Here is a 114,314-nt window from a genome sequence, read left to right on the forward strand (position 1 = left end):
CCACAATGAGAATTCTTCGCACATTGGATATTTAATACGACAAAATGAATTTATGAAATACATTACAAGTATAAGCCAAAGACATATCACAGAATGCAACTGAAACTAAAAAATCAATATCACATTAAATACACCATGATATTGATAACGTGATACATTAACCCGACGTTTACAACTAAAACACAAGCTATTAACATCATATCATTCTCATATAATTATTCAACTTTTAGATATATTCATTGATATCCTTTCCTGCATCAACACTACATAAATCATAATAATCAGTAACGCTTGTCTGTTTCAGCGATAAATTCCCTAAGTTTAGAAATACGGGAGACATGACAAAACGCATCTCTATAGGGCACGCTACTTACATAAGCCGAAATTGACAAAAACATGCAAAAATGGTCACCAGCCATGTCAACCAATCTCTGAATGAAAAAATACGCAAGGCAAACGCCAAGCGATGTCTCGTCTGCATATCACAGTTTGTCTGAAAGAGATTTTGTTTATATATATATATAGGAAATGAACATATTGAAATTTGGCTTTAATAATTCGGTGTCCAGAATCTAGACTATGTAAAAAGGTATGAGGGAGAATAGTGCTTGCCACCAGAGAGCAAGGCCAAATCACGCTGAGGACGTCGAACTCACTCCGAAGCGTTGGTTGTCACTGTGCAAAATTAGCGGTTCATGAAATGACGCCCAGAATGCCAGTGCGCTACTCTAGTGATTTATTGTGACTTCGATCTATACATGCACCATGGACCTACCTTGTAGGTACATGTGCATGCAGGGAGGTGATTATCTCACAAAAACTTCTGCATGACTGAGTAAGTTTTTTTTTAATGCAAACATGATATCGCGAGAGAGGTATGATTCAAACAAACGAAACAGGAACGGAAAAATGCAGAATGAATATGCATGTTCAATATGTATTATTATAACCTTGCACATAGTGTTGAAAAAGAAAAATTAAGTTGGCTCATTGGCGCAGTATTGTATTCTCTCGTCTGGCCGGTCCTGAAATATCGTCGGAAGCAATTATTTATCTCTTTTTACCTCATAGATGACACGATACTGAAAATGAAGATATAGATAATAGAATGACCAGATAGGTTACAATTCTATTCCGAGGGTTCGTTAATCCGAATGTGAAATAAGGTTCGTTGATAATTCCAAAGGTTCGTTAATTATTCCGAAGGTTCGTTAATCCGTTGTATATAATGTTATGAACCTCGGACTATAATCTTCGTAAGCTGTTGGTTGTTTTGCCTGCCCCTTTCTCGCATTTTTTTTCCGGCAGTCGTTATAACGTTGTTGTTGGTAGTGTTTCGTTTCGGCTTTCGGCACGTCCATTAGGCTTATATCAGTCGTCGTCACTTTTCGACTTTGCGCGCAGTCTGTCCGAACTTTGCCATCTCGGCAAAAAAAAAAAAAGAAAAAAAAAGGAAAATGAAAAAAAAAAAGTCATCTCGTGATTGGTCAAAAAAGTCATCTTGTGATTGGTTAGAGTCGTCATTAACGCGTGAAAAAGAATGGACAAGCATCAATCGTTACCACTACCAACAGCATTATCTGGCCGCTGGCGTTATCACGATCACTATCACTATCAGCCCAGAAAGATGTTTGCCGCCCCAGTTATGGTGTGCGAAGACCCAAGCGTAGATAACATAATTATAGTCTAGCTACCACAGGCATACCTCTTCAGAAATCAAGTCAAAGACGAAGCGGCAAAGTAGAACAAGCCAAATCTCTTCCTTTCGTTCGTTGATATTATAATGACTCTCCTTCCCCACATTTACAACAGTATTGGAAATGAAGAATCCGAAAATGAAATAGGGTTCGATATTCCGAAGGTTCGTTGATCCGAAGTGAAATAGGGTCCGTAACGAACCTTCGGAGTAACGAGCTTTGTTTCATTTTCGGATTAACGAACCTTCGAAATAACGAACCTTATTTCATTTTCCGATTAACGAACCTCCGGAATAACAAACATTATCACATTTTCGGATTAACGAACCTTCGGAATAACGAATCTTCGGAATAACGAAACTTCGGACCAAAGAACCTTCGGAATAACGAACTTTCGGAATAACGAACTGTAACCGTCTATAGTAACGAGCAATATTATAGTAATTGTGTCGGTACTTACGGAGTAATTGACAGGGTCGACAGATTAACTATCAGCAGCTTACCAGGGTGTGGTAATGAGTCCTTATAAACGTGACATACTTTTTGTACATCATTGATTCCCATCATATATCCTATATCAGTGTATTTTGGTTGTCGATTACCCCGAGGGATTTCAGGGCTTGGAAGGCGGGGGGGGGGGGGGGGGAGGGGAGGAATTGCCACATCATTACAGGTTCAGTGTCAACCTTGCGAGTATGCATGCATGATTGCTCGATCAACCCGGCACGGCGGTGTTGGAATCAGGGTATTAAAGTACCATTCAGTGATCGGTCGACAACTGGTGACGGAAAATCGAATATTGCGTGGAAATCCCGTCGCCCGTCTGCTATTTCAACGGGAAAATGAATAAAATATCAATATCCTATTTTCAACTGAAAGTGGAACACGGGATAATGGATTTGCTCTGAAATCCTGTTTTCCGTGTTTCATTATGATGAAATGGCGGAAAATGACTCAAAATCCTATTTTCTCAATATTTCATAAAATAGGAAATGGAAAACAGGATATCGGTTCGATATTCGTTTTTCCATTTTCCATTTGCAACGAGCGACGGGATATTGAAGACCGCCCCCAACGGCCACTTTATTTCGACACATAAATCAGTGGTAGCGGTTCGGTATTATTCAGCGTCTAGATGAAGAAGACTATACCTTGGCTACGATATGCTACGCACCTCATCAAACTATCCAGCAGGCACATGGTAGCTCTTTGTAGCGACGTGCTCTGCTGCGAAACGACAAGTTTGTAGAGACTTCCGACCGTAATTATGCGATATTTCCATCTACTGAAAACCTTTTTCTTCTCCGACTGAAACTGAGATGAACTAAGAAAATAGTTTTAGATGAAATCCTCGAATTTCAACAACTTCACCAATCATAATGTCGGTGAAAACCGTGAGAAAGGAGTTGCGTTTCCTTTGTCACTGTACCAGGACAACAGGGAGAATAGTACCAATCATAGCTTTTCTTGGGGGGGGGGGGATGGAACTGGTAAATTATTCAGTGTAGGCCCTTCTCATTTCCAAACCTATTCAGCAATTCTATACAATTATAGAGACTCTGTTTTGAATTTGTTTGTTATTTATGACAAGACCATTGCGCTACATACTTCGTTCTAAGTTTTTTTTTTTCTTATTATGCAAACATCTATGATTAGTCTAACAAATTTATAATCATATTCTACACAATGTATACACCAAGTGAAATCCTCTGTTGGTTATGATTCACCTCTTTTCTCACCGCATGTTTCTTTAGCTGCCCCTACTTTTCATGCTTCTCTTTAAAAATCAGCCCTAACTATAGCTGAAAGGGCAATTTCTTCCCATGAGTGGAAAACGAATAAATAAAATGAAAAAAATAATAAAGAGGAAAACTGTCCTTCTTTGATTATGTATGCGCGCTTGTGAGTTGTCTCGAATTCATTGTTGGACATGTATCTTTGATTGAATCAGTTAATATTGTTCTATAAAAGGTGCCTTATTAACGGTATGTTACATTGAATTTTCTGTCATGACCAGTCAGGTGGACAGTCCATAAAACAAAATAGAGTGTAGTCTCATGGTCCACCTGGTGGTTACTTCTGGACATGCACCATCACATGAAATTGAAATGAAATGATCACATGAAAAAGCAAGAAAAGAAGGGGCACCTAAAGAACTTAATGGTGAGAAAAGGGATGAATCACAACCAACAGAGGGTTTCACTTGGTGTATGTTTTGTGTATAAATTTGTGAATCTAATCTTAGATGTTTGCACATAATAAGAAGAAATAAGGTGAACATAAAACGGTGTTATTATTGTTATCATTATAATCATTATTTTTCGACATTTGCAGTACAATACAAGTGATAACAGATAAACAAAACAAAGCAAACAAAATTACTTTAAGGATACAAGATGTCAGGTTTTCCCTGATGGTGAGCTTCCCTATGTTGCCGGGTTGGAAAAAAAACAATCAAACTCAACTGAAGGAAGCACGTCAGGAAGTACTTGAAGACACACACATAAAAAATAATAATAGTAGATAATGATACAAATAATTTCAATTGAGCATGTACACCAGGTGAATTATTGTATATAAAAACTAGAAATATCATTGTGGGGAATGGTATTCGTATTCATAAAAAAGTCACTCCAGTATACAAAAAAAAAAAAGTGTTATCAGAGTACATCTCTGAAAAAAAACCCACAAAAACAAATGCAACTGCACCCAAATCCTATCCGATGACCCAAAACTTCTGCCCCCACCCCCCCCCCCCCCCAAAAAAAAAATCACCGTCAGACAACAAATTCACGATACCAGGTATCATCAACATACCCAAAACATCTTAAATACACAATAAAAATAAAAAATAAAAAATGATTTCAAAACCTTAGCTTCGTGTATCGTTAACCTGAGACTCCATGACCCAACGTTTTCTCTATGAAAATCCTTATGTGGTAAACATACACCACTGTGCAACTAACAATGTATATGCACCGAAATTCATAAATACTATTGGGTTTTGTGAAGAATGACTAAAAAAAAAAAACAACCAAAAACAAAAACAAAAACAGTGAAATACTGGATCAATTATATGTATGTCCTACACATAAAGTCTGAAACCGAGGGACAAAAAGGGTGGATCGGAAACAAAACTAAATATAAATCAATCAATCATAAATCAAAATGTATAAAAAATAATCTTAAATTCAATTCAATTGTACCTCGAACTGAAATATATCACAGTGGTGAATGGTGTTCGCCCCCCCCCCCCCCAAAAAAAAAATATATATATACTGTGTGTCATAGCAACCAAGAGCAGTCATATAAAGAGTAACAGCAAAAACAAAATCACAATCCTGGTCCAAGCACATTGAAAAGGGAAACGCAACTCCTTTCTTCGTTTTCACCGACATTGTGATTGGTGAAGTTGTTGAAATTCGAGGATTTCATCTAAAACTATTTTCTTAGTTCATCTCAGTTTCAGTCGGAGAAGAAAAAGGTTTTCCCGTAGATGGAAATATCGCATAATTACGGTCGGAAGTCTCTACAAACTTGTCGTTTCGCAGCAGAGCACGTCGCTACAAAGAGCTACACCCAGGGAGGTGGGAAGAGACCCCAGTGCCGGCTGGATAGTTTGATGAGGTGCGTAGCATATCGTCGCCAAGGTATAGTCTTCAAGACGCTGAATAATACCGACCCGCTACCACTGATTTATGTGTCGAAATAAAGTGGCCGTTGGGGGCGGTCTTCAATATCCCGTCGCTCGTTGCAAATGGAAAATGGAAAAACGAATATCGAACCGATATCCTGTTTTTCATTTCCTATCTTATGAAATATTGAGAAAATAGGATTTTGAGCCATTTTTTGACATTTCATGATATGAAAACACGGAAAACAGGATTTCAGAGCAAATCCATTATCCCGTGTTCCATTGTCAGTTGAAAATAGGATATGATATTTTATTCATTTTTCCGTTGAAATAGGCGACGGGCGACGGGATTTCCAGGCAATATTCGATTTTCCGTCACCAGTTGTCGACCGGTCACTGAATGGTACTTTAATACCCTGATTGTTGGGCTTGTTGATCGCACATGTACTACAAAACGGTGGAGCAGTCGTTCCGCGTTATGTAACTGGGGGAGGTGTCCTTGCCAATTTAAAGAATTTACGGTATTTCAGGGAGATTGATTACACTCAAACAGGTTTCACAAACTTCCTGCTTATATCATATCAACTCTAAAAGACGTGCAAAACTGCTGTTTGGCTTTCATTTGTTTCTGAAAAGTACAAGTTCGGTTGACTTGTTACTGACGTGTGTTAAAGGGATCGTACAGTTTTGGTTGAGAACTAATTTCAGGTTTCTAACATTTTTTGGTGAATAATGAGAAACCTCTTATGAAATATGAAAGAGCATGTAAATCTATGAGGAATTCAATGTTTATTTGATGAAAATTGGGGTTGAAATGGCTGATATTACAAAAAGAGCAATTCTAATTAAGTGTGGACCCACACTTTATTATGATCGCTTTGTTTTACTTTGTTTTTGGATGTTTCAGTCATTCCAACCCCGATTTTCATCAAATAAACTTTGAATTCCTCTTAAAATGGCATGTTCTGTACTATACCATAAGTGTTTTCTTGGTATCTCGCAAAAAGTTAAAAACCCAATTCTCATCTCCACCAATACTGTACCATCCCTTTAAAGGGTGTGTACAGTTCTGGTCGAGGTGAGGATTTAGCTTTTAATGTTTTGCGAGATATTCAGAAACCACTCTATGAGATGTCAAAGAGCATGCAATTCTAAGGGGTATCAAAAGTTTATTTGATGAAAATCAGTTTTAAAATGACTGAGATATCCAAAAACAAGGTGAAACAAAGAGATCCTAATAAAAGGCGTGGCCTGTAGTCTTTTATTATTATCACTTTTTTGGATATCTCAGCCATTTGAAAACCAATTTTCATCAAATAAACGTTGAATCCTTCTTAAAATTACATGCTCTTTCATATTTCATAACAGGTTTCTCATTATCTCGCTTAAGAATGTAAAAAACATGAATCCCCACCTCAACCATTACTGAACAGCCCCTTTAAGTATATGGAACTACAACATCGTAATAATAATAATATCAATAATAATTATATTCCCCTACCCTTGGATGCAAGTCACAGGACAGGAGCTCTTTCAGTACATCAGTAAATGAAAGTTGGAACTCTACTTGCAGTTTCTTTACATCTTTCCCCTCCTGTGACATCACGGACTAAAATCCCAACCATGACAGCGTAACTTCTGAATGATTTTTTTTTTTTGTCTAAAACTTAACTGACGTATTCTAGTTCTATGAGTATATAGGGCCTACTATATAATAATATAGGTCTCCCGCCCAATTTCGTCAGATTTGCATTTGATTTAACGATGCGGTCATTTAAATTCGTGTGGATTTGAATGATCACCCAGATTGACATTCAAAAAGGTACTCATTCAGTTTAATTTCATCAGCATGCGATTTCATGAATTTCTCACACAAGGGTGTAAAAAGGGCATTCAAACTTAAGATGCAAGTGCAACGCATTCAAATTCGCATCAGCACCGCCGTGGAGAGCGTTAAGGAATTCAAATTCACGATTAGACAAACAATTGCAAAGTATGGGCAGTCTTTTTCGTTGCTGCTTTTATTCTTTGTAGTTACTCAGCTGTTTGAAAATATAAACTTGATATACCTTGAAATATTATTTTTGACTCATACTAGCTAATAACCAGTCATAACCCAACTTTCTGACACATGCATTTACACTTTATTCATATACGATTTTAGCTGCTGCTACATTACAGAGTATGCATAAACATCTCGAATACTGACACCCTGACAGGATTAGTGAATGAAGCATGACCAGCAAAACTTGCGATATACTACATGTATAGTAACCCTTGGTGAAATAGGTCTACCTACAGCTGATCCGATTGCGGCAACTTATGATATGGACACGAGGAACCAAGGAATGGAATCAAAATGGAAGTATGGATTTGGACGTATAGGCCCCCAAGATATTCTGGGATATGGTTATTTCCTACATGTTACATCCATACTGTTAGGAATGAGTTGAAAATGAAAGAAAGGTCGATAATAAATAAAATACATGTAATACATTAAGATGATTAAATGGCACTTTGAAATAATAACGAAATTGTATCATCCAATATGACAGTGAAAAAAGGCCCTTAGAAGTTGTGTATGTTGATTGAATTCGAACGTTAAAAGTGCGAAGTTGTGTTCCTATAAATGAAATAGAAACTGGTATTTGGCGTGAACGTCATCCAGCTGGCGTGAAACTGAATGTCATCTTTGAACCGTTAAACTGAATGAATTTCTCTCTAAATTGAATGAAATAAAATTGAATACTCAAGAGTTAAAACGAACCGTGAGAGAAGAGCAGTGACCAAAATCGTTTGAATTTCAAAGCTTTGTCATTAATTCGAATGCAAATCGGATGAAATTGGGCAGGAAAACCTATACTTAGCATACATCGAACCCAATATGTGTTAGGCAAATTCCCCTGCGACGTGTTCGTGTTCGTGTTCGTGTCTGTTTATTTTTTTTTTTCATTCAGAAAGAGTCCTAAAACTAAAAGCGGTTCCAAAATGATGTTGATGACAGGTGATAATCATGCATGCAATAATATAGTGCTCACACCTGTAAATATGGGATATCCCTGACCGCATTACAAAATCGTACCAAAGATATTAAAATAAATGAAGAAAAAATAATTAAAAATCGAAATGCAGTTTGGCAAAAAAAAAAAGATATATATATATATATATATATATATATATATATATATTAACCCATGTGAGCCCTGTAAAGGATTCATGAAGATGGCCATATAGGGGTTTCCTTCGCCTTTTGTCAAGGCCCTCTCGCTGAATGATGGCTACAACGGGCAAGCGAAGCGAGCCAAGATGAGCGCAGTCCATACAGTGAGAGGGCCTTGGCAAAAGGCTAGATAGGGCGTCCTCGTGCTGCTGTCACGACACCACTGCTTCCCGCCAATAATTTCATTACATCAGGGAGGTGAGGAGTGGTTTGCCTCCTTCGACCAATCAGCCAGGAGTTTGGTGGCGGCGACTGGTCATCTTTCACAGTGCAAAAGCTTCGCCATCATATTTTGTGCCATTGGTGCATGTTAATAATATTTGTATAAACATGGATGACAACTCTGACAGGCACATGGCTGGGCCGAAGCTCCCTTAACTCTAGCTGTATTACTGTTGTTATTGTTGTGGTGGTGTGATGCGGTGAATCTTTCAACAGTATCCTGTGAACGTCTCCGTATTCATTGGCCAGAAAGTCCCCACTCCTCCCCCCACCCCCCCCCCCCCCCCCACTCCCTCCCCCCATGAGTTTTGGCGCCAAGACGGTGCGCGGTCGTCTGTGCTTGCCGAATTGTAATTGATGAGCGGCCGGCGTGTTGTTTCAAGGGCGTTCTGTTATCAAACGTGGGAAAAAATCTGAAACAAAACAGAATAATGATCGGCGTTAGTAATCCAGCTAACAATGTCGTGTTTGTTGCGAGGTTTAGAGATTGTGGATACAACAGACCTCTGCCACATCTACAGAAATACACTGTGATCATAATGATCTTGTCCCGTGACGCCAGTTCTCATGACTAGGCCTACGAACGAGTGGAAATTGTACACTCGTGTTGTCATTTCGCTGCAATGAATTTCAACCACCAAACAATTTCCCATTCATGCGCTGATGATAATGAATAAAATTATGCTGTCAGTTACCATGGCAACGCCTCGAATATTGTTTCTGTAGATTCCACAATGGTATCTGAGAAGTGGAACTTGGTGTAGTAAGACTTGGGCTAAGTGTAAGAATGAGAAAGATATTTTCCCCGTTTTTCAACGCGTGTGCCACGTACAGTTACAATCATAAACCAAGAGTGACGATACCTTTTGGTTTTTGTATCTGTCAAGCAACTGACATAATGGTCATGAATCATCATACTGCATCGTTTAAAGGGAAGTATAGTACTGGTGGAGAAGAGAATTGGGCTTTAAACTTTTTTCGAGATACCAAGAAACCACTTTTGAAATAGTACACAGCATACCATTCTAAGAGGAATTCAAACTAAAGTTAAATTGATGAAAATCGGATTTGGAATGGCTGAGACATCCTAAAACAAAGTAACACAAGGCGATCATAATAAAAGGTGGGTCCCATCTTTTATCAGGATTGGTTTACTTTGGATATTTCAGTTATTTCAAAACCAATTTTCATCAAATAAACGTTGAATTCCTCTTGAAATTACATACTCTTTTCATATTTCATGTTTCTCATTATGTCACCAAAAATGTTAAGAACCTGAAGTTTGGTCTCAACTGAAACTATCTAATGCTCTGGTCGAAGAATTTGCTCGTTTTAACTGAAACTAGGGATGGGTAAAACCACACAACAGCGTATCATGGCGTATAGACAGAAGCAAATCCAAGGAGGTGGGATCGCCCGCTATCAGGTGCCTCCAAGGAGGTTCTCTCATACCTCCTTGGTGCCTCCTAGGTGAATCTATTCCGCCTGGTTTCCGGCTAGTATTTTGGCTGGTCGCATACCAACATAATGAAACCAATGATAAGCCCATTGTCACGCCCCGAAGAGGTCGAATATAGCTTGATATAGATATTGCATTTATCACCAAGTCAGCATAAAATTTGTGAGGCTGAAATTGAGTTGTAGATAATGAAAAATTAGATATGATTGAGAATAATCCCCGAGACTGTAATTAGAATTAAAAAGATCAAGAAGTTAGAAAAATGGCTGTATCTTGGCGATGTTGAGCAAAATCAATTGCTGGAAACCATAATCGTAAATTCTTGAAAATGAAATCGTAACTTGTTATTATAACGTTCATTATCATGTCCTGAGCTCGACTGGTGCGAAATCAAATGGAGATATTTTGCCGCGCAATAGAATTAATATGTCCTTAATTTGAATGATAATGATGTCGAAAATGATAATCTTCTATTTCTCAATCTGAATTTCTATGTAATGATTTGAATGATTTGATGTCTAAAATGATTATCGTTTAGCACTCAGTTCTTGAATGGAAACGGCGAATGAGGAGAATTCGTCGAACATGAATGCTTGTTATGGAACTGGACTGAAATTTCCCTCAAAGTTGAGCCCGGAAACCTATTATGCTATTGTACATGGTACAACTTCAAATTTTCTGTTTCGACCTATATTCATTTTCTCATCTAATGTGGAGTAAATTCCCAGATTCCTGTCACGTTTTTCGGCCTTCCCAAAGGTTCGTTAATCCAAAAAAAAAAAAAAAAAAATGAAATACGGTTCGTAATTCCCAAGGTTCGTTAATCCGAAAAGGTAAGGTTCGTTAATACGAAAAAGAAATACGGTTCATCACGCGTCATCACGCGTCATCACGCGTCATTACATACGCACCTTCTTTACATTTTTCGAATTATTACGAACTTATTTCATTTTCCGAAGAACGAGCCTAGTCATTTTCGGAGTAACGAACTTTCCGAATATTAAACGAAAATCAACCGTTTCCATCACCGTGACTACCACGTGCAACAGGTCGTGATAAAACTTATACTTCTGTATGTGTAAGAAATTTAAGAATCTTCTCGGAAAATGTGCAATGTTAGGCTCCCATTTTTATTTATTATTTTTTTTATGTGAAATGTAATAATTTTACAAATGTGAAGAGTGACTTTGAATACAAATATGAAGAAAAAAAGTCGTGTTAAAACTATGTACCGTCTATTGTAAAATCATCGCGATATTCTTGTGAACTTGTGAAAGCAATGATTTGCGATATCCCCTCGATCATGACCACCCCCCCCCCCCCCCCCCCCCCCCCCCCCCCCCCCATCGTTGCGGGTTTCCTGGGAATCCGGACGATTTGCGAGATTTTCGCATCTCGCACCTTGGTGGAAGATTGCAATGAATCTGTTGTTTACCGCCAGATGTTATGCAGCCACAATAGCGAAATTTGTTTACCCCAGAGGGACTTGCTACGGCGAAGGCAACTTCCAGCGTGCAACAAGATTTACAGCTCAGCCTCGAGAGAAAATTGATACATTCATCAAACGCGTTCGACGATTCCATCATGGACCCTACCTACGTGCAATTCTCCATCCTGTCAGTAATTTCAGGACAAGAAAGAAAAAAAAAATCCAAGAACACGAGTTTCCCTCTTTCTGCTTATGTCGAGGTAGCCAAAAGCACACCACGAAACAAAACAAACTAAACAAAAATGTCAAACTAAACGAATGAATTACAGTGAATAAGACTGAAAGATTAATCAAAACAACACCGAGAGACAAAATAAATCTAGCTCCAACTTCTTGGCCAGAAGTTTTGAGAACGAAACTGCACCCCACGCTGCCCGCAAGAAATGAAGTGAGACGAAATATGAGAACAGCCATTATCATTTATGTACAACGAGATTTAAAAAAAAAAAAAAAATATGAAGATTAAGTGGTCTCTCATTCACAAATGGAAATTATGTCACGTGATAATGGCATGACCTCGGGAGTATGTTTTGACCAATCAGGTACCAGTTCTCTTATCCATCCTCTTTGGGTATGATTTCATGTGTGGATTTCATGGTCAATTTCGTATCGAATTTTTAGCATTCTGTCTATTATTGTGTGGTTTGATTTGACTTCCACTTCAAGCGCAGACGTGCAGCCATTATGATGATTGCAAACATGGTGTCTTTATGCTGAAGATCGTTAAAATTTATGTGAAATTATAGGACATTTTAGGCCCTACATTTCGCGTGCTTTGATGTATCCTACTCTAGAAAGCAGCAACATAGTATGTAATATGACTGTAAAATAAAGGTGTCAGTATTCCAACTCTGTTCAGTCATTCTTATTAAATGGAATAAAAGAAGACATCCCCGAAAAAAAATATACACCTGTATAATGATAATAAAAAAGAACAAACAAACAAACAAACAACTTTCGACATGACAAAAGGGAGGAATGCGTGAGGAATAATAAACCGTGTATCATTTATGGTACTCTTGACACCCCTCTCCCCACTTTCATATAATGTTTTGTAGAGATCCGCGCTTCTCAACCATTTTTTTTTTCTTTACCCGAGGACCACTTTGGCTCCTTTAAAGTTTGTTGTTGTTGTTGTTGTTGTTGTTGTAGCTGTTGTTGCTGTTGCTTGTGCTGGTTTGTTTGTTTGTTTGCGGCCCAACTTTTCATTTTATTCCAGCTGTTTTATGAATATCACTTTGCTCCTGTCATCAAAATCACATTCAAACTGGCATGTTTTGTCCTTCCAACATGAGAACATGTGGTAGAGGGAAAAAAATCCTTGTGTCTTAGGCATTGCTGTCACACCACATTCTGCAGATCCCTGCAGATCACTTAACACACGTTAAAGGTATAATTTACCGTTTACAGATGAAATTAGTGTTTCAAAATAGTTCTACAATGTGAGTTAGGGCTAGAAACAACCAATGTAAAAATTTTAATCTGTATAATCGATGTTAAGTGTTGTTAAATACACAAAATGTGAACAATAGGTATAATAAAAATGTTTCCAGTTTAAACCGTCTACAGTTACGGTTTATTGAGAAAAACACGGATATCTCCTCCTATTTTAGGCTTCATTGCAAAAATTTTCTATGATAGGATGTTTTGTGATACAACAGACCTACACACATGCATCAAATGTGGTATCTTGAAATTTTTGAAATCCTACTCCCAAAGGTAAATTGGACCTTTAACTTTCACACCAACAATGAAGAAAAACAACAACAACCCAAAACAGATAAATGCTTTCTGCTGTAGGCATGCCTGTACACAGTGATTTTAATCTTCAACTTTTGACCAAATGTTACTACATTTCACTAAGTTGACATCATAATTATGAAGCAAAAAATAATGACAACAAAACATTTTGGCCAACATTGAATCCTCTCCTAAACTTTAAAATTGAAATCTAAAAGTTCTGAACATCTCAAGTCAGTTTCTCAATATTGATGTGTATAATAAATAGTGGTACATTTCTGTTTTGCCTGAAATCAATACAAAGGCACCATATTTTCCGGAAGAAGAAAATTCAATTTTGTACCATGTGAATATGCACTTGGTCATACTGTAATACTGCTAATTTTCACGCTTTAGCTGAAAAAACAAAAATCGCATGCCATATCCAAAAGCAGGATAATCCTAGACATTTGCAAAGTTCTGTGCATGATGGCTCTGTGATATTTTGATTCTAGTTCACATTCATTCTTGCAAGATTAACTAAATGAAAAGACCAATGACTCTACACATTTGAAAATAAAATATGACCGAGCAATCATTATGCTATTACACAAACTCTTCTAGCAAGCAAATGCCATATGCACACTATGCAATGCTGTGGTAATGAGAAGTTTGGCAGCAGTGCCCATGTGTACACTCTACATTCGGTATCAGCATCCATGATTTTGCAGAAAGCAATGATAAAGCTGTGCTGGCTAGTCAATGTAGCCTTAAATTGACAATAATACAATGTAAATTGCAATTTCTGTGGCGACTTGATACAGTGGAACCTCGCTTTAAGAGAATTCTGACACAACATAACATTTTTTTTAACAAGGTGATTTGTAAAGTCACAACTTTCTACTTCTTTGTCTTTTGTACCCTGATAATATAGCGAGAAACCTGATATAACATGGTAATCATCATGGTTTCTCTGTCACCATTACTAAACACACCTATGGGAATGCCTGTATAATGCCTAACAAAGTAATTCACTAACAGTCAAAGATTTCTTTCCATACCGTCATCTGATTCTACACCCAACAGCCTTTTGCCAACATATTATAGCAAAGACATAATTGTTCTTCTTTTTTTTAAACTAAAAATAAATAGAAATGAATGAAAAAGCACTGTCATGTAAACTTATTTCTGTGAGATATGATGTTCCAGGTTTACCTTGGACTTGAAACCACTGTTTATCTTAGGGATTAAAACACAACTCTATCATACTGCAGTTGGAAATCAAATGGAGATCAAAAACAAGTTTGCTTGTTTGATTTTCTTTTTGTTTTGTTTTTTCCACACCTATAACCTTGCCTATGGAATCTCCAACTGCATGGTCGCTCCCTCCTTTGGTTCTTTGGTTTCAATTTCAAATCCTTTTAATTGACATAACATGTCAAAGTCAATAAATTAACACACTGACAATGTATGCAAACAAGCATACTCTCTTGATACACACAGACTACATACTGCCCTCTATTGACATGAACGGGTACAATTGTGCATTATTGCACTTCATTTTATCGACGCTTCATCATTTTAACTTAAACCCCAAATTGAAAAGCGCAAGAGTTGATGGAGGGGTGAGGGGGTGAGGGGGGAGCTGTTTCCAGCATGGTATCACCAAACTATGTTGCAATATGCTGTAAAGTTTTGTTTCACAAAAGCATAATATCAGTTGCTTTGAAAAATATAATCATGGCATTTCGACAATAATCACACAAGACACATGGAGAACAAGGTGATGACTAGAACAGATTTTACAAGAGCATCAAACATGTGACGCCATCGGATTTTGAGTCACAGAGATAAGTCAACGATTCCTACAATATATAGTCACAGATTACATGATACATATATATCATATATATACACATACAAGTACTTGGACAGAAAAAGGCTTAGAAATGTGTAATGTAACGCCACTGATGATGAACAGGTTCATAAGAATGCAGTACAGCTTTCAGATACATCATAGCATAGAATATATATACAGTCTTACAATTATACTAAAGGCAACTTTACACATTATCATCTTTTGAAGTTGTACTTGCCTAAGCATTACACTACACATAACTGATAACAAATCATCTTGGATAACAAAAAAAAAAGACAAAAGACATTGAATTAAAATTGGTAGAAAGAGAAATACAAGCATAATTATTTGCAAAAGACATAACATCACCAAATTCATTGGAATTCTAGGATAATACATGATCTGTGCGAGTCCTGCACAATCTATCATACATTTTCAAAGGTGCAAGCCCCTGAACTATATTGATGTATGCTGTGGAAAAGAACTGCGTAATACTGACTGGACTGACAGGGGATTTATAACTTCCACCTCCCCCATTTTAAACTGTCCTGTTCACATCTGTTTGAGAAAAGGAAGTTGTATTCAATGATCTCGTGTCATACATTGTACAAAAGAGATATTTCTCCTCACCACCACTAAAGGGCGAACTAAACAATGGTGTCCAAGATTTCATGGGGGCTGCCATTACCCATTATTTTAGTAATGGTGACTTTGAGCGCTCAAGTAACATTTTTACAGCACGTATTTGAACTTTGAACTTTTATGCGCGTACGCACTTCTAGATTTGGCTGCTCCTCGGTTGATCGTTTGCTAGCGTGTTAGCATGAGGGGTGAGCCTACCACCTCATGTCTCCCCATGCTCCCTGTGCACTCACAAAACAATCGTACTGGGCATATACATACTCCGCACTCTAGCACCTACTCATTATAAGCTCCTTGTGTCAGACACAGATCTCTCGAGTCCGCTGGACTCTGTCTTAACGAGTATACTCCACAGCAGTGACTGTAATCTCATATTATCTAACTTTTTTTTCTTTGCCAATTATCTGTTTGTTCTTGTTTGACATTCTTGATTTGACTTATTTTTTCTTTCCTTATGTGAATCGGGGGTAGGGGGTGGGGGGCTACAAAAACAAGTATTTGACTTATGCAATTCTTTCAAACAGACAACAGAAGCTATCAACATCTTGCCTTTGACTGTTGTTCTCTTGAAACCCACATTAACACCATGGACAACTTGCCCTAAGGTGTGACATGCATGTAAAGACAGGTGCAATGTGGACCATGTCAACTAGACTTTGCTCAAGGGAAAATTGTCCTACAAATTTATGACAGGGGTGGAGGAGTTAGTCAAGGTATTGTTGTCCTAGTTTGAAGGGTAGATGTATCAAAACTTACAATTTAGTAATTATCATACTTATGATAAAACAACAACCTGAGAAGGTAAAATATCCCAATAAGCCAGTTCGTAATTAGCTCATGTGCACGTTGGTACAAATGACCTTTCTATTTTCTTAGTTGGTAAGGCACTTCACTCATATTCAAAGCAACATAATGCGTACCGGTGAGTTTGCCCGGCGTAACAATTTATGGAATTCGTGTTAAACAAAAAAAAATCTTGCACAGCGAGACCAGGTGACCAGAATGGTCCGTCAAACAACCCTCGGGGGAAGCATCCATTTCTTTGTTTTGTATTGAATGCATTAAAACATGTTTATATTCGTAATGCCAAATACCAGGTTTGCAGTCAGGCGGATGTAATGGCAAGTATCATGTACAAGGATTGCATGAATAATCATCATATGCCAGATGCTTATCTCCGTGAATTTAAAAACCATCATGCGTTTTGGTACCAATGACCTTTTTCTGCTCATGCGCAAAGTAGAACTACGAACTGGCTTATATACATGCAATAATGGATGTTAATTGAGCTAAACTCACTCTTCTGATATTGAAACCCACATTCACTTTAGACTGTTCCCAGCAAATCTGTGAGGAAAGGCTGTTGACGTAATTGAAAAGCTGAATATAATGTACCGGAATATCAGAGGTAATAACTTGTACAGAGATAAAAATGACAGGGAACAGCACAATGTGAAATAATGTGTTAGATACATAAATAAGAGTCTTGGTAAGTCTCATTTGATCAACTTAACCACTTGAGTATACTTTGACTCAGGCCAGATTGGCTAATGATTTGTTCACTTGAATACTACTTTGTCAGAAGTTCTGATATGGAATGCCTTGTGGTAGTTAGAAAGAAAACGAAAAAGATAAATAATGAATATCACACATGAATGTCAGATTAATGATGACATTTGGTTAGCTTGGATAAAGGTGTCATCCAGTAATAAATGCAACCCTGTTGCCAGTGAACAGAGTCTGGGAGAAATAAGCTTGACTACTTGTGTACACCACATGGGTTTCTATTTTCGCAAACTTTGCGAGTCAGGTGCTCTTGGCAAAATTTACAACACGCAAAAATATAACTTCTGATCGCGACACAAATGCAACATGCACACATGCATTTCTCCGTCTACTGCTGTATTCTATCATTGCAAATCTAATCACTTGCAAAATTGTCGGGAAGTCCTGATTTTTGGAAAATCATATTTGCAAAATATACAGCATATACAATATATAAGTTGCCATATTTGCCATCTTGGCGATTAAAACAGAACAGCTGTGGTTCAACTTCATCTTTCAATACCTCGGGTAAAGCCTTCCTCCCCTGAAACCATAAAATGCTGTATAAGCCATATATTTAGCGAGTCCAAATTTTTGTGAATCAGGACTTCATGACGATTTCGCGACTGGTTAAATTCGCGACCGTTGAAAACAGTAGCGAACGGAGAAATGCATACATGCACGTTACGTTCATATCGGGATCAGAGTGAATATTTTTGTTTGTCTTTGAATTCGTGAATAGCATCTGACTCACCAAGTTTGTGGAAATAAAAATCTCGTGAAATATTCGCCGTATACAGTAGACCACAGCTCCTGGATGATTTAAAAATCTGGTCTCACAATCTGGTCTCACAATGCCACAACCAGGAGTGTTTATATTGGCAAATCACCAAAGATGGGTTTACTATGATCAATGAGGACAACAAACTTTGAGGAGATATATCAAGTGAAACACTCACAGGCAATTGGCTGCAGCCAACCTCCTACACTAGCATGAAAACTACAATCATTTATATTGCACTCAATGTAGATACACGAGGGCACTAGCTGGTCTCGGGGAAGCGTTGAAGTCTCACAAGGCCCAACACCTCAAAATACCATCGACATTGAACACAAGCGAGTTGCCTACAGTATCAGGAGAGTAAGACGAGTGCACTGCCGTGAGCAGTGAATTGGGTTCATGATAGGTCATTGGTGGGATTTCTAGTGAAGAAACAGTAAAAAAAAAAAAAAAAAAATCATGCATGTTTGAATTGCCACAACCTAACAATATTTCGTCGGTTGAGAATGATAAGGGCGTTAAGTTGTCACTAAACCCATAGTGTTCGAGACAACTTAACGCCCTTCTCATTCTCAACAGACGATTGTCCAGGTGCTCAATAGTGCTGTGTTGCATTCTCGTCACTACCTACAACTAACTGCACTCCTATATTAAATTTGAGGTCTTGTCTCAAAGGAAGCTAGCCAGCCCATGTCACTTATCGCTCAAAAATACTCCGCTTTCAAGGATAAAGATCCATTTATGCACAATGTCAGCAGTTATTTTGAATATTTGGGACACAATTAATTACATTTCAAAGCAGTTTCACAAGAACTTACACATACTACACATACTGACAAACGTATGTACTATAGCAGATCAGCATGTGAGAAGTGGTCATTAAGTTCTGATGCATTGGTAAGTCTGCAAAAGCTCAAGAAAACTTACAGTACTTTGCTTTTCTTTCACAATGAAACATGAAATTCCATTTTCCATGAGTGCAAATAGAGTTTACATAAAAGCAACCTAAAACAGGAAAAAGTATCACAGATTAGCATTTTGTCATACGAAGGAAACAGGGTCAAAATAGTTATTTGTAGTCCTATACACACATATTTAAGTGAGTTTTTAGGTTATCCCAGGTCAGCAGGATGCTTTTATATATGTACTTTTCATGTAATGTACAATTCTTATATCTCTAAGGCAGAATGACCTGGAATTCCAGACAACATTCACAACTATTCTTCCAAAAGAAAGTTTCTACAACTGAAATACTCCAAAACAACTGTGGAACTACTGAGTACAAGTAGATGAGTGCAGTCATAACCGAGCTTTGCACACTTTGAGTGTATTCATGAGAATGCACATTACCTCAAGTTATGACATCCAAGCATTCTTCACAGTACACACACAATTCAAAACTATGTGTACATTAATTTCGTGCAATTGCTTTGCTGGCTATATTAGGTGAAGGTGTGGTACAGTTCTTCATATGTTACTCCTAAGAATACCACATTTTCATTGTCATCGCACTGTCTAAGATCTACTCACATCTTCACATACATTTGACCGACTAACTACACATTCAACAAGTAATTACCAACGTCACAGTAACTCAAAAGTTTGTAAGCAATAAAATGGAATCATGATCATTTCACTTCTAGCACCTTTTTTTTCTGTAACAGGAAAAGCACTTTTTTGCTTGACTGAACCTGGTTTTTTTTTTTTGTTACCGTTCCTGTAACTTAACTTGTTCCCGGTTCTACCTCATTTCTGATAGGAGCTGATTGAAGGCAGAGAGAGAGAGATTTCTCTGAAGCCACTGGTATCTCCTCATGAGCGGTGCACAAATGGAGAAACACTGGTTTGGTTTTTCTGTTTTTTTTTGGTGAATGCCAAGCACTTGCACTGGAATCCTACGATCTTTCACTGCTTCGAGGTCAACTGGAGGGGGCCACAGGGCGGTCGCCGACGCCCTGGGCTAGATCGTAAACTTTTCCCGCGACCGCGTACGCCAACTTGTCGGCTTGCTCCTGATACAGAATGATAGACCATAAGTGAACAACAGTAAAGTACTGCATGCATGTTGCAACTCACACGGTGTGTAAGGTAGTTTGAATATTTAGAATGAAATATTTTCAATGCCAAAAGAGTTGGAGACCTAAACCTGGCAGCACAACTTCTTACAAGCAAGGTAATTCGGTTTCGGCATACCAAGAACCATGTCAGACGATTCAAGTTTCACAGCCTCTATGAAGTAGATTGCACGGGTGCTGTTTGTTATTCCAAAGGTTCGTTAATCCGAAACACACAAATTCCCTATAGACCGATTCAATTTCGATGACCTATTCACCTACCGCCGCTAGCGGCGCTATAACGGTCGCCATAACTGGGGGCCAACGGGGGCTTCCAGCGAGCTAGCTACCCAGCGAGTTGCACTTGCAGCTCAGCAGCTTAGCGTACCCATCGCGCATAGTTAGCCGGGCGCGGCCGCTGCGCGGCGGCTGGCGACCGCCGGCGCCGCGCTAATATTATTGTGATTGTTTACTCACTGTGGAAAAGTCATTCAGCGGCTTTTAATGCCTTTCTTTTGGACAAATTGAGTGATTCAGACATATTGACCCAATTTGAAAGCTTCAAAGGAAGGATCAGGAAAATACATTGTGCAGTTGGTGCACAAATAACAGAAAAAATGGAAATGGAAGCTGCACGGCAGTGTGTGAAATTCAGACACAGCTGACGCATGATAAATTAAGGCAAAATTAAAGACAAGTGAAATACAACGGTATAAAAATGCACAGATTTTGAAACAAACTATGTCTACTAGATTCTCTATTGAATTAGGTTATCACAGTTTATTCGTGAAATATGTTGTTCATCTTAGAAGATAAGTTTAGATCAAAGAATTTGATAATTCACATATTTTTTTTTTTTTTAATTCATGGTGTTCTACTTGCTAAAGTTAGAATACACTTCCTGGCTATACTTTGAATATGACAAACATTTTACAGCCTACACTACAGCTAAATAAATGTTTCAAGATGCGTTAAATTCTTACCGGTATATTGTTTTCACTTCTTCAATGTTCAGCACTGAATTGACCATATAGGCCTATTCAATTTTGGCCTGGAACTCGGAATTTGACTTTTGATAAGGTGATACTTATAAATATTAAACCATGGATGGTGGCAAACATCCGTTTCATAATCATACTAAGAAAGTATCATTTAAGAATCACTTTTGTAGATCATAATTAGGCGTTAGCGTGATGTTATGCAAGGTTACTTAGACCTAAAACAGTAGAAGTTTTGGTTGTAGACATCAGGAGAAGTAGTCGTAACTAGGCATATACGGCCTAGAAATGCCTAGTAGATCTATATTCCGTTTGGTTTACTTAGTTAGGCTTACCTGAAGTTATCGACAACCGAAATTGATATAGGATGTAGGGTTCTAGAAGTCAATAGGTCTAGATCTAGTCTGGACTCTTGCCTAGATTTCTAAACAAGATCTAACTTTAGACAGATTCTACCCTGCTGGCCCGACACTCCCGAGTAAAGGCAAAAGACTGCCCTAAAAAGGTTAAGTTAACTGATAGCTTGCAATTTATTGCGCCATATCTAGCTCAAGATTCTTATTATTATTTGTATTTAATTATATCAGTTAACTTGTCAACAGCCTAGGCTTATTAGCAAGACGTCTGCCTGCGCCTAGCAATAATTCTCCCTAGCGGTTTTTATTCTCTTACACAAATGTGAATATACGGGGCTTACACGCGAGTACCCAAGTCCTCGCCAAAGAAATAGAGTCTACAAACATTCACGGATCGTACCGATATTTACCTTGAAATTCAAGTTTTGGCTACAGCCGTATGCCATCTGCCCATTTGCTCATAGTCGGTGTAAGTTGTTTAATTTTATTTATTTTTAATTAGCTAGCGAAAAAAAAAATGTAGACTCTAGTTGTCACAAAGCCAGATGCGTCGATCGCTGCCAGCGCCAGAGATAGCTAGCTGGCCGGCTGGCGCCGGGTGGTAAAAGCACTGGCTGCCGCTGGCACCCTTGCCACGCACGCAGGGCGCATGCCGACCCGGCCAGTTTGGCCCCCAGTTATGGCGTCGCCTTAAGAGGGCGCACTTCCATGAACAGTCGCTTGAATCGGTCTATACCTAGAGGTTCGTTAATCCGAAAATCAAAAAGGGTTCGTTAATCCGAACATTTGTGGCGTTATTCCGAAGGTTCGTTATTCCGAAGGTCCGTTAATCCGAAAATGAAATAGGGTTTGTTATTCCGAAGGTTCGTCGATCCGAAATGACTTATGGTCCGTAACGAACCTTCGGAATAACAAACCTTGTTTCATTTTCGGATTAACGGACCTTCGGAATAACAAAACTTATTTCATATTCGGATTTAATGAACCTTCTGAATAACAAACCTCATCACATTTTCGGATTTACGAACCTTCAGAATAACTGATCTTCGTAATAACGAACCTTCGGAATAACGAACCTTCGGACTAAAGAACCTCCAGAATAACGAACCTTCGGAATAACGAACTGTAACCAGATTGCACACCTTCATTGGATAGCCTTTCTGGGGCCCGTTTCATAGATGTGACAAGCTACTGAAATCCTTGCATCTGATTGGCTGAGAGCAAATTTGTCATAGAAATGTGGCAGTTCTCACTGATAACAAGTTTTATGAAACGGGCCCCTGGTTTCCTCCAAACTTCACTAACATGGGATCTCCACTATCTGTCAAGCCTACCAAATTTCAACATCGGAGTAGCAACTGGCTAGATACGTGATAAATCACAGGCTATTTTTTGGTTTCCTTGCATTTTTTTGAAGGCCGACTTCAACTGGAGGAATACCACTAATAAACTTTATAGCCGAGTGTAAATATTGACATGAGGCCTTTATTTGATAGAATTCAAATGTCTCAGCAAACTTGACAGTTCTTCTGTGCCTGAAACCTACATTGGTAACACAACTACAGTGAATAGCATTGACAACAAAATGCTCTGTTACTAAATCAACATACGCTACCTAGAGCAACCGATTCAGTAGTTCATAATCTGAAAATTCTGAGATTTCTTCAAAAACCTTCAGGAAACAAAGCACAGAAACACCACATCAAGAATTACTAAACATACAAAAGAAATTACGTACAACACACGGAAGCCCTTGTGTGAAAACACACATTCTTTTACTAACCCTCGTAGCTGCCTCTGCGTACACTCTGACCACATCCTCCGTACCGGATGGCCTCACAAACGACCTCGATGATTGGTAGTCGGCGATCAGGGCATTGATGGCGTCCTGCAAGCCAGCGGGACTGGTGCACTGCCTCTCAGCATCTGTGGTCTGTACGACTGTGCGGTCCTTCACCTGAATTGAGATGGGACACCAGTCAACTCTACTCTATGCCAAATATTATGTCCAGGTCCCTTATGTTACATAATGACTGAAAATTATCTACTCCTAACATGCCCAGGGCTTAGCTGTAACTTGACAAGCTCTACCACTGGCTACAGTTCATTTTATACAAACGTAACACTACTGAGGGTTAGAACGAATCACTCATATGTAAGAATGTCACAATTCTTAAATGAATCTGCGCTGGATACTGGATCAGCTTTATGTGATAAAAACTTGTGTGAAATTTTACCATTTATTTCTGGGAGCAGAAAAGAGGCCAACACGTGAGAAATCTCAAGCTGCTAAAAAGCTACCACATAGTATTGCTGTATCAAAGGATTTGTAAAACCTCCAGTTTCTACCAGGACTGACATACCAGAGCCCCAATATCATAGAAAAGTTGCCATGATAAAATACAAATAATGCATGTTAGTGGAGATGTAGCACACTCTGGGGTATTTATGAAGGTGAAACATGCACGAGGTGCGGTTAAGTGCATGTTGCAAGACACTGTGAATACCTGAGAGTGAGCTGCATCTCCAGCAACGTCATAAACTGTGCATTATTTGATTTACAAAATGGGTCCATTAACTTTTATTCATGTACTTTTATGGGTGAATACCAGTCAGCTACATGCAGAACTTGCTCAAAAGTCAAGATGTCCTAAAATATCATTCCAAACACTGAACACCAGCATAAAAGTTGTTTACAGTAAATAAGTCATTGATCGCATGCTTGTAACTGATTGAGTGCATGCTTATCAAGAATATACTCGTGTACATTGTGATGTCAGTGAGCTGGCAGTTCTCCATTTTTTGCTGCACACTTTTTGTAAACCCGTACATGTTCAAACAAGGAAATGAAGAGTGCACACTTCACTCATTACAGTGCTTCTGATTGTTACATTCTTGAACTCAGTTTATAACAACTCTTGCTGGAATAGCAAGTGTCATGGTAATGACAAGAAATCCAGCTTCCCGATTGGCTGCTGATAGGAGAAGTTGCTACTACAGCAAGAGGTGCTATCCTAACATATTTTATGAAATGGGGCCCAGGGCACAAAGAGCACTCCTTACCTTGACCTTGAGTAGTCTGTTGGGGAGATCTGTGTAGGACTTGTTCCAAGCCTCCATGTTCCATCTCCTGGCCCAGAGGACCGTCTCCACGAGGAGCATATCAGACAGAGCGTCTCCGACGGTCTGAACAACAAGAATTTGATCAAATTACAGCATATCATGAATCATATCCCATCTTTCACGACAATTCAGTCGAAATCTTGTTTTCCCTACTGACCATTTCTGTGGACTAGGTAAAATCAAAATCTCCCAGATCTTCACAACATACTGCTGAACTTCACAGAATGTACTGTTGTGTATATTTTCCACTTTTTTTTTATTTTTTTTTTAATATAAAGATATGCTATTTTGTGTGACGAAGTTAAGTTATAATTTGAAACTGCACAGGGATTCCCTACACATTTCACCCAACCCATGCCTTATCAAATGTCATCATGAAGTTCTTACAGCCTACTCTTTTAGTTTTCACCAAGAAACTTCACTTTCTTCTTCTTCTGAGCTCTCTATAAAAACAGCAGACACAATCCTTGACTTTGTTTTTAACATGATTTTACTGTAGGTCTACACAAAAGAATAATGCCCATCTTGTGAGCTGAAGGGTGCAATGAGGCAAATTAAAAGTCATCAGGGCAGATGTCAATTGGCACACATTCAAGACAATCACAAACAATGCGGCATTAGTCAATCTCCAGACCCGAAAACAATGAATACATCACACTTCTTCATGGTCTAACCCAGACACTTGTGAAAAATGATCAGTTTCCCCAGAGCACATCCCAACCAGGTGATAAATGAGGAGCCCCAGAAAGTTGAATAAAGTCTTGATGAAAGGCAGATCTACAATGTGAATAGGTGTTAATAACAAACTTACGACCAAGAGAGATAACATGAAAATAGATGTACTAATGACAGTACCTACAACTAAAGTTGAATGATCTTCTAGAGGCAAACAAGTACTACAAAAGAGTCTCAGAAGAAACTTTTCTTAGGTACGGGCAGGTCCAGGGGCCCGTTGCATAAAAGTTACAATTATGGTAACTTTGCCATCCAATGGTAACTACCATGAAATTCTTGATTTTGATTGGCTGTTGAGTAGTGTTGCCATGGTAGTTACCATTGGATGGCAAAGTTACCATAATTGTAACTTTTATGCAACGGGCCCCTGTACTTAGGACAGAAAGTTATGTCCAGGATCTGACACACCAAACTAACATGTAAATTTTATCCCCAATCCATTCTAAATGTAGCAGGGGCCACGCAAGCTCTCTAAGTATAAAGTCAGACAAACCTGGAAGATAGGATATGACGTCTGAGCATTTTTCACGAGAAAGTTAGATTTACAATCCTACTAGAAGTGCAATGCCATGCCATGATCATGTCAACTGACGTCAATAGAGTAAAATCGACCAGCCGTATAAGATTCATTGCAATTTAATCTAAATCAAGACAATTATCAAAATCTCAACTTCCACATAATAAGTTTTCAAGGAAAAAGAACAAGTGGCAATAATGTATGCAAATCAGATGCAACAACTACACTGTATGTCATGGACTCACAATTCCACATGGGTGTTTACAAAAATGATGTAAACTTATCTTTGATAATTAAAGAAATCATGCACACAGAGGTATTATGGAATCATCACAAGTGAAAAAGGAATATATACCTGATTAGTGAGGTCAACAAAGTGTCTTAGAATGGTGGCTGCCTTCCTCTGCTCATTTGACAGGCTAAAAATGAAGAAAAGGGAAGAAAAAAAAGCACAGGAAATCTTAAAATTTTGCATTCACTTTTTCTTTAACCCATGGTGACACGATATGAGTTATTATTATCCATACAGAGGATTTTTAGAGCCCAAATACAAGTGTTATTTTGTCGACGCACCTCATAACCTCCGACCCACAAAGAAAGTTTGTTGAACTGGACCAACATTTTTTGCCGAGGCGACCAATATTTAAAATATTGGACGGCAAGAGGGGGATTCCCCAAAGTTTGTATAAACTGCACCGTGATTGGTTGAGATATACGAGATGACCCGAAATATGAAGTAAAAACATCTGTGATTGATCAATCACAAATTAACTAAAATATTTTTTCTAAAATTCTGTGTTTATACAAACAAATTTCATATATTAATCAGTTAAAACTGTCTTTCATACAATTGTTCAAAATATCACTTTCATAACAGGAAATTGAATTTAGGCTTCATGAAAACAAGTTGCATTTTTTGTGCAGGCGACGATCGATCAGCTCAGCGCTACTGCTAGATACCCCACGATATACAAATACATATAGCCGGCCGCCGCTTGCATTTGCATGCATGTTATGTTATATATTAATTCGATCTTTCACCATCTACGGTGTGCACCATACACCATGTCAGGATCAAGTACAATAGGAGACCATACAGCACTCAGAAACAGAAAGGGTAAGTGAAAATATTCTTTGCTAAAATCCTCTGTAGGATAATAATGATAATATTGGATGTCCTATTTTCAGTCAATACAAGGAATTATTACCTATACGAGGTAGTTTTGCGAGGCAATTACAGTTGATATTTTACAGGGTCGAGGAGTTCAGCAGGCCGACATTAGAGCATATCACGATTACATATACAGTGGACTCCCATTATAACAAAATCCTCGGGACTGGCAGTTTTCTTTCGTTATATCGGAATTTTGTTATAACCGAATAAACAATAGAAATACATAGAGTGGATGACATTGCAGCCCAAATTTTTACTTAGTCATAACCAGAATTTTGTTATAACCGTGTTCGTTATAACGGGAGTGTTCGTTATAACGGGAGTGCAATGTAAAACAGGGAGGTGGGAAGAAAAGGAGTGGAATCTAACCTCCCTGCTTTACGTGTTAACATTCCGATCGACCACGAAGAGAAAACATTCAAGGAGGTCGCTGCGTGTCTATTACACGCACCGCAGAAGAACGCCGATAAATCAACTCATACAAGGTCGACCACTTCCAGCAGCACTACACGTCAAACAATGACTAGTCCATTTGTGCTCAATAACTGCACAGTGACCATCAGTTAGTACAACTCTCCAAATTGAAACAGAAGCAAAAATAAAGTGTAAAAGCGTTCAGATGTTGAAGTTCGCCTGTTACGACTACATATGTATCTTTGAAGTTGGAGTTAAATGATATACATTGATGAACAATTTTTCAATTATTCGACATGTTGGTGATGATCTACAGGTAGTCAAATGTGGCTTGATCTATGTCATAGTGTATAGACGTATTCACATATTTTCCTAATTTACCTAGGGGATAGGTAATAATTATGATATTGACTGGCCTTGAGGGAGATACCAGATAAATATTGCCCGCACTAAAAGAATATTGCCCTCGTCTTCGACTCAGGCAATATTCTTTCAGTTTGGGCAATATTTTCTGCTCTCTCCCCCGAGGTCAGTCAATATTATATAAATATTGGACTCGCTAAGCAAAATATTGGACTCGTCTTCGACTCGTCCAATATTTGTGCATAGCTCGTCCAATATTTCCTTGTATTAATCTCAAGGCCATCCAATATTATATAAATATGTGCTTCAATGTAGTACTGCATTATAAACCATTAACATAGTTTTAATCAGTTGTTGTTATATTTCTTTTCCCTGAACACTAAACATTAAACAATCCAGTAATGAGGCCACAGCATCGTTATTTCACTTAATTTGCATTATGCAGTTGTCAAAGAAGTTATCACTTTAACAATCCACGTTGTCTTAATGGACAAGTTCACCTTCATATTTCTGTGCTTTGAGAAAATGCATCAATATTAAAGGGGATGGCTAGTAACTGATCAGTGGGAATCAGTCGGAATGCTGGGGGATGATTGTTCCAATTCTTGTGGGATTCATTTAACCCCAAAAGGGCTGGGGGGGGGGGGGGATCCGCCCCCCCTCAACGTTTCACAGTATCATTCATTAACGCGAGAAGCCTCATCACGAGGCTTCTTGACTTTGTTTGTTCAAGTCTCGCGCAACTTTTGAGACCAAATTTGCAACATCTGCGCATACTTTTGCGAAGCCACGCCCTTTTTTGTAACGTAATGTCGCCCCAAAACAGGCACAATTTTGTGATTTTGTGTACATTTCCTATGGAAAACGGTGCTCTGTCATGAAAGTCATAAAAACCCGATTATTTTTACAATTAATCACTTTTATTGATTAAAGGGACTGTACAGTACTGGTTGAGGTAGGGATTCATGTTTTGAACATTCCTAAGTGAGATAATGAAAAGCCTCTTATGAAATATGAAAGAGCATGTAATTTTAAGAAGGATTCAACGTTTATTTGATGAAAATTGGTTTTCAAATGGCTGAGATATCCCAAAAAGTGCTAATAATAAAAGGCGACATGCCCCAACTTTACTAGCATCTCTTTGTTTCACCTTGTTTTTGGATATCTCAGCCATTTCAAAACCGATTTTCATCGAATAAACTTTTGATACCCATTAGAACTGCATGCTCTTTGACATCTCTTAGAGTGGTTTCTGAATATCTCACAAAAAGTTAAAAGCTAAATCTTCACCTCGACCAGAACTGTACACACCCTTTAATTCTATGCTAATTATGGTAGAAAAGTGGTCAGTGACAATTTCCAATAAAAAAAAGAAAAAACAAAAGTAGAAAAACAAGGAAATACATAAGAAATTCTGAAAACAGTAAAATACATAAGAATTGAAATGACTTTTGGAAGTTTTTGTGATGTACAATTGTTGAATATACTAAAACAGATTTACAATTCAAAAATTAGACTCTCAATGCTTTTAATTAGACTAAAATATGATCTTGAGCTTAAATTTCATAATTAATTATTTAAAATTAGAAATTGATCGTTTCAAAAAATCTTATGACACAATCTTGTAGATTATGACGTGTGTCTCACGCATGCAAAATTTCATCGCGATCGTACCACCGATTCACACAACAATAGATATATAATGTACTCTTAAAGGAAGGTAAACCCAAAGAGCAATGTGGATTGAGTGAAAGCAGCAACATTAGCAGAACACATCAGTGAAAGTTTGAGAAAAATCGGACAATCGATGCAAAAGTTATGAATTTTTAAAGTTTTGGTGTTGGAACTGCTGGATGAGGAGACTACAAGAGGATATGACGTATGAGTGGACAACAATACAAAGAAAGTATAAAGGATATTCAACAAAAAATCACTTTTCTGGAATTATGAAAGAGCAGTGGACCAACCGCTTTCAGAAAGCAGGGGGAATAATTGCTACCCTTAACATATGTAAATATCAAGTTGATGGAATTTGTAATTTTCATGAAATATGGATTTTTGTAGTATTTTCTTTATATTTTCTTGATATTGTAGTCCACTCATACGTCATAACCTCTAGTAGTCTCCTCATCCAGCGGTTCCAACACCAAAACTTTAAAAATTCATAACTTTTGCATCGATTGTCCGATTTTCTTCAAACTTTCACTGATGTGTTCTACTAATGTTGCTGCTTTCACTCAATCCACATTGTTCTTGGGGTTTATCTTCCCTTTAAATGAATCCCACAAGGATTGGAACAATCATCCCCCAGCATTCCCACTGATTCCCACTGATCAGTTACTGGCCATCCCCTTTAATAGAACACATAAGTGAAAGTTAAGAGGGAAATTGGGCAATCTGTTCAAAAGTTATGAAATTTTTTTGAAGTTTCAGGGCAGTCACTGCTGGATGAGAAAGCTACAAAAGCTTGTAATGTTAGATGTGTAGAACAATATTAGGAAAGTATAAGAAAATTTCTCATATTTTCACTTTTCTTGCATAATAAAAGAGCACTTGACTTGGCTCTTTTAGAAGGCAGGGGAAATAATATTAGCTTTAACATACGACAAGTCAAAGGAATGCGCACTTTCAACAAAAAAAATAAAAAATCTTGTGAAATTCTCCTTACATTTTCCTTATATCATTCTATATATGTGACAACATAAGCTGTAGTAGTCTTCTCATTCTCATCCAGCAGTGACTGTGCGGAAGCTTCAAAAATTCTTTAGAACTAAAACTTAAGAACAGATTGTCCTACTTTCCTCAAATTTTCACTGATGTGTTTACTAGTCCTGCTGCAATTAAACAATCCACATGTACAGTTAACAACAAAATTATTCATACCCCTGAGAAATTATTAGTTTGGAGCAGATTTCTTACATGTGAAGGATGGAGTGATGGTGATTACTTTTAGTTGTCCTCTACTAATTGACATTAATTCCAGTTTCACCTCATTTGCATAACAATAGAAATGTTGAGATATTTGAATTTGGGCCTTTACAGAATTATTCATAACCTTATGAAAACACTGTCATTGTCATTGATCTATATATTATTGCAACTTTGAAGAGTCCTTTTGCTTTGCCATTGGGTTTCTGCATGTCTTAAAAAGACATTGGTCCACGTTTTGTCAAGGGGGACCTCCAGTATTCCAGTAACTTAAGGTTTCAGAGTGTCCATGCCGACGTGTGATCTCTATAGCTACAATGCATAATAGATATTCATTCAATACCTTGGAAATAGTTTGTCTGCCCAAAAACATCAACAGTAATGTCCTGAGACCATTACTTGTAACTACCGTACCAGACTATTTTGTGTCTCTGCCAGAGGAGAGGCTCTTTTCTGGTTATTGTCCGTGGAATCCTGGGCAGTGAAATGCTTCAAGGAGTTTGTCTCAGTGTAAGTTGGATCTATTCCTGCCCAAGATGCACTTGGAATGTCTCTGATGTGATATTCAGGTCATTGTCACTCTTAAACAATCTCTCCATGGCAAATAAGGTGATAAATTTGATGTCCGGACACATCTTGAAGGATTCTGCTCTGTACTGAACAAAACGCACACCTTGGATGTATGCTGTTTAAGACATTCATGACTCTTTACCACCTCAGATCACTACAGACATGTCTTTAAAGGTCTTTCATCTTTGCTGGGAGATGCAATGTATTAAGTACTGCTAACCAATTAGCCTGTTTACTGAGAAAGGAATGTGAATACTCTTTGTCATAAGTGTCTGTAGTTTCAATATCAACTACTGTTTCAAGAATGGACAGTTTCACATTGTGACTAACCTCTCTGGATGTGTCTGGAGCTCAAGGGTAAAGTTTTTTATGGCAACATTGGAACAATGCCATCCCAAAGATCACAATCAAAGCTATTCAGAACAATCTCTCAGATAATAGAGTCAGACTATTGGGAGAAGACTTCCACAAGGCTATTATTACAGCAATGTCTTCAAGGTGAACAGCAAGTTCAGAGTCACTTGGCCTAACCCAGATGCAGGATATGTTGGTTTGATGTTGCAAGTAATGTTTTGAGGGCATTTACAGCAAATGTACTCCAAAATATAAGTAATTTCTACATTCTTGAAACAATCTTTAATCTGAGTTGGGAACTAGATATCACATGTTGCCATGGACACTCTAAAATCTTTAGCTAATGGAGGTCCTCTTGACAGAAAAAACAGCAAATGCATTGGTGGAGACCTATACAAACTCAGTGACCAAACACAAGAACATTTCTGCGTCTGTCCTCTGAAAATATTCAATGACATTGACAGTGTTTTCATAAGAGTATGAATAATTCTGTAAAGGCCCAAATCCAAATATCTCAACATTTATATTGTTATGCAAATAAGGTGAAACTGGAATTAATGTCAATTTACAGAGGACAAATAAGAGTAAAAAGTTAACACCCAATCACCATCACTCGATCCTTCATTTGTAAGAAATCTGCTCAAAACTAACAATTTCCAAGGGGTATGAATAATTCTGTTAATTGTATATAAAGGTGTATACTTGTCCTTTGTATCATGTCCAACTCCATTGAAGTCTCCTCTCATTTCATTTGACCCCATCTATCAAAATCAACTTGAACATGGACAGGCCTTTCCCTCCTTATAGACAGGTGCCAGCCAAGGGTACGCTGAGCCCCAGTATTAAACATCACCACGACAATAGCTCTTTGATCAAACACCATGAACACGATAGAGAATATAAGGAACAATCACCTCTCATCTGAGCTGGCATGATGAATCTTCCTCTCAGCTTCTTGGCTGTATAGTACCTGGAAATTAGAAATGACACACACAACACCAGCAACACAAGAAGTGTCAATAACATATGAACAGCACTGACCTCTTCATCCATCTATCTATTTATCTATCTATCTATCTATCTATCCATCTATCTACCTATCTATCTATCTATCTATCTATCTGTCTATCTATCTATCTATCTGTCTGTCTGTCTATCTATCTATCCATCTATCTATCTATCTGTCTATCTATCTATCCATCCATCCACATGTATCAACCTGTCTATGTCAAGAAACAAATGCACAATAATGTAAAACATGCATGTTCATGTGTATCACTAAACTTTTATCTCTTCATGCTGAAAATCATGGGAGTACTTGCAAGCTTCAAAAATATATCAAATTCACACAAAACTGTTCAGCCTCATACATCATATGTTTTAGCACACAATGACTTCAGTCCCACATCCACATATCCATGTTAGTAACCAGTAATATTGTGAATCTTTGACTTTTTATCCTGAACATAAGTTCATTTCAAGTTTGCTAGTCTGCATGATAACAAATCTAAGGGGCTTTTGCAATTAACTACTGTCAGCATTAAAACACTAGATATATCGCTACGGCGACTGATATGCCTCCGCCATAATGCATGGTTCTCCTAATAGGTCTATAGTACAATGTCTTGACAATGTGTGATGACAGTTTCAAACAACTGGCAAATATTAAAATGACAGGTTTGATACAAATGTGCTGAATGTTCACTTTCCTAGAACTAGGTTCAATTGGATGAATGATTAAAATGTCAAAATGCAGGTATTTGGGGAACTGATGATTTTTACTTGACTTTTGACCCTTTTATAAGTTTATGCATTGAGTAATTTTTCAAGGTATTGAGAAAAAGTATAATTTCAGTATCAAATGGGAAAATAGCATGATCTAAACCTGGCCTTTGACCTTTGACCTCACAGTTCCAAAGAGAATCACTGTTAGGTTGAACATGCATAAATATGTAAGTTTCATGATGATACCTTGAGTTACTTTTGAGATATGGAGGAAAAAGTGCAATTCAGCACTTTCACTTGACCTTTGACCTTTTGGCAAGAAACCTCCCACAGAATATATATTGGGTTATACATGTATACATCAAGTTAAAAAAAAAAAACCTTCATTCATTGCATAAATATAAGGAAAGTAGTGATATTTTGAGAAGTTGACCTTGACCTTTGACCCCCCTGACCTTTGACCCATGACCCCCAACTTCTCTAGATAATCACTGCCCATCGGTACAAGCATATATACTAAAGTTCCATGAAGATACCTTGAACCATTTGCGAGATATGGAGAAAAACATGAAATTTCAAATTTTTTTTCACAAAATAATCTGTGACCTTTGACCTTTGCCCCTGTGACCCTAAAATCCACACAAAGTATTATCCCCCAAGGATATACCCTCATACCAAGTTTGATGTAAAACCACCACACGGTTCTTGAGATATCGACAAAAACAAAACGGGACGGACGGACGGACGGACGGACGGACAACCCGAAAACATAATGCCTCCCGCCACTTCGTTGCGGCGGCATAAAAAACAACTTTGTCCTGTTTCCACATTGCACTACTATTTGCTACAACTCTTTGCTGCCATTTCCTATCGACTAACTTCATGCATTTGATTCACATCTGTGCCATCTATCAGTGAAACCTGTAAACTAGCCACACATATACAGATAATCGTGTGGTGAGAATGAATAAAATCAATATCTGCTCGTCACAGCTGGGCTTCTAACACGGGGCGTGGCCGCCAATTGACTCACCGTGCCGTGTCCGTTTGCTTCAAAGTAGACTCCGATGTCGAACTCCTCTGCCTTGTGATGCAAATGTTTCACACCAGTGCACACGCAGGCCACTGGGACTTTCTGTGAAAAGTGAGAAATGAATGATTCCTCCATAAACTTTGTAAAGGATATTCACTATGAAATAGAATGTAGTATGGATTTAAGCAATAATATTTTCCATATACTGAATTATTTTGTTCACTTGAATTATCAATAACTTCTATTCAATACTTAAACAAACCTCTCATGTTTGAAATAGATCTTGCCACATAGGCTAACAAAGTTGCAGATTATTATTTGTTATTCGCTTTGGTATTTTAGAACTCTCCACACATTTGAGACTACAGACGACACATGACTGGACTCTCTCTAAAGATGAGACTATTTCAGCAACAGTAGGAAAGTATTAAAGTGATCAAATAAGTGCAGTTTTGAGAAAATCTGCTTGCAAATTTAAAAGCAGTCACAGGCATAGGAGTCTGGTCATTTTAGCACTTGTAATAGATCATTTAAATCATCATGGTACTCTAGTTTTATGAAAAGCAAGGTTTTGAATTTCAAATTACTCCTTGGCTTTAGAGTTCTGACAAAATATTGTACTGATATCAATCTTCAGTTTTTTTTCCCGTAAAAATTACACTTCTTTTCAGTCAAATCATTTATTTTGACATTTTCTCTGATTTGATGTTTGTGATTTTTTTTTTTTTTTTTTAATTTTTTTTTTTTTTTTTAGGGGTAATGTGGTCATGAGTTAAAAAATTCTTAATGCCTTCAAATTTGATACAATCAATCACAATGTGGAAACACATGTACAGGTCTAGCCACAAGCAGTGTCAAACGAAAGTGTTTCACACATTTTTAGTTGCCGATCACAAGGAAGTAAGAAACAAGAGAGGTGCAACAAGCATACATATAATGACCATAACATGTAAACAAACAAACAAACAAACAAACAATCACAACATTTCAAATGGGATATCATTTGTGCATTAGCACATTTTTATTTATCTTATTTATTTATTTATTTATTTTATTTTATTTTTATTTTTTTTTGGGGGGGGGGGGGGTTAAAGATGCACCAATGGATGATATGGTACGATTTGGCAGAGTTCTAACTTACCAGAGTTTCCACAGCATACTTTGTTGAACTGCCATTTGCGTATGCCGTCTGGACAAGGCCCATTCTGAGTTGTAGATCACTCTGGGTGACCAGCTCCTGCACGTATCCCGCAATCTGGATCACAGCAAAAATTATTAGGGGGTGAGTGCGATATCGACAATGACACCATTGTTAGCCATAATAGTGATGCTGACAAGAACACGAATGCTTCTTCTGCATCATTCGTCAAGCGTATAGAGATTGATTACATGTTAGCCATGTCATTTTACGTAGAGTATAGTTTATTAATGATTATGTGGCAGGTGGGAGGTGGGGCTAGGCATACCAGTGAACCATGTGATATCTCGTACAGCAATACATTTTGAGGTACTTTATAATACTCCTTCATGCTTCATGCATTTGGTTTCCATGTCAGGTTGGGGGATTTCGTCTTTTTCAGTATCTCTGCCTAAATATCCTTTTAGAGTTGTGCATTCATTCAATTTCCTTCCCTCTGTCTGTGAATTTTGTGCAAAGTTTCTACTTTGAACAAAAAACAAATATCACATGCAAATTATGTCCAATTTAAAAAATCTCTTGTCTCATTGGAGCAGATATTTCAACGTGCCTTTCAAAAGATGCCTCAATATCATCCCATTAAAGTTGTCTTCCCATCAATCTGAGTCTCAATCAAACAGAGGCAACTGTACGGGTAATGTTGCAAGACCCCCTTTGCAAACATGTTTGTTTAATGTGCCATCCTTGCTGTTTCCCTTATCAAGTGGTTGATATAAAACAGGTCGGAATATGAATTTTTCCATCTATGTTCGCCATGTATTTGCCAACTCCCTGAAGAGCACTCTTGGCTGCCTGCCACTTGGCAAGCACATGGGTAAACACCAGCTTCCCATTTCCCACAAGCAGACAAACCTCGACTTGGCTCAGGTTCAACAGCACATCTAAATTCAAATCATTCACCCCAGCCATCTGCATGTATGTCTATAACATAGATGCCACCATATCTATCTCAGAAAACAAAACATTTCATCATAAAGACTGAATTCTTGTTGTAAAGTTAATGGGGACACTCATCATCCATGATGCAGTACCTGTATATCATTTTTTTGTCTGCAGAAAAAGGGGGGGGGGGGTATGCTGGCATATCTGATGAAATGCGAATATCACAGCATCCAGCGAATATGACACCTTGCCACATCAAAATACTGTATACAGTATATATTTCGCGAGTGTAATGTTTTGTGAATTGGGACTTAGGACTTGGGAGACAGTTTTGCAAGCTGTCCAATTTCCGATTGAGAACCCTGGTGACGGAATGAGAAAGTTATGGAAAGCCAAATTCTTGTGATGTGTACATTTTGTAAATGTCGGTCTATTTTATGGTCCTACTTTATAGAATTTTCAATCCCAAGGGGGGTTTCTAACATCATTCAGTATATTTGCAGCAGCATTCCTTGCTCAACAGCATAGAAAGTAGATTTGCATTCACACTTACCAGTGTTGCCAGCTTGTCACCATCAAGGAGATGAAATTTTTTGTCTGGAAAAAAAAAAATAGAAAAAAAAATTAAGGGATGTATCTCTGTTGAAGTCAAAAAGTCATTCATGCATTTGCTTAGCAAATTCCTGAGTTTTTTGTGAAAGACTAATGACAGACCAGAGTTTCTTGCATTAGCATCACTACTCACTAAACGAGCATACCCTCTAATACTGTATACGCCATATATTTCGCGAGTCTAAATTTTCGCCAATCGGGACTTCCCAACAATTTCGTGAGTAGTTAAATTCACGATTGTGGAGTCCTGTACTGAACGGAGAAATGTATACGCGTACGTCACATTCGTATCAGCATGAGAGTCAATATTTTCGCGTGTTTTTAATTTTGCAAAAAGCAGCTGACTCGCGAAATTTGCAAAAATAAAAACCTTGCGAAATATTTGGTGTATACAGTACACTCAGCGTAAGATGAATATATCCCAAATGTTCTGACAATCAAAATGTAGTGCCTGGCAGTCTGCACATTCTCCAAATTCCCATGTAATTCAATTTCTTGTCTAATACCACTTTTGTAGCACCATAGCAGCCATACAGAGAGAAATGGAAAAAAGGAAAGTTATTTTTTAAAAAAAGTGCATTCTGTAAATGTGAGACATTGCATGAGAGAGAAGAGCACAAGGGAGAAAGGCAAAAGACGTATATAATAGAGAAAGAGAAAAAAAAAGCCCTCATTTTCCAAAAACACCGAGACAAGAGATTGTAGGGTGACAGGACACACACACACACACACATATACACAAACACACACACACACACACACACACAAGGAAGAGAGACACACAGACAGACAGGAGTGACACACCTTCATCAATGTAGAAGTACACTATCCGATCTGCATCGCCGTCCAGAGACACACACTTCTCGCCCGCTTGAGCAGGCATGCCTGTTTGGAGGGACACCAAATCAAATGACTGTTTTAATAAGACTTCAAGTTACATGAAAATGAACACACACACACACACACACACACAAATCATTTTAGAATTTACTGCCTGCATTGCTCAGATACAGTAATGGAAAGGCAGGTACACGAAATATGAATAAAAGGCTTCAGACTGACAAAATATAGCCTTCCCTACAAGGATGTAATTTCAAGTTTCACTTTCTGCAGCAACTTCTGTTCATCGATATCTACAAGTTTCATTCGCCTTTGCAACACTTGTTGATAACCAGTAATATCCAAGAGAGATAGTTTGTGGAGGTTTTTTGGTGTTTTTTTTTTTCTTTCTTTCTTTCTGTTTTTTCACAAACAAACACTGCTGCTGCTTCACACCATCTGTGCCTCCACTTTTGGGAAGATGAAGCATCTCGAAAAAATGAAAAATAATCTATAAACAAATGTTGGCTGCAATGCAAAAGTATGTGTGCTGCACTTCATAAACACTCTTGCTGAAATCTGTCACATCACGTGTGGTCTACCAGCACTGTTCGAATGGGATATTTGTTTTGCATGCAACATGTGTTCCTTCACAGTGCAATTTTAGCCCTTATCACGATAGATTTCTATGGATGTTTTATTGTTCATTTTTAGATATTGTTCTCAAGTTTAACAAACAGAATGATTAAAATGTTGGCAAAATCACACCTAAAATATACAGGTTATGGAATTTCAAATTCATGCAATGTGTGCACAAAAAAGGTGACATTAGTAGCAACATGGTATACATATTAAATGGTGATCCCCTCGCGTAGGAAGTCTTTCGCTGACATAAAAACAAATCTCTGCTTAATCATCTTTTTGGACATGTAATCAACAACAAACAATATCTCTTGTACATCAAAGTTTTGCTGTTGTAATTGCCCAGCAATGATGATCTTTTTGGAATAGGGAGGAAAGGCTTGTTGGTGCTAAATCACTGGCCCAAAATGTGAAATTTTGTCATAATTTCGCCCAAGAACCCCAGGGAGAGCCATTAGTTATTGATATCATCTTCTCAGCTTATTGGTATCATGTTGTTTTGCCCATTATCACGATTCCAAGAAAATGTGAAACTGCTAAAATTCACGAACTTGCCTGTTTTACATTTAATTTTGATGAAACTACCATTGTTTAGTGTGCCTGATTTCACTCTGTACATCACAGTCAACTTAAACCTGGCATGGAAGTTCACTTGAATGCACACCATTCACAAAACCAACAGCCTGTCATTAAACTAGTTTTGCTAGGGACAGTAAGACACAAAGAAGAAATCATATGACATTTCTCACTATTAAAGGCCATTACTTCTGATGTAAAACTGCCAATGGAATTTATTAGTTTATCCATCCCATTTCACTGTTAATCAGTAATAAATGACTTATTTGATGATTCTGGTATGGTTACCTGATGAAGGAGTCTGCTGAACCTTCACAAAATCTGCACCACACTGTTGAGTTAGACACAAACCAAACAAGAACCATATGCAGAGTGAATGAGCGTATCATGCATCACCACAAATCAAAAACAGGAATGCAAGAGTGCTTCAAAGTTGTGTAAAGGAAAAGAATGATTGTCTATGATTACATGTAATGAGCTATGATAAAAAAAAATATAATGCCTCCGGCACCACTTTGTGGCGGAGGCAAAAAAAGGGGGGGAAGGGGGGTATGCAAACATGCAATTGCAGTAAAAAAAAAAAAAAAAAAAAAAAAGAAAATCACCAGCAAAAAGTCTCAACAGCCTTAACACTTCTCAAGATCTATATGTTACCAGCCCCCACAAAAAACAAGACTAATGAGAAAAAAATCCCACACAGTACCTCTTACAACAACATCATAATCTAACACACAATATATGTATCTTTTAGTCCCACATGCTGATAATGGTGTTAATAGCTCTCAAGGCATGGTATTCAGTATTTGTTATTTTTCCATGATTTCACCTAAGGCTAGTATAATATTGAGTCTCACTCTGCTAGATCTTGTGCTACATTTGTGTTTCTCTTTCTTTTATCATCACACAATCCAAACAAGATTTAAACCTCAACAAGAAACTCTTAAAACAATTTTGATATCAAATGAAAGAAAGAAAGATATTATTCAGAGGGGTGAAGGTTCTGGCTGCCCGGAAAGCAGTAGATGACAGGTTCGAGTCCCACTGGTTCCTTTTTCCGACATGTTTGTTAATTTACAGATCAGCTGTTGCGATCTTAACAAATTTGATTTGTAGAGGGAGACAAAGTGAAGAAACTTGCATCTGAATTTTGAATTTTGATATCGTTGCTTCTGCTAGCAACTCTACACATAGTAGGCTAAGAAAACCTCTGCTTGTCTGGCTTCATACAAACGCCTCTAGGTACGAGGCCCTACGAGCATTTATGACACTTAAGCACTGTAGAAATCACCTGTTCATTAAGCTTTCCAGAAGAGCCATCGTTGTACACAGTGATGTCCAGGAGGCCAGGGTTCATGAAGGTCAAGAACTGGGCAACCTTGAGGGCCCCAACTCCGTTGGCCCCGTCAAGAAGGATGTGACTGGAGTAGTCAATGCATCCGCCCAAGTCATTCTGTGAGGTGTGAGTTGGGGAAGATATAAATGACGCATGGAAGTCAGCAGAGTGACAGACAATGGCCCGAATTCACGAAGTTCATACAAATTTAAACCATGGTTTATGCACGTTTCTTCTGTGTAAAGACGATTGACAGATTGCATATGCCAAAAGACGTCCAGGAACAAACAGTCATACATGCATCTCAACTGTATGCATATTTCAAGCTTATTTTAGACCATCTTGTATCAAGGTCTAAATTCAAGCCAGGTTTAAACCACCTTTGTGACTTTGGGCCAATATTTCCAACATCCTAACACATCCTCTACTTCTTTTAGTTTGCAACTAGTAAACTGGTATCATTCCCAGGTGTAACAACTATGTAACCAGCTTTTGCGTAACCAAAATGGTTCAGTTCATCAAAATAAGCTATAACATATCATTGGACATTTCTAGATAAAGTTAAGATTAGACAATACATTTTTAGCCCATCCCCCCCCCCCCCCATAAAAAAATATAATGAAAATACAGTAACTATTAACCATCATCCTCATTTCGTATCATTCAATTATCTATTAACATATACTGTATACGCCAAATATTTCACGAGGTTTTTATTTTCGCGAATTTCACGCGTCAGGTGTTATTCGTGAAATTAAAGACACTCGAAAATATTGACTCTGATCCCGATGTGAATATGATGTACGCGTGTACATTTTCCTGTTCAGTACAAGACTCACAATCGCGAAAATTTAGACTCGCGAAATATATGGCGTATACAGTATCCTACCTACCAATGTCATTCCTAGCATATTAAAGTTATCGCCTAAAAATTACATTATATAGCCAATTTGATGATCCCTGACTAATAACATGAAGGGAATCTGCTCAAGATTCATCCAGCGTATCTTCCCCTCTGGAAGTCTCATCTACTGCAGAGTCTGTCAGTCTTGATTTGTATTCAGGAAATGTGGCGTGTACAGACAGACAGACAGACGGACAACCTGAAAACGCACACCAACACCACCCTTCATTTATAGAGGCATAAACATGAACAGGGAGCCTGATCAATTATTCACTTACAAACAAAGACAGAGAAAGCAAGCCGACATGAAACATAACACACTACCCAAGGTTGCTTACTATGGAAAATATGGTACCGCTCACCTGCTCGCTGCGTGCAGGGGTAATCAGCTTTCGCAGACTGGTGTAGGCCGCCGCCAACTTCTTGTAGTAGCCTTCCTCGGTGTGCTGGCCGTAGGCATCTTTGGTGTTGTGGCAACGCACCAAGTAGTGGAGCTGAGGAGTGGAGAGTAGACCTGGTCACAAAGGAATGGGGAAAAAGAAAAAACTAGAATTATCACTGAAGGTGATTAATACCCCCGCCCCTAGTGTTGCTTTATAGTATGTGATGTCATGAGGGCAATGACGTTAATACCAAGTTTGTGCTCTTGTCGAATTGGAAACAGAATAATTTAAGTTTACTGTACAATTACAGAGTTGACACTGAGTATAAAACTTACAGCAAAAGGAAACATGCTTTCCCCCAGCATCACTACACTTAAAGACTATCATACAAATTTGACCTTCATAGCTTGAATGGTTTATTTTGATACAAAAATGAGTGGTTACCATGGCAACACATTTGCCTTAAACTAACACATTGGTGTCTTGCAAAACTACACTTCTAGATCATGATACATACTAAATTTGACTTTAATTGCTTGAATGATGGAAAAGTTATTCGATCTGCAAGGTTTTGGTAAAATTGTGGTTACCATGGCAACAGTTTGTATGACAAACACAAAAATTATGTGTTCCACATCTATACTTCAGGGCCATAATGCCTACCAAATTTGGTTTCAATTGCTTGAAAACTGTGAAAGAAGTTCACTCCACAGGATTTTTTTTTAAAATGTGGTTACCATGGCAACGCATTGTCCGATACAAATACAAAGGACATTTTGCAAAACTACACTTAAAGAGCATCATACACACCAAATTTCACCTTCATAGATTAAACGGTTTAATTTGATACAAAAATGAGTGGTTACCATGGCAACACATTTTTCTTATATTAACACATTGTTGTCTTGCATAACTACACCTCCAGATCATCATACATACTAAATTTGACCTTAATTGCTTGAATGATGTAAAAGTTATTCAATCCACAAGATTTTGGTAAAATTATGGTTACCATGGCAACGCTTTGTCCGACAAACACAAAAATTATGTGTTCCACATCTATGCCTCAAGGCCATAATGCCTACCAAATTTGATTTCAATTGCTTCAAAACTGTGTTAGTTGTTCACTCCACAAGATTTCGAAGAAAACATGCGGTTACCATGGCAACGCTTTGTCAAGTACAGTACAAACACAAAGAGTGTCTTGCATTACTACACCTATAGATCATCATAGATACCAATTTTGAAATTGATTGCTCAAATACTATGGAAGTTATTCAATCCACAAGGTTTTGGTAGAATTATGGTTACCATGGCAACGCATTGTCTGAGAAACACAAAAAACATGTCTTGCACATCTATACCTCAATATCATCATTTACCCTAAGTTTCATTTAAATTGCTTCATAACTGTAGGAGGAGTTCGCAACACAAGATTTTGCAACAGACCGCCCGACCGCCCACCCACCCGCCCGACCGCCCGCCCGACCAACATCACGGTGATTACTATATACCCCCTTCACACTATGTGTGGCAGGGGTATAATAACCTCGATTAACATCTGTCATGCCACAAAAAAAAAAAGAATAATAACAGAGACTCCAACCCCAAGCACCTTCTGATCAGGAGATTCTCCCGCCCGAAACCCCTAGCAAACGGGAGACTCCAAGTAGATGTGTGTGAACCGCGAAGTTCCTAGCGTTCTAGATGTTCTCTGGTGCTATCTAAGGCTTATTTTTTCAACATACGTTAGCAATAAGCAAGAAATCCTTTCCACCGGGAGACACAGAGCCAGGGCGGGAGAAATCAAATCTCAAGCGGGAGAACGGGAGATTTTGCAAAAATGGGCTTTCGGCGGGAGATCTCCCGTCGAAAACGGGAGAGTTGGAGTCTCTGTAATAACAACAACAACAACAACAATAATGATAACTGCATTCATATGGTGCTTTATACTGATCTTTCTAAACAATCTCAGGACTCCAGTCATTGGTAAGAACCAAGGTTTCAAGCTATTTTTTCAATATTACTGTGATGTGCTACATTAATATGCATTTTAATAGACTTCCTTTTATTCAATAACTTCCAAAGGAAATTTGAAATATACTCCCTCCCCCCCCAAAAAAAAAAAAACCACACACACACACACGCAATAAAACAAAACAGTATTACAATTCTGTCAATTACAAGGAAATAATATTGCAGTCGGGTGTTAACATGTGAATGCAAAATTATTCTGAACATGAGCATTTGCTTCAAGAGTTTTAAGTATGATTTTAGGAATTATGTGATTGCGAACATGGCAGGTCTTCTGTATATATGAGGAATGTATGGTATTAGCTCTCAAGGGCAATATGACTGGAATTGACAATACTGTAAAAGTGGAAATTTTCGCGCCATTTCCCGCAACCAGAAACTAGTGTGAAAATAAAAGGATTTTTTTTTTGCCTGTTATATGTACCACTATGCCATGTCTCAATTCAGAGGAATCAAAATATGTGAAATTCATCTTACTCAGGAGAAAACAAAAAACATCTACCTTCAGAGTAGGCCCTGACCCATACCTCCTCCTGTTCTCTCTTCAACTCTTCCTCTACAACAAAGAGAGCCCCACTTGTGACTTCACATTCTGTGCATAACCAATGCTGCACATTGGCACTGGTCTGATGGTCAGTAAAAATCACTGTCGGACCAGTAACTTTTTCAGGAATGGACCACTAAAAAAATGGAAAAACTGGGTACCTTCTAGTTCGACAGACAAGATGGACAAGAAGAAAAAGTGAGTTAGTGTGCAGCCCTGGCATAACCCACAAGCTCACAGGTATACACGTGCACGCACACATCCAATTAACACAGAAAACTTTTGCTCAAAGACTCCGACATAAACTGCATTCATATCATCCATGAAGTATTGGTGGAAGAGTGTTACCACAAATGTCACACCAGAAGAAAAAAGTTTTAAAAGTCCTCGACCTGCAAATATTTCCTGTAGTACAGCAAAAAATAAATAAATAAAAAAATCTTGTCTGGCTTCAGTACCCTTGTTCCTGATCTGTGATTTGTGATAGCATGGTGCATTGTGGGTGGCTGGCATTGGCTTACCATAGTCAGTGAGATGACCGTTAACTGCAGTAACCCCGTCTTTCAGTGCCTGGACAAGCCTCACGCTGCTGGGTCTAATGGGAGGAAAATTGAGCAAAAGTTTTACAAGCAAGAAGAAAAAAAAGGCAAATTCTGTGAAAAAGAAACAACACAAAAACATTTAGACACACACACACACACACACAAATCACTAGAGCTCAAGGTCCCTAAATACAGCAAAGAAAAACAACACATCATGCCTGAAAGGTTCCTTTTCAGTTAGTTAGTATTTGCACTGCTGCAATATTTGCTTTGAACAAACAATTATGGACTGCCTGAACGCAGTGCTGGATCAATATGTGACATATGGGATCTACACATGCATGTAGAATTTACTGTGACACAAAGTGATGCTGTTGTGGTTTTACTTTTGTATCTCCATGTATCTGTTAGTGAGAGTTTGGGTGATGTTCTTTCTATATATATATATATATATATATATATATATATATATATATACATATATGACTGGATTCCAATTGATATGTATTTTATGTGAGACACAAACTAAGAACTCTTCAAAACAAAGACTTAAAAAATAATGATGACTTACAATGATGTAGAATCCTAGAATGTCACCAACATCTGTGGTGATTGCCAATGCTGTAAGTTACTGAATGCACACTGAAGCTTTATACTTATGTTTCCCCTCTAGATGTCAGGGGCAATATGCAAAGTGGTCACATGATCAAAACACTTGCACTAAACCACAGGGCCTATCAAAACAGCACTTACAGGGTAGTCGATCTGTACGGTAATCTTCTGAACAGTATTGCTTTAGAGTTTCTTCTCCATGTAGACATAAAACTTGCACTCTCTCTGGTTAGTCTTTCAAGACTAAACAGACTAGACTTAATGCGAAACCTTGCCAGTTTTGTTCACACGACCGACAACATTCTGCAGCTTTACACAACATACTTTTTAGGCATATAAGAAATTCATGTACATCATGTCCAGGCATAGAGAGTTCATACATGCAAAGCTGACAGATGCACAGAAGTGGAGTGCATAAACACCGTTCTGAAATATTGTGATATTTTGAGGAATCCTAGTCTTTCTATCAAGAATGAAGGGAGAGATCAGATACACAGTCTTGTTGGGTTCTTCGATCTAACAGTAATTACCAACAAGCAGACGCAAAGGTCAGATGATCACTGACTGTCAAATGGTCATGGTTCCATGCCTCAAATTGTATGGCCTAAATTCATACAGGTGGTTTAAATCTAGACCATGGTTTATGCAAATTTCTTCTGATAAATGCAAATAATAGATTGTGTTACATGCCAACAGTACATCCAACAACAATCCTGCATTGACATGCGCAAGTTAAAGGTAGGATATCTATGCTGATTTCACTGCTTATTTTAAGCCACGATCTAAATTCAAACCACCCTGGTGAATTCAGGCCTATTTGTTTGAGATAACCATCTCTCTTTCGGTATGAATTCTCCTTTCAGAACACCTTCAGTGCCATACCTTGTATCTCTGGCCACAAAGACGTTAGCACTTTGTAATATGTCGATCTCCACTTCAGCGATGATTGCCCGAACAGTGGCTTCCAAGTCTTCATCTCTGAGTGTGGACAAAGGGAAAAACATTAAACATTTGGATATCTTTAAGATCAAATCTATTGAATTTAAAGAGATGATATGGTTTCGTATAGATGGGGCTTCAGGTTTCCAACTTTTTTTGTCAGATAATGAGAAACCTCTTATGAAAGATTAAAGAGCATACAATCCTGAGGAATTCAAAAATTATTTAATGAAAACTGGTTTTTGCAATGGTTCAGATATCCAAAACAAAGCAATCCTAGTAAAAGATGGAACCTATCTATTATCAGGATTGCTTTGTTTTACTTTTTCTTTAGCATATTGCAGCCATTTCAAAACTGATTTTAATCAAATATACTTTGAATTTCTCTTAGAATTGTATGCCCTTAAATATTTCATAAGTGATTTCTAGTCATAAAGTGCCTTGCCATGGGGCACAACTGCTGCAGCCAGGGGACTTGAACCATGGACCTCCCGATTGATAGCCCAGGTCTTATGCACTGAGCCACATCAGCCCCTATTAGGGTCCAGCATTATCATTGATTCTTTTACTCTCCCACACGTCAGTCACATGTGATACAAAGCAACATACTTCATCATAATGTGTGGTGTCGTGAGACTGACCGTCCAAAGATTTTTTCCCAATATCAGAGCAATCACAATCCACTATTGTGTTACTTTAATCCAGAATGTAACTTGAAATTTTACTCCAGAACTTCATACAATGTATTTGTGCCTCAGGATTCCTCACTGAGACATTTCCTGCTCCAGGATATCCACGCACCAAGTCTATACATCTAATTCCTCTTAGTGTGTAATTTGCAAACTTACACGTAAATCTCTAAATTTGATCTTCCCTTTCTAGAGCCAACTAGAATCACACTGTCTTGGTGTACCACTGTTTTTAAGTCCGATGACATGCTAATTTGCTTCTCTAGTCATATTAGCTACTGCTTCCAAAACGTTGTAATGCTAATCCTATCGTGTTTCATAGGACTGAGATATGGAAAACCAAAGAGGTGCATCGAGGTATAGAATGGACCATTTACAGACATTATACCACTTGGTGGTAAGCAAAGAAATCAAATCTGTCAGCCTGGACACAAGAACATGGGTGTGACTCACGCAGCATTGGCCAGCCTTGTGGCATGACCCTCCCACGCAGGCAGCAACATCTCTCCCATGGGTTCCACTAGCTTCACCCCATTGTCGTCCACAGGGTTGTGGGAAGCTGTGATCATCACACCTATGGTAGCTGCAAAAAGAAAAGTATGAAAAAAAAATTACTTGGTATCAGATTTGTCCACTTGATGATGATAATTACTTCAGCAAAGTTTTCCTGGTTTTTGGTGGGCTCTCAGAAACAAATGATTATCCTTGGGATACCTCAGAAAAATTTCTCCTCTGATTGGTATACAGCAACTTCACATTTATATGCTGAATGCTGGCCAGGTATAATGCAAATTTTTTGGCTCTATTCCATAATTGCATGACTTTAGCCATACAATTCTCATGATTCACTTACCTTTGGCATCCTTGGAGCGCAACACAGCTAAGATTCCCATTCTGAACAGGACTGCATCCAAAATGTCAGCCCTAGGAGGTAAAGAATTTGGAAACAAGCATATTATCTACTTGTTTTCAATGGCATTGTTCATAGTTGATAGAACTATGAAGGGCTATATGAAGGTCAATGAAAAGGTCAATTGTGAGACTCGGTCATCTATAAACTGACAAATGTCACTAAGGAGCTGAAGAAGAATAGGGGGGGGGGGGGACCAAATGTGATAGACCAAAACTGATATACAACATCTCATGAAATCTTGAGAAAAAAAAAAATGGGTTGCACATTCAAACTCCACAACAATTTGAAGGAACAAAACAATTGAAATAGTGTATCTTTAACAGCTGTGAGATGGCAAAACAACATATCTAGATCCACCTCTTTTTGAGTAAATCAAGTTTAAAAGTTTTGGAAATGTACAGCTGTTTTTGTGTTTTTGTTTAATATTTCATATCTTACCCTCAAAGGACCAACAGTATCAATGACATATTGAATGCACATTGATTTCACTAGACCTCTTTTCTTTTGGAACAATGTGCATAAATCAACACATACATTGCTTTACTGCATAAACCTAACCAAGCTAATGCTACGGCAAAGCAATTTATAAGTCTCAATCAATGGCACCCTTACAAATCCCGCCATGTCATTCTGCGCACGGTACTGCAGGCCATGCAGCCTATCACTGCATTTACGTGTGGATGTCAAAATAATGTATTGCATGTAGATCATGCGTTGTTTTGCCAAGTTCATGACTGATGAGTGTTGAGAGGGGGCAAGCGTATCACAGGTTTTGCCAACAACAACAACAACAAAATCTAACAATTCCCACTGGGAGGCCTAAGGGGCGTCATATCTCAGTAACGGACTGCATTCTGATTTCAAGATTTGTGTCAGAATTAGGTTACTCCAAAACAAATTGAAATATGTGAATAGGTCAATTTTCCTACATTTTGTCATCTCACGGCCATGCATACCTACATGTAAGAAGGATAGATCATTCTATAAACGAGTAGCAGTCCAACTACCAAGAAAGAGAGTATGCCAGTCAAAAGACTCGGCATAACAGTGCTATTGTGCACAGAACAAGGAGTTCCAGCTTGCTCTGCCTGATGTCGATAGAGAAATCATAACATTCTCATGCTGTGCCAAATATATACGGTAAACCAACACAGTGCAATCACTGTGGGGGTGCTCTTGTATTTATAGGTAAAGACTGGTAGAAACAAAGCCTGAAAAGAAATGCAATGAATGCTCTTTGTGCAGATGACATTCAGGTTTTCAGATTTCTGTGTGAAAGAAAGATGTGCTCTCACGGTAGAATCGAAACTTGCTCGATCTCTTGCAATTTTAAGCATGCACATTAAATGATAAAGCAGACACAACATATAGCCCTCAGGCATTCAACCCTGTGAGAATGCTGCACAGACGAGTTGCTTTGAGGGCACCCATAGCCCCTGATCAATGAAGGAGAGCCTAAACTTCCAGCTTAGTGAATTCACTGAAAACTCCAAAAAGAAAGCCGAAGTGGAATGGACTGACAAAACAGTCCTTTGGGGTACTGGTGGTCCCCTCTGCAACCTTGTCTGTAAGCTGTGAAAATTAACTGAAAAGGTACTTTTTTTTTTTTTTTTTTACAAACTGTTGTTTACTTCTACCAGTGATTATGGCAACATGATCAACTAGAAAAGCACTTGGAGAGAGCAGACCTCTGCCAAGCAGCTCATTTCCACCAATACAGGCACGCTGAAAATCAATAAATTTCTGAAATAGAAGCCTTTTGTTTCGTCACATAGCTTCCTGCATGTTGCGATGCGCCTTTGTGTGAGCAAACCTCAAATACGCGAATCTTTAACTCCCAAGTTCATTTACCCTATCTGCCAAAAGATACCTAACAAATCCTTCAAATATCCAAAAAAATTCCTAGATCATCATCAAAATTTAATGATCTGTTCCTCGTGTCATTACCAATTTTTGTGCAAGTTTCATTCAAATCTGTTCCCAACTTTTTGAGCTATTTTGCAAACAAACAAACCAACGCCAATGAAAACATGACCTCCTTTCTTGACGGAGGTAATACCTTAAACTAGTGAAACATACATCTTTGTCCCTCAATGAGCCATCAAATACCCCATTTGAAATCCTTGACTTCTAAGAAGAAGTCTAAAATAATATCATTCAAATATGTCTGGGCAGCCAACTGAGGCCAAGGTCAAGTGACGATTCATCCCATAGTCTGTTAAATGTACATGTTTGTATTGTATGTACGGAACGGTACTCAAGAATGCGACTTCATGCTACCAAGCTACTGTACATGAGCTTCAATTCATAATTATTGGTCCCAGGCAGGATATTCAGCATCAAATTCACCATTGTGTGGTTTATATGATTTATATACTATGTAAGAATCATGGAGTGCAAACAATGCAGAGAATAGAGTGATACACTAGCTCATTGCCAGTCACCAAAGAGGTTTATATACACTTATCACCGCATTGACACAGCACAAGACACAGATCATACAAAATATCTCCACTTCAAATACACAAAATTTACGCAGGGCTCGACACTAATGGTGGCCCGGGGCCACCAAAAACGCATGTCGGACCACCAAAATTTCAGAAATGAAGAATTTGGTGGCCTGATCGGGCCACCAAAAAAGGTCGGATGTTTGCCTTTGGGCCACCAAAAATAAAAGTTAGTGTGGAGCCCTGATTTATGTCATGGTATCTAATAACTTTAATGGTATTTTATCTCAAATCATTTCTGGTTTTAAGAAGAAGCTTTTTGTTAGAATTCTCTAGTTTCTGGCAGGTTTATGGATTCTGGCCCCCCTGGGGGACGGTAAGTGGGTTATGGTGCTCATTTGCATAATAGGGAATTTTATCATCCTAGCGATAATACTTGTTAAGTTTGGTGAACATTTTACCACTCATATTCAAGAAGAAGATAAAAATGTGAAAATTGGGCCCCACTTTGGTTTTCCAACTGGGCCTTGAGGGGAGCACCCCCCAAGATCCATATTCTCAGGTTATGTAGTACATCGTAATTTGTATGTACAGGTCTGTGGTGTGAGTTTTGGTTCATAGCTCAAAGCTGTGGAAAATAAGGAGAGTACACGAAATTTTTGACGACACGGATGACCGAAATTTGGGAAAAGTAACACATTTATGTCTCGCTTCCAGTACACAAGAGAAACAAAAAGTAAATGAATACCCAACCCTGGAATACCATACTTAAATAAAGGGAAAACAAATTTCACAGGTGTGTAAACCTGCTTGAATGAATACTAACTTTTCTGTCTGGTGGCTCGTTAAAAGGAAACTTAAGGTACTGTATATCTTTAAATCTGAAATTTCAGAGACAAAAAAAAAAAAAATATGTACAGTAATGGCTGAAATAAAAGCGAAAGTACAGTTAAACTCGCCTAAGTCGACATCGCATATGTCGAAAAATCGCGCAAGTCGATAATTTTAAAAAGTCCCGATTTTTCCCCATTGACTTACGTGTATTAATTCACTCATAAGTCGAATTTTTTAAGTCGAATACTCGCTTAAGTCGATGAAATTCCAAGAACACTTTCACGGAAAAACCATTGAATTCACTGTGCCTAAGTCGAATAAAATTTTATTGTGTAATAAATCACTGTCAAAATCACGAGACGCCAGTTTTTGTTTACATACAGTATATACCAAAAGAAACTGCGTAAATAAACATTAACGTTTCATTAACGTAAGCGGTTTCACCTGAATCGTTAGTAACGCAAACTAACGATCTGGAAAATTAACGTTTTTAGCAACGATGAGTAACGATCCCTAGCGCAAATTAACGATGTTTCGTTAACATTAACGATAGGTAACGCAAGAACTCACGCGAGATTTTGGTTTTGTAACGAGACCTGGTGAAAGGACGACGTAGCCACTGCCGAGTGTAGCGATCTATGCCTTATATTTAGCGGAGTCTTTTCGCGAATCGAATCACGATTTCGCGAATGGTTAATTTGCGACCGGGGTCACCAAAAACGCACGCCGGGCCACCAAAAAAGCCGAATGTTTGCCTTCAGTTTTGGAAATGAAGCGGTAACAATCGGTTCCATAAGATGCTGAATAAATGTCAGATGTTTGCTCTTTTAATTTTGGAAATGAATAACAGTAATATTCGATTCCGTATAATACTAAAATAAATGTCGGATGTTTGCTTATACTTTTGGAATGTCAGAGATTTGATTTTGCGTTCGGAAATGAATAAGGATAAAAAAAAGTATCCGGAAGATGCTGAAATAAATGTCGAATGTTTGCTTTGACGTTCGGATATGAAAAATAATGATATTCAACTCCATACGATGATAAAATAAATGCCGGATGTTTACTTTTACGTTCGAAAGTAAATAACAATTACATTCAGCTCCGGAAGATGCTAAAGTAAATGTCGAATTATCCCTTTGACGTTCGGAAATGAATAACAATAATAATAAACTTCGTACGATGATGAAATAAATGTCCGATGTTTACTTTTACGTTCGAAAGTAAATAACATTAACATTCAGCTCCGGAAGATGCTAAAGTAAATGTCGAATTATCCCTTTGACGTTCGGAAATGAATAACAATAATAATCAACTTCGTACGACGATGAGATAAATGTCGGGTGTTTGCTTTTACTTTCGAAAGTAAATAGCAATAACATTCGGCTCCAGAAGATGCTATAAAATAAAATTAATGTCAGATGATTGTTTTTACGTTCGGAAGTGAATAGCAGTAATATTCTTCTCCATACGATGCTAAATAACTGTCGGATGTTTGCTTTTAAATTTCGAAATGAATAACAGTAACATTTAGCTGCGTTTGATGGTAAAGTTAATGTTTGATATTAATTTTGCTTTAACGTTCGGAAATAAATAACAATAGTATTCAACTCCGTCCGATGATAAAATGAATGTCTTATGTTTGCTTTTATGTTCGAAAGTAAATAGCAATAACATTCAGCTCCGGAAGATGCTAAAATAAATGTTGAATGTTTGCTTTGGCGTTCGGAAATGAATAAGTATAGTATTCAACTCAGTGCGATGATGAAATAATTGCCGAAAGTTCGCTTTTACGTTCGAAAGTAAATAGCATGTGACATTCGACTCCTGAAGATGCCAAAAGAAATGTCAGATGATTCATTTCACTTTCGGAAGTGGACAGCAGTAACATTCGGCTCCTTACGATCATAAAATAAATGTCGGGTGTTTGCTTTTGAATTTGGAGACGAATAACGGTAATATTCTGCTCCGTACGATGCTAAAATAAGTAGCAGATTGTTTCTTTTACATTTGGAAATGATTAACGGTATCAATCGGCTCATTTAGATGATGAAATAAAAAGCGGATGTTTGCTTTCACGTTCGGAAATGAATAAGGATGATATTCAGCTCCGTAAGATCCTAGAATGAATGTCGGTTGCTTGTTTTTACATTTGAAAATGATTAACGGCAACATTCGGCTCCGGAAGGTGTTAAAATACTTGTAAATGGTGGATGATTGCTTTTACAATCAGAAATAAATAACGGTAACTTTCGGACCGAACGTAGGACCGATTTAGTTTTGCTTGTTTTTGTTTTTGTTTTTTGTTCGGGCCACCAAAAAATAAAAATCAATCATTTTGGGGCCACCAAAATAAAAGTTAGTGTGGAGCCCTGGCCTGCATCAATGTGGATAAAGTGTCTTGCTGAAGGGCAAATATCGGGCACACCGTTCCAGCTCTCGGCTCCAGAGTAGACAACATACATGTACATTATACATATGTACGAGTGGTGTAACTTTAAGTCGATTTTTTTCGACTTACGTACAAGTCGAAACTCGCCTAAGTCGATGTGTTTTGCTCAGTCCCGAGAAGATCGACTTATGCGAGTTTAACTGTATCTTCATTCTGAATTCTTGCTGTCTGATTGACACCAATTTTTAGTGACCCTGGGCAACTAGGCCACCACAAATGTCGAGCCCCGACATATATTTCACAAGACTTCCTTATGCCCTGTGACTTGAGTGCATGCATTCATGCATAATAGTGCTACAAATGATGACATAAATGGTATCCCGGGGTACCAAATAAAAATCAGCCATTTTGTTGAATTTTTTATTTTTTTAATAAGGTTGTACCCTGGGTGCCAAAAAGAGGAAATTATTTTGGTGCTGGAGCTAGCGCGTGCTAGCCACTGCACTGCACTGCACTAAAGCATACGCTAGTGGTATCGCAGCTTCCATGCACGCATAGTATAACATGCAGTGGCATGGGAACACAGTGCATGCATTTTTCTCTGGCTGTACCCCGGGTAACGCGTGATGCATCAAATGTAGCAAGGGTAGGGTAGTGTACAGTGGTATGAACTAGTGGAGAAACATACAAAGTGTAAGGGAGCCTTCCCAGACGTTTGTAGAACTAGATAAAACATTGAACACAAACAACAGATCAGGGCCCCGTTGCAAGAAAGTTGCAATCAATTGCAAATAATTGCTAATTTTGAAACAACCATTCTGATTGGCTCAGGGTCTGCCCTATTAAGAAGACATGCATGCAACAATGATTTTGATTGGCCAGTGACAATCAGTTGCAAGTTGCGTTTAAACGCAAAGTTTCTAGCAACGGGGCCCAGAACAGTCAGATCATACCTCGGGGGGGCATTTCATGAAGCATTTTGTTCGACAACTTGTCGGACAAATTTGCTCTCAGCCAATCTGGGGGGCATTTCATGAAGGAACTTGTCGGATAAAGGGTCCAACAAGTCAATTATATCCGACAAGTTCAGAGAAATAAGCTAATCAGACTAAAGAATTTCTCATTTTATCTGACAAGTTCCTTCATGAAATGCCCCCCAGAGGCATGGATTTCAGTAGCTTTTATCATTTTGTCAGACGAAACATCCGACAAAACGCTTCATGAAATGCCCCCCTGGTCATCACAGAACATCAACAGAACAAAAACAAAAACAAAAACAAAACAAAACAAAACCCAGCTGAATGGTAAAATTTTGATTCTGTAGATTCAGGAGAAAAGGTCTTGACTGCACAAGTGGAAATATAATGTACCTTAGTCCATGTGAGATGTAGGCCAAGCATGTGACAAGACATTTAGAGCGGATTCTTTCATCTCTATCTCGAATGGAGTAGAAGTTGAACACATCGACCTAGACCAGGGCCCCATTTCATAAAAGATGTTAGGATGACAACTCTTGCTGGAATGACAACTTTCCACAGCAAACAGCCAATCAGGAAGCTGTATTCTTGTCGTTACCATGACAATAGTCAATAATCATTCCAAAGAGTTGTCATCAAATAAACTCTTTATGAAATGGGGCCCAGATCTAGTGGATCTATATGTGGCCTAGTTGGACCAGACCTAATTCACTCCTTCCTGATCATCAACCTTGATGTCCTTTATCAGTAGTTTGAACCTGTGAGACTTTTGGTGTGCTGTGCACCCTGTGGCATGTGTGTCATTTGTGTGGCCACGACCCATGTGGCTCACTGTGAACGGACTCACTTATTTAAGTGCATACGAATCTTTCTGAAACTGAAAATCTGACAATCAAACATGTTACATAGGTGGATAGGCCTACTACCAGCAGCGGATCCAGGAATTCCGTAGAGAGTGCGCACGTGCCCCCCCCCCCCCATTTTTTTTTTTCTTTTTTATTACCTCTGCCAAGGGAGGAGGTTATGTTTTTATTACCGTTGGTTTGTTTGTTTGTCTGTGTGCAAAATGACTCATGAAAGTTGCTCACGGATTTGGATGAAACTTGCTGGTAAGGTTGAGAATGACACAAGGAACAGATAATTAAATTTTGGCAGTGATCCGCAAATTTTTATGGATTTTATGAAGGATTTTTGATATTTCGGCAGGTTGTAGGGTCAATGAACTTGGGAGTTCAACATTGGCATTTTTGTGGTTTTCATACGCACACTAAAGTGCTTGCTCTAGTTTCTGCTACGATGAGGTGCGCCGCAGAGCTGAGACTCAGAGTTATGACGTAACGAAGGCTTCTACAGACATTGGGAAATCGCTTGGCGGAGGTTAACCCCAGCGCGGGGCGCTGTAACCAGTAACAGTGCCCTGACGACTTGTATGCAATTTAGTGAATGGTACAAGTGCACTGCTATGCTTGCAATAGGTTGCAATTCAGTAAACACCTCATCGTTCAAAATGACACTTGGATTCGCAACGAAAAGACACGTTGTAACACATGTATCATATTGTTGAATATAGGCAACTATGTATCCCTCACCATTACCTCCGAAAACAAGTTTAATCGTCATCATCTTTGATCTCCGAGAGATGCGGTCCTGTTTTTTTTTTTCCACACGCATACATTGTGTATTATAATAGGATCTATGTGCTACGTTTTATCCACACCCGATCGACAGCAAGGTTCTTAGCGCATGCGCTGTGCAAGCTGTGTACAAGTTGTACTATGATAAAATCTTTCACTGCCCTGGGCTCTTAGACAGATCGTATTGTATATCGATTTCCGCGCCTCTGATTGTAAGTATCTTATGATTATCTAGCAGTATGGCTACGAATTTCAGTGTAAAAAACCCTGTTTTTGGTCTCTGGTCACCAAAATACTAAGCCATATCAGGTGGTACATCAATAGCCATAGGGCTGCAATGCGACCCCGACTTGGTACGGCCGGTTGGGGTCGCTGGTGCGGTTAGGCAGAGGTCTACACTCTCAGAGTACTTTTCTAGTTTCTTTTGATTTAACAAAAAATAAACATCTACTGACAACACTGCACTGTGCAGTGCAAAACACCATAACGTGGGTATAAATGTGTAAAATGCCCCCCCCCCCCCATGAAACAAACAGCCCAAACAAACACTGGGAAACAAATGTTAAAAATTAACTTGGTTAAGCCAAAGCCAGGGTTAACTTTTACCTGCAACGGAACCCAGCGGTTCCGTATGCATAATGCTGGTTCAGTGTCTTTGGATATTTTGCTGATCCCACATGAATCCCTTTCAAGAATTGCTCCATTCTGCCACAGACCAGTGACCTACTTAGTAAATACCGCGTAGGCTAATTAACGTTACAAATCAGATAAGATAAACTTTGAAGACGGCGATAGGACGGTAAACACGCAATTATGAAGTTCAGCTCAGCTCAGCTCGCGCTCATGTCAGTACAGTAGCACATGTCGTGATGGAGCAGTAAAACAGTAAAAGAGTGTAGTCAGCCTCCAGTATCGACAGCACGCTTGGCTAGATCTCTGTGCTGTAAAAACACGAGAGAAAAGCAGATTGGTGATGACGACTGACAGTCACTGGCATTCCTGATAACAGAGAGATGAGGGCTAAAACGTGAGGATGCTAGATGTAGATTCTACCACACTGACGTTAGATTCTAGTAAATATGTCCTTCGCATACGCAGAGCACAGAAACAACGTTGTCGTTGAGGTCAGTTGACGATGATGATGCTGATGATGATGTCACACCACACAAGGACAAGGTGGAAGATACTCCATCGACGTTCATCGAGATATGCCAAAACAAAATCTGTCTGTAGTTTGAGCACAAAACAAGTCACAGAATGCAGTTGGATGATACAAATGCCGTGAACTTCAACAAATTGCTAACCACGAATTGGCATCGATCAAGTCAATGTAGAAATCCAAATAACAAGCGGATCGGAGCGCACTGTTGATGGTGCAGGTACTCGTGGCAGAGAAAGAGAAAGCCATGCGATGTACCCTGACTGTTCTGCTACTGGCTGAATGCTAGCTGCGCTGCTCTTCTGCCGTGTACTACTACTAGTAGTACTCGGTTATCTTTCATAGCGAACCGCTCGCGCGCTGCATGCTCTCTCTGCGCTGGGCCCATGATCGATGACACCATGGCCTTTTCATGTCTCCGCCCTCTGTCGCTCATCTTCCAGCTGGCATCTTATTGTAGTCTCCTTACCAGACTGTTCATCGAAATAAGGTTGAACATGTTGACTGCTCTGTGAACTTCACTGTCATGTCATATCTATTCTTCAGGGTCAGCTGAATAATGGGGGGGGGGGGGGGGAGGGGAGGTGAGGAGGACCACAGGGGGCTGGGCCTGCATCCTCCTTCCCCCATAATGGCTCTTCTAAGGAGATGAGTCAAAAAACACCCCAAGAAAGAAAGAAAAAAAAAACTAACAAAAACCCATGGCCACGACTTTCTGAAGGGTTCTGTCCAGAAATTCTTCAAATCCAAGCGGAAGGCGTGATGGGGGGGGGGGGGGGATGTTTATTGACAACCCCGGCCTGTAGTCCCTCTCCCCTCCATGGTACCCCTCCCCCCCAAAAACAAAACAAAACAAAACAAAACAACAACAAACAAACAAAACACTTCAAAATGACTTGGCTTCACTTGCAAAATGTAACATTACCACCTCTTCTTCTTCTTCTTTTTTTTTTCTTCTTCTTCTTCTTCTTCTTCTCTTTATTATCATATCATCATTATTATTAGTATCAGCAGTAGTCAGGGCCAGCGGAGCATTTCCAAACTTGAAGTGTGGGGGGGGGGGCCCACTTCCGGGTTTCATGAGCTAACAAGCAAAAAAGAAAAAAAAAGGTCCTCAGCTCATCTCTCCCCTTCCCATTTCCGTGTTTCTTCAGCTGACAAGCAGTGGAACTTTAACCTTACCGCGCTCACACTTCATGATTCTATCTATTATCTATTTCTATTTATTGCCACTTACGTACTTCTGGGTTAAAAATAAGTGTGGGGGCCCAAAGTGATGACACCTTATGTATTCCTTTCTAAGGTGCAGAAGTGTGCGGGCCCAAGCCCCATGGCCCCCACGGCCCCCACGGTTCTGCCCGCCATGGTACACTGTAGTAGTAGTAGTGTTGATATTTCTCATAATATATCTTCACAGGGCCATGCAGCTTATCACCTCATTCAATGCAAAAACCTTCTGAACTCATCACACTGACATCTTCACAGATCACCTTCATCTTGATTACCAAAAACACTGCCCGTTTGACATAATCCAAGTGGCAGATCTTCTTGTTGAGCTTTTCCCTGTTTTTTTTTTTTTTTTTTTTTTTTTTTTGCTTGTTAGTGGAGAAGTGGCATAAAGAAATGTAAAGGCCCCCTTTTTTTCTTTTTCATGACCCACTGTAACCCCTACCCTTAACGAAAAGCTATAAGATGCGCCTTGAATTGAATCCTTCTTCTTCTTCTTCTTCTTGCCTCCTATTTTATCACCTCTACCATCATTATTTATTTCCATGACATCATCACCGCAAGGAAGACAGCTGGGGCAGAAATCTCTGAAAAGACGTGACAGAAGTCAAAATTTGACTTACTAAATTATGAAACAGAAAAGTATACGTCTCTCAATGCTGTGACCAATTCTTTACTCAGTACACTGCATAGGTAGATGTAAATACAGCTCTATGACGTAGACTAGCTAAATAACTGTAATCGATTACACTATAGCGGAGTTTATGTATATCGATGACATGGACGCCATGTGTGTTGTGTAACGAGCATGGAATCCTCACGTTTCGTAAATTATCTGCCTCATTTGTCGGACTGAAACAGTGGGTATCAAGAAAACATGGCATTCTCGCATACTCTGAACCGTTTCCGGACACTTACTGCAAATGCTCTGTGGAATTCAAACTCTTCATTTGTCGTAAAACCATCATGGAGGCAGCTCCATGGACAATCGAGCACGAGAAATCGATCTGAATGGGCTAGCAACTTTATCCGCATGCTGCGGGTGGCCCTGCGGGGAAGTTCTGGGCAATCGTTCTCGCAGCACCTCGCTGTCTTCTGCAGCCTGCTCGCCCGCCAGTGCAATGTATACGCAGCGCAGAGACTGCGAAGAATGGAACGGATGGTATCGCTGTATAGATTATTGTATTCTGAGAGGTCGCTTCAGTCCCTAACCCTTGGGTTTGCTCGTAGACATCTGAAGGGGAGGAGGCGAAATCTGTATGTGTTGTTTGGAGGAGCTTGCTTCGCATGGGATCAGGAGAGAGTCGGTGATCGACAAATCGACAGGTTGAAAAAAAAAATCATCTCAGTAAAATATCTCAATTTAAATTTATTTCCATTTAAACTTAACTTGTAATATTCATCAATCACAATCAATGTGGGAACATGCAAGGTTAGAGTGACGCTGGAAATGCATACTGGGTATTTTTATTACCTGACACAGCTCTTCCTATTCTAAACTAGGTAGGAAATTAATGTGTATTTAACCAATGGCAATGTGGCAGTTGTAAATTTATAACTTTAACTAATTTATAGATTCATCAACTCAAAATCAAATGTGAACTTGAAACTTGTCTATTAGCTTACTCATTGTAATTTGAAGAAATGGTTAGTTGAGTGTTTGCAGTTGAGTAGCACTTTAACCTAGTAGAGTCTACACCATGTAAAAAGGCATGTTTTATTTTATTTTTAGATAATTTTACGCATACATATGGAGCTTTCTAGACTATGTCTGTGTGTGTGTGTGTGTCTGAAGACTGCATTTTGAATCGAGAGCATGATCCGCTTTTTAATGATTGACTAGTTCACGTACTAAATTGTGAATATTTGCTGCCACATATTGTATACAGCAGTACATGCTCATTCATTTCTTATTTTCTGTCTTCTTTAAGAATAACAATAATGCCAGGGTCAAATGGATATCAATAGCAAAGCTCCGTCTAGTAGTTTCATGAGCAGATCGGAATGGTTGATGGGGTATGATGATGATGATGATCCACAGCATTTGTATGGCGCCATATATCTGTCATAGAAACATTCAAAGGCGCAGACTCCTCCAAGACAGTTAGCAATTAAATGTCTGGTGAAAAATGTGAGTCTTGAGTGAGGCTTTGAAGTGATCCAGTTTGTCAATTTCATGGAGGAAAGATGGGAGGGAGTTCCATAGGCGAGGAGCAATAGAGGAAAACGCCCGGTCTCTGTATCCCTTGATTGAGATGTGTGATGGGCACCTGGAGAGTAAGGCCAGATGAACGAAGGCCAGGGCGAGACTGCCGTCTGGGTATGGGGATAAATGAATTCTAAGTCAGCCAAGAGATATTTTTATGCGTTTTATTGATTGTGCATAGATATCTACTACAGATACATCAATACATTTTAAAATTTTCTAGAGTTGTAATGTACTTTTTATGCCTCCTCCATGAAGTGGTGCCGGAGGCATTATGTTTTCGAGTTGTCCGTCCTTCCGTCCATCCGTAATGAATTTTGTGGACAAGGTAACTATCAAAACCTGTTGAGGTATCCTAATGAAACTTGGCATGTATGTGTATTAGGGGGTGAAGTTGTGCCTATCAACTTTTGGGTGCACATGCTCAAGGTCAAAGGTCAAAAGGTCAAGGTCAAATACATAAAATTTCACTATTTCCACCATATCTATGCAATGCCTGAAGATATTTTCTTGAAACTTAGTGTATACATGTATTACCCAGTTAAGATTCTCTGGTGAAAGTTTGGGTCATGAGGTCAAAGGTCAGAAGGTCAAGTAAATACATTAAAACTTTTTGTTTCTCTCTCTGTACCTTGGAAAATTGTTCAAGGTATCTTCATGGGACATAGTATATGACTGGCAGTGATTATCTAGAGAATGTAGGGTTCATGGGGTCAAAGGTCAGGGGTCAAAGGTCAAGTGCAGCACTTCAAAATTGTACTATTTCCCTCATGTTCTTTTTTTTTGCCTGAAAGGTCAAAAGGTCAAAGATCAAGTGAAAGTGCTGAACCAACTTTTTCCTCCATATCTCGGAAGTGGCTCAAGTTATCTTGAAACTTACTACATATTTATGCATGTTCTACCTGAAAGTGATTATCTTATGAATTTTAGGGTCAAAGGCTAGATGAAAATGGTAACAATTTACGATTCAATCCCGAAATTGCACTTTTTCTCCATACCGGTACCTTGAAAATTACTTAATGCATAAATGTATGAATGGGTCAAAGTCAAGTTAAAGTCCTTAAATCCCCAAATACATGCTGTCCTATTCATCCAATAGGCCGGTTTACTAATGTATGCACAGATCTTTAATTTTGCACACGGCCGCAACCTCGGGCAAACAAAGGATGCGAGCCTGCAACGTCGGCTGCTGCAGCCGTCCCCGATACATCCCCACATGTAGACTTACGTGTATGTTGTGTACATGTGTACGATGCATCAACTTCGACTTTACCTCGTGGCATTTCGTGTGGCTCTAAATCAATTCCCAACCTTAGATGAGGGAAAATTCTGCTGTGATCAAACGCAATTTGGACTATAGTTTCGATTTTATTGAATTTTGGCTTCGATTTTGTCTTCAGTAGTTCTGGAAATGGGTGGAAAACACTGCTGCTACGGAACATACAACAGTATGACCGCATCACTTCAAACTTCAATGATTTTAAGCATTATGATTGATTGTGAAATCTAAACTAGACAATGAATCTCTCATAATCGATATGTTTCCAAGGATTTTTTTTTTTTTTTTTTTTTTAATGTTAGACTCAGACTGATTAGACTTCATGAAATAGAATGACGATTTTGACCTATTTTTCTATTAACAATAACAGTTAGGGGGCCTAGGCCTAGCCCTATATAGACTAGATCGAGAGTAGATCTAGACGTAGACCTAAAATTAAAAACAAAAACAATGTTAGACCTAACCTTCCTGACATTCGCAGTAGGCAACATTTATTTCCCCCGTTGACTTATTCATCACGACCCAGGTCTGGTACGTTGGTTTGTTGAGGTATGTCCGGTCGGCCTAACCTCACTAAGGAAAACACGAAAAGGGCTCGTGTCCCAAACCTCATTGAACTTCAGGCTTGAAACACTCCCATCCGCGAAAAGACGGTAGTCCTCAAATGACTTGTATCCCTTTAGCTTTTCCAGTCATAGTCAGTCCGATTGATGATAAGGTAGTTGAACACGTCAAAGAGTCCAAAATCTGTCAAAGTTGGATGTAAACCCAGCGAGCTTGTTAGGATCGGAGAACGAGCAGCCTACCAGAGCGAGCTTCTCCTGCATTGACCGGCCGGTGTCCGCCCGGGAGAGGTCGGGATCGATGGGCAAATCCAAATCGGCTACGGCAGTTGCACTAGTTTGATGAGTTTCTCCTTGTTGTAGCCGCTTGTGCTCACACCTATATCCCTCAAATACTCAGTTAATTCCTTAACTGTCCAATTCTTCCATGGCTTGCTCGAACTTTAGCTAGAACTTGAAGCTGACGCCATCTCAAAGCAAGATTATAGCAAACAAAAGTTGTCGATCATCCGCGGCGAGTAATGATCGTAGACAATACACGTGTGAATGCAAAAACAGTGTGGCGCGCGCGTCCGCGCTTATTTCGCTTGCCCGACCTAGTTACAATCACTAGGGTCGCGTGGGGTTGACGTCATTATGCATATCATTAGTAAACCGGTCTATTAAACCTAGGTCAAGGAAGGTGAAGATTTAACACATTTGTGACAAACTTGTCATTTTAATATTTTGCCAATTTTGTGAAAATGTAATCACACATTGTCCACATGTACTATCTAGATCTATTAGGAGAATCATGCATTATGGTGGAGGCATACCAGTCGCCATAGCGACATTTCTAGTTTTTAGCATTAAGTTGATGTTGTAGTGGAGTTCCAAATCAATCAGTGATTGAATAATTATAAAATTCTCAAATCTTGGTTCAGTATTTCTCAAGTACTCTGTAGGTTTTAACTAGTTTCTGTTTTTTCCCTTGATTCTAGATGTAATGAAAAATGTTCCGTGTTAATTGTATGTTGCAACATATTAATCAGTTTTTGTTATATTTGCTTCCATTCATAAAATTTCTAGTATCCCCCCCTTTCTTTTTTCATTTGTGCATAATAACATTCTTCTTTCTGAACTCCTTACAAATTCTCTTTTGCAAATGCAGTTGCCTGGAAGATGTTGACCTGATTCGCAGGCTCCACGTGGATCGGAATGCGGACTGCCCGGAGCTGAGTGCGTGGGAGAAAGTCATGACGAAAGCAGAGCTCATGGTGTGGCGGAGGAAACTTGATGCCACTTATCTGTACGAGTACAAAGGTACTTACAGGGTACTGTGGATTCACGTGGATATCATGAAATAGCAGTGTCACAGCATGTTCAAGTTACATGTAACTGTAAAATTAGATAAATTCAGTCGAATAGAACATGACAACTTCATTTAAATTCCATGTTTAATAAGGTTACAGATTTCCAGTTTGTGAATAGGGTATGTTGTTACTGAAGGTAGCAATAAGTGAAAATTTGCTGAGGTGATAATATTATCAATGTACTTTCTGTAAACAGGATGATAGGTCAATCCTCAAGTTCAGAGATTAGTATAAATGAACCTTGTGTCTACATGTAGTTTGAAATGAACAGCCATACAAACCTAACCTGTTGAGGACAAGTCCCGAGTATACTCGGGCAAGTGTCTTGGGGAAATGCGTGTTGTAGCAAAACCAGTCTGTCCTCAACGGGTTAAGACAGAACAAAATTAGTGATGGGTCAATCCTCAAGGTCAAAGATTAGTATAAATGAACCTTATATCTAATTAGAAATGAACAGCCATACTTATGACAGAACAAAGTTTGTGATAGCACGAGAAGGCAGAGGCATCCCAGTAAACTGTTTGCTGTGCTTGAAGCACAAGTCTTTCTGTACTTCTGAACTACTCTTTTTTTTTTTCCTTTTTTTTATTTTTTAGGTGGTGGTGGTGGTGGGTTTGTTGCTTTGGATAGGTTGTCTTGGAGGTGGTTTTTATATCAGAAACAAAACCTTTAGCCAAGGAAATTTTTTGCTGTTGTTGTTGTTTCATAGAAGTTTATCACCAGCTGTCATGACAATAATTTTGATAGATTTAGAACAAGGGTATGAATCTCACATATTTTTTTTTTTTGTTCTAATTGTCCGTTGATATTTTGTTTTTCCCCACTGTCAGTGTTTGGAACATTTACAGATTGCACGGCCAAGTCGTACCTTAAGGTTCAACTTGATTTGGACTACAGACGGAGTTGGGACAAGCACGTCATTGAGACAGACATTATTGACCAGGACCAAGAATCTGGAGCAGAAGTGGTGTATTGGGCCACCCAGTTCCCAGTAAGCTACAGTATAAGTTCCTTTTGACACCATGCAGAGAGGATACATAACAGTACTTAATCATCGAAATTTTTGTTTAAGCCTCTACATGAGGTGTATATATATATATGTATATATTGTGTTGTTTTTTTGGGGGGGGGGTTTGCCTTCAAACTTTGCTAAAGAACCCCCCAAAATAAAATAAAAAATAAATAAATAAAAATAAATGAATAAATAAAAAGCAAGAAGGGCTATATAGGTATGGTCAGTGAAGTGGTCAACTTGTATGTTTGTCCCTTCTACAAAGTTTGATACATTGATGATTCCATATTTTCAAAGTGATTTACATCAAATTTGGCACATAGATTAGCCTTGATGTATAGACATTCAATATCTTTTTGGTATAGAAGCAGAAAGCATGATGCCATGGAAACCTCATACTTAAAGGGGAAAAAAATCAGGAATGAGGCTTGCAGAGCTAACAAACTCTGAAATTCACCTTTAAATTTCTCTCATGTGTTGGGTTTGAGGTACACATGTGCAGACATAATTGCTTACAGTGGCAAGACTGCATTGGCATGGCAATAGCATATTTTGCCAAATACAAGATGATGTCAACAATTTGTGGAGCCAGCAACTCCCCTTGTTTTGAGGCAATTCAAATGGAATTTGGCTCACATGTTGGTTGGTTTGCTGTTGATGTGCAGTGGCAGAAAGTGAGTCATTATGATAATGGCATGTGATGATGGAAAAACAACAGTATGAAAAAAACTTGGAACGAACAACTCCCCCACCCCTCCTCCCCTGGGAAACATACTTAAAGGGACTGTACAGTACTGGTTGAGGTGAGGATTCAGGTTTATAACATTTTTTGGTGAGATAATGAGAAATCTCTTATGAAATATGAAAGAGCATGTAATTTCAGGAAGGATTCAACATTAATTTGATGAAAATTGTCCTTGAAATGGCTGAGATATCCAAAAAAGCGATCCTATTAAAATTGACAGGCCACGACTTATTAGGATCTCTTTGTTTTACCTTGTTTTTTGATATCTCGATCATTTCAAAACCTATTTTCATCAAATAAATTTTTGATTCTTCTTAGAATTGTATGCTCTTTAACATTTATCCCCAAGTTGAATTATCCTTCGGGTTTATGCCGGGTTCAAGTGTGTACATGTGTGCCACACACAAACACACTGCTATAGCTTCTGACCATTGGAGCATTGAGAATTTAGGGTTTCTGGGACGAACACTGAACTAGGGCTTAGAGTAGTTTCTAAATATCTGGCAAAACGTTACAAGCTGAATCCTCACCTCAACCAGTACTGTACAGTCCCTTTAATAATAATAATAATAATAATAATAATAATAATAATAATAATAATAATAATAATAATAATAATAATGATAATAATGATAATGATAATAATAATAATAATAACAATAATAATAGAGAGACTCTTATAAAGTGCTCATTCTGCCTAGAAAGAAACTCAATGGCACTGTAGAACAGAGTACATTATATATCACGTTACAACAGAGTATCACAGAAGATAGAACAACAAACAAACACAGGGGCGGATCTAGCTTTTTATAAAGGAGGGGGTTGGGGGCGGTATGCGAGGGAGCGTAGCGACCGAGCCCGAGCGAGTGGAGCGAGCGCGGGGGGGGGGGGGGGGGGGGGGGGGGGGGGGGGGGGTGTGGGAGGGGGGTGTCCCCCTCCCACAGTAGGGAGAATTTTTTTTTAAATCTTTGTGTGAAAATGGCGTCTTCTTGCATCTAAAACACCACTATTTTTGGTATAGAGGTCATTGCCATAAATAGAAAAAAATAAAATTACAAGTTAAAAAAAAGATAAGATTAAAAAAAAATGGTCCCCGGATTTTTTTTTTTTTTTTTTTTTTGGGGGGGGGGTTGCAACCCCCCCAACCCCCCCTCTAGATCCGCTTCTGCAAACATTATACGTACAATATACATAAGGTAAACAATTGAATTGAAAAGGTAGGTCTTGAGATTCTTTTTAAAAACATCAGTAGAAGGTGCTTGTCGAAAAGATTTTGGAAGGCTATATTCCAAAGTTTTGGGCCCATGTATGAGAAAGCATGATCCCCCCAACTATGCTTGATTCGAGGTACCTGTAATTTTTGCGAGCGCGATGAACGGAGATTTCTGATGTGTTTACTCTGTGTTGATGAAATTTGGCGTGCAAACTGTATGGCTATTCACCTCTCAGCATTAAAGGGATCGTTTAATTTTGTTTGAGAACTAATTTCAGGTTTCTAACATTTTTTGGTGAGATAATGAGAAACCCTTATGAAATATGAAAGAGCATGTAATTCTATGAGGAATTCAACATTTATTTGATGAAAATTGGTTCTGAAATGGCTGAGATATCCACAAAAGAGCAATTCTAATAAAGTGTGGAACCCACACTTTATTATGATCTCTTTCTTTTACTTTGTTTTTGGATGTTTCAGTCATTCCAAATCCGATTTTCATCAAATAAACTTTGAATTCCTCTTAAAATGGTATGCTCTGTTCTACATCATAAGTGTTTTCTTGGTATCTCGCAAAAAGTTAAAAGCCCAATTCTCATCTCCACCAATACTGTACCATCCCTTTAATTGTGCCTGCAATGTTATATTGGAGGGTTACAGTATTTGTTGGTCGTAAATCAGCGATGATTTAAACCATCTAAAAAATGATAATCTAAGCAATGATGTAAATGATATTTTTGGTTTGCAGAATTTAGTGTTATATAACTCTACCATGTTAGTGAATTATATTTGAAATGGAAATAGTTTACTCTGGAACCACTGTGGATTTAGATTTCTTTTTTCAAACTCTCTTTCCAGTTTATTGAGTAGGCTTGGTCTTTTAGTGGTATAGGGGAGTTCCTAAAGGGAAGTCCAATTAGAATTGTAGCTGTTTGAAATAACATACTTTCGTTGTTTGTTTGTTTTTTAATGTCTATACCCTGAAGGGTGCCAGATGCATTTTTTTTTTATCTTTCAACTATCATAAACAGAGTTCATCTTGTAAATTTCCTAGATGTTAGTCTTGTCATCTTTAATATCCAACTCTGAATTTACAATGTATGTAATTGATTGCTCTGTAGCAGATAGTTGAATGTTATTGTCAAAAAGAGAAAATAAAAATGAAGTGATCGTCAGTATGTTGCACATTTTGTATGAAAGATGCATACATTGTCTAGGTAAGGAATTATTCTGCCAGTGAGTATTTCCGTCATATGGATTTATTTATATATATTTTTTTAAGAATCTGATCATCACTTATGGTTTGCTTCTTGTTCCTTTATCTCACAGTTTCCAATGCAGAGTAGAGACTACGTGTATGTGCGTCGTGCCAAGATTTTTCACCGGCATCGTGCGATGGTCCTTGTCTCGCAGGCAACCACTCATCCCAGAAGACCCGAGTCGAGACGCCACGTCCGCGTGACACGATTCTCTTCCAGGATGGTCATTAAACCGTTCTCAAGCTTTGATGAGGTCAGGAAAATTTTCGCAGTGACTGTAACTCTATCTGGAGGTTTGACAGGCCAAACCCTAGCAAAACTGTTGTCTCATATTTGTGTGTGTATATGTGTGTTTGTGTTTAGGTGTGTTATTGAGTCAACCCTCAGTTTTACATACTAGTATTCCTAGTGCTACTTACAAGTGAGCCATAAATCACTTGCAATCTGATGTAAACTGCTGCAAAGAAAATCTGCACAGCTTCCATTTTGAGCTTAACTTACCTGAACTTAACTTAAATGAGCTTAACTTAACTGAAAACTTACCAGTTCAAGCATTGATGATTGTATAATGTTTTGTCATGATTCCTTGTATATGTTATGTGAAATGCATAGATAATTGATGATAATTATCATGTGCTTTATGAATTATTATTATTATGAAATTAGTATGAAAGATGGTTTTAGTTATTTTCACAAAGCCATCTAATTAGAATAAATGCAAGATTGAAAAATACTATAAAAGTGGAAATTTTTGCACTTTTTGTGCAACATGAAAGTAACGCGAAAATAAAAGCACCCAAATTTTTTGCTTCTTATGTGTAATACAATTTTATATTTTGATTCTGTAGAATTAAAAACACATGAAATTCATCTTACCAGGTCAAGTACATCAACGATACTTGCGTGAAAATGTCCACTTTTACAGTACCAGGTAACATTCAGCATTTGATGGTGGGGCCGGAGGAGGAAACTTGCTACAGTCTGAGCTCTCCTATCCGGCCTCCCTTTATCCGGATCTCTCTATCATCCAGATGCGATCTCGGCATGGGTTTTTTGCTTTGTTTTGTTTTGTTTTGAAGCTGATAATTATGGGGAAAATGGGGATGTCAAACTCAAACAAAATTCCTATACAAACCCACATGAATTACATATTATTCCCAACATAATTAACATACATTCACATTTCATTTTCATCTAAATAGCGTGCATTCAGACATTCACTACCCCCCAAGTCACCTCACGAACATTGACAGAAAACTTTTAATCAAATCAGGGCAAGGTACGGGCAGTTGTTCTCAGGCAGCTGCATGTATTAAACAATGAGTCTCCCATATCCGGCCAAATCCCTCATCCGGATGAGCGCCGGTCCCGACATGTCCAAATAGGAGAGGTCGGACTGCACTTTATAAACTGTCGATAGGTGTTAACTGTTTTTCACTCTGAATTCTTTCCTCAGAATGGCTTTGATTACATCCTGACCTACCATGATGACCCCAAAGCCCCATTTCCTACCACAGCGGTCAGCTGGCTGGCCAGTACTGGTGAGTTGATCCTTCAGTTTCCAAGCAACAGATATGTCCGTGTTTACAGTGGCGGATCCAGAGGGGGGCGCACACCTGGTGCGCCCCCTCTTTATTTTTTGTTAAAACAAGAAATAAAAAGAAAAAATGGGGGGCGCGTGCCCCCCCCCCCCTTTAATTTTGTAAAGGCGCCTCCCCTTTACAGAATTCTTGAATCCGCCCCTGGTTTAGTATTGATAAAATATATTGATAAGTAAAATCATATATGGTTTGCGACTTAAGTCGCACCTCTGCATGAATTATAGCTACGTATACAACACATCACAAGCACTGCAAGTGAGACAAAGCCTCGCTTTTAAAAAGCATCTATTTACCCTACTGCACTGTACTGTTTATGACTGTTGGTTGGTGCACCATTGTATTTGAGTTTGGAGCAAAAATATGCACCAGTAAACATGGTTTTAAAAAAAAAAAGAGAGGGAGATTGATAACGTAAGAGGGGATATTAACTGAACATTTATTGACCTGTTTGTGTGAAGGTGACATAAAAAGTCGAACTTGCATCTCTTTTATGTTATGACTTCTGTTTGATAGACTCTTGCCAAGTCAGCTGTGATTGCCTGCTAATACACCACTAATGTTAATTTCTCTTGTATCAAACAAAATAAAGACATTCCATGTCTTAACCTATTCATGATTCACATATAGTCAAAGCTGTCTTCAATGACTGCTCAATGGAAACCCCCAAAATGTGGGCGGTATGGACAGGTGATCGCTATACACAGATTCTTAACAACATGTTTTCTTTGTGGGGGGAGTCCCATATGGTCTTTATGGTGATACATTTGCTCCTGCAACAGTTGCTCTGGTCTTAGTTTCTCCAAGGACTTAGGATTAGGATTAGGGTTGTGATAGGGTTTTGGGTGTAGTTTGATGCGAGGATTAAGATTAGGGTTAGGTTTATGTTCGTGAGTAGGTTTTATATTTGGGGTAGCGTGCAAATATTTCACTAGAGCAATTGTTGCAGGAGCAAATGTCATAGAACCGGTCATTGTAGGGAGGTGGTCACTATGGCAGGTTTGACTGTATTCAAATCTACGAGAAGCCTTTGCTATTCTGTGGGTTTGCTTTGGTGTAGCCCATCCAGTGTTTTCTCATTTGTGTATGAAACAGGTGTTCCTGACTATGTGGAGAAGATGCATCTTGCCGCCATCGACCTGGACTCCATGCCAGCCACCAACTTCAGAGAGATGCCGAGTGAAGAACAGTACACATCCACCAACTCCAGCAACTACATCTGAGAGCAAGGAAACCCCTGGACAGGGAGACTATCCATCTAGGCTGTCTTACTTATGGTTTTAGCACAAATATTTGTTGTTTAGCAATTACCAAATAGGAGAAAACAAAACAAAACAAAAACAAAGATTAAAGTTGTTAAGCAATTTTGTTCCTATGTAGCAATGAATTTTTTGTCCTTTCAGCAAAGAAGAACGATGCTCTGAATGTTTATGCTGGTAAATTACCTTAAGTAGGTAAAAAAAGCCTTTTGTTTGAATAGTGCGCTATTTGTTTTATGCAGATGCCTTGACCTTGGCATGAGCAAAGTATACAAAATGTTACTGATCTCAAGGCCGTGCACAGTCATTGGTGTAAGATACTTGTAGGAGGATGATAACAATGAGGTTTGACGCAAGACATCATTATGACTGCATTGTACAAAAAATGTTCTTGAAGGAAATGATGTGGAGTGTATGTTATAATTTGAAATGAACACACCAAGGTGTACTAAATGAAATGTTTCGGCAGTATTACTTAATCACTCCTTTTAAAACATTTACAATATGGAACAATATAACTGTTGTCAACAGAGCTTCAGCACCAAAGAAAACTCCCAGATTATGACTTGGAAGTGTGCACAGCACTGTTGAAGGCAGTGTGTATTCAGTATGCACAGTACTCTTACGGCCTAAAATTGAATGTCATTTCAAATAATGTATATGCCCTATATATTTAGTGAGTCTAATTTTTCGCACTCTAGGACTTCCCAACAATTTCGTGAGTGTTCAAATTCAGTATCATGGAGTACAGCAATGGACGAAAAAATCAGTATCATTCATTCATTCTCAAAAAGATGTGCACACATCCATTCACCCAGTACACGTAGGTGCGTACTAAGCTGTAATCACGCAATGTTCATTTACTGTGTCTGCGTACCAGTTTACGTCGCATTCATGCCGGGATCAGGGTTGACATTTTCAAGTGTTGTTAAATTTGCAAATAGCATGTGACTCACAAAATTTACGAAAATGTAAACCCCGCGAAATAATGGCATGTACAGTAATGACCAGGATGTGATTACTCCTTAGTGGATTATTATGGGCTGAATTTAGTTCATGATTCAAATTCCTCATATTTCTCCAAATATCTTTGAACAAGAATGGGTGGGCAGGGTGAGTCAAGCTTGATTGAATGTATTGCCCGTGCAAATCAAGATAGTGTCAGCATCAATCAGAAATTCTTCCCCATTGGCATTTGTAAGACAAGGCTTGTGCCAAATTTGAAAGGAGCACATGTAAGCATTTTCACACATTTTTGGCCCAATGTTTCCAGTCTGTCAAGGGCATTACAATGTTCACTTCTATACCTTGATAGAATAATAGAAATTCAGCAAGTAATTAACTATTTGAGTTGTACAATCATTTTTTGCACACAAGTGAGGTTTTTATGTTTGTTTCGCCTGATCAGGAGTCTTCCTTTTTTTTTTTTCAGAAGAAACATTTATTCTTGGTATTGTGTAGCATCACCAAGATATCCAAGTATGTCATGTTTGTTCATGAATTTCAGTAATGCATAGTATTTCTTGTAAGAGTGTCTATAGATTTGGTATTAGACAGATGACGAAGACACTTTCATGTGTAATTCTATTTTATTTTCCTCCTTTTTGAATGTGGCAAAATATAATTCATATAGATTAGAGACTTAACATGTGTGCTCATTAAGTGACAGCCATAAGTCAGAATTTTCAATGACGTGTCACTGACATTTTCTATATTGCTGACTATGTCATCCCATGCTTTGAGTGATACCCATACTCATATACTACATTAGTTGTTCCGTCAGTAAGTACATAAAATATTTTCACTTTTACCAAGTGCAAGGAAAATTGCTGTTATGCACATGCTTTATACTCTCTTCCAGTGAACTTCATCATGCATAACATTTATTCGAAAGAGGATTTACATCAAGGAGAGGATTGTTGTGAATTGAAATCAATAGCATGGAAAGCAGGAGATCTGTAGAAACTTGGGCCAACTCGGACATTTGAAGGTTCCCCAACATCCATTACCAGCTTACGAATCACATAATTTGGAACTGATCAAATGTGCATCACATGTATTTAATCATTTTATTCTCTTTTTTTTTTTCTTTCCTTGGCATTCACTCTGCTCTGCCCCTTGAAAAATGACTGTCTTGCCTTTTGTTGTGTCATTGGCAATGAATTGAGCTGAAAGAGCATTATAATGCCAGATGTTACGCACCTTACCTTGACTACTGTAAAAGTGGATAAAATAGCATGAGCAATTTTTTGTGCTTGGCCGAATAAGATGAATTTTGTGTGTTATAGTTCCACAGAATCAAAGCATTTAATAGTGGTGCATATAACAAGCAAATGTATTCGCATGCTTTTATTTTCATGCTAGTTTCTGGTCATGCAAAATGCGCCAAAAAAAAAAAAAATTCTACTTTTACAGTAGTGTACAAACTCACTCTAGCAAGATACGTAGTAGTTGTATGATTGTCATTCCTATGTTGGAAAAAAAAAAAATGATCTGGAATTGTTCAAGTGACATGATGTTCATTATATATATCTAGAGCACAGTTGTGGAGAAAAAAAAAAAATGTAAGATGAATTAAGGAAAGGAATTATGTTTTTGTGTTCAAAGCAAAACCTACATACAATGAAAGCTACATTGCAGCCATGTGACCGAGACCACCATTCTAATTTCACCACAGGTTGACATATTAGCATGCTTGATTTCACTCAAATTCTTGATCATTAGGGTGTCTTCACTTCACTGGAATTGAAAAAAAAATGTATATATATATATATATATAGCTATCTGCGTATGACATTCATTAAGCCATTGAAAAACCGTACACATTCTACAAATTCTCAGTAGATTTTATTCATGAGGGTACAATTCTGTAAAAGCCTGTGTATGTATGTGTATGTAACTGTATCACCTGCATCCTACCGATTTGCCAGCATGTATGGTCTATGTGGCACTTGTAGATATCACCCATGTTTCACTTGAGGTAAGTGACTTAATTGTACAGATGTGTCGCAGCACAAGTAGCCTACCATCACTTACTGTATGTGCCATATATTTTGTGAGTATGATATCATGCAAATTTGGACTTTAAAGATGATTTCACAAATGTTTGAAGTCGCATTGACAGCATAAGTTAAAAAAAAAAAAAAAAAAAAAAAAAAGTATACCTGTAATCGCATTTAAAGAGAAAAGTTTGTGATTTCTCACCCTGAGGAAGATCTGCAATGCATTTATGTAGTAAGAAACAAAATTTTCGTGAATATAAGTAGACTTGCAAAAAAAAAAAAAAAAAAAAAAGAAATGCCATGCACTGTACCGTGTATCAGTCTTAAATCAGAGAAGATGCAGAAAGGCTGTGGAAGTGGCAAGTTGATAGATACCACTGGGTATCGGTATTGAGCCAAATGCAGTGTTTTCAGCTCACTTGTAGAGGAGCTTTACAGTTTTGTGGTCACTCTGTCATCATCATATACACGAGAGCCGTCCCACATGTGGATTGTGATGACTGTAATGATGGTAGTACTGGTGCATTGGCTATAAAAATGATCTTGCTTTAATAGCCAGCAATTTCCACAGCCAAGTGTTTATTTGCACCAGTCTGATCAGACTGAAATTACAATACAACTCTTGCCATGGCCATGCTTAAAGAGTGATATCGTACAGTGGCACAGATAGCGATGTTACTTTAGAATCTTTGAAGCGATTTTGTAAATAACCACTACTGAGGTTGCTAGCTCATTCTAAAGAACGGGACTCTTATGTGAGGGTTCTTGCCTTTTGAAGTTAATGGGGCCACAAGTGCTTTCATCAGCATTTGCTGCTGGTCCTCCTCTGCTAGTGTGGAAGGATATTCTAAAGCCAATTTTCAAAAAATTTATGTCATGCTGTAGCCTCATAAAGCTTCAAAATTGTGATTGTTGTAGATGGTTGATTTGGTGGATGCTTGATTAAACCTATCTCTGGTCATTTATTGTTACCAGTCCCAAGCATGTTGTCTCGAATGCAGTAGATGTATTACGCATGTTTGTTTGTTTTTTTAGTATTGTTTATAATGTTTTGGCACGAAAAGAAAAGCAGTGATTGAATGCCATTGTTGATAGCAATGTTTGATGGATCTGACATGAACTTATCCAACTTGTGAAGCTTCTACGTACATGTTGATGATACTGAAATGCACTTTGTTGCAATTTTTGATTTAGTGAAATGAAATTTGCATGGTTTTACATGCTCTTCTTTGGTATTTTGTGAAGACTGTTCTAAGCAGTCTCCAGAGGTATGTAGGTTAGGGTTTTTGGTGGTAATGTTGGTAATGATTGAAACAGTGCAAATAGAATGGTTAATGTACTGGTTCTTTTGAAGTTTGATTTATGCACCTCTAAAATATGGATTATGCCTGGGTTGTTTTTTTTTTTTTTTTAAGTTTCATGTTTGCTTTAGTATTCCACAGCTATTACAGGATGGGTTACAGAAGTGACCCATATTATTTCATTTGGATGGAGGCATTCTTTTTCTCTGGCAAGGGGTTGGAAAATTTTGCTCTGCCATCATAGATTTGACTTGAAACTCAATTGTTGTACTTTTATTGCAGTATTAAGTGTATACAGAGTGATTATGTGATGTCAATTGTATCAATTAATCTGTTGTGATTTTTCAGGCAGTTGTGGACTTTATTCCTGCAGACTTATAGTCCAGGCTAGAAGGCACCCAACCTTGTTTTTTGATATATACAATGTTTTTTGATGGTTTCTTGTCAATTCGAGGGTGCTGATTCCAAATCCGATTGATGCCACTCGCGTAACCTTGAGCATTTTCGGCAAAATGCGAAAATTCAAAATGGCCGCCTGATATGCTAATTCGGCCGTGATAAACACAATAATGTGCATTATATGTTAAATTATTCCACCAAACTTTGTACATTTCTGTTCCTAGAGTTACTCCATCTGCATTCGCAAGAGAATTTTCATTTCATATTGGTTCATTTAGTATTTAAAGCTTATTTTTTTATTCAAAATGGCCGCCATTCCTTTGCTTATGTACTATATGAATGGCAAAACATATGCATGGAAATACAGAACAAATTTACTTTATTTCCAGTCCCGTACCTACGCTGTCATGAAGTGTTGCATGTGTAATACAAATATGTTGGGTGTCACTTACAATATAGAGGGCCTACATGTATATTTGAGCATTTAATATTCATAAACATTACGATGTTTAACACAATTTCTTATATATTTCATTTTGTCTCAACAAGTTCACTAAACGTCTCGCAAGAAATCAATATACCATCATATTCTACATGGAGGTTGAATATAAAAATGTTATACTAACACAATATATTAAGAAGCCTAGATGCATGGTATTTATCTAATAATGTTGAAAATGGAGGGGAAGCCAAATCCTACTCAGTAAGTGCAGAGATACATGGTTGCAGATAAAAACACATCGGACATTAATGACGTAACTAAAAACCCTTTCAATGTATTTTTTTTTTCCAGCAAGGAGTTGGGGGGGGGGGGGTGGGAGGGAGGAGTCCTGAGGCGAGTTTGAAATGGATCATAACCTCCATCACTTTGATATGATATAATTTAGAAGTACCGCCTTGATATTATCGAGCAAACTTGATTTTCTTCTTGAATTAAAACAACAAAATCTGGTGAAGGCCTAAACGAAACTGTCCAAACGAAATACCGTACAAACTATTCATTAAACATCAACCAAGGAGCAATGTGAGATACCTCTTTCAGTTCTCTCACAGTTCCCAGGTGTTGATAATATACACTTTGACATCATGATCTCATTCAGTCAACTGTTATTATTGTTGTCTTTAAAGAACCCTTTAATTGGATGTTTGGCAGAAGGCGACATCAGCCCCAAATCTGCAGAATTCTCAGGCTACAGATGCATATATTAGTCCTGCAATTGCTTTAATTGCAACCACATCTGGTGATGTTCAGCACTTCCTCAGGGGTCAGAGGACGATTATTTGCCATAGAAACAGAATGAAGACATGAAGACTTGCTTGATCACCACCCGTTGAAGACCTATGGCTTTGTTGACAGGTCAGAGACAGTTGTAGGTAACTTAGGTGGTATCAGAGATGACATCCGACCAGCATCTGCACCAACCTGTTTTGGGGTCAAAGCTTTCAAGTTACGGGAGGGAAATCTAGGCTTAAGGGATTTCAGACGCATTGATGGCAGGTTGTTCAAGGGGGCATTTCATGGAGCGTTTGGTCAGATCTTTTCTTTTTAACACACTGTTATAAGCTACTAAAATTCTTGCATCTGATTGGCTGAGAGCAACTTTGTCAGACAAATTTGTCAGACAAAACGCTTCATGAAATGCCCCAATGCTATCGTGTTTAGAGAAGGTTGGGGCAAAGTCTCCAGAAGGTGAAGTACTCCTTTATTGTCTTCCGATGGGTCAGTACTCGGCTGATGTCACCCAAGGACTTTCTATGAGACGTAAAGTCAAGATCATTTGCAAACTTCTTACGTGAAGTGAATGTTATGTCACCATGTAAAAAGAGCTCTAGTGGAGTTAGTTTACAGCCACCATTAAGGAGGCCATCATTCAGAGTCCTAACACAGCTGGTCTAGTTACCTACATGTAGAGCAATCCTGAATCTGCAAGTGCTGAAGATTAAAGACAAGCAGTGTGAAGTTGTTATAACACTGTTTTCAGAATGAGGCAGCACTGTACAGATCTCAGAGTCTCCCTTGACATCATATACGCAAACACATTCACTCCGAAAAAAGATGGTGGTAAAATTCATCTACCATATATAAGTCATCTGGGTTAACATGAAAAACTTTTGGGCATTGTTTTCATTTCAAAGATTTGACGACAGGAAGTGAGGTGGTCCCTTTTTTCCACTTTCCCCTGCCTCATGTTCCTTCTCGGATGAGGGGACTGAAAGGTTTGTATAATATCGCTTTTAGATAATGTAGAACAGGACAGGTAATTGGAAATTTCATTTGTGTTATCATTTAGGATTCAGCCTTTTAATTCAGTAAATCAGAGTGAATATTATGATGCTGAACATCTCAAGGCAAGTAGGTATCAAATGTTCATAATATGTAATGATTCCTGATAAACAATTTTGATGTTGGCGTCAATTCAAGCTTTGGTGGACTTTTCCAAATTCCTATGGAAAAATTCAGATTTAGGTAGCAAATTTGGATGTTTGCATCAAAAAAATAAAACAGTTTTTGTTACTAACAACTTTCTGATTTATAATCAGCACACAAATAAAACAGCGTACCTGAGTGACAGAAATAAAAGAAAATTTGTTTATTTCCATGTACACTTTGTCGTTCATATTGTGCAAGGGTATATGAATGGGATCCATTTTGAAGTTTTGTATAAAGAAGAATACAATAAGCCTAAAAACAATAAATTTTCTGTTTGTTTGCTTGTTTGTTTGCTTGTTTTGCTAGTGGCACTCATCAGATTTGCATTGCACATGCAAAACTTGATAAAAGCGTAGGTATGTGACTGAAAATTCGTCTTCTATTTCTATACATATTTTTTTTTTTTGCCATTCATATAGTACAGGAGTATAGGAGTGGCGGCCATTTTGAATTGAAAATAAGCTTGAAATATTAAATGTACCTCTTCTAATGAAATATTTCGTGCATGTGCGAGTAGAAGTACTCAAGGAACAAAAATTTTAAGAACTTTGATGGAATAATTGGTCATAAAATTGACATAACTGGGATTATAATGGCCAAATTAGCATATCTGGCGGCCATTTTGGATTTTTGCATTTTGCCGAAAATGCTCAAGGTTACGCGAGTGGCATCAATCGGATTTGGAATCAGCACCCTCGAATTGACAAGAAACCATCAAAAAGCATTGTATATATTAAAAAACAAGGTTAGGTGCACTTTCTATGGAGCCTAGCCTGGACTATTACATGATTGGTTTGCTCACTGTGCCCTTTATAGATTCATTGATGTCTTACATCTACAATCCTGCTTGCTGGAATGTGCTATGAATTGGGCACCTTTTGTACATAAATCACACATATGAAGACAGCAGTTACGAATTGATGTTTCTCTTCTGAAACCTTATAATCATTGGCCAGCATTATATGCGTGCTTCCGAAGAATGGATTCCCAATCATTTTATATTTGATTCTTCAGTACATGATTGCATGCTGTTTTCATGTTTGCTTGTCTTTTTTTATTTCAATCTGAATATTGCTATCTGATATTTGACTAATTGTCATGAGAAAGATATCAAAAATATTGACTCCAAGTCATCTGAGAAGTGCAGACATCTGTTTTCTCAATAAAAATAACTTGATAAAATACAAGTTGTGATTATCTGATTTCTGTGTTTAGTGTGTGAATTTGATGGAATATTTGATGAAGATAAACTGTTGAAAAGCTTTACTGTTCCATATGAATTTATTTTTAATGTATTTTGGTTATAAGAGAAGTAGCATCAATTGGTTGTGATTTCTCATGTTGGGAGCTTCCTGTCCCCAAAGTTTTTACATGTATTTCTATCATCTTTCCTATTATTGAAAGATAAAAGAGATCAATGACCTGCTGAATAACTAAATGCAATTTCAAAATATATAATTCTGATATACTTAGAGAAAGTAACCTGTGAGATATATATAGCTCTTCAAGAGGACAAAAATTAATTTACATGTATTTATTCCATTTTCTTCTGGCAGGGTATAGCCCTTTCAGCTCACTCGGAGCTGCTCTGCCAAAGGGCCTTGCATCACATACAAAATACAATTTGAGTAAAAAACACAAACTTACAGACATTGAAAGCACATATTTTCAAAACATATGTCACTCAAATGATTATGATTGTTGGTGAACATTTCTTTTACCTGGTATTTAAATTGTTAGTAGCTATGATTGATTTGAAAAGGAGACTTACTACAAGCAAAGCAATCACTTTGCATGAAATGTACACATGGTGTCTTAAATATCAGTGAAATGCTAAGCTAAATCTAAATTGACTTTTTTCAAAAAAAAAAAGAAGAAAAAAGATAAAGTGAGCAAATGGAACAGTTAGGAAATTATGTGTGTGCCATGCATGTTTATGATACTTTGAACGACATTGGTTATAATTGAACATGCAAAGTCAGTGGAGAGATATTGCCATAACCCAAGGAGTCTCCCATTGACCTGGGCACAAATAGAGTGTACTGCATTCACAACTGTAAAGGTAGATATTTTCGCACTAATAAGTTTTTGCCTCCGACCAGGTGAGACGAGTTCCGCATGTTTTTAATTCCACAGAATCAAAACGTCCACTTCTGGAACATATGGCACACAACAAGTATTCGCATGCTTTTATTTTCGCACTAGTTTTTGGTTGCGCGAAATGTGCAAAAATTTCAACACCGTGAAAATTTCCACTTTTAGTGTCACTTTTCTTTTAAGAGCAATGATTTGAAAGTATGAACTGAATCAATACCACATGTATTGCAGATTCGATGACTAGTGATAACTTATAAAAGAATGGAGAGGTGAGTTCTGGGCTGTCGATCAAAAATACGATTTTGATATTGTGAGTATAAATTGATGGGAAAGTTGTGTGTGGGTATTATAGTCTTATATATGATTTGTATATTGTTACAACTGGTACTGGTTCATGAAAACGTGCAACTTTTAAACAGGTTGCAATACTTTCTGATTAAATATTGAATTGTATTGAAACATCTCCCGTTGTGTCTGTTCAATAGGCAGCAGACTGAACATGATGTGGCATTTTACTTTCATTAGTAAAAAAATGATGTCATTTTTATAGAGGTAATCAATCCCGGTTCAGCTGCCCAGATACAGCAGGTTGAATGTAGAGTTCAAGGACAAGGAAAGGGAAATGCAAATCAGTCTGATAGAACTGTTTTTTTATACATGTATTACAAAATTTGCCTTTGTTTTCACAACTCTCTTAAAAGTAAGACTTTTCTCTCATAAGACACACTTACGGGAGACTTCACTAAAATCCATTTCATTTTTATGAAAAGGTCATCACATAAAATCAGACGTATGAGAGACTTCATGAAATGGATTTTACTTCTCTCTGAAAATATAACTCTCATAGCTGTGAACAACTTTGGCCATTCTGAGATTGATGTAAAGACTTATCTGTGATGACTTCATGAAAAGGTGCTACTCTGCCCTACTTTGGCAAAAGGAAGCAAGTGACATTTTTATGGATATTGACTTTTTTATTGATTTGGCATATTTGAGGCATGTTCTAAATTGAAAAATCCAAAAGTTACAATTTGGCCAGTTTCTGAGATATTCGGATGACAAAAGGAAGCAAGTGCACAAAATTGCATGAAAAAAAAAAATTGGCAAAAGGAAGCAAGTAACAGCAAACTAAATTGACCAATCACAATCCACCACTCATACTGCTCAGGCCCTCCTAATGCTTCAGCAGCCAATCGATGTGAACAGCAAATTACATGCACATTCACAGTGATCAGTGCACTGATAGTTACATGGAGATCAGTGGATCAGTGACACAATGCATGCATAATCTATGTATTATTGAAGACGGCGAGTTGTCACAATATTGGGGCGTTCTTAGAATTTTCTGTTGATTTTGATTTTTTTTGTGCTATTTCCCTAATTTTGCGGGTGCTGAACATGAATCCACCTGTTGCCATTTTTCTAAATGACGTCTTCAGCCGTTGCCATGGCAACAAGCTATTTTCTTTAAAAGAACATGTATTCTTCATTAAACATCATAAAAACATGCTGCAATTTCCAAAATATATCAATAGAAACATATTTCTTTAAAAAGATTAAAAATCACAATTTCGGAATGTCATGGTTACCTCATAGCAATAACGATTGCCATGGTAACAACTGTTATAAAAAGAAAATAACGATATTTTCATGAAAAGCATGAAAACATGAAAATATTGCGTAGCATAGGGGGGCCTATACTCATTAGAAATTACTATGATGATTGTCAGCTTTTTTTACTATGTTCATCCCACATTATTATTGTTGTTATGGCAACAACATGAGGAAAAACTTTTTTAATACAAAGAAAAGGTATTTCATTAAAAAGAAAAAGAATGAAATAAATGATCAATTTCTGTAGAGTTTAAAATTTTGTGCTCTTTCCTCTATTTTGGGCATGCTGAACCAGAAATCACCTGTTGCCGTTTTTTCTAAATGACGTCTTCGGCTGTTGCCATGGCAACAAATTATTTTCTTTAAAAGATCATGTGTTTGTCCTTAACATCATAAAAACATGCTGTGAATGCCAAAATATGTAAGTATAAAAACATTTCTTTAATTGAATAAAAAAATCTAATTTTCCTTATGATATGATTGTCACTTGCTTCCTTTTGCCAGATTTATCATGTTTGCTACAAAATCTATAATACTTTGGCAAAAGGAAGCCAGTTACATAATTATGAGTTTCTATGGGAATATCAAAATTCTTCGAATTGTCAAAAGTGCATCACTATATGACTTGCACGAATACCGAAATCATTTCTCATCACAAATTTATATGTAGAAGGGCCTTCCAAAAAAACATATTTTCTTCATTTGTAGCATTTGTACTCAATGTCACTTGCTTCCTTTTGCCAAAGTAGGACAGTACTGTGTGCTTACCCTGCAGTGTCACTGTGTGCTTACCCGTACCCTGTACAGAAGTATAAGTACAAGCTGGCTGTGACCAGAAGTGAAATGTCGCCCTCCAGTGTCAAGAGCCTTGTAGCCTTTCATACTCAACAGGATCAAAGCTCCCAAGATCTCACAGTGACGGATCGGTGAGCATACAATTTTTGTTTTGTTTTGTTTCGTTTTTAATCAAAGGAAATTAGTGTGACCATTCTGATGAGGACTGGTCAGAAATAGATAGGAATTTATGTCTATATTGTAATACATTGCAAGGAATATTACTGTTGTGCAAGCGCGCCAGAACACTTTTGGTTTTTATTTTTTTTTTATTTTTTTTTTCTTGATTTATTTATTTATTTATTTATTTATTTTTTTTTTTTTTTTTGGGGGGGGGGTGGCAAAATCTCGACGGGGGCACATTATGTGATGGTGTGAAGTCATCGGCGAGGGAGCGAAGCGACCGAGCGGGGGTTCCACGGTCGGGACTTTTTGTAAAAACAGAGTACACAATAAGTCGCGTTTATAGAGCATTTAAGGACGTTCTTCAGTTAAAGTGAAGTCCATGTCATTTTCTTCAAACCTTCCACACCGTAACTTTGACCCATCAGAAGCCCAAATATGAAAATAAAACCATAGGTTGATGTGCTTGTTTTTCTTCTACGGGACTTTGAAGAACATGACTAATCTGCCGTGCTGTACCAAAATGATAGCGTTACAGGATCAAGACCATGATTGGCAACAAAATCTGCGATGACAAACTTAAATCTCCATAATTCTTTCAAAATCCACGATATTTTCTCCAAATTTGCAAGAATTACAGAGACAGGTACCCAAAACGAGGAAAAGGTTTTAAAGTTAGGGTTTACACTCTCATTCTTGAGCAAGAAGCGCCCTTACGCGGCAGAAAATACCGAAATCTCTTAAGTCCTTCACATCGACGATTTCTGTTCGGGGTGAGCTTAAGGACAAGGTTCATAAAGCATATGCTGTACATTCAAAACCCATGTCATTTTCACGAAACTTATCCAAATTGTAGATGAAGGCTTACTAATTCCAGAAAAAACAATAAAAAGTGGGGGTTCATGAGCTCGTTTTTGTGCGAGCAGCGCCCCCATGCGACATATATCATCGTAAGTTCCCAAAATCTGGTCAGGAACCTATGGAGGGATGCCCTGACAGGGTGGGTTCATAAAACTAGGGTTTTATGATCCTGGCGTGTGTTGTACCATAGTCTCATTTCCCCTTTTTCTTCTTTTTCCTTTTTTTTTTTTTTTTGTCTTTCTTTTTTCCTTCCTGAGTTAATTTCATGTCACTTGACATTGGTTTCTTTGATTTTGTGTACGTATTTTCCGAGGGTCCCATACCCTACAAACTTTGCTTTTTAGTGGGACCCTCCATTTCTATTCTAATCTTTGTATTATGTATAATACCTTAGAAAGGAATTTCTGTTGTTACTCGTGACCACTTGTCCGTTTTCTTTGAAATTGTTACAAATAATATATGTTCTGTAAATGTATTGTATATAATTTTCCCTGTTTATTCAATGGAAATGGAAATAAAATTGAAATTAAAATTTAAATTAAAACTTATACTGTACGTTAGCTCGTTTTAGTGCTAGGAGCACCCCCATGCGACATATATCATTGGAAGATCCCAAAATCTGGTCAATAACCTATGCATGAATGTCCTGACATGGTGGGTTCATAAATCTCACCCTGTACATTTAAAATCCATGTCATTTTCACGAAACTTGACCAAATTGTAGAAGAAGGCTTACTAATTCCAGAAAAAGAATAAAAAGTGGGGGTTCGTTAGCTCGTTTTTGTGCTAGCTGCGCCCTAATGCGATATATATCATCGTAAGACCCCAAAAGCTGGTCAGGAACCTATAAGGATGCCCTGACTGGGTGGGTTCATAAATCTCACGTTCTACATTCAAAACCCATGTCATTTTCACGAAACTTGACCAAATTGTAGAAGAAGGCTTACTAATTCCAGAAAAAGAATAAAAAGTGGGGGTTCTTCAGCTCGTTTTTTGTGCTAGGAGCGCCCCCATGCGACATATATCATTGTAAGATCCCAAAATCTGGTCAGGAATCTAAGCAGTGACACCTTAACATGGTAGGTTCATAAATGTCACGCTGTGCATTCAAAACCCATGTCATTTTCACGAAACCTGACCAAATTGTAGAAGAAGGTTTACTTATTCCAGAAAAACAATAAAAAGTGGGGCTTCGTTAGCTCGTTTTTGTGCTAACAGCGCCCCCGTGTGACATATCGTCGTAAGACCCCCCAAATCTGGTCAGTAACCTATGCATGAATGGCCTGACATGATGGGTTCATAAATCTCACGCAGTACATTCAAAAGACATGTCATTTTCACGAAACTTGACCAAATTGTAGCAAAAGGCTTTCTAATTCCAGAAAAAGAATGAAAAGTGGGGGTTCGTTAGCTCATTTTTGAGCTAGGAGCACCCCCATGCGACATATATCATTGGAAGATCCCAAAATCTGGTCAGGAACCTAAGCAGTGACACCCTGACATGGTAGGTTCATAAATGTCACGCTGTACATTCAAAACCCATGTCAGTTTCACGAAACTTAACCAAATTCTAGAAGAAGGCTTACTAATTCCAGAAAAAGAATAAAAAGTGGGGCTTCGTTGGCTTGTTTTTGTGCTAGCAGCGCCCCCATGCGACAAATATCATTGTAAGACCCCAAAATCTGGTCAGGAACCTAAGACGTGACACCCTGACATGGTAGGTTCATAAATGTCACGCTGTACATTCAAAACCCATGTCATTTTCACGAAACTTGAACAAATTGTAGAAGAAGGCTTACTAATTCCAGAGAAACGATAAAAAGTGGGGGTTCGTTAGCTCGTTTTTGTGCTAGCTGCGCCCTAATGCGATATATATCATCGTAAGACCCCAAAAGCTGGTCAGGAACCTATAAGGATGCCCTGACTGGGTGGGTTCATAAATCTCACGTTCTACATTCAAAACCCATGTCATTTTCACGAAACTTGACCAAATTGTAGAAGAAGGCATACTAATTCGAGAAAAAGAATAAAAAGTGGGGCTTCGTTAGCTTGTTTTTGTGCTAACAGCGCCCCCGTGTGACATATATCGTCGTAAGACCCCCAAATCTGGTCAGTAACCTATGCATGAATGTCCTGACATGGTGGGTTCATAAATCTCACGCTGTACATTCAAAAGACATGTCATTTTCACGAAACTTGACCAAATTGTAGCAAAAGGCTAACTAATTCCAGAAAAAGAATAAAAAGTGGGGGTTCGTTAGCTCGTTTTAGTGCTAGGAGCACCCCCATGCTACATATATCATTGGAAGATCCCAAAATCTGGTCAGTAACCTATGCATGAATGTCCTGACATGGTGGGTTCATAAATCTCACGCTGTAAATTTAAAATCCATGTCTTTTTCACGAAACTTGACCAAATTGTAGAAGAAGGCTTACTAATTCCAGAAAAAGAATAAAAAGTGGGGGTTCTTCAGCTCGTTTTTTGTGCTAGGAGCGCCCCCATGCGACATATATCATTGTAAGATCCCAAAATCTGGTCAGGAATCTAAGCAGTGACACCTTAACATGGTAGGTTCATAAATGTCACGCTGTGCATTCAAAACCCATGTCATTTTCACGAAACCTGACCAAATTGTAGAAGAAGGTTTACTTATTCCAGAAAAACAATAAAAAGTGGGGCTTCGTTAGCTCGTTTTTGTGCTAACAGCGCCCCCGTGTGACATATCGTCGTAAGACCCCCCAAATCTGGTCAGTAACCTATGCATGAATGGCCTGACATGATGGGTTCATAAATCTCACGCAGTACATTCAAAAGACATGTCATTTTCACGAAACTTGACCAAATTGTAGCAAAAGGCTTTCTAATTCCAGAAAAAGAATGAAAAGTGGGGGTTCGTTAGCTCATTTTTGAGCTAGGAGCACCCCCATGCGACATATATCATTGGAAGATCCCAAAATCTGGTCAGGAACCTAAGCAGTGACACCCTGACATGGTAGGTTCATAAATGTCACGCTGTACATTCAAAACCCATGTCAGTTTCACGAAACTTAACCAAATTCTAGAAGAAGGCTTACTAATTCCAGAAAAAGAATAAAAAGTGGGGCTTCGTTGGCTTGTTTTTGTGCTAGCAGCGCCCCCATGCGACAAATATCATTGTAAGACCCCAAAATCTGGTCAGGAACCTAAGACGTGACACCCTGACATGGTAGGTTCATAAATGTCACGCTGTACATTCAAAACCCATGTCATTTTCACGAAACTTGAACAAATTGTAGAAGAAGGCTTACTAATTCCAGAGAAACGATAAAAAGTGGGGGTTCGTTAGCTCGTTTTTGTGCTAGCTGCGCCCTAATGCGATATATATCATCGTAAGACCCCAAAAGCTGGTCAGGAACCTATAAGGATGCCCTGACTGGGTGGGTTCATAAATCTCACGTTCTACATTCAAAACCCATGTCATTTTCACGAAACTTGACCAAATTGTAGAAGAAGGCATACTAATTCGAGAAAAAGAATAAAAAGTGGGGCTTCGTTAGCTTGTTTTTGTGCTAACAGCGCCCCCGTGTGACATATATCGTCGTAAGACCCCCAAATCTGGTCAGTAACCTATGCATGAATGTCCTGACATGGTGGGTTCATAAATCTCACGCTGTACATTCAAAAGACATGTCATTTTCACGAAACTTGACCAAATTGTAGCAAAAGGCTAACTAATTCCAGAAAAAGAATAAAAAGTGGGGGTTCGTTAGCTCGTTTTAGTGCTAGGAGCACCCCCATGCTACATATATCATTGGAAGATCCCAAAATCTGGTCAGTAACCTATGCATGAATGTCCTGACATGGTGGGTTCATAAATCTCACGCTGTAAATTTAAAATCCATGTCTTTTTCACGAAACTTGACCAAATTGTAGAAGAAGGCTTACTAATTCCAGAAAAAGAATAAAAAGTGGGGGTTCGTTAGCTCGTTTTTGTGCTAGGAGCGCCCCCATGCGACATATATCATTGTAAGATCCCAAAATCTGGTCAGGAACCTAAGCAGTGACACCTTAACATGGTAGGTTCATAAATGTCACGCTGTGCATTCAAAACCCATGTCATTTTCACGAAACCTGACCAAATTGTAGAAGAAGGTTTACTTATTCCAGAAAAAGAATAAAAAGTGGGGCTTCGTTAGCTCGTTTTTGTGCTAACAGCGCCCCCATGCGACATATATCATGTAAGACCCCAAAATCTGGTCAGGAACCTATGCAGGGATGCCCTGACATGGTGGGTTCATATATCTCACGCTGTACGCTCAAAAGACATGTCATTTTCACCAAACTTGACCAAACTGTAGAAGAAGGCTTACTTATTAAAAAAAAAAAAGAATAAAAAAGGGGGCTTCGTTAGCTCGTTTTTGTGCTAGCTGCGCCCCAATGCGATATGTATCATCGTAAGACCCCAAAAGCTGGTCAGGAACCTATAAGGATGCCCTGACAGGGTTGGTTCATAAATCTCACTTTCTACATTCAAAACCCATGTCATTTTCACGAAACTTTACCAAATTGTAGAAGAAGGCATACTAATTCGAGAAAAAGAATAAAAAGTGGGGCTTCGTTAGCTCGTTTTTGTGCTAACAGCGCCCCCGTGTGACATATTATATCGTCGTAAGACCCCCAAATCTGGTCAGTAACCTATTGATGAATGTCCTGACATGGTGGGTTCATAAATCTCACGCTGTACATTCAAAAGACATGTCATTTTCACGAAACTTGACCAAATTGTAGCAAAAGGCTAACTAATTCCAGAAAAAGAATAAAAAGAGGGGGTTCTTTAGCTCGTTTTTGTGCTAGGAGCACCCCCATGCGACATATATCGTCGTTAGACCCCCAAATCTGGTCAGGAACCTATGCATGAATGTCCTGACATGGTGGGTTCATAAATCTCACGCTGTACATTTAAAATCCATGTCATTTTCACGAAACTTGACCAAATTGTAGAAGAAGGCTTACTTATTCCAGAAAAAGAATAAAAAGTGGGGGTTCGTTTGCTCGTTTTAGTGCTAGGAGCGCCCCCATGCGACATATAATCATTGTAAGATCCCAAAATCTGGTCAGGAACCTAAACAGTGGCACCTTAACATGGTAGGTTCATAAATGTCACGCTGTGCATTCAAAACCCATGTCATTTTCACGAAACTTGACCAAATTGTAGAAGAAGGTTTACTTATTCCAGAAAAACAATAAAAAGTGGGGCTTCGTTAGCTCGTTTTTGTGCTAACAGCGCCCCCGTGTGACATATATCGTCGTAAGACCCCCAAATCTGGTCAGTAACCTATGCATGAATGTCCTGACATGGTGGGTTCATAAATCTCACGCTGTACATTCAAAAGACATGTCATTTTCACGAAACTTGACCAAATTGTAGAAGAAGGCTTACTTATTCCAGAAAAAGAATAAAAAGTGGGGGTTCGTTAGCTCGTTTTTGTGCTAGGAGCGCCCCCATGCGACATATATCATTGTAAGATCCCAAAATCTGGTCAGGAACCTAAGCAGTGACACCCTGACATGGTAGGTTCATAAATGTCACGCTGTACATTCAAAATCCATGTCATTTTCACGAAACTTAACCAAATTCTAGAAGAAGGCTTACTAATTCCAGAAAAGGAATAAAAAGTGGGGCTTCGTTGGCTCGTTTTTGTGCTAGCAGCGCCCCCGTGCGACATATATCGTCGTTAGACCCCCAAATCTGGTCAGTAACCTATGCATGAATGTCCCGACATGGTGGGTTCATAAATCTCACGCTGTACATTCAAAGGACATGTCATTTTCACGAAACTTGACCAAATTGTAGCAAAAGGCTTACTAATTCGAGAAAAAGAATAAAAAGTGGGGCTTCGTTAGCTCGTTTTTGTGCTAGCAGCGCCCCCGTGCGACATACATATCGTCGTAAGACCCCCAAATCTGGTCAGTAACCTATGCATGAATGTCCCGACATGGTGGGTTCATAAATGTCACGCTGTACATTCAAAAGACATGTCATTTTCACGAAACTTGACCAAATTGTAGCAAAAGGCTTACTAATTTCAGAAAAAGAATAAAAAGTGGGGGTTCGTTAGCTCGTTTTTGTGCTAGCAGCGCCCCCGTGCGACATATATATCGTCGTAAGACCCCCAAATCTGGTCAGTAACCTATGCATGAATGTCCCGACATGGTGGGTTCATAAATGTCACGCTGTACATTCAAAAGACATGTCATTTTCACGAAACTTGACCAAATTGTAGCAAAAGGCTTACTAATTTCAGAAAAAGAATAAAAAGTGGGGGTTCGTTAGCTCGTTTTTGTGCTAGGAGCGCCCCCATGCGACATATATCATTGTAAGATCCCAAAATCTGGCCAGGAACCAAAGCAGTGACACCCTGACATGGTAGGTTGATAAATGTCACGCTTTACATTCAAAACCCATGTCATTTTCCCGAAACTTGACCAAATTGTAGAAGAAGGCTTACTAATTCCAGAGAAACGATAAAAAGTGGGGGTTCGTTAGCTCGTTTTTGTGCTAGCTGCGCCCCCATGCGACATATATCATTGTAAGACCCCAAAATCTGGTCAGGAACCTATGCAGGGATGCCCAGACAGGGTGGGTTCATAAAGCTCACGCTGTACATTCAAAACCCATGTCATTTTCACGAAACTTGACCAAATTGTAGAAGAAGGCTTACTAATTCCAGAAAAAAAAAAGTGGTGCTTCGTTTGCTCGTTTTGTGCTAGCAGTGAACCCATGCGACATATACCTATAGGTATCATTGTAAGACCAAAAAAATCTGGTCAGAAACCCATGCAGGGATGCCCTGACAGGGTGGGTTCACAAATCTCACGCTGTTCATTCAAAATCCATGTCATTTTCACGAAACTTGACCAAAGTATAGGGTTCATAGATGATCATAAAGAAAGTATTAGGCCTACTGGTGATTGATGAATTTTTCGAGAATACTGTAAAACGAGGAATGTTCGCGTACATTTTAATTTCGCGAGAGCCAAGATTCGCAAAAATTCTTGTCTACACTATATGTGTTGAATGTTAGAGGCCGTCGGCTCCAATTCGCGAAAATTTTCATGCTGTGAAAATTATTGTGTTTTACAGTAATCTTTACTGCTAAGGGTTTTCTGTGTTTTGAATGCCTTTTCAAATTCTACAACCCAGAGAACACGACAGAAACAATGTCTAATGATAGCCACTCCCCCCCCCCCCCCCCCCCCCGCTCCGCCCAATACTCATCCTTTAAATGCACCACCACTCGTTCATTCTAACCCCGCCCCTTTCCCACATAAATCTTGACCCATTTCCGCAGTCAGGCCCCATTCAAGTCATGAAGAGTGGAATTAAGCGCAAGACAGTTAAATGTCCAAAGTGTATGTCAGTGTGTATGTAAGGAAATAGCGCCATCTTTTGATCCTTGCATGAAAGGTTAGGCAGAGTAAAATGGGTACGCGTCTCGTATATGCACCAATGGTATGCAGCAAAGAGCGTACAATCCTAAGAGGGTCTACTCGCGCGATTCTACACGTAAACAGGTGTAGTACGCTACGGAGCTCAACGGCGGCCATTTTAGGAAGCAAACCGCTGGATTATCGGGAGCGTCTAATACATGACCTAAAGAAGAATTCTGCCTCCCCTTCATTTTCTCCCTTTTAAGGGGGCAAATAGCGGTATAGCTTTGTTAAAGACCTGAAGTTCCCATTTAGAAGCATCATTATGCCTAAAGATGAAAAGAAAAAAAATGAAGAAATGTCTATTATTTTCGAATCTGTATCCCTCAAAGTTCGAGCTATACTGAAACGCTTTTCTCTCCTTATCTCCCTCTCCTTCTCCCTCTCTCCCTCTCTTTCGCCCCTGTCCTTTTGGCCTTATAAAACATCTTTGGGAGGGGGGGGGGGGACGTGTTCCCTGGATTTTTTTTTTCTGAGGATCATCCCCCCTATATTTTCAAACTTAGTATTCTTATTTTTCTTTTTTAGCAGTCTTCATAGACCTTGTCACGATGATCTGCAATGCGAACATGTTGAAGATTACAAATATTTGATTGAGAATTCTCAAATATTCCACCAAAGGTGTGCATCACATGGTTGCATTTTAATTCTGAAAATGCATAGGCTCCCTCCCCGGCTCCTTCGGTCCACCTCTTACACAATGAAGACACGCATTATATGTCGATCTTGGATAAAGAGGTCGCGAATAACGAATTTAGCCACATTTTCCCTGATTCCTAGCTCTCTTTTTTTAAAATCAAAAATTGCAAATATTCCGCCAAAATGTGCACCAAATCATATCAATTCTGAGCATGCAAAAGCTTCCTCGCGTGGGAGGGAGACATCCTCTAAGCCCCCCCCCCCCCCGCCCCCTATAAATACCCAATCTTTAGTGATACACGCCATTAAAACCAAAACAACAACAACTATAATGATTTCTATTGGTTGTTCTAGGGAAAAATCATGGTATATTTAATAGCCTACATCGTTGACCAAGAGAAGTGTTGAGAGGGAGGAGAGAGGGGGGGGGGGGGTGGAGAGAGAGAGGGCTCTGAAGTTGTGAGCACCCTCATGCATATCACACATCATGGTTTATAGTATACTCCCTATCATTAAGGGACTACAGATTGGATATTAAGAGCATTTATTCATTATATTTCGTTCTTAGGCAGGAATGATACTTATAAATGCCGTAATGAGGTCCGAAGTTCTTCTTTTACCCTGTATGCCTCCCTAAAAGGGAGAAAATGAAAGGGAGGCATATACCTCTCCATTGAGGGTCACGTAAAAATCCGCCCGCTATCGATCGCTTTGCTTCCTAAAATGGCGCTCGCACCTGCCCGTGAGCGTACTACGCAAAATCGAGAGAGTACACCCTCTTAGGGTTGTACGCTCTTTGGTATGCAGCGTTATCAACCTGCTGCATGCACTGATTTCGCATGAGATCAGTGGTTTTGGGTAAAGTGACCCAAATTATTGTTTTTCGATGGGACTGATCAACTACCAGTGAAAATGACTGATGAATTGTCTGAAGATCTGATGTTTGATATTTAGTTTCCACGGAGGCGGGGAAGAACTTGTAACTGCTATGGAGGGTAGGTACATGTACTATCACTTTCAAAGTCCTGTGAGGCTGTGGTCGTAACGAAAAGAAGTGAATTCGGACAAGTGCTGGATTTGATGTTAATAAAATTTTGATATTAATAAAATAACTCCTGTCCTGATGAATGTCTTTGAACATTTTACTTTAAGATCATCAAGTACATGTACCGGTAGACAATACCAGTACGAATAGAGTAACCATCCCTGTTTGTGACAGGATGCCTATTTGCAGCAGGGGCAGTTTCATTCATTGATAAAACAGCTAAAGACCGTCGGGTGTGCTTAGTCCCTCTTTAGAACAAAAGCACGAGTTTCAATAACTGCGACCAGCAGCCCCATGCGCATAGCGTAAGTACACTGGGAATGCGTATGGGGCTGCTGGTCGCAGTTCAAGAGTTTCAAGTAGAGGTGGTCTGCTCACAAGTGTTACCAGTATGGAAAGTGAGGGTACTCTCTTAGTCTTGCCTGATTAGGCTTATATCATCAACAAATGAAATGGTCCCTGCCACAAACAGGGATGATTACTCTAGAGTTTTCATGTATGTTTTATTTTTGTCCATGGATTTCACTGAAACTGTTAGTGGTATTTGCCAAAGAAATTTTGAATGCTTATGATGCCACTTATTGTTTTTAATGGTTGTTGTTTTTGTTTTTTTGTTGTTCAGGTACATGATACCTGTTACTGGTATGAATCATATGGATTAGAAATTCATCAGAAATACAAAGAGAAAAAGTTGTTGCTATCTAGACTATAGATCTATTGTAAATGACATAAATGTTAATTGTTTGAAGGGCAAAGGCTCACCATGATGGTTGCATTCCCAATAGACTCTAGAACACCGACCATTTGGAATGATCTGTAGTAGATATCAAACAATCTGAAAAGCACAGATTGTCAGTTATGCAGAAAATATGACTTTTATTTGTGACTCCATTAAAATATATCCAATCATAGGAATTTTGTGTTGATATTGTGGAAAGATATGCACTCATAATATGTTACAGTACACCAAGCATGGTAACCATGGTGACAACTACACAGCTGATTGGTTGCTGTCAATCTGTTGCCATGGTAATTGCCATTAAAGATGAAACACTTTTCAAATGACTTCATGTAAGAACAGGTCACTGGATGGTGAAATGATCTAGGCCCAACTAATTCCAGCAGCCAGAGTGGTTTTATAGAGAGGGGTACCGTAACCTGTGCATGTGAGGTGGGGCTTGTTACCTCCGCCAAGGGAGGAGGTTATGTTTTCATTACCGTTGGTTTGTGTGTTCATTTGTGAGTTAGTTTGTCCATGTGCAAAATAACTCAAAAAGTAGTTAACAGATTTGAATGAAACTTGCAGGAAAGGTTTAGAATGATACAAGTAACAGATGATTAAATTTTGGTAGTGAACCGAGAATTTTTGGGGAATTTATGAAGGATTTTTGACATTTTGGCAGGTAGGGTCAATGAACTTAGGAGTTCAGACTGCGCGTATTTGAGGTTTGCATGGACGCACTAAAGTGCGTGCTCTAGTTTCTGCTAGGGCGAGGCGCGCCGCGCAGCTGAGGGTTTATGACGTAACAAAGGCTTCTACATATTGGGAAATCGGGCAATTTTTCAGCATGTATACCTATGGGTGGAAATCACTGATCTCTATAGAAGAGCCCAAAGAGCTTTTCCCTTGTGGTGGAGAGGAGAAAAAAATCTCTTTGGGAAGAGCAAGATCATCGGTGGAAAGTAACTCTTGGCGGAGGTCTGCGCTCTCAGAGTGCTTTTCTAGTTGAGTATATTAATTATGCAGACATGTACCCATCAAAAAGGGTTTGGCTCGAGCTGATCGACTTAAGAGCTTTCCAGTCAGAAGGCCCTGAAGTTCAAGCTATAAACTTGCACCTCCTCGAACTCTCTGACCTAGAACAGCCACATAGGTATTCAAAGACACCTCTCAGTTTGGCTTCTGAGAGATGAATGGCTGAGATCACATTTTCCAATGATTGTCAGCTTTTGTGTTGTGGTATGCATGACTACCCTGAGATCAGGAATGTGTTGAAAAAAAAAAAGTTGACATAAGAAATATAGGACCTATGTAGACTACAGTAGTTTGGTAAGACAGAATATCACACATAGGCCTAAATATGAATTCTCAATTCTGATTGGCTGATGCCTGACTTATAAACATTTTGATTATCTGACTTTCCAAGGTATGCTTGATTGCATATATTTTCTTTTCATGCAAGAGGGCCTTGGTGTCATTACATAAATGAAGGTGGGGGAACAACTTTTCGAGTTTCATGCATGCAGACTGAGACATGGCTATGGTACCAAAGTCTACACCTATTATCTGTGTGATATCTTGTATCATTTGTGCATCATATGTTGTATGTTGCTTGTGACACTGTCAATCAAAACAGTCCCTGCAGATTTTTTTTTTTTTTTTTTCCAGTTGACCGACATCTTGTTTTGGTGAGAACGCAAGAGCTCATAGGTGATAGTCTTGAACTTTGTCCCTCAAATGAACTCAATGTTTGTTCACTGATGGAAACAGGAAGTTTATATCAAACATCTTGTCATCTTTTAACCTTCAATAATAGCATTTGTGGTTTACCATTACAAACCTGATAAAATTTATTGTCAGGGTCATTCCAAGCCAGAGTCAAGGATTTTGAAGCAAAGCTTGTATTGGATGATTCACAGCACTGGTTCATCATAAGCATGGTTTTTGCTTGGTTTTTACCGAGCTTCACTTCGGCAAATTTTGGACCGAGATTTGAGGTAATGATGATATTTTAATTACCGTACCATGATTGAGTCCCCCTGCCTGCTGATTGGCTGAGGAAATGGTTTTGATATTTTTGATTGATCTGTGTCTTGTAGTCCATCTCTAGTTTGCTTCTTTGCATCCTAAAAGAATGGCAGAGCAAGACTTTTTATCCATGGATGTAATTTTCTTTATTTCACTCCTCCCTCCCTATCTTCAGAATCTTTAAAAATCTTCTTCTCTGGAACCAAAAGCGATACAGCTAAGTTACGCTGTAGTTTTCAAGTTTGTGCATGGTGTGGGGGGGGGGGGGGGGGGGGGACAAAGCCTTCTAATTAAGGAATCTTTAAAAATCTTCTTCTCTGGAACCAGAAATGATAGAGCTAAGTTTGTGCTATAAGTTGGTTGGTGACTGTAGTTCAAGTTGTGCATGGCGGATCCAAACAGAATTCTTTATAAAGTTGTACATTTTCATCTTTTTTCTTGAAAACGCATGGTAAAATCTTCACCGAAGTTGACAGGTTTTATTGCTATAGTAATAGAACACACAGTTGTACAAAAATCTTAAAAATAATGTTTCTTTCTTGTGACCTCTTAAAGGACAAGTTCACCTTCATTAACATAAGGATTGAGAGAATGTAGCAATATTAATAGAACACATCATTGAAAGTTTGAGGAAAATCGAACAATCCATTCAAAAGTTATGAATTTTTGAAGTTTTTGTGCAGTCACCGCTGGATGAGAAGACTACTGCAGTGTATGATGTCACATGCGTACAACATTATAAGGAAAATATAAAGAGAATTTCACAAAATTTCATCTTTTGAAAAAAGTACACATTCCCTTGACTCATTACTGACATATGTTATGGGTAATATTATTCCCATTGCCTTTAGAAAGAGGCAAGTCAAGTGCTCTTTTATTATGCGAAAAAAGTGAAAATATGTTGAATTTTCTTTACATTTTCTTTATACTGTTGTACTCATATGACATCACGAGCCTTAGTAGTCTCCTCATCCAGCGGTTCCAACTCAAAAATTTTAAAAATTCATAACTTTTGCATCGATTGTCCAATTTTCCTCAAACTTTCATGGATGTGTTCTACTAATATTGCTGCATTCTCTCAATCATTATGTTAATGAAGGTGAACTTGTCCTTTAACCACCCCACCTTTTATCTCTTCCCCCCCCCCCCCCCCACCTGCACAAAAGCCCCCCAACATTTCCTGATGGAAAAAGTTCTCCACATCCAACTAAAATATGTCACAAACCCTCGATGAACCTGCCAACACTGGTATAGTTGAGCAGGCACACTCAATAGGGTAAACTCCAATGTTTATTCTGAAAGCCCAAAGAAACCCTATTAACTTCCTGATAGACAGGTTTTTCCCCTCTTTCTTTCTCGCTCCTTTTTTTTTTCCGGTTCTGTTCTTTTCTTTCTTTCCTTCCTCCCCTCTCTAACTTGCTTTCTTTCTCCTGCTTTGCTGTTTCCTCCAGCCCCCCCCCCCTCGCTTTTCATGGTTGGACTACAACATATCCCAGAAGACCCACAGTGCATTCAGCAGAGACCAAACACAACTCTGCATTCAGGCATTTACTGGTCTCCCAAGTGGAAGTGACATTGATTCAGTCTTCTCCCCCCCCCCCCCTCCTCTTTTTTTTCCCTTTTCTGCCCAGCAATTCTTTCTCCTTTGTCACTTCAACGCACAAAATGTCTCTGAAGGATTTTTCTGTAATTGTTTTCTTGAAATGTTTTGCTTAATGGTAGCCACTCTCTTTTTAGCCCTCCATCTCTTTATCTTGTTCTCACTCCATCTCATTTTTTTCCATCCCTCTTTCCCCCTATGCACTCCTGTTTCTGTTCATTGTTCCTCTGAGTTCCATGTTTTCCCTTTTACCCTTCTAATCCTTGGGGAGCCTATTGTACTGGCATTTAACCTAAAAACACCTTCCCTTTCAGACCATTGGTCCTGTGTTTGTTCCTGCCCACAATAGGCCTTGTCAAATCAATTAGTACCGCGGCCGCTCGCAAGATGCCATTGGGACCTTTTGGTAGTCATTGCCCGGCCGCTGCCGCTCCAAGACAACATCTTTCCTGCCAGTTTCAATTCTAGACCATGCAACAGGAGAGGTTTGGATGAGAGAGGATGGAAGTTGGTGGGGGAGGGGGGGGGGGGGGGGGTAGGGGGAGGGGGAATGCCCGTAATGGTTCTTGTCCTCAAGCTCTTTTTTGAACAAAATTTTTTCGGGAAGTTTTACATTTTGCTCCCAGTGCAAAACTTGGGTGCATTCTGCCTGACCCAGATACGGCTCCCATGGTGACGAATTTCACACCGACAGGGAAAACGTAACACGGACCCAACACCTCGAATCCCGACCCGCGGTTTGGGACGGATTGGAAAGTATGCAGATTCTCTTGATGATTATGGCACTTAATCTGCGATTCCGTTCTCAGTTTGCTGCCAGGGTAAAGTTCCCACCAATTCGAATCTTCATAGAGTCTCTCCACCAGCTTTCTTTCCCCTCTTTATCACTTGTTTTTTCTCTGTCACAGTTTGCTCTGGCACAACACTTCATAAGTCTAGCAGGGCCCCCACTTGACTGTGGACATGAATCACCCTTTCAATTTCTTGTGTCACACTTCAAATGGCTGTTTCGTTAAGCACAAAATTTCATGCACATATAACTGTTAAAGCATGACAATCTTTTGAGCACTCAGACTGCTCTTGTCCCATCATCCCTTTGCTAATCAGTGTTGGTCCTGTAGTGACAAATTTTCACATGAAGCAAAATATGTGCCGCTATCATTATGACCATTCTAGGATGGTCCAGCAACCATGCCTGTTTGGCTGTTTAGTTACGCTATCCTTTATGCCTCACTTGTTGTAAATATGAAATAATGCAGAATATAAATAGCTGGGAACCACGTTTTCCATTACGTGCCTGTGCATTATCTTCCATGATACCGGGTAATACAAGCCTTGTTGCTCTATCCTTCCAGATTGGATACAATTTGTTCTTTATTTAATAGCAGAGTCTCTCTTGTCATATATAATGTGAAATGTATTTCGTTTGCTTCATGTCACAATAGAATACAATACATTTAATGCATACACTTTTAAACAGTGACACCAAAAAACATTGAGAACCATTTTACAAAAATTCAATCAATCAAAATTTTGGTTAAAAGTTGTGTTAGCTTGTATCCTGCATCCTCCCATTTATTTCTTAATTTGTTTGATCTTTTTTCTTCTGTTTATTGTTTGCTAAACTTATCCTCCTTGTATTTTGCATTCTCCATTTTTATTCTTCCACATTTTCTTCTCTCTTCCCTTGTTCAAATGTCCTCCTCCTCTTTTTCCTTTAGAACAACTTTATTTTACAAGTTGCCCTCCATTGGTAGACCCGCATCATTTATCCTCTTTTTCTCCTTCCCTTTTCTTCTTCCTCTTCTATTCTCTATTTTCTGTGTACCTCTCCTTCTTCCCATCTGTAATTTTTCTTCTTACCAGTATTATTATTACATGAATGTGTAGGAAAAAGAAAAAAAAAGTAGAAAACTTGACTCCAAAAGGATTGCTAAAGTAAGCATACAAGGGGAAGTGAAGCATGCACAACCATCAACTTGAAAAGATTTCCACAGACGACAGTTGGAGTATGCCACACAATGATGAAAGTAAGGTAAACTGTGTGGAGATGCAAGTACGGTAGGTTTTGGAAAGATGAAATTAAGGTAGACTTTATTAAAATAAAAGTAAGTTCAGGTTTAAAGTGGTGTAAAAGAGAACTCGGCTTTCAGATGAAAATAGATGGACAATCGTCCGTCCAGATATATTTTGTTGGTTTATCTGTTTTGATAGGAAAGAACTTTAAATTAAAATTAGATGCACAAAGGATTGAGGAAGGAAGGGAGATAATCACGTGTGAAAGATGAAGAGTCAGAGGAGATGAAATGAGGAGCTACAAGTGAGAGCAAGAGATGGAAAACGAAGAATGATGAAACGACGAGTTACATACTTGGGGGAAAGGCTGTAATGAGAGTGCAGTGTTATTTCAAACTACGCAGCAGCAGCAGCAGCAGCAGCAGTATCCCCAAGGAGTGCACGGCACAGGGGAAAATCGTTTTGATTATGGAAACAAAACAAGATGTGTCCCGAGAAAATTATTCCGTGCCTTTGACTGGGTCCCCCCTGGGGGCTTAAGAAAATAAAACATGTTGACTCAATCTTGTTATGAGGGGAATAACATATAATTTTGTTGTTGGTGTTGCTTTTTTTTCTTTGCTCTCTGGCACATTCTTTGAGGTATTACTCTTCAACTGCGCTTGTGTCTTTCTGTTGAGCCTATGAACAGTAAGGGGGAGTTCATCCATTTCATCTGTTCATATCTGTTCTTGGTTATGGATGGAAGGACTACCATGATGTATCTTTCATATGCTAGATATAGTCATCTTTAATGTTTTGTACTCCTGATTACTGTTGACACACCATGATATTAGTTCAGCACATTCAATTCATTTGTGCTAGCATTAAAAGAAACCAATATATTTATTTTCTTTCCAGCGCCGAGGTGTTGAAAGAACCTTTAGAAGGTGCTACAAGGTCTTCTATTTATTGTACACTTTGAATAATCTTTGTAACTTAGTCTACCTTAATAAAATTAATGGCAAACTTCACTGCTACTTTAAAGAGGAAAGCTGAACTCACATGCTATTTTTATTTTCACACTATTGTACTTTTTATTGCTTATCTATTCATTTTATAATATACCCCATGATACTTTGATCTATGAAACTACTATACTTGTCAGCATATCTCAGTCTTCAAGTCATCACAATTTTGATTCTGGTTTTAACACCTGTAGATTTCAACCACCATCAAAGTGATTCAATTGGATATACAGATTGACAAACTCTTATGTCAGCAGTGATTATCTATTCATCGTGTATCATGTCCCATGATATTTAGATCTTTGAAACTACTATGTTAAAGACTTGTCAAAGTACATTTATATTCAATGGATTGGAAGAGGTTCATCGTGGTGAAGAATGAATGAAGAAAGTAATCAGTTGTCTCACAATGTGCAAACGTTGAGAGGTTGCGACGTTTCGACTGCTAACTGCTAGTCTTCGTCAGGCAATGAACATACTGTATACGCTATATATTTCGCGTGGGTTTTATTTTCGCGAATTTCGCGAGTCGGGAGCTATTCACAAAATTAACAACACGCGAAAATATTACCTTCCAAAATGAATCCCTTGCCTTGATGATACGAACATTTCAGTACTAGTCTACCATGTCACGGCTTACCGAACAGACCATACTGGCTAAGCCCAGTCTGGGGGGTGGTCGGGCTAGTCCACGTCTACTTACGAATATTGTAGAGCCAATCCATTATCGCAACCCCTCGTACCACTCGTCACAAATCTAGCGCGGTGGACTTAACCACTTCAAAAATGTTGATTTCTAACTTACTAGTTCGCAGAGTTTGGTAAGTTTTTTTTTCATGCATTGTATAAATAGTATCATTCTTATTTGCTAGTTAGTTGAAAATTTACACTTTCTTTGCCTCTTCATATTTTCTCTGGTCCCCCGATCGCGAATTTAATCACTCGCGAAAATGTGTGACAGCGGCAATTCGCGAAAATTTATGTACGCCAAAATTATAGCATATACTTATATACAGTAGACTTCGCTGCGTGCGGTATATACAGCCGCGAAGGCTATATATACCGCACGCAGCGAAGTCTATGTTCATTGCCTGACGAAGACTAGCAGTTAGCAGTCGTGAGACAACTGATTACTTTCTTCATACATTTATATTGTTTGAAAACATTTCTTTTTTTAATATAAACAATTCTGATTATGGAGGTTTTCGGGAGTCTGCTTTGGAAGGATAATTGTACAGTAAAAGTTTATAACTTAGAATGTGTGTCTAGTGGAGGAACTTGTGAAACCTTTCCAAGGTTGGATGCAGCAAAAGAAGAGTCCTTCAAATGGGGATGCCCCTTTAGGAGAATGTCTTAGAGGAGATACTCGTTAAAGAGAGAGTCTTTTCAAGGAAGATACCCCAGAAGGAGGCTACCTTTGAAGGAGGATACCGCTTTTATGAGAAATCTTCAGAGGAGGATGGATTTGAAGTAGGATGCTCATCAAGGAAGATGCTTGTTGTATAAAGGAGGATGCTATTAAAGTTTGATGCCTCGTATGAGGAGCATACCACTATTAACTCTTTGTGTACCACGTTAGCACCCCCGACTCAGTCGACGGCATGCCAACTGCGCACATTCTGCTCAAACATGCAAACCCGCCCAAACCGATCGATAAATCGCCAAATGCCACAGTACAATGAAAGCATTTATCATGATTCCATTCCTGTCACATGTAGCTTGCATTTAATGTGGTGATTGACTATCAAAGGGGTGTTCCCTACTGGGTTTGCGAGTAAATTCTAAGTTTCTGTCACTGTTTTGTGTGCAAAAGTCATGCCTCTACAATAATGTAGCTACTGGACAAAGCAATCACAGATTTGTCATACAATTTATATTAAAAAAAAAACAAAGCATGGCATTTTCTCCAACTTTGCATCTTACATGTCTAGGATAGCAAAAATTTATCAAAACTACGTAGATTTGAAAAACAAAATGTTTTCCCAAAGAATGACTACGTTGTAGTCTCAGAATAATGTGGCACACAGGAGGTTTACACCATTGCACATAAAGAGTTAAAGTAGTTATATTCAGAGGATTATTTATTTATTTATTTATTTATTTATTTATTTATTTATTTATTTATTTATTCATTTATTTATTTATTTATTTATTTATTCAGTCTTCTTTAAAAACAGGGTAGTCTTTTCAGAGCCAATAGGCCTGCTTTCAAAAAGAGCCCTGTTAACATAAATATACAATCACACATCGGAACATATATTTGCATAAGTGTAAACAAAAAAAAAAGTAATTACGACCAAAAAAAATACACCAAGTCAAACGAAACAACTAAACAGGAAAAAAACAAACAAACAGACAGAAACAATTTAACTAAGCTCATAACAGAACAAGATACTACATAAAAAGACAGGGTAACCAACGTGCCACATAACAGTTGTGGCTTCAGTTAGTGCGCAAACTGTGAGAAGAATAAATCAGAATTTGCATAAAATATGCACTTAGAAATTAATTAATTGTATTTGGGTCTTAAAAGAGATAAGTGTTGTTGACGTTCGAATATGGGTTGGGAGTTTGTTGTTTGTTGTTGTTGTTGTAAGGATGACAGATTCAAAGTGGGATGCTCACTAAATGGAGTGTCATCAAGGAAGATGAATCTTACAGGGAATACCAGTCAAGGAAATAGCCTTTAAGGAGGATGCCTCTAAAGAAGGATGCCTTTAACCTGTAAGTGCTTTGAGTGTCGATTTGCACAGAAAACACCATATCATTGTACACACAGTTCAAAGTCTCTAATACAGAAAGGGTTAATAGACAATACCTCAGGGGAAAGATGCCTTGAAACATTTTAACCTTCTTCATGAAACCCTCCAAGTTTCAACCAAATTTGTGAGTGTCAGCAAAGCACATGACTAATTTCTAACTCAATCTACCATAATGATTTGAGCAGAGAAACAAATATTTTGTTCAAATTTGAAACAAGTAGACAAACAAAACTAACATGAGCAAGATGCATGTGAGGTGTAATAGTTTCCATGCACACATTTAAAGGACAAGTTCACCTTCATAGACATGTGGATTGAGTGAATACAACAATATTAGTAGATCACATCGGTGAGAGTTTGAGGAAAATCGGACAGTCCGTTGAAAAGTTATGAATTTTTGAAGTTTCTCCTCAGTCACTGCTGGATGACAAGACTACTACATAGGGCATAATAAGAGAATGCTTGACTTCCCTCTTTCAGAAGGCAGGGGGAATAATATTACCCATAACATACGTCAGTGACAAGTCGAGGAAATTTTCATTTTTTTCAAAAAGTAACATTTTGTGAAATTCTCTTTATATTTTCCTTATACTGTTGTTCACATGTGACATCATCAGTTGTAGCAGTCTTCTCATCCAGCGGTGACTGCACAAAAACTTTAAAAATTCGTAACTTTTGAACGGATTGTCCGATTTTCCTCAAACTTTCACTGATGTGTTCTACTAATATTGCTGCATTCACTCAATCCACATGTATATTAAGGTGGACTTGTCCTTTAAATGTCAAAGGCTAATTGTCAGCATTTGTCAGTCTTCACATCATCACAATTCAATTCTGTTTTTAAGGGAATGGTATAGTTTTGCTAGAGATGGGGTTTCAGGTTTTAATTTTTTTGCGAGATACTTAGAAACCAATTACATGAACTGTTAAAAAACCTACAATTCTAAAAGGGATTAAACATTTGTTTGCTGAAAATTTGTTTTGAAATGGCCATGATGTTCAAAAAACAAAGTGGTTCTGATAAAAGTTGGGTCCCACCTTTTATTAGGACTTTTTTGTTTTTCTTTGTTTTAGATATCAGCCATTTCAAAACCAATTTTTATCAAACAAACTTTTGATTCAATTTAGAACAGTATTGATATTTCATATAAGTGGTTTCTAATTATCTCACATAAAAGTTAAAATCTGAATCCCCATCTCTACCAAAACTATAGTATCCCTTTAACACGTGTAGATTTCAACCACTATCAAAGTGTTTTAAATCAGATATTCAGATTGGTGCCTGGATTAACTAGTAATTGTCTCTTACTTTAAAGATAATAAAAAGTTTTGGTACCTCAGAAGCTTCCCTGAATTTCCTTGTCTTGGTTTGTGTTTCAGGTTAAAGTACGTTGTCTGTGAGAATTACTCGCCCCAAAGTGCTCTCATGTCTTAGTAATCATGCAATAATGGTTTCGTACCAGAGCCGACGCCGTACAGCGTCGATAAATATTGTACGAAACCACTGACTGCGACCAGCAGCGTGCAGCCCATTGTACGCATAGCTAACTGCGACCAGCAGCCCCATACGCATAGCGTAATGGGGCTTCGCATTGTAGCATTCAGGATCATGACAGAATTAGTATCGTTGGTAAATGTCAACTTAAAATCCAAAAATTTCTTCGATTTGAAGACTTACCAATTAAGTTGAAGTATTGAAAACAGGCTTCGAACAACGTTTGGTTCTGCCAATAGTCCCTTTCTGTTCGAATTGATGACTGAATGTGACTCTGTCGAGAGGACCTTGGGAGAGCTACATACACTGGATACCATGGCCAGCGCATGCGCACACAGACATTTTATCCGTTCGTGGGTTTGAAATTTGTGTGCATGTGATGTGTTCGCATGCACTGGCTATAGTATTCAGTATACTGCACGTAGCTCTCCTAAGGTCCTGTCGACCGAGTCACATTCAGTCATCAATTCGAACAGAAAGGGACTATAGGCAGAACTAAACGTTGCCGGAAGCCTGTTTTCAATACTTCAACTTAATTGGTAAGTCTTCAAATTGAAGAATTTATGGGATTTTAAGATGACATTTACCCTGCGATACTAAATCTGTCATGATCCTGAATGCTACAATGCGAAGCCCGATTACGCTATGCGTATGGGACTGCTGGTCGCTATGCGTATGGGGCTGCTGGTCGCAGTTAATTGCATGATTACTAAGACAAGAGAGCACTTTGGGGCGAGTAAGTCTCACAGTGTTAGCTATATGAAAGGTACTTTAACCTGAAACACAAACTAAGACAGGGAAATTCAAGGACACTTTTGAGGTACCAAAACTTTTTATTATCTTTAAGCACCTTAAGGAATTGGTAGGCTATCATTGAAATGGAAAATCATCTTGTATGGATAACAGAAAGGATAACAGTACAAGAACTAACAACATTCCGTCCCAACACCACATATGTTGGGACGGCTCTATGTATGTACTGAAGTCCTAATAAAAGGTGGGACCCAACTTTTATCAGAACCACTTTGCAAAGTAAAGTAGTGCATTAAAGGTCCAGTTTACCTTTGGGAGCAGTGATTTGAAAAATGGTCAAGATATCACCTTTCATGCATATGTGTAGGTTTGTTGTATCACAAAACACCCTCCCTTCTAAAATTTTTGCAATAAAGCCTAAAATATGAGGAGATGTCAGTGTTTTTCTCAATAAACCGTAACTGTAGACGGTTTAGTCTGGAAACATTTTTATTGTAACCATTGTTCACATTTGGTATATTTAACAATACTTAACATCGATTTTACTGCTTCAAATTTTCACAGTGGTTGTTTCTGTCACTAACTCACATTTTAGAACTATTTTAAAGCACTAATGCTGGGTTTTTATTTCATCTGCAAATGGTAAATTATGCCTTTAAATGAAAATGTTGTGGCAGATGATGGACAGGCATCACATTGACTTGGAATAAAAATTCATAGTGATCAAATGCATGCGTACCAAGATTTGGTTGTTTTTGATGGAGTCTGACGTTTGTTATGGTCTCAGAGGAGGGGGTCAAAGAGAACTCCCATGGTGTCGGATCATCTGGGGAAGGTGGGGGTGTGATTTCTCGCTTCATGCTTTATGGGCCACGCGAGGAGAGACGAGATCTTTCATTGGTCGACGCAAAGTGAAATACCACCTTCAGGCTAGTGTATCACAATGCATGCATTCCATGATTTGATGGAGTGTTGATTTGTTCCCTGTTGAGGTAAAACACTGTTTTACTTACCAACCACTCCCCCCACCCCCTCCACATAACCATCCATACAAACATCAATACAAGAAAGCAATTTGAGAGGTGTAAACAATGTCTCTCTCATCCTCAAGTTCCCATCGGTTCTATTCATCAGGGATATGGAGCAAATCTTTTAGGCATGCACTCACAGGGAACCACATATTTCCTTTCACAGTTCAGCACCTCTACTTCATTTGTTTTGGGACAAGGAACTAGCTGGAAATAGAAATGCCCACAATCAACATCAATTAAATCTCTGTTGGTTACACATAGTACGTGTTTGATTAACTTTTTGCTCTCTCTGCAGTGTAAGCTTACAAATCACTGATGAAGAGAACAATAACTTTCACTTTTTATCAGAGGTTCTTATATTTCATCACATCAATTTTCCTGAAATATCGTAATACAGCGTAGAAGATGTGAAATTATTGAATGTTTCTATTGGGGCATAATAGGGAAAGAACCATGGTGTACATTGACCCATGAACTGCTATTTGCAAATGATAAAGGGTTTTGAGTTTGATTGATGCTGTTATCAATATAGATATTGATGGTATCACTACAGTTGGAATACACTGCCATATCATTTTTTTTTTTGAATTTTTTACTTAACATATTGCTCTAGTTTGTGCGCAAAGTACTAAAAGCCTATTCTTTTTCTGTGCACAATGTTTTGGACCATAGTCTGTGTTCTAGGACACAAACAATTGTAGCTGTGATTGATACATCATTTTCATCAGTAACTTACCCCCCCTATATCAGTTGATTTGTGGAAAAATGATGTGAAGCTCCCATTGCCCCCATTACAACTTAAAGTGTAGTCTTTTGGCGGCATGCCTTCCCAAAACAACTTGCCACAGATGCCTGGATATATATGATTCAGTGATTCAAGATAGAGTCATCTCCGTTCTCTGTCAAAGAATGATCTTTTCATCCCACGTCACTGCAATATCCCTCCCACCCCCTTTTTTCTTTCTATTTCTCCATCTCTTTCTGTTTTTATGCCTCCGCCACGAAGTGTCGCCGAAGGCATTATGTTTTCGGGTTGTCCATCCTTCCGTCCGTAATCAATTTTGTGGGCAGCATAATTAAAAAAACCATTTGAGGTATCCTAATGAAACTTGGCAGGTATATGTATGAGGGGGTAAAGTTGTGCCCATCAACTTTTGGGTGCAGATGCTCAAGGTCAAAGGTCAAGGTCAAATGCTCAAAATTTCCCTATTTCCCCCATATCTATACAATGCCTGATGGTATTTGCTTGAAACTTATACCCCTTTCATAAACTCATCCTCCAATTATCCGCCTAAGAATTATGCGGACATTTCAATAAAAAATGCGTTCACAAACTCTGAAAATTATCCGCATTATTTTTACGAGCGCCTGTCCTGAAAAAGGTGGATAATCGTCATGGTGACTGCACACGTCCCTCCTGCGGGAAAGACAGGTGACGTTTTGACCGCACCACGGCAAATATCCGCATAACTTTGGATTTGCGTTCACAAACTCCAAATCTGGTCCCGATGCTGCTATTATGCGGATAAGCGGATAATAGAAGGGTTGAAAAAAAGCGGATAATTCTTCCCCCGCTCCGATTTTACGACCAAATGATGCAGATATTATCTGCATAATTGAGTTTATGAAAGGGGTATTAGTGTATAGATGTATTACCCAATAAAGATTCTCGAGTGAGAGTTTGGGGTCATGAGGCCAAAGGTCAAGAGAAAATGTTGAAATTTCACTTTTTTCTCCATATCTTGGAAATGGTTCAAGGCATCTTCTCATGGAACATAGTACATATGCATGTACTGACTGGCAACGATTATCTAGGGAATTTTGGGGTCATGAGGTCAAAGATAAGGGGGTCAAAGTTCAAGGGCAACTCATTTAATTTCACTTTTTCCATCATATTTACGCAATGCCTGCCGGATTTTTCTTGAACCTTGGGACATACATGTATTACCCAATAGAGATTCTCTGGGGAGTTTTTGGCCAAAAAGTCAAAGGTTAATTCAATTCAATTCAATTCAATTCAAAAGGTCAAGGGAAAGTACTAAATTTCACTTCTTCCTCCATATCTCGGAAGTGGCTCCAGGTGTCATCATGAAACTAATTAGTATGCATGTTGTACCTGACAGTGATTCTCTTGGGAATTCAAAGGTCAAGGGTCAAAGGCTAGGTCAAGATGCTAACAATTTACTATTCAATACAGAAATTACACTTTTTCTCTGTAGCTTGAAAATTACTCAATGCATAGAGACTTATAAAAGGGTCAAAAGTCAAGTAGAAGTCCCCAAATCTCCCAACATGCTCTCTTAGAAAATGTAGCCATTCATCCAATTAAAGTGAACATTCAACACATTATATCATGTCAACTTAATATTTTGCCATTTAGATGAAACTGTCATCGCACATTTTCAAGACGTACTATAGACCTATCAGGAGAATCATACATTATGGCGGAGGCGTATCAGTCGCCATAGCGACATTTCTATTTTTTTTTTCTGCATGCCATCTGAGTATGTCTGTCGCTTACCCTTTTCTCATTTGTCTTTCCTTTTTGTTTTCCCTAGCATCTTTATCAACTCTCTTGCACTTCAAGTCTTCTTTCTCTCTCTATATCTATTAATGTGCATGTGCTCCTGCTACTGGTTGCAAGTGAATACATCTCTTCCCATTTCTTTCTCTCTCCTAATATATGCAGTAAGCCTACATAGTTTATATGTATGTATGTATTTATGTATGTATGTGTATATATCAATATATGTATTTATGTATGTATATGTATGTATATGTGGGTGGGAAGGTTATGTTGCTAGATGGATGCCTTTCTTAGAAGTTGATCTTGGCCTAATTACTGAGAATGTCATGTCCAGCATTAATTCTCTGTATCACTTCACTGTCTCAACTTTTTCATTCATCTCTGCTCTTTACATTTTCTATTCACTCCTTTCTTTCTTTCTTTATCTCTTTGGGGTTTTTGTTATCGTTCTGCTTTTTTCTTTATCTTTTCTGTCTGAATGTATGTTTGTTTTTGTCTGTAAGTATGTTTTTTTACCTTTTTGTTTCCATCTCATTCTCACACTCTCTAGTGATCTCATCAAAACCTGATATACACGTCTGCCTCTGGTATTCTTGGTCCCTTTCCTATTTTATCTGACATCGCTTAGACAAGCTTTTCATTATCAGCCTACATCTCTGTCAAAAGCCCAGTGGGTCTGTGTTTCATATTGTACTGTATGTACATGGATCAAAGAACATCATAAAATTGCATTATCAATGTGATCGTGTGCTACTATGGGATGTATGTGTGCGTGTGCCGGCTGATGCTCGCGTACGAGAACTTAGGCCCAGGAGATGCATCTAGATAACCGGTTGCTTGCGCTGAGCCCCAATTTTTTTTTTCCCCCTGTTAAAATTAGGGCAAGAGGAGATGATTGCCTGTTTTCAGCCAGTGCCACTTGTCACTGGAGGCAATGTGTACCCAGCCAAGACATTTCTTCACTTTCCATCCGTGGCGGATGCACTATCCTCCCCTCCCGCCTGAAGTTCACTGGCCTTGCCAGAATGTATATAGGCTGCATGTGTGCACTATTATGAGTGAGCAAAAAGACAGTCTGTGTGTCTCTGTCTTTGTGTGTTTGTCTTTGTATGTTTGTTTGTGTGTGTGTGTGTGTGTGTGTGTGTGTGTGTGTGTGTGTGTGTGTACAAAAAGAAAAAAAGAGACAAAATGACAGAAAGGCAGACAGACTATAAACATGTGTTTGGCAAGTAAAAATTAAAACTGAACTTGAAAGCAAATTGAGGATAGATGACGAAATGTTCAAATACAGGCAGAAAGTTCTAACACAGGAAGTAAAAGTTAAAAGCAAAAGAGACAGATAGAAAGAGAGGAGGCTGAGATGGACAGATAAACAGCTAGCATGTGAGCTAGAAAAACAGAAGAGGGATAAAATTCAAATAAAATGTGACTGAAGCCTGTTTCATATTTGGCAATTTTCTACAGGTGCGGGTCGCATAAAATAGGTGGGATTTTTTTTTTCTCTCTTTTTTTCTTTTTTTTTTGGTCTGGTTGATTCAGATTGAAAAAAAAAATAACAACACAAGACAAAACAAAGGATGAAACGCTCGGTAAATTTGAGCAAAACTGATTTATCTCACCTACTTGGTTACTTCCATGTGTTATAAAGCAAGGAGACACTTCTGCATAAAAACACCAATGAACTTGTGCGGCTCAGTATCAAGGCCTTCCCTTCTGAACTACCTGTGCTCTTGTGGTGATAATCTCATCAGAACTAGCTGGCTTCTGGGTTGGCATTTTGGGATCTTCTAAAATTCATAATGCTCCTCCACTGGTAATAATCGAAATTTTTCCTGTCGAATCACTGGAGAAATGGGTAATCAAGTAATCAGGGGGGCATTTCATGAAGCATTTTGTCCGACAAAGTTGTCGGACAAATTTGCTCTCAGCCATTCAGATGCAAGGATTTCAATAGCTTGTAACAGTTTGTCAGAAAAATATCCGACCAAAACGCTTCATGAAATGCCCCTCAGGTAGTGTGGGGATACCATGGAGTTGGAAGGCTGGCCCAGCTCGGACATATTATCAAAGAATCCCTGTAATGAATTATGTACACCCTTATCACTGATCTCTATGTAAGTACACACACAGACAAACTTTCAGTCAGATGAAGAACGAGGGAAAATATGCGTAGAAGAAACCAGTAAGAAGGTTTGCGGTGTTTAGACGGTGATGACGATGGAGGACTGAAGAGAAAGAAAGAGAAATGAACCAGTGTCGACTCAACATAGCTAAGACTCGAGAGAAAGAAAGTGATGCAGAGATTGTGCAATAACAGACAAAGCAGACAGACAGATGAACATGCGTAGAATTCAAGAAATTGAGATTGATTAAACCTGTAGAACAGGTAAATATAGTTCAGGGTACTGATTTACTATTAAATGTCATCCTGTAGATCCTAAGTTATATCCCATACAATGTGACAGTGATTCTGATTTTGTGTATCTTAAGTTGAGATTACATGTCAAACAAGGAGGTAGGATTTCAACCATAATATTTGAATGGGCATTGGGTACCCATACTATTGTGTGATCATTCCTTCTTTCTTTAAAGCTACAATAGTAAAAGCCTTGCAGGGCTCAGGATAAAGGAATCATTAAGAGCATGTTCTCTACATAAATGATTATTGTGCATTTAAAAAAAAACAAAAAAAACAAAAAAACAACAACAACCACACACACTCAAATACAAACAAAAAAGGTGTGCCCTATAGAACTGTAATTGATAAACAATCAAGTTCTTTGATCATTGCCTTTCTGCTTCTCAGCTGCCAAATGCTGCCAATAGAAACCTTGATAAAAATGTCGCTGCCAAATGCTGCAAGTTGAAACCTTGACAGAAATGTCTGAATCAATGTTATTTTAAAAGCATCCAAATGGCCCTCATCCCACTGGCAACTTGAACACCATGCCTCCTCGACTTTCAGTCCATGCCCTTTTTCTGTCTTGGAGTAATCCCAGGAAGCCACCCTGGGATGCCATCACCCACTCACAGCTCCCCCACCCCTCCTCCTCCTCCTCCTCCTCCTCCCACAGCATTTTACCTCCAACATCTGCACTGGACAGTTTTCAGCCCCTCCGAGACATCATGACCCAGCCTTCAGGAACACCGGTGGTAATTAGCTCCCCTAGTGTTATTCCTTGTCATCAATTATTGGAGCCTTGAGACCAAAGCCAATGCCAAGATTTCTTTGTTTTGTTTTGGGTTTACCCCCTCCTTCCCCCCCCCCCTCCATTCTGCCTAAAACACCACCTCACAGTTCATGCAGAACTTTCACTAGGGTTACAAATCCCCGTTAGGCAGACTCTCTCCCAATGTTATTGCTTCCCTAAGCTCCTGGCTTTGCTGTTCTCCCCACCAAGACAAGTTTGGGTCTCCATGGCGACCCCTCCCCGTCCCTTGTTGTCAAACAGGTCTGTTAAAGATGCAAACCCACATTTGCCAAGTACTCTCATTTTCAAGAAGAAAAATATCATGTGACTGTAATTTCCAATTGCATTAAATTTGCTGAAAATTCAGTCAATTTTCTTTTTGAGCAAAGAGAAAGAGATTGTGTTATAAATGTGAATGCTACTTCATTTGGCTCTCTGTGACTGTGACTTTGAAGTTGATGTGAAAGTTGAATAAAAAAACATATGACTATGAATCCAGTCTGTGTCTAGACCTACTTTAGGATTCATTAGTAGGCCTACAGATGCAATGGCCCTATTTTTGTTTTCAGCACCCAGAGGAATTCTTTTCAAATGATAGATAATGACCTTTAATAAGAATATATCTAAAGTCTCAACAAGACACTGGGCCAGTCGGCAAACTCTTTAGACCACAACATACTCAAATTTCGAAACTCATCACTCACTACATAGTATTTCATGCTGATTGATTTGATTGTCCTTTTGGCCCATGCTATTACCAGCGATTACAACGTAAATAGACCTAGCTCATTGCATTATGAGCATGTGTATCATGCAATCTTTTCACATTGTATATTGGATTTTCATATCATCATCCCAGTGTATCATCATAAATTGATAAATTACATTTTTCTTTCACTTCTTTGGTCATGTCTTGATCACAGGCTGTACTTATTGATAATGCCGTAGTTTTTTTATATCAAAATTCAACCTCTTAATTCTTCATTTCCATCCTTCTCTGCGCATTCCCATCCTCCCTTATGTGTCCATATGCCCCCTCCCCCCCCCCCCCCCATTAGGACTTAACTAATCAATCCATCAATTTGTTTGCTCATTTCCATATAATCTGTGTTTTGCTTTATGTGTTCATGTTGCTTTTCATCCATTCATCTGTCTATTTATTTATTTATCTATCTATCTATCTATCTATCTCCCCATCTATCAAAGCTATCTTTATGTGTATCTATCAGTTAAAACTTACCTATTCTCCATGTATCTCTACATTACATAGATATTGGTTGTGGCAGATGTTCACAGTCAGAGAGTAGATGACTGGTCAGATAAACACATGAATGGACACTACACGTCCATCTGCTTGTCCAGCTTGTTCCTTGTACATAACAACCTATTATCCTATCAATCAATCCATTCATCTGATTCATGCATATGCTATCCAGTCTACCTGCATCGGTCTTATCAATTCTTCCATTTATCTCTTCTTGGATGTACTTTGAGGTTATTAGTGTGATCAATCAGTACAGCTGTCCGCTCCATTTCTTTCTCGTTCATCCCCGCTCTTAGATGTCGATCTTATCCTTTATATACCCGGCATCGCTCGGTGGCAACCCTCAGAAATAAATCCGAATGATGAATTTTGACAGGAGGTTAGGAATCAGCCAGACTTCGTGACATGTTATCCCAACAGGAATCCCCCCAGAGGTAATCGAAGGAAAAGATTGATAATTGGCCTCAGCGGGCCGCTAAGCTTCTCGCTTTTCCGCCGACATCCCAAAGTCAGGGGCGGCCCGGAACATTTAGAGAACAAACAGTAAGCGGAGATTCGGAGGATTTGTCTATCAAAATAAATTATTTCTTCCACCCTTTTTTTCGCAGGCAGGAAGGAAGGGGAGGTGAATGAACAGGTAGAGAGAGAGAAACGTTTCTCTCGTTGATGACGGGTGGGGTCGGCGGGAGAAGAAAAGGAAGCCAGTGTTCGGAA

At 38.5% G+C, this 114,314-nt stretch overlaps 2 protein-coding genes across 2 annotated transcripts; one reads left to right on the top strand and one right to left on the bottom strand.

Annotated features, from left to right (window-relative positions):
• Window positions 1-20,145: 20,145 nt before the first annotated feature.
• LOC140241680 (phosphoacetylglucosamine mutase-like) lies at window positions 20,146-57,420 on the bottom strand. Its single transcript, XM_072321422.1, has 17 exons — window positions 57,123-57,420; window positions 48,173-48,243; window positions 47,773-47,902; window positions 46,574-46,669; window positions 45,059-45,132; window positions 41,939-42,090; window positions 40,628-40,789; window positions 39,628-39,670; window positions 38,107-38,187; window positions 37,244-37,287; window positions 35,752-35,865; window positions 34,611-34,712; window positions 32,767-32,822; window positions 26,405-26,468; window positions 24,738-24,860; window positions 23,458-23,631; window positions 20,146-20,278 (listed from the first exon to the last, which is right to left on the bottom strand). The coding sequence occupies exons 1-17, from the start codon at window positions 57,218-57,220 to the stop codon at window positions 20,186-20,188; spliced, it is 1,677 nt and encodes a 558-aa protein (XP_072177523.1). The 5' UTR covers window positions 57,221-57,420; the 3' UTR covers window positions 20,146-20,185.
• Window positions 57,421-59,707: 2,287 nt separating this feature from the next.
• LOC140241514 (stAR-related lipid transfer protein 7, mitochondrial-like) lies at window positions 59,708-74,686 on the top strand. Its single transcript, XM_072321250.1, has 6 exons — window positions 59,708-60,228; window positions 64,101-64,252; window positions 65,133-65,293; window positions 68,602-68,784; window positions 69,988-70,072; window positions 71,225-74,686. The coding sequence occupies exons 1-6, from the start codon at window positions 59,780-59,782 to the stop codon at window positions 71,350-71,352; spliced, it is 1,158 nt and encodes a 385-aa protein (XP_072177351.1). The 5' UTR covers window positions 59,708-59,779; the 3' UTR covers window positions 71,353-74,686.
• Window positions 74,687-114,314: the final 39,628 nt, after the last annotated feature.

The sequence above is a fragment of the Diadema setosum genome, chromosome 18 (assembly GCF_964275005.1).
Source record: "Diadema setosum chromosome 18, eeDiaSeto1, whole genome shotgun sequence".
NCBI lineage: Eukaryota > Metazoa > Echinodermata > Echinoidea > Diadematoida > Diadematidae > Diadema > Diadema setosum.

Excerpts from the sequence above, each read along its gene's own strand:
- LOC140241680 (XM_072321422.1), bottom strand. The coding sequence starts at position 57,220 with ATGGAGCAATTCTTGAAAGGGATTCATGTGGGATCAGCAAAATATCCA. Across the intron at positions 48,244-57,122 it reads ACCGCTGGGTTCCGTTGCAG|GGCTGACATTTTGGATGCAG; the intron begins GTAAAAGTTAAC and ends TTTACCTCCTAG. Across the intron at positions 23,632-24,737 it reads ACAGACTACTCAAGGTCAAG|GTGAAGGACCGCACAGTCGT; the intron begins GTAAGGAGTGCT and ends ATCTCAATTCAG.
- LOC140241514 (XM_072321250.1), top strand. The coding sequence starts at position 59,780 with ATGGCATTCTCGCATACTCTGAACCGTTTCCGGACACTTACTGCAAAT. Across the intron at positions 65,294-68,601 it reads ATTGGGCCACCCAGTTCCCA|TTTCCAATGCAGAGTAGAGA; the intron begins GTAAGCTACAGT and ends TTTATCTCACAG. Across the intron at positions 68,785-69,987 it reads CGTTCTCAAGCTTTGATGAG|AATGGCTTTGATTACATCCT; the intron begins GTCAGGAAAATT and ends TTCTTTCCTCAG.